Below are 144179 nucleotides of genomic sequence, written 5' to 3' on the forward strand. Positions count from 1 at the left end.
ATACATCTCTTTGTAAACCTTCAATGGGTGTTCCCTATACATCTCTATGTAAACCTTCAATGGGTGTTCCTTATACATCTCTATGTAAACCTTTAATGGGTGCTACTTATACATCTCTATGTAAACCTTTAAGGGGTGCTCCTTATACATCTCTATGTAAACCTTTAAGGGGTGTTCCTTATACATCTCTATGTAAACCTTCAATGGGTGTTCCTTATACATCTCTATGTAAACCTTCAATGGGTGCTCCTTATACATCTCTATGTAAACCTTCAATGGGTGCTCCTTATTCATCTCTATGTAAACCTTTAAGGGGTGTTCCTTATACATCTCTATGTAAACCTTTCAGGGGTGTTCCTTATACATCTCTTTGTAAACCTTTAAGGGGTGTTCCTTATTCATATCTATGTAAAACTTTAAGGGGAGCTCCTTACACATCTCTATTTAAACCTTTAAGGGGTGTCCCTTATACATCTCTATGTAAACCTTTAAGGGGTGTTCCTTATACATCTCTATGTAAACCTTTGAGTGTTCCCTCTTGAGATATATGAACACGTTTAAATAGGTGTTATTTTCAGCAAACTATGTAAACTTTAAATCGATGTTCCTTCCAGTGAACTTTGTAAACTTGTAACGTGTGTACATCTTTAATGGGTTTTTCTTTTAGAGAACTATGAACACAATTAATGGGTGTTCCTTCTTAAGAAATATGAACACTTTTTGATAAATGTTTCTCTCAGCAAACTATGAAAACGTTTAATAGGTGCTCCTTATAGAGGACTATGTAAACCTTTAACGGGTGATCCTTCTTGAGATATACGAACACGTTTTAACTCAGCAGGTGTTTCCCTCAGCAAACTATGTAAACCTTTAATTGACTTACATTATAGTGTTCTACGAACACTTGTAATGAATATTTCTTCAATCCATACAGAACATATTTAATGGGAGTTCCCTCGAGATGTATATTCACACTTTTAATTCGTATTACATTCGTAATACAGATCAATGAACACTTTTAATGGGTGTTCCTTCTTAAGATTTCGGAACTCCTTTCAATGGTGTTCGTTGTAGAGATCAATGAACACCTTAAATTGGTGTTCGTCGTTGAGATCTGTGAACACCTGTAATGGGTGTTCCTTCTGGAGTGCTATAAACACCTTTAGCTTTCTTTTGAATGTAAATGAACATGATTAATGGACGTATCTCATATATAAACATTTACTTGATGTTTCTTGTTAAGGGGAGCGGTCGAGTAGCCTCGTGGTTAAAGCGCTAGCTCGTCACGCCGAAGACCCGGGTTCGATTCCCGACATGGGTACAATGTGTGAAGCCCATTTCTGGTGTTCCCCGCCGTGATATTGCTAAAAAGCGGCGCAAAACCATACTCAATCACTTACTCTTCTTATGGACACCTTTGATGGAGTTTTTCTCTTGTAGAGATCATTGAACGGTATTTCGACTAGATCCCACACGCACATTGCTAGGATACACATTGTCACAACAAGATACTAATTTTAGCCAGCTCATATAACAACCATGATTACTGGTCACCTATTTTGTCCCGGGAAACCTAAAGGAATCCAGTATTACTGACTCTTCATCGAAACATCTGTATCAACAACTTTGCATATGTATTGAATCTGTCTTGCATTGCAAAAATGACAATGCTTAGTTACTTATTAAACTACAGTACTATACCCTGTAGATTGATACAAAGTATGCACCAGCAATAGTCACCAATGTTCTTAAACCTGTCGAGTCGCCAAACCGTCTGGCGTCTGTTCATTCCCAGCGCTGCACACACCAGCTCCTCGAAAACAACATCAGTCGCTGGACGTGTTCACGTGTTATCGTTTGTCACCTGAAAGGAAGGCAATTCTGTCCGGTGTTCTGTTTTAACAATACAGGATGACAGATTCAGTAGTGCGACCCCAAATCAGAAATCGATCCCTTATATGTCAGCATTACAGTGCGGAACTTGACCAGCAGACGACAGCTGAACCAATTTCCCGCCATTTGTTCTTCTCCGTCCTCCACCAACCTCGTCCTGGCCGTTATTAGCCAGTAATTGTTGTCGAGTGCGGCGCTCTCTGCTCACTCCGGTGGAGTTGATGGAAGCAAGCCGTGTTTGCCAGAGAGGACGTACGTGTCTAACGCCATTGATGCCAAATCGACACCTGCGTCTGTTCCCAAGTGCGAGTAAAGATTTAAACGCGCCTTTGAACCGTTGACGGTGTCATCTTAAATATTCTATAGGGTGGAGGATTGAGTGTTGGTTTAGATTGTCATTACTTATTCATACGTAATACAATTTAACGGGAGGTTTCTGAACGGATATATGTCGACCACGAAAGTATTTGTGTCACTGTGATGAATGTCTGCAATTGGATACACTTTACTCCAAAACAATAAACGAAAGTCGCGGTACATTTGAGGCGTGATTCAATTACGTAAAAGTGAATCTCTCGCTGTTGAGAAGCATTTTCCTAAAATACACTGCTTTCTTTGAGTTAAGGTTTACGTTGTCACTGAGCCAAGATATGCCTGCTTGATGGATTCCGAATCATCAGCAATTGATGTGCTAATCTGCTTTGTCGTCCTCACAAACATAACAGCCACTTCCACTTCCACAGTCCACCAAACGTGATATTTTTGAAGCAATCTACGAATAAAATTACTGGTACGATTCAGCAGGGAGCATGTTGTTTAGGGTGTTGTTTTTTTGTCAGATCAGAGTGTTGCGTCAGATCTGTAAAATTGTACCTGCGCGTAGTTCTGTAACTGATTGTTAAAGTGCACCAAATACGTTAATGGTTGTCATTCAATATGACACAGAATAGCGTTCACAAAATATAGCACAAAGTAAAGTATTAGCTCCCACTCATGTGATGATGTACGAGGTTTTGGTCTTCCAGTACAACTGCCATTGAACGTACTTGGAATCTTGACTGCCATTGCTTTGGATTTTCACGTTAAATATCTGCTTTTGTTCTCACTGTTACTTTATATAACTTTTCTGTCCAATAACCCCGACGACTATCTCCTACTATTTATGACTAACCTCTCCTTCTGTCTTCACCTCATTTGCAATTCACATTTTCATAATTTACTACCAACCCCTTCTACTCTTCATGATTACCTATCTCCACTACCATGCCCGTCTACTATTCATGATTACCCATCTCCACTACCATGCCCGTCTACTATTCACGATTACCCATCTCCACTACCAAGTCCTACTACTATTCATGATTACCTATCTCCACTGCCATGCCCGTCTACTATTCATGCTTACCTATCTCCACTACCATGCCCGTCTACTATACATGGATACATATCTCCACTACCATGCCCTACTACTATTCATCCTTACCCATCTCCACTACCATGTCCGTCTACTATTCATGATTACCTATCTCCACTACCATGTCCGTCTACTATTCATGATTACCTATCTCCACTGCCATGTCCATCTACTATTCATGCTTACCCATCTCCACTACCATGTCCGTCTACTATTCATGATTACCTATCTCCACTACCATGCCCGTCTACTATTCATGATTACCTATCTCCACTGCCATGCCCGTCTGCTATTCATGCTTACCCATCTCGACTACCAAGTCCTACTACTATTCATGATTACCTATCTCCACTGCCATGCCCGTCTACTATTCATGCTTACCTATCTCCACAACCATGCCCGTCTACTATGTCAAACTACTCTGCACATATCACAGGGCCTACCCATGTTGTTTTGAATCAAACTTTCAAATATTTTCTCATATCCTTGTTTATCCTTTCATTATGAGCTTCATAATCTAATATAAGCATTCCAGGAACTAAATAGGTGAGCTACAAAGTCTCGTTACTGCTTAACTAAGTAAGTACTTGGAAAACTTTATCTATCTGAAAAGTTTGCGATACAAAAGGGGCTTTTACACAAGCATGTCATAAAAATACCCTGCTCCTGAGCAAAATTTGATTGCATCTGTCAACAAGCTGATAAACGTGAGTGGAGCACAGCGATGGCGTCACTCCTACATTCCAGTATGTTCATGCATTTAAAGGGCACTTTGAGACACTTTAGCTCAACTAACATGTGGCAAAGGACACATTATGTTCAGCAAATTTAGTCTAATACACGTATCTGAAATTGTTATCTGTTAAATCTCTTTAGCATTTGGATCGTTGGCACGGAAGAAAGCCATGCTTGTTCAGCGTGCCCGAAATATATAAAGGGCAGGTTTTGCCGCTATTGCAAAATCAGGCTACTTAATCAGGATCCGAGACCAGAACAGCTCGAGGCTAGAATGGAATCGGGTGCTTATACGAGAAATGGGACATTATTACACGATGGTTCCAGACTAGTTATGATGATAGCTAGGTTGTATGATTAAATGGTAATTCCTCTTAGTGTTGACGATATTCCCTTAAAATGCCATCTTTGGGATGTCTCCAGGGGCGGTGGTGTAGGCCAGTTTTTTATGTTTTTGTTCCTGACGCACACAGGTCGGGTTTGAGTGTTAGGCTCCAGGGGCGGTGGTGTAGGTCAGTTGTTTATGTTTCTGTTCCTGACGCACACAGGTCGGGTTTGAGTGTTAGGCTTAAGCACTACTACATAGCTCGGTGTTCCAAGTTTTGATGCTATTAGTCAACATGTTCAAATCCGTATAGTCATATATTCATCATGATAAATCACATATTGGCCATTCGAGGAGCTGTTATTGGAAAACAGATACATTTAAACTAATGACCAAGCACTCTTTATTAATGCGTTCCTTGCATCTTACCGGTATATTACACTGGGATACCATTAGGTATAATAATAATAATAATAATAATAATAATAATAATAATAATAATAATCCAGAAAATCTGGAATTCAGAGCTGAACGCTCGCAATACAATCAAAGCCACAAATACTTATGCTGTGCCCGTCCTTTTGTATTCTTTTGGTTTTGTTGATTGGACGAAACAAGAAATTCAGGGTATTGACACCCTCACACGGAGAATCATGTCAGACAATATACTCACCACCCTCGCTCTTCCCTCAATAGCTTATATTTACCAATTATGGTTTGATCAATGTGGAGGCTCTTCATGATAGAATTGTTTTGTGCACTTTTGCACACATTTATTTGTCTGAAGATCCTCTTATGAAGCATGTCGAGAATCATGATGAAAACAAGGCATTCCACAGTTTTCTAAAACGAATCAAGGATGTGGGACATAATCTCAATGTCGGTGTTGATTTTGTTGATGGTTCTGTGCTAAATCCAATGAAATCATTTATATCATTGAATGTTCTGTCCCCTTTGGCACTGCTGTGATTGACAAGATTGAGGAAAATGATGGCAAATATGCGGACCTCGCTTTCGAAATGTCACGCTTGCATCCCAAGTACCAAGTTTTCCTACTCCCCATTGTTCTCGGTGCCTTAGGTTTGGTATCTCCCAATCTGTTGACTGACATTTGGAGAGTACCCGGGTGTGCTACCAGGAATACAGCCCTTCTGACTATCTGGGTAATGCTGAAGGCTTCAGTGTTGGGGAGTCTTCACATTCTCTGAAATGTTCTGGGTGGGTTTGACTAGGCAGCGCTTCCTGGGAGAAGTCCCATTCGCTGTCTGGGCTGCGTGTAGAGGGGCAAGAGCCCTGAGCTGATGATGAGCCTAACCATCCTGACTGTGCCAGGATCACCCAAACCCTCTTTGTTGCAATTTTTATTTTAATCTGAACATGATAATAATAACAATAATAGCCTTAGTAGCCCCTTCATATTTCTGTGCAGATTTAGGCGTCTCAGACATCTATGATCGTAAGTTCGAATCCCAGAAACGCCCGATTGTGTCTGGGTTGATTACCTGTGCTCACGAGTTTCACCCAAGTTGTGAACGTTTGAGATCCGCATCATGTCGGGCTTTGTCCCCAGTCAGCGAACACGCCGTTATGTAACTAAAAGCCGTGTTAAATCCTATAGCCAAGAAGGAGGTCACACCGCTGCCAGCAAAGCCTCATCAACTTGTGAAGAGAGAATACTGAATTTCTTCCTTCTGGCATTGAACGACAAAGCCATCAGCACGGCAGCAAATGAAACCTTTTTTGTGTGACAGGATTTACTAATGTAATGTTCCAAGCATAGTTAGTGGACGGCAAAATTGAAACAAAAGAGATGTGTCGGCAACAGCGGCACAAAATGAGAACCATCATACAATCCAAAACAACTGTCTCTGTATGATTGCCTAGTGTCTATGCTGAAGTTTTTTCGAGTGTGTATTTGAAACTTCACATTATACACGTAAGTATTTGCTTTTTCATTCTTTAACATGTCAACCGGTGCCGTTTTTGTGTTTAGTATATATGCATGTCTCTCTCCAGATTATGATAGGAATGATCATCTAGTAATATGCATATGCATATGCAGGCTGGTTTTCTTGTGATGTCTGTTGTGACGGTGGTGCTGGTGTTCCTGTGATTTCTGTTGTGACGGTGAGGCTGGTGTTCATGTGATGTCTGTTGTGGCGGTGGTGCTGGTGTTTCTGTGATGTCTGTTGTGACGGTGGTGCTTGTGTTCTTGTGATGTCTATTGTGACGGTGGTGCTGGTGGTCCTGTGAAGCCTGTTGTGACGATGGTCCTCGTGTTCCTGTGAAGCCTGTTGTGACGTCGCTGCTGGTGATCAATTGATGATAAAATCCTTTCTGCCCATAACTTCCCATGACAGGTACATATGAGGACTGAACACGTCAATCTATTTCCCAAAAAGGTGTCCCTTTAACTTACCCAACAAAGACCTTTAAACGCAGAAAACGTGTTTTATAATTTGACAGCTGATGCATATACGATCAAAGCTGATGTATGCCGCGGATGATATATTATTTCATTTGAAAACTAATTCCAGAACCAGAATCAAAATCGTATCACTGACGATCACAGAATGGAAAACAAAAACAAATTAAAAACCTCGGAAGGGATGACGCAAATGCTTTTTAACCACCAGGATTATATAACCGGCGATGCATCGCCCTGTAATGAGCATATTCAGTGAAGCGGTTATTTTGCTGATTTTGCGTTATGTGTTTTTCAAAGCTTTTCTCTTCATGTTGGCTTCGGGTTTAAATGCATTAAGCAATAATTGTGCGTCACAATCATACTTAAGCGACTTCTATTATCGTGAACTCGGATGATGATGATGATGATGATGATGATGATGATGATGATGATGATGAAAATGTAGATTATGTATTGCATTTAATAAGACTGTCCAGCACATTGTGAGTGGATTTTCAGCTGTGGCACAGACACAGTATCTTAAGCGACATGATGGTGTGGTTCGATTATTACCGTCTTCGCCATGTTTGTGGTTTTGACACAGAGGTCCATCCATGGCACGACCCTGAATATGTAGAGGGCGTCATGGAACATGATAAATGCAAAATTCTTTGGAATGGGCCCGTTTACAGCCTCAGACGTATCCAGGCCAACGAACCTGATCGTGTCCGTTTGGATAAATCCAATGAAATCATTTATATCATTGAATTTTCTGTCCCTTTTGACACTGGTGTGATTGAAAGGATTGAGGAAAAACATGACATATATGCGGACCTCGCTTTCGAAATGTCACGCTTGCATCCCAAGTACCTAGTTGTCCGACTCCCCATTGTTCTTGGTACCTTAGGTTTGCTTCCTCCCAATCTATTGACTGACATTTGGAGAGTACCCGGGTGTGCTACCAGGAATACAGCCCTTCTGACTATCTGGGTAATGCTGAAGGCTTCAGTGTTGGGGAGTCTTCACATTCTCTGTGAAATCTGATAATTGTCTGATATCTCAAAGTTTTCCCACAACTAAAGTTTGCAAAAAAGGACCTTTGCCGTCCTTGTCCTCTGAATTGTGTTTTTGCAAAAGAATTACGTGATGATGACCTGGAAAATAAAACCTTTAAAAAATCTTTAATATCTTGAGATAACCTCTGTTGGCTTTGAAGGTACAACATAATCTCTAAACACACAAGCATCATGCTACGGTTTGACATTATTTGTTTACAGCGCCCTCTGATGGCAAATTAGTCTCGGTAAAGGGCGCTAATCGGATTGTCTTGTACGGTAATGTCATTTCGATGCAAAGCCGAATGTTGATGAGACCCGCCTGTCACATAAAAGCTTGCAAGACCTATTATATACTGTTCAGCAAATTCGCCATGTGCTCGGAGACACCATACGCTTAGAAGACTACACTTTACTGGAGGCAAGATTCGGACTTATACACTGGTGACCAGTGATATCCGCCCTCGCACCACAGACAGTAACCACACCGACTGAATGTTTATGCATGAACTTACGTATGTACAGATATTATCTATGTTAGGCTATTTATTTGTCGATTTGACTGGAGTCTGGTTGCAAGTAAGAACCCATTACTATCTGTGGTTTTACACACAATTAATGCAATAATTGAGGAGTGAATACTTCTTGTCTGTGCTAATTATTCAGCTGGCTTCCGTGTGTCGATTCCCATTTCCATTGCTATTTCCTATCAGTGCTAATTACCCCCTGCCTCTTGTCCATTGTCAATGGGCTTCCAGTTGTCCATCGCTATCATCTATCAGCGCTAATTAACTGTTAAGTGTTGTCTTCCATTTGTCCATTTCTAATCACCCATCAGCGCCAATTAACTGCTGGCTTCCCTTGTTAAGTTTCCACCTTTGTTATCTTATTGATGTTGTTGCTCTAACAGGTCCATATAATGTTCTCCGCTTCATAGCATTTATCCACATGGTGAAGGAGGAAGAATATTCTCCGAATCCTTGTGTTTCTCATAATAAAGACGTAGACATCCATAAATACTCTTCCTTGTGAATACTTCTCGATTGGAGGCTGGATCATATTCATGTCGAACAGGAATAGTGTAAACATTTCAACTTTTAATCTACACGTGGAATGCCTTTGGTAGACCTGATTTGCAGGATCACTTCCAGGATCTCTAAACAGATACGGGCAGATTCGAGGATTCGAGGCAGGATGGGCCACCGGGACATTGTACTGGTACCGACTACAATGATGATCGGGTGGCTCCGATGTATGAAATGACTGATTGTTTGTTACTGTGCCCCGACGGCGAGGTTCGCATCTGATGCTTTGGTCTGGTCTGATCCAGATATTCGTGATACAGATGGGATATTCCTGACTCTCCTGTGAGTGGTTCTTTTTGTTACTACATTCATGTTCCTGTCTTGTGCTGGATCTGCTTCAATGATTGCCATTCTTTTGATATAAATGATTGTATCACAATCGATTGGTAGGTTTTTAACACGGTTAATGCCCCTGAGTCAATGTGTGGTCATCATTTGGGTCATCGGTAGTCCAATAAAATCCTCAACAACGTACTCCGACTAATACACTCTATACAACAGCGCCCATCAAGCTGCAAGCACCTCGATATTTACACAGACGTCTGTCTGGGCCGTGGAGTTGTGGGCCTTTAGTGAAAGGGAAAAGTGCCGTTTGTGTGGGTTGTTCTTTTTATGCACATGAACGCTGTTCACGGGACTCAGTTATTGGAGTCAGGCACATATATGACTCGTGACAGTACTTTATCGGGATAAACAAATAGTATCGAGAACAACAAGACTTGGCTTCGCCCCGCCTACTATTCTCGCGACTAAACCTTTATATCCCCACACCCCGATAAAGAATACAGCCCTTGTGTGTGTGTGTGTGTGTGTGTGTGTGTGTGTGTGTGTGTGTGTGTGTGTGTGTGTGTGTGTGTGTGTGTGTGTGTGTGTGTGTGTGTGTGTGTGTGTGTGTGTGCGTGACATAAAATATGAACGATGTAGCTGACACAAGGTTCGTTTGGCAGATAACTTTATTTTGAAGAAAATATTTCTTCTTTGATATCCTGTACAGGTACAATAGCAAGGAAGAAAATATTTAAAGATACATTCACATACGTACATGTCATCAACAATCGTAATGATCGTATAAAACCATTATCAAAGAAAATACAAATAGAATAAAAACTCACAAGAATCAACACAACACAATTTTAATTTAATGACTAAGATAATGTGATTTTCCGAAAAGAACAACCTTTGTAAATGGCTGTCTTGTATGAGCACTGTAAAACCTATAAGCAAAAACAAAAAGTTAGATATTTTGAAACGGCAGATAAAGTCACTGTATGATAGCCGGTGTTCCGATGAACAATTTACTCACTGATGTTACACTGACAAGAAAACTCGGAAGGAACTTCAAATAAGATCAAAGTTAATATTAAGATGACTTATTATATCAGTAGATGATAATTATTATTATTATTATTATTATTATTATTATTATTATTATTATTATTATTATTATTATTATTATTATTATCATCATCATCATCATCATATATGTCCGCTATATCTGCAAATACTTTCCTTCACTTTTAGTCGCAAGGACCCCGATGAATACATTATCATGTACAATGTAAGTAGAAAGTCACATTTTCACCAATGTTAGTAGAAAGTCACATTTTCACCACCACAACATAGAAATTACGATATATAGGAAAATATATGAAAGTTGTAGAAATGTTTGGATATGACACCTACAGGTGATATAGATATATAGCAAAATATCAGTGAGTCTTTTCAAAATGGAAATGTGAAAAATGTTTGACAACTGAGATGACTGAAAAGCACCACCTTTCCTTTTCATATATACCCACTTTAAACGTATCTTCGAATACATGTTGACACTTCTTGGCTCAGTTGTAATACAGACAAATTTAAACATTAAGGAGAGGAAAGGTTCGATTGATGTTGCCATATGTGAAAGATAATTAAAGTATTCGAAACAACTTCTAGGAATAAAAAGTAAAAGATTAAAAAGGTCCATCCATCTTCCCTTGTACGTTGTGTATCTGGGATATATCAGATCTTACAAAAGGCATCAATTTGAATTTGCAGAGACTGAAGCATTTTATGAATAAAATGCATAAAAGATTTCTTTAAACGAAGTATCACGTCACAACATCAAAATAATATGAAAATCTCGATTTAACTTGAAGGGAATGGAGAACATAGTCAAAATTATCTAGAAACATGACGAAATTGATTATTGAAATTATGATATTGACAATACAATTTAAGTATAATGAAGAAACATCAAGATAAACAATTAATACATAATATACATATTAGATATAAAAAGCAAGATATTTTGCAAATAACCTAACAGCCTAAACTCAAATGCTTTAGATAAATGTAATAATGCGTGAAAATGAATAATTCATTACAAATAAAACTGAACACTTAGCTCAACAGAACGCAGAATGTTTCACCTCATATAGGATTTGCCTTTTAGGAGTTGTAACAATTGACTAAAATACGAAAAAAATGACTTAAATAGGAAAAAATGACTAACATATGAAAAAAATATAACGACGAAGGAAAGATTAAAACTGCAATCAAATGATATAAACTACCAATGTTCTAATAAAATGCAACTCAGAATCCACATTCAAACACGGCTGTGCCCAAGATATTCTTCTCTAAAGAAATTAATGATGAATCAGACATTCTCATTCACTCCCCTTCACAGTCCAGCCTGAATCAATTGTACATGTGGAAATTCCAAAATCATCGAGCACTGTAATCCTGTTGAGCATTTCTTTTAGCAGCTTTACGCCTTGCAATCATGTTACTTTCAACGTGGGTACCATCATCATCCAGTGGAACGGTGACCTCCACCCTGGGGATATTGTCCGCGCTGACGGGTCGCCTGAGACAGGGAGCGTTCGCAGGGGAGATCACTCCCGGAAGAACGGGAGTGGAGACACAACGGGCGATAACTGCGAACGGGCTTCCGGGACTGGAAAGATTGATCCCTAATGTCTCCGTGTTGTGGGGTAGAATATTTTTCAATTTGCGTCTTAATGAACCCCCGCGTCTCTTTTTGGATTGTTTTGTCGAGTCAGTGCGTGACAATCGATCAGAAGCAAGATCTGGTACACTGCTGCAACGTTCAACATTTTGGTTGAGACGAGACTTCAGGCAAAATCTCTTTGTGTTTGAGAACTTGGCAATGGATTCTGCGCACTCTTTCCTTCCTACAAAGCGAGCCCATTCTTCGGCACACAGCTTCCTGCCATGATCGCGGAGCTTAGGATCAGCACCTGAAATGACAAAATTTAACGAGTTTAAGAAATAAACGTTGTTGTCAAGTTTTTCTTCCAATTGCAGCTCATTCACAAATTCTAGAATACACCTGATTGGTATAGCGTACTTGTGCACATAGGACCGGGTGAACTCTAAGTTGGAAAAAGCGATTTAACAGGTCGGTGGATATTTTATGAAGAAAACGCTACATAACATGTAGCTAGACCACTCAGGATACTGTTTTGACTATGAACCCGTCGGCCCGAAGAAGGAAATGCCTCTTTATCATTAAGATATTGTGTTGTCGTATTGATATTTTTTTAGGTTAACGTAAAGTTGGATGAGGTCACACATTCATTGGTTCGATAAACAACCAATCTTTAAGGGTGATTTAGTGCCACGTTAATCACAGCCTAGCTAAAATAGGAAGTTTATTAACAAAATACATGTTCCAGTATCACGTTCTTGTGATAGTTATACCCTCCCTCTTCAATCTAATTACAGTAATAGGCCATCAGATACATCGCGCATGATTCGCAAAGTATCTCAATTAGTGCAACCCTTCTGTTCCTGGTTTTATTGATTTGTAGAGCAATGGAAAAAGAAACACACTCGCCAATTTTTAAAACTTCATTTTTATGTTATCATAACACTTATTTTAGCATTCTATAGTTTCCATGAAATATGATTATCATTATTATCTTTTCGAATGATGCTATCAATGTTTCTTCCTCTTGTACAGGTCATTAATTCCATTTATAACGGCGACGTCTGTTTGTTTGTGTGTGTATTACTTTTGACGTTGCTTCTTGGCATTTGTTTATTTTCTTGGGTTTATAAATCTTGAAATTTTTGAATTTTGAATTTATTGAATATAAAAAAAAATTAGATTATTAACTAAATGTCTTCACGAAAGTGTCATCATTATGTAGTTTAACATGTCAGTCCGGATGCTACCATTCCATGGGAAACATCTAGATCAACGAATCATTACAACGGGAGTATTTTCCGTTGTACGTATGTTGGTATACGCCCCAAACACCAATAATCAAGAATGAGGGATGTCCAAGTAAAGGGGTCTGGTTTCACTATATATAACAATAACCTTACAATATACCTAGCATTAAAGATCATTCAAAACATATTGATGCACATGTACTATACAAAAGAAAAAAGTAAAAACAATCTTTAGCCGGTTTGCATTTGGTACACTTCTCGCCGAATCTTTGTTGCAGTTATCGATAAAACTTTGGTGGCGCAAAATTCTATATTTGCTCGCGGGTATCGGATTGCTTTTCCCTGTGGCATATATGGCATGAAGTATTAATGTCTCGATCACCCGAACACTCTAACCGCGGAAGTAAGCTGACAATGCAAGCATTATCCTCAAGTCTACTAGTTCTGAGGTAGGCTGGTGTTCAGAGGACACTTGAAGACAGCCGCGCAGATCACCTGATCCATTATTGAATTAATGTGATCATTTTGTATTTCAGCTCGATAATAACATTCGATTAACAACGTATTGATTTATGGAAAACATGAATAATTGCAAAATCAGAAACTCATATTGATTTGGGCGAAATAATTGGTCTTCTTAATGGACACGCTCGTTCTGTTCCGAGCAAGAGAGTGCCGTAATTGCTCCGCACAACCTTTATAAGTAGCTATTTATAGCTCAAATTAACTCAAGCACGTGTTACAGGAACGGAATGTGCCCTAGTAATCAACAAGGGTTATACGCAGATGGCACGAGAGATCGTTGTCTGACTGGTTTGGTATAAGTATCTAAGTTCTTTGTAGATGGTGTCCCGCCTCCGTAGTCTGGTGGTAGAGGCTCCGCCTGGAGAGCAGAAGGCTCAGGGTTCGATCCACTCCGTCATACCAAAAGATGCTAAAAGATGGTACTGATTGTTGCCCTGCCTGGCGCTCGGCATCACTTAATAAAGGGGCTCAAACAAGGACTGGTCGGCTCAGAGTCAGAGTACTGTGACCGAGTGGGTTATTCATGTTACACTGCGGCATGGTATCTCAGTGTGCTAGTACTGCATCAGCCCCGGACTAGTACAAGCAGCCACACACACACACACACACACACACACACACACACACACACACGTGCATTCACGTCGCTATATATAATAGGAAAGGAAACAATGATAGTATGAACAGCATTTCCTTTTGGTGCTGGGGGCCTTTTCTATGGGATCTCCATTCTGTCGACGTTAATGACAAACATGAGGCACTGGGGGCCTTTTCTATGGGATCTCCATTCTATCGACGCTAATGACAAACATGAGGCACTGGGGGCCTTTTCTATGGGATCTCCATTCTGTTGACGCTAATGACAAACATGAGGCACTGGGTGCCTTTTCTATGGGATCTCCATTCTGTTGACGCTAATGATAAACATGATTTACTAGGGAACTTTTCTATGGAATCACCATTCTGTCGACGTGAATGACAAACATGAGGTGCTGGGGGCCTTTTCATTGGAATCACCATTCTTTCGACGTTAATGTCAAACATGAGGTACTGGGGGCGTTTTCTACGGGATCGTTATTCTGTCGACGTGAATGACAAACATGAGGTGCTGGGGGAGTTTTCTATGGAATCACCATTTTGTCGACGTTAATGTCAAACATGAGGCACTGGGGGCGTTTTCTATGGGATCATTATTCTGTCGACGTTAATGACAAACATGAGGTGCTGGGGGCCTTTTCTATGGGATCGCCATTTTGTCGACGTTAATGTCAAAAATGAGGTACTGGGGGCCTTTTCTATGGGATAATTATTCTGTCGACGTTAATGACAAACTTGAGGTGCTGGGGGCCTTTTCTATGGGATTGCCATTCTGTCGACTTTAATGACAAACATTAGGAACTGGGGGCCTTTTCTATGGGATCACCATTTTGTCGACGTTGATGACAAACATGAGTCCTGGGGGCCTTTTCTATGGGATCTCCATTTTGTACTGGCTCTGTTTCTGTTGGATTCCCTTTCTGCCGTATCTATGGTATCATCATTCTGTCGACTTTAATGACAGACATAGGGTACTGGGGCTGTTTCTGTGGGATTCCCTTTCAGTCGTATCTAGGATATCATCATTCTGTCGACTTTAATGACAGACATAGGGTACTGGGGCTGTTTCTGTGGGATTCCCTTTCTGCCGTATCTATGGTATCATCATTCTGTCGACTTTAATGACAGACATGGGTTACTGGCTCTGTTTCTGTTGGATTCCCTTTCTGCCGTATCTATGGTATCATCATTCTGTCGACTTAAATGACAGACATAGGGTACTGGGGCTGTTTCTGTGGGATTCCCTTTCAGTCGTATCTAGGATATCATCATTCTGTCGACTTTAATGACAGACATAGGGTACTGGGGCTGTTTCTGTGGGGTTCCCTTTCTGCCGTATCTATGGTATCATCATTCTGTCGACTTTAATGACAGACATGGGGTACTGGGGCTGTTTCTGTGGGATTCCCTTTCAGCCGTTTCTGTGGTATCATCATTCTGTCGACTTTAATGACAGACATATGGAACTGGGGCTGTTTCTGTGGGATTCCCTTTCAGTCGTATCTAGGATATCATCATTCTGTCGACTTTAATGACAGACATGGGTTACTGGCTCTGTTTCTGTTGGATTCCCTTTCTGCCGTATCTATGGTATCATCATTCTGTCGACTTAAATGACAGACATAGGGTACTGGGGCTGTTTCTGTGGGATTCCCTTTCAGTCGTATCTAGGATATCATCATTCTGTCGACTTTAATGACAGACATAGGGTACTGGGGCTGTTTCTGTGGGATTCCCTTTCTGCCGTTTCTGTAGTATCATCATTCTGTCGACTTTAATGACAGACATATGGAACTGGGGCTGTTTCTGTGGGATTCCCTTTCAGTCGTATCTAGGATATCATCATTCTGTCGACTTTAATGACAGACATAGGGTACTGGGGCTGTTTCTGTGGGGTTCCCTTTCTGCCGTATCTGTAGTATCATCATTCTGTCGACTTTAATGACAAACATGGGGTACTGGGGCTGTTTCTGTGGGATTCTTTCTGCCGTATCTATGGTATCATCATTCTGTCGACTTTAATGACAGACATGGGGTACTGGGGCTGTTTCTGTTGGATTCCCTTTCTGCCGTATCTATGGTATCATCATTCTGTCGTCTTTAATGACAAACACGAGGTTCTTGAGGCCTTTTTTCTATCGGATCACCATTCTGGCAGATTTGTATGACAAACATGGGATACTGGGGGCCATTACTGGCCCGGAATTCCCAAAAAGGAAAAAGTTATAGACAAACATAACCAAGAATTTGACGATCTGTATAGTCTGCTCGTCTGTCGATATATTATACCAATGATATATAGCAGAGAAAGGGAAGGCTCCGATAGCACGTCCGATCGATGGGAACTGAAGGACAGGTTGCCAAACTCATTTCATCACGCCTTTCCTTGCACTTATGTTCAACTCAATCAGGACAGATGAATATCAATGCAGGTTTGGTGTATATTTAGATCTACATAAAGGACTCTCCGCGCCTCAAGTTAATATCCGTAGAAAAGATTTCTTTGTAAGGAAAGTAGTAAGTGAGTGAGTATGGTTTTCGCCGCTTTTAGCAATATTTCAGCAATATCACGGCGTGGTACACGAGAAATGGGCTTCACACGTTGTCATCATGTGGAGAATCGGCGTGACGAGAGAAAGCTTTAACCACGAAGCCCCCGCCCTTTGCAAGTAAACGAATATGTAAAACTATATAGATATTCTATAATTTACAATTGGATTGATCTGGCCACAGGGTAAGAAAATTACCCATGCATATTTGCAAATAAAAACATCAGGTGGGTACTCCTATTCGTCATATGAATAAAACAGACTGATACAATTACCACCAGGGCACTTCAGTACGGCACTTTCGTTCACTTGGTGTGAGTACCATCAGTTGACGCTTCCTTTACTTGGATACTGCATAGCACTTAACTTAAGGATTGACTGTGTATTTTTTCGGGTCATTGAGGTGTGAATCGGAACACCGATGTGAAAACTGTATGAATCCGCGTTGCGGATATTTACAAACGTATGCACATACCTAAATGAATCTAAAATATAATACACAGTCAATGCTTATAATTAAATTCGAAAACATGTTTTATCTACAATAGTTTAACCAAAAACAGCTGTATATATCACAGCAGACAAAAATGAAGAGATTGATTAACATTCCGTGTGTAGGAATACATACTGTGGCATGACATGAATCAGGTGATTGTTTAATTTATGCACATAACTTGATACGCCTGCAAAGTCAGTATCCAATCAACGGAGAGTATGATAAAAACAAAGTTCATATGACCTGTCAATGAAGGCAAGAGGCGAGAAGAACTGCAACAGTCAGACTGTAATGAACCGGAACAAATTTGTTCGAGAGAAGGCGGTTGTGTCAAATGACATGGTCAGTTACCGCCAGATTCAAACATTACTTCCCCGAGAACGGGAAGACACATTTGGGAAAATGCTCGACAGAAATGAACCCCGCAGACATGAAAGTTGTGGAGCGGGAAAAAAACAGGCGAGCAAGCCTGCAAGTTTCCTGTTTCATTCCTTCTCAGCCTTCGGTTTCAAAGAGTTGTTTGGACAATGAATATGCATGGATTTCGCTAAATGTCCCGTGCATGAGGATACACGTGAGCAGAAAGGGATTTCCCTCGACTGTAACATTGGGATTCCCCGACATTGCGTAGTAATAAAAGTAGTCCGCCTCGGTGGGCGTGGCTTAATTTTTTTACGTTCATTGGGAAATGAATGCAATAACACGTGACCTATTCAGCTAATCAGAATGCAGGTATTTCAATGAACACAACGAAAATTTAATTATTCACGATTGAAGGGTTTAAAGTCTACGTCATGTATTGTTATGGAGACTAAGGTGCAACAAGAGAAGCAGGTATGAATCTATTAACAGTAGGTACAGGGTATCGGTTCATTATTTTCAACAATTGTCCCTGAGCATTTTATTTTTTGTTTTATGCTTATCGGTTAGTTCACGTCATTTGTTTTATTGTGTTCATTGTTTGTGAAGCAGCGTATCGTCATATCACGTCATTTGTTTTATTGTGTTCATTGTTTGTGAAGCAGCGTATCGTCATATCACGTCATTTGTTTTAGTGTGTTCATTGTTTGTTTGTGAAGCAGCGAATCGTCACATCACGTTATTTGTTTTATTGTGTTCAGTGTTTGTGAAGAAGCGTATCGTCACATCACGTCATACGTCATTTGTTTTATTGTGTTCATTGTTTGTTTGTGAAGCAGCGTATCTTCATATTACGTCATTTGTTTTATTGTGTTCATTGTTTGTGAAGCAACGTATCTTCATATCGACGCACTGTCGTAAAGCATTAATAATGACGTGATCTTGTGTCATTAGTGTCACAGCAGCTTTTGTGTGGTGTCGTTCCAACAATAGAATGACTGAGGTGAAGTCACCACCAGTGACCGGGAAACGCACATTTTCTATATTTTCACATTGGCAAGTGTCCCCGACTGGTGTATCAGATAGGCACAACAGACAGTAATCTTCTCTGTGTATCAAGTGATAGCCTTGGTGGCCTTGCACAGAGTGCTCTTCATCTTGAAGCTGTGGGGGCGGTTTACAATGTGATGCTGGGGCTTGCGTCTACATCAAAGAACAACAGGCTAGGATGTCTTTACCTTACATTAAATTTAGCTTCCCAATTGTCTTCTCTTTTTTTCAATGATAGAGTGTTTGTTCGAAAAAGGAGCATATGCCACGAACATAATCAAATTTCACCTCGATGCAGTCCTTTTCAGTGCCACGTGCAACTAAATTAGAGCAGCTATGATCGGTTCACCTTCCGTCCACGAACAACCAGCTCGTTGCAGTGTTCGGGAAATCTTTTGGACAAATAGGATACACTTATTTCATTACGTCGCCAATTGGTCCCACAGTAACACGGGTAATGACTGCAAAAAGTAAACTCTCTACATTATTGATTGGTATTAAATTCCATTGCATGTTGTGTACCAAACCTTAATCACCCTCCTGCTAATATATAGGGCCCCTGGGTTCCTAGTAACGTGTTTATATTGCAATAAATGAACCCCCTACATTAGCAATGTCTTGACATATCAATACGTGTTGACAAACAAACATGTTTCACTCTCTTATGATATTAAGTTTGCTTGGAGACCGCCTCCGTGGTCTAGTGATAGAGCGTCCGCCCGGAGAGTGGGAGGTCCGGGGTTCGATCCCCGACCGCGTCATACCAAAAGACGTTTAAAGATGGTACTTGTTGTTACCCTGTCTGGCGCACGGCATTAAAGGGCTTAAACAAGGACTGGGTCTGAGTGGGGTATTCATGTTAAACTGCGGCATGGTATCTCAGTGAGCTAGCACTATAAATCGGCATCAGTCCGGACTAGTACAAACAGCCACACAAACACACACAAGAACATGCACATCGCTATATAAGTACAATAATCTTGGACGCGACGTTAAACCCCATTTCACCTCGCCTAGTCTGCTTGGTTACTTTTTCACAACAAACAGACGTCAGAGGAAGGTATTCTGATGTATATTCTATCCATACCACAACGGGAACAAGAAGAATGGACGTTACATGTTGAACTATTGGAGTCAAAACCTGCAAACGTTTAAACAACTTGACCACCTTAACCCACCATTGTTTTGAGTGCTTAATCCCATATCATTATTCCACAACGTCACTTCTTTCATAATCGCATGGGACGGTATAGCGGGATCGTGTGTTCAGTTTTGATCTATGATGTCAAATACTTGAGGCTGATAATAGAATAATAGAGAGTGAGCGAGTTTGGTTTTAACGCCGCTTTGAACCGTAGTGCACTTATATCACTGTCACGCCAGATTGGTGTTGTAGCAAAGAGTTGAGGTGAAATGGGGTTTAACGTTGCGTTCAAGATTATTGCACTTATATAGCGACGTGCATACACGTGTGTGTCCGGACTAGTACCGATTTTATAGTGCTAGTCCACTCGGATACCATGCCGCAGTTTAACATGACTACCCTGAACCAAAGAGCAAAACGTTGGTGCTGACACACCTAGAAACATAGTCAGGGCGAATCTTGGAGTCGAACCCACGATCATAGTTTTTTTTAAAGGACGCCAGTCAACAAAATGAATTGCAGCGCCTCAGATGGAGGGTCACTCGGGATCCCATAGGAATACGATGTTGGAACTATGATTCTTAACGATCACAGATGTCCAGCAGTTGTTACGGCCTTAATGATTGAGTTATTCCAAAAGAGAAGAGTTTGGTTCGTATCATAATTTGGGGATTATTATCAGCGTGACGTGCATAAGAAGCGAGAACACTGATAGACTACACCTCGTCTTGACTACACGATCCCATTATACTGGTAATGGGAGCCGAGAGCGTCGTGTTGCGAATCAGACAATGAATGTCCAATAAGAGGATGAATGTGTGTACATATAACGGTGTGGCTATTATCGACTAAAACGACTTGGATATTTTACGTTGATACTGAAAGGACGCCATCGACCGGGGTCCAAAGGCTGGAAGACCTAATGTAACACCTGACCTAAATAAAAGTGACTAAACCCTTTCTATATGCATATGACATATCTGCTAAAAGCAGAGTCGACTTCATGATTCTGACTCTATCATGAGCATGAGCATCAATTAGTTTGATAACAGGTGTTCGCGAAAGTCGTAACAAACCCGTCACAAACATATGCAAAAGCAAGTCAACTGTTCAACTAAAAACATAGGCAACATATTATGTTACAAGTCAAAATAAGGAAATGCATAAGACATTTGTTTTTTCACTGATGCGTCAAATTTGGAAATGTCCTCCACATCTACCATAAAACCTTTTGAAAGCTTTACGGTGGTATTGAATGGTCTTTGAGCAAGTGTCGTTTGATGCTATTTGAAATCTTAGTAGAAAAAGCATACTCGATTGTACCTCTAAAGTTATTGAACTATATAAGATCATTGATGTATCCGAAGCTTAAGTAAAATGTATTTGCCAATTGCCTTGTCTTGACAAAGTTGAAAAATGAAAATTTTCAGCAGAATTGAATCCTTTGAGTTTTTGAGAATCTGCGTGGTATTCATTCCACTTGTTTCAAAAACAGTCTTGGGAACATGGCTGCGGCGATGACTTTTGGATGACACAAAACATTGAAGTTGACAGTTCGTTTGTTAGAAAGGCAACCAATGTCTTTTATTTTCTTGGTACATCCATATAGCGTTACTACGTTACAATGACATTTTCGGTTTGCAAACGACGACAGTGCTATATCTCCCAATACTACAACACTTTGAACGTATCTCTAAAATTTCTTATAGACGTATTGACAGAAAAGGGACGATAGTACAAATGTAGAACAGTTTTGGCATTAAGCAGGGATTGGATTAAACGACCAAAGGCTACCTTAAATGTACCATGGACGTGACGTAATAATATTGTTGATTGTTTTCTTCTTATTCTAATCTTCTCATAACAGTATTAAAAGTCGATAAAACGCAAATCCTAATCTTAACACACATATTGTTCCGACAATACTATGCAAATGAACATCCGATGTATTTGAAAACATTCTCTTTCTACTGTTGTAGTTTTGAAACATACGTATTCTTAGCCGTCGACAGAAACAGCTTTAAAACGTACACAAAGCATGTTTTGATTTAAAAGTGGGTCAATTTATAACAAACGCTGTATATGTATATTCGTGATGGGTAATTTCAACTTCGTGTCGTGTATTAATGAGCTAACGATAAGTCCCTGATATTACAAACAAGCTCGTGGAGCGCTTCATGACAACAATTGCTGTTCACATACATAACTAATAAACGTGTGCAATAAGCGTATGATACAAACGAGAATAAGCATTCAATACAAACAATGACTTATTGCAGACAAGCAGTGTCCTTGTGGAATATACATTGTATTACACGCTTGTCAGAAAGGCAGTCAGTACAAAGATGGTTATTGATAGGAAGCCAATTCTGTGTTACCAGACAGTGTTACTTTTGATTGATTGATTGATTGATTGAGTGAGTGAGTGAGTGAGTGAGTGAGTGAGTTAGTGAGTGAGTGAGTGAGTGAGTGAGTGAGTGAGTGAGTGAGTGAGTGAGTGAGTGAGTGAGACCAGAAATCGTCGTAACACATTGTTGCCATATGGGGAAAGGAACCTGGGTCTTCGACGTGACGAGTGAATGCCTTCACCACCAGGCTACCCCACCGTCATATAATCCACTTTTAAGACCATAAAATCATTATCACATATTCTGAAAATGTCAAATGTATATTTTTTTAAACCCTATTGTAGTTTTGTATAATTCTAAATAACCGATTGCAATTTTGATAATATATATTTCAAATTCAGAAATTAAGTTCCCCTGTGCACGGAGGATATGTTTTAATAAAGTGCACAGATCGACACATACATTTTTTTTCGAATATAGGGATATGTTAATGAGTAAGAGCTTACAATCACAGCCATCAGATAAAAACCAGGTTGCCAAGGAAACGGTTCACGTTAATAGATTAAAAGGAAAAGGAAATTACAATTGTCAAACACAGAGACAGAAAAGCTTTATATAATGATAAAAGCTATACTTTCGTTTAGCAATTATGAATAATTCAAAAGGCAAATGAATATATCTACCAGTTGCTATATAGTGATGTTACTGAAGGGGACATTTCTCTGCATTAACTGCAATACTTGATAACTGAGGATCGGACGTCTGGCACATTCAATTGTGGGCCAAATGAGTTTGAATTGACAACTTCCTCAACAGGGGCAGACACAGGGGCATACTCGAGGGCAGATATAGGGGCAGACACAGGGGTAGAAACAGGGGTAGAACAGAAGCAGATACAGGGACATATACAGGGGAAAATACTGGGGCGGATACAGGGAAAATACAGGGACAGATATAGGGAAAATACAGGAGCAGATACAGGGACAGATACAGGGACTGATACAGAGACAGATACAGGGACAGATACAGGGACAGATACAGGGTCAGATACAGGGACAGATACAGGAGAAGACACAGGGGCAGATACAGGAACAGATACAGGGGCAGATACAGGGACAGATACAGGAGCAGACACAGGGGCAGATACAGGGACAGATACAGGGACAGACACAGGGGCAGATACAGGAGCAGATACAGGGACATATACAGGGGAAAATACTGGGGCGGATACAGGGAAAATACAGGGACAGATATAGGGAAAATACAGGAGCAGATACAGGGACAGATACAGGGACTGATACAGAGACAGATACAGGGACAGATACAGGGACAGATACAGGGTCAGATACAGGGACAGATACAGGAGAAGACACAGGGGCAGATACAGAAACAGATACAGGGGCAGATACAGGGACAGATACAGGAGCAGACACAGGGGAAGATACAGGAACAGATACAGGGGCAGATACAGGGACAGATACAGGGGCAGATACAGGGACAGATACAGGAGCAGACACAGGGGAAGATACAGGAACAGATACAGGGGCAGATACAGGGACAGATACAGGGACAGATACAGGGACAGATACAGGGTGAGATACAGGGACAGATACAGGGGCAGACACAGGGGCAGATATAGGGTGAGATACAGGGGCACACATAGGGCCAGACACAGAGGCAGATACAGGGACACACTTAAAATTCATGTGCAAAGGCATTAAATATATTTTTAGGTTCGAGGTTCATACAGGAACAGATACAGGGGCAGATACAGGGGCAGATACAGGGACAGATACAGGAGAAGACACAGGGGCAGATACAGGAGCAGACACAGGGGCAGATATAGGGACAATTACAGGGTCAGATACAGGGACAGATACAGGGACAGATACAGTGACAGTTACAGGGACAGATACAGGGACAGATACAGGGTGAGATACAGGGACAGATACAGTGACAGTTACAGGGGCAGATACAGGGACAATTACAGGGTCAGATACAGGGACAGATACAGGGACAGACACAGGGGCAGATACAGGGACAGATACAGGGACAGATACAGGGACAGATACAGGGACAGATACAGTGACAGTTACAGGGGCAGATACAGGGACAATTACAGGGTCAGATACAGGGACAGATACAGGGACAGACACAGGGGCAGATACAGGGACAGATACAGGGACAGATACAGGGTGAGATACAGGGACAGATACAGGGGCAGACACAGGGGCAGATATAGGGTGAGATACATTGGCAGATACAGGGTCAGATATAGGGTCAGATATAGGGGCAGATACAGGGTCAGATACAGGGGCACACATAGGGCCAGACACAGAGGCAGATACAGAGGCAGACACAGAGGCAGATACAGAGGCAGATACAGGGGTACACTTAAAATTCATGTGCAAAGGCATTAAATATATTTTTAGGTTCGAGGTTGATAAAGTGCTTCCATGAACTTTCCTGAGCATTTTAAATGTAAATGTTAAAAGAAAACAACAACGCAAAAGTGATTTCAGATATATATTTTATATATCATATAAATAACCAACAGATGGTTATCGATTTTTCAAAAGTGGCACACATCACAGTCATTGACCCAGGTCCCATATGGCACATATGGAACAGTAGGTGAAGGTTATCTGTTCTCAATATCTTGTATGGCCATCATTAGAGTCCAAACCTGACACATCCCATGGGCATAGTCGTCCAATGGGAAGCAATCAGATCCCGAATTGTGGCCTGGGGAAAGTTCACCCACTCTGCCTGCAGAGCTTCTGTCGACTGTCGGAGGTTCTGTTCTTGTTGCTGACGTGCTCACAGTCGTTGATCCAGTGCATCCCATACATGTTCGATTGGGTTTGAATCTGGAGACCTGGAGGGTCATGGCAGGACCTGGATGTTGTGATTCCTAAAAAAATGTCTGTTGTCAGTCTTGCCGTGTAAGGTCGGGCGTTGTCTTGTTCGAAAATTACGTTTGATTGTTGCCTAATGAAAAGAACTTTCGATCGTGTAACGCTGTGGCGTTATATTTCCCAGAGCGTGCACAAAGTCTGTCCTACCAGTGTAGGAGATGGGTGCCCACATCATCACACTGTCACCGCCAAATTTGTCCACTTCCTGTATACAGTTTCGTGCTTGGCGACGCATGTAAACACGACGTCTACCATCCCCACGACTCGCCATCAAACCATACTTGTCTCCATGGTAATTGTGGTTATAATCTGTGGCCTTAACACCATGGACGTCGCAGCGGACGATGTGGGTCCGTCAAAATGACACCTCGAACTGGTCGTCTTGCGCGAACCTTCAGCGCGTAAACTGTTCCTCTTTGTCTGAAATCCTACACAATCTTTGTATTGCAGTAGTTGTAGAGGTGGCCGTTGTGGTTTCTGTCCTGTGCTCTAGCAGTTTTGCGTGATCGACTGGACCTGGGAAGGTTCCGTGTGTCTGTTAACTGTTCGACAGTCTTGTAATGGTGCTTCGTGCTACGTGGAAAACCTGACCACAGCTGATGATGATAGCCCTGTTTGCAGTCGACCGATGGCGTTGTTGCGTTGGGCTTCCGTGACTCGTGGCATGTTTTTGCTGTTCACTTGCTGTAAGATTGTGACGACATGCAAATGAAAACCCAGCTTTGTTATGGCCCAACAAGTAAAGTTGCACGTGCATATCACGTTGGTTTGTTTCGGCGCCAGGCTCTCACGTGGTTGTGTTTTTGCGATTTGACCATCTGTTCACCAAATTTCTGCTGTACCTGATTCTTTGAACACAAATCAAACCCAATCCATGCAGAAATGACCAATTCTCTTTTTTGGGGGTACTGATTAGGTATGGATGTCGGAAATTTGTACATACAAATATACGTACATGTGTTCATAAATCCATGCCGTTTTCATTTGAATGCTAATTTCAGTATGGGGGGGTATATAATTTTTATGTAAGTTCAAGGAACAAAATGTTTTCCTTACCTGCATACAGTAACAATCTGGCGCAGTCTGTCCGTCCCTGAATAGCTGATTTCATCAAGGCTGTGAATCCCAGTTTATTCTGTTGGTCAATGCGAATAATCTTAAAGTCTTGCAGAAGAATCCGAACAACATCCGTCTGACCTGCAATTGAAACAGACCATTAGAGAGTGGGAAATGTTGTTTTACGTCGCATTCAGCAAAACTCCAGGTATATATCCGGAATGGAATCTCGACCAGCAATTAAATGGTTTCTAGCGTTAGCAGCGATCCATGCATTATGGCAACACATGCAGCCACGTAATAATTCAACCTTTATTGGTCGTACCTTACGACACTGGAAACCAATTCTGTCCGAGGGGTCATCTCAATGTTAAACTACCTATGAATTTCAAGTAAACCTGAACAAGTTTGTTAGAAAAAGACACAATTCCCAGATGGCCAAATCACCAAAATCATAGTATTTGATGCGCAAGGAAAATAGGTACTAAGTGACTGAGTTTGGTTTATCGTCGCTTTTAACAACATTCCAGATATATCACGGGGTGTCAGCTTAATGTGGGAAGACATCCCAAAGCGATGCAGGCCTGATGCGTTTACTACTTTGGAAAACCCACAGGCATGGCGCTGACAAACCTAGAAACATGATCGGGGCGAAACAGGATTCGAACCCATGATCATTGGTTTCTGGCGTGCATGGCTAATTGCGGCGGCTAAGGCTTCTGGGCCAAGAAATTAGAAATTATGAAGTGAAAATGAACCACGTATGAGTCTACCAAGATACACATCACTGAGAATAATTGGACACAGGCATAGATGTACAGAGTGGAGTAAAGAAGGATTAAGTACACGAATGTCTGATACGACCCGCCGCCCTTTAAACCAGACCCGTCGTTTATACCGAGAAGATGCATGGGACAATTTCCTTTATGAACAGATCATAATAAAGCTTCGTCTTTGGGATTTGACCATGATTAATTCTTCAGAAACAGACACATTTCAGAAATCGAGAAACCCCACTGAAATTGGTATCTAAGTAATCCGAAGTGTTTATACAAAATTATTATTTCATTAAACATGCACACTTGCATGAGTTTGGACACATCGGAAATAAAGATTACTTCAAGGATTTTCAGGAAGCGTTTTTCTACTATTTGAACACAAACAAATCTTAGCCTGAAGCTGATATTTTTATCAGATGTAGGTGACGACATTATTAACAAATATTGCATGGTAATTTCATACGTCTACCTATTTATCATCCAAAATCTAATCCATGGGAGATATTGCTTGGGTGAAATCATCTTCTTCGAGATATCACAAGAATACAATTGCACCACAATGCTTTTCAGATCATTGTGACGTGAACGGTTACCATTACGCACGCAGCAATCAAATGGCGTCACTAATCTTTCTAGAATTGAGGGTATTACTGTTTGCAAACTAAAAAAGTTGAAAGAATGATCATGGATGATAAATAACATCTCATCCGAGTGTATTTTTATCAAGTAAATCAACACCCGTCGAAAAAGGTTTTAACGACTCGTGTTAATATATTTGATATCAAAAGACGATCGGATGAGATCCTCTATTTATACATTTTAACAACAACTGTTTACCTGTGCCAAAGGATGCAGTGATTTCTGATCAGTATTAATATCACGTTTGACTGATTAATGTCGCCAAACTATGCAAGCACCCATGTACGCCAGACATACGTATTCGCTTAGTTCCTATTTAACTCTTCTAACACTGGCACAATACATTCGTTCTTCGCAGGGAGTGCGTGCGCGCTTGCATGCCTGCGTGAGTCAGTGAGTCTCCCTTGAGAACTCCCGTTTTCTTAGGATTACCACCAAACGCTCATTCAAAGCGCTGCCTAATCTCAAAGTGAATCTCATATTATCCTGCAATTGTTAAAGTCCTTACACGAAGTTGTAACACTGATGTCATGTGCACAAAGAGAATTCTATTATACTGTAGGTCTTCTAAAGGAAACAAGTTTACGCTGCCTAAAAACGCCAAGATCCACCATTAGGTCTAATGGTATGATGTCCCGTATTGTTACTGACATTAAAGTGATACACTTAGACTACGGTCGATACAGACTGTTTGGAGCAAAGATAAACATGTAAGCAAAGGGCACGGGTATGTTTCCTATATATTCAAGGTTATTATCGGAACGACTATGGGATTCAAACACAGGACACGAGGATTATAGCAGCCTTAGATCACTGGTCCATCCGTGAAGAACCGACATGACTGACTATCTTGAAACACCAGGGCCCACCTGCACAAAGCAGTCTTAGCGCTGTGACTCTGGTAAGCCTATGTTCAAGTATGGGAGTTACGATCATTTTAGTACTAAGATCGTTTTGTGCAAGTGGGCCCAGAACTCATACTGCTGTGATACTCACAATCCAATTACAGAGACACCAGTATTGTTTGCAGCAAAGGACATATTACATATATTTGTGATCTACACAACACATAGAATACATATAGCATTTATCTGCGGTCAGAATTATCTGGATGGTGGCAACTGTATTGGACACAGTTAATCTGCAAGCCGGAACCAACCAGATACTAGTAATCATATCTGGCTTTAAAGCCTAATCGACCTTCTTGTACATGATTTTAGATACGTACAACTCTAGCCATCAGGAGGTTTACCATTCTAAATGATATCATAAGTGGAGCTATTTCCACTCATTATATTCTTCCGAATAAAATTTGATTACTTTAGGAGCTGATATGTGACGGATAATATGGGCCCATATATTGGGAAAGCGAACTGTAAAGGTAACAATTACCAAGACAACACCTATAATGGGGGTAACAACTATTGTGTTAGACACTCTGTGACAGCAACTCAGGGGTAGAAACTATTGGGACAACAACTATTGTGTTAGACATTCTGTGACAGCAACTCAGGGGTTGAAACTATTGGGAAAGCAACTATTGTGTTAGACACTCTGTGACAGCAATTCACGGGGTTGAAACTATTGGGAAAGCAACTATTGTGTTAGACACTCTGTGACAGCAACTCAGGGGTTGAAACTATTGGGAAAGCAACTATTGTGTTGGACACTCTGTGACAGCTACTCACGGGGTTGAAACTATTGGGAAAGCAACTATTGTGTTGGACACTCTGTGACAGCAACTCACGGGGTAGAAACTATTGGGAAAGCAACTATTGTGTTGGACGCTCTGTGACAGAAACCCAGGGGGTAGAAACTATTGGGACAACAACTATTAGGAAAATAACAATTGGGGTAGAAACAATTAGTACAACAACTATTGGAACGGTAATAATTGGGGTAGAAACAATTAGTACAACAACTATTGGAACGGTAACTATTGGGGTAAAAACTATTAGTACAACAACTACTGGGACAGTAACTATTAGGGTAGAAACTATTAGTACAAAAACTATTGGGACAGTAACTATTAGGGTAGAAACTATTAGTACAAAAACTACTGAGACAGTAACTATTAGGGTAAAAACTATTAGTACAACAACTACTGGGACAGTAACTATTAGGGTAGAAACTATTAGTACAAAAACTATTACGACAGTAACTATTTCGGTAAAAACTATTATATGACAACTATATGCGCACCAATTATTTAGGCAGCAGCTATTGGGTTTGCAGCGGTCAGCAAAACAACTTTCGGGGAAGCACCTACACGAGCAGCGATGATACATTCTAGAATGTTTGTAGTAAACCTCTCAGTCTCTATGGTTTTTCACCATCTTTTATAGAAGACATATTATCAGGAATTTAATTATTTGCCCTGAGGAAGACGTTCGTGGATGTAAGGAAACTTTGTTCATGAATAACTCCTGAATAACTCCAGTGTGAAACTTAAACGTTACAGTTACATACTTTGCTGAACCCAGAAGTAGGAAGTAACTGAAACCTCGGTTAACAAAATCGTCTATGTAATCAGTGTTTTGTACAATGTCGCGCTAGAGACAAATGCCGCGAAGCCAGATCAGGTGACAAGAACTTCTTACACTTCATTCACCTCACACGTTCTCTCCACGTGATCCGTGATTCGCATCCTGCGCAAACCTTAGCCATTTCATTGTTTTCACAAAGGAAGGCAAATAACAAGTGACCTGACTTAATTAGATTCCATTGTGTTTACAGTCCTAGAATGTTGACTTTCTTGTAAACCCCTTGCTGAAATTACTGGCTTAATCAAATCTGTCGTTTTCTTCTCAGCTGTGAGCATCCCCATTGATGACAAAGTACTAAAACCTAAGGATCCAATCAAAGGGTATCGCCTTTAACCGCAAAATCTTTTTGTTTCCTGGTTTTGAAGTAATGAACATCCTACAAAGCCATTAATTCCCTGTGATCGAGGAACTCACGAACGTATGGACTGAATCTTGAAGGAAGGGTTTATCTTCAACTTATTTCAACTTTAAATGGTTCAGGGGACGGAAAGTTTAAAGTTAGAACGTAAATTGGACAAAGCATGGTTGGTGGTATTACTTCAATTGACAGGCTGAAGTAGAAGAAAAAAATCTTATCGTCATGTTTCTTGTCAGTAGCTACAGCTCGTCTGTGAGTTTGGTTTAATGCCGCTTCTGAACACTTCTTCAGTTAAATCACGACGTGTCAGATTTTGGTGCAACTCCTAGCACATGCATGGTGCTGAATCACAATCAGAGAGGAACTGGGATTCGACCCCATTCAAAGAATCCTTGCATGCATAAGGGACGCAACTCTGCAGCTTGAATTTGACGTTTCCCCAATCAAGAAGCAAACATTACAAAGTCATTATTATAATTATGTTATGCCTTTGGGAGGACATTTAGAGGGATAAACCCAGGCCAATTGGCAGCCATAGCAAAATTGTAAGTTTTAAGTAACTCAAACAATACTTTGGTAGCCTGTTGTTTCACATTCAATTATGAACATCAACATATCCGTCAATGTCCCTCATTTAATTTCGTTTCCGTTGTTTTCAAGGAAGCTGTCGATCGAACGATCAATAGATTGCAGATTTTAACTGACACGGGACCATCATCCCTGCACACCATATCACTATCATATTGTTTGTTGTTAAACGCCACACCCATCGAATTTCCAACAATATGACAACGGCCTCTAAATAATCGTGTTTGGATCAGACAGTCCAATGCTCGATATTGTGAGCAACGATCAATGCTGTCGCGATACGATCACACGTAATCAACCGACCCTGACCACCCAAACCATTTGGTTGCTGGGGACCCATTCTTACCCGGAATGTTCAAAGAGACATCACTGTTAAAGCTACATATATGACTTTTAAATGTGTAGAAAAACATGTTTGTGGTACAAATAGCAGTAGATAAGATACAAGCGGCCAAACTCATTCCATTATCATAAGAAATCGAGATTCTGTCTTTATCATAAGCACGTGTTTGTGAATCACTATTAAATAGTGCTCATACCAGGTGTGCGCGAAATAAATGAGTATATCCTGTCTCATCGATGGCACCCGTCACAAATACATGCAAAAAGAAGTCAAGTGTTCAATTGAAAAAAAAACACGGAAACACGTCAAGTACAAGTCAAAATAGGGAATTGCATCGGCCACCATTTTGGACAGTGATGAGGATGAGGACATGTCTGAGGCTATTCATAACGTTTTGAAGTTTCTGAAAGCTTTTGGCCTTGACTGCTGAAACCCATATTAAGCAACTTTTGAGCAAGAGTTGTATGACATTCTTTGAAAGCTTCGTTGAGTTGTACCTCACAAGTGGTGAAATGTAAACACCAAAGACTGGAACCGCCGTCATATAGCTGGAATTGTGCTGAGTACGGCGATCAACATCAAACAAACAAGCAAACCAAAGGCTGGAGCTCTTGGAATATTGCTCGACATAAAGGAAAGTCACACAATCTTGTTGATGTTTTTGTTTGCTACTCGGAAGGCAATCATGAACTTGAGGGTCGGGGCGATATTTGTGTATCGGTCGGAGATAGAGGAGGTGAACGTCCAGTGGCATCTTATAAATTAACAGAGATAAAATGGTAAAGACTTTGGGATGGACAAAGAGATATTCTGATATATACATGTACTTTATCTGATATAAGGAGGAAATGATACTCATCTTCTTCTAAATTCAAATTATAAAAGCAACATGTATGATGATTGCGCTAAATATAATGTATCTAAAGAAGTAATGACATTGGAGGTTTTATTAAGTCAGTTTTAACAAATTTAATCTTTCAAATTATTACACGACTATTTAGGTATCAGGTGAATGAAGTCTTCATTGATGTATTCCACCTTTTGCATGTTTGTGAAAGTTTAAATCTTAAAAACAAAACACAGTAGGAATAATACATCCATTACGTTTCAAAACCAGCATACAAAATAATCTTCATGTTACAAAAAATCTTAAAACTATTTATTTGAAAACACGCTGAAAAAACTATTTTCCTTTTGCAAAAATATTATTACAAATTCATGAATATTTCCAAATTTCTCATATTAATACAAAAAAAGTGCTGAAAGAGATAGAAATGGGAACAGGGGATTTAATGTTTCAAAAAGTTCAGGATTATTTGGAAGATAACTAGTTGTCTTCTCTCCCGGCGACGATAAGGTATCTGTAACCACTGACGTGTTTCGTGTTAATGGCTTCACGGCTAGATGTGTCGACCCGTTGTACGCAGAACGGTATTTAAATAGGGGCGATTTCGCATCAGGACAGTGATAAATGTATCAGTAATGCTGATTCAGCAGATCACGCGGTATAAAGGAAATTATAAAGACGCCAAGCTGCAATTAGAGGCCTTATATCTAATGTAACAACTATTTATAACCACCCTGTTTTTGAGTGAATAACCGAACGTTGTCTCAGGCCGTCGTCTGGCATATACCAGCTATAGCACCGCTTGGTAAACCAATGGTTAATAACATGGAAATGGGATGTGATAACATACAATCAGTCAGATCGCAGCTTGTAACCATGGTTACGATCATATGTTAGTCGTCTCTTGTGACACACATGAGGTACTGGCATGCTGTTGTTCATTAGAATCCCTTTGTGGTCTTTATATCTGACTGGTTATATGACATCATAGGTTGCCTGGACGTTTTAATGTCTCCATAAATGCCTTTATATATCTTGTAACGATTAAACGACATTACCAAATGAAGTTGAACAATATTCCAAATAAATTCAATGTTGTCAAAACATGAATCAATTATGATTACCTGGAACGATGACTTATTTTAGTTAAAATACTCAAATATCGTATTATCCTTACATAAGTGAGTGAGGGAGTCAATGAGTATTGTTTTACGCATCTTCCCGAGGCAAGTGGGTTAACTGACTATCAAAGTCCAGTTTTCACCCTTGCCGAACTCGGCTGGTATTGCGGAGTTACATTTTGGCTGGACTAACGAGTCTATGCATAGTCCAATCAAAATCGCGGCTCGTAAACTGTCGTGCAGATTTCGGTCGATTGGAGGATTTGCAAAGCATATGTACCGCTAACTCGTTGTCAACAGATATTTTACAAATCTTTTTATGTTTCTAATCAAGGTGCTCAAGTGATTTGATGCACTTCGCGATGACAGACCCGTTTTATCACAATACAGACCTTGAGTTTTGATCAGATCGTCTTGACTTGGCGCCGCCATTTTGTTTGAAGCAAATGCATGTGATACAAGAGGTGGAATTTGAATGGTCCATAGGAGAGGCTTAGAAGGGACATAACTCGTAATAACCACTGGTGGCGCTACGATCGAGCCCAGGAATTCCAGCCTCGTTCGGCAAGGGTAGGGACTGGACTTTTAAAGTCAGTGAACTCTCTTGCCTCGGTAAGATGGGTTTTACGCCGCTTTTAGTAACTTTCTAGCAATATCACGGCGGGCACACCAAATGGGCTTCACACATTGCCCCCATGTGGGTAATCGAAGACGGGTCTTCGCCGTGACGAGCGAACGATTTAACCACTGAACTACCCCACAGCAACATCCTTGCTTGTACTAATGGTCTTTAATACTATTTTTCGGTGCTTCAGCTTTGGAATGGGATAGATAATGCATCTCTTAAGCACGCCAAGTTCCAACCGACTTACAATATCCTGGGTGAAATGCCAAGCATCAATATATGCTATGATAAATAGGTTATTCCTAAAAAATGAAGATAACAGTGATAATTTAAATCCAATCAGGTTCTCCGTCTCTATTTTTCTCTTCAGGAAAGTGTTGATATAGTTGTTAATCAACGACTGCCGTTGACTGCTAACCTGATCAGTTGGTAAATGTGATTAGATGACTACTGACATCAGGATGCAAGAGCTATGTGTATTACGTATATTATCCTATTTACTCCATGAAGAGCAGTTATTTGCAAGGAAATTGCAGGAATATATTTTCAACACATTGTGCTTACATAAAACCTTCCATTAACGCATGATTGGAGCTGAATTACCATGCAAATGATTTGTTTGTTTGTTGGTTAACGCCGCACACAGCAATATTACAGCGGTCTGTAAATAACCGAGTCTGGACCAGACAATCCAGGGAATGACATCATGAGCATCGATCCACGCAATTGGAATACGATGACATGCATCAAGTCAGTGAGCCTGACCACCCGATCCCGTTAGTCGCCTCTTACGACAAGCATCGTCGCCTTTAATGGCAAGCATGGGTTGCTGAAGACCTATTCTACCCCGGGTCTTCACAGATCACAGATCTCATACAAATGAAATCCGAAATCATGAAAAAGAGCTAATAAAAGTCGTATTGCGAAAACACAAACATAAGTCGTAAGATAAAACCATACCTGCTTGAGCGCTGAATATTAGAGGGGTATTTCCTTCCTTATCCGGTATATTTGGATCCACTTCCGGTATTTCTACGAGCATGTCAAGGACTGGGACGATGCCATGAGAGCACGTGTAGCTCAGCCCTGTCTGAAATCACATGATCATATTTGATTGGATGATGAAATGCATTCTGAAATGGGTAGGTTATTCTAACCGGATCTCACGTTCATAGAATCATTGAATATTGACATTTTGCCAGCTTGAGATAATAATTCAGATACAAACGATGTCCCCTTTTCTTGGTGTTTACGACAGATAGACGACTATAGATGACTGGAAAATGATATAACTTGAAGTATATAGCTTTTTGTACGAAATTCCTTTAGGATGAATTGCTACGATTCCAAAGTCGAATGATTGGTGTTCAAGGTGTAAAGAAAATGATTATCAAAAGCGGAATAATAATTTATCCGGTTGAGTCTTAACTTTTAATTTTAATCGGAGATGTTTATTACCCAATTTGTTAAAATTACTCTTAACGTTCAATTTCAGCATAAATAAAATATCGTTAACGTTATTGTCCTTGACAAAAAACATCACGCGTAACAAAAATAATGATCACCAGGATCATGCAGCACAAAAGATGTTGCTTTTTAGATACCAAAAAAAGATTTAAAGAAATAAACTTGGTTTCTTTTGTCAAAGCAACACAATTACGTTTCAGGAAATCATGCAATTTGTTTGGCACAACGTAATTTGTTTCGACACGATCAGACAGGGAGGCCAAGGACACTGTAAGACCGAGTCACGGTGACCCTTGGAGAAGAAAGATGAAGCCTTTCGTGCAAGACCGTTATCAGTATTGTCTGTGAATAATAATACAGAATGATTTTTTATAAAAACAGCGATGACCACCAGTAAGATGAATGATGCTGCCATCATTGTAAGCGTAGTTATGTAATCGCTGGGCTTCACAGATGCATGGAGACAAACGATGATTACAGTAACGTAGCAGCATCTGTTGAAGCTTGTACAAGGGAGATAAAACACAAACAAATGTACACTAAAACCCCGTTAATATGGACGGTACTGTTCCTGATGATCCGTCGGGATAAACAAATGTTCAATCAATCGTATGTACGTATGTCCCGTTAATCATGTATGTTAAGCCAATGTGTAAAAAGAACTTTCGCAAAGGCAGTTTACAAAACTCCTAAATATTTCAGTCACTTAAAAAAAATGACTGAAACACTGTCCATATATTATATTAAGATACAGAATTCAAAACATTTTGATGTTGAATTTCATTACCCAGTGACTGAAAATGAGAGGATAAAAATAAAATGCTTTTCCTTCTAATTCGAACATAATTAGTCCATTATGACGTTTTAAGTCCATATCAAACATTCTCAATAAACAAACTTAATAATGTTTAGTCAATCTGTCAAAGAAACGGACGGATTTTTCAGTCATTTTATGAAAATGACAGACATAATTCGGCATTTTGTAAATTGCCTAAGAGAAATACATTGACTGATTTTAAACGTTGACTGTAACATAGACATTGTCAGCATAAGTTGCCATGAAGGTGAGTTTTTCGGACCACACTCCGGCGCAGTGATGACTTCTACAAGCTAATTTGCATATCACGTGATCGAACTTTTCTCTTGCTTGTGAACTCACGCCTTTATTCTGAAACCCTAGCAGTCCGATCTCGCGGCAGCAGTTCAGTGCGATTGAAATTCCCATCGCTGGCTGATCACAATTTGACTACCATACCGAAAAATAAATATTAAATATAATATTATATATATCCTTGTCGACGTAACACTCGAACCCATCAGAATTCTAATTAAGCAAAAGCAACCAATGGAGACAGTTTCAGCTAGTGACCTAACCTGCGCTATTACTGACACGAAAGTGTAAATAAAAATCTATTTTATTTTATTTCAAACCCAGCATGCGACCCAAAAATGGACAAGATAACACGAAACACAATTACTTCTGTCTGCCCTAAAGTGAACACACAACTAAACACAAAAGATATTCTTTGACATTCGTGTCGACAAAAAGCTCACCCGTCCAGATCTGTCTCTTTCATTGATTTCCTCTTCTGTCGGGTTCTCGTCCAGGATAGCCTGAACCGCCTCGATATCTTGCTCGATGCATGCTTCTAGGAACGTAAGGTCCTCGTAGCCGTAGGAAGAGCCGTAGTAGGATCCTTCGTCGTCGTCAGCATCCATCTTAATGTCATGTACCTCTGCAAGAAACAGTGGATCGTCAGGAAAAAAGACATATTATTATTCACCTCGCCTAGACACTCGTCAGAATCTAAACGCTTTTTTTCTGAAGAATCACTAATAATTTTAAATATTTTAATTTTTATTATTCTTGTAAAACCCTTGAATTGAAATGGGTCAGAGACAGACGTTGATTAAGAAAATCAAATAATCCTCCCACCACAAACTGTAAAAGGAAAAAAAGTAATCTTGTTTAAAGTCGGAACCAGCTTTGGAACCTTTTTTCTCTCTCATCATAAACTCTTCACATCAATAGTTTAGGGCCGTCGCCGTTGTGGCTTCCCATACACTATAACCTATGACGTTCTTCATTGTGCCGCAGGACACATGTAGTGTTAATGCCTGTGATATATGACTATGGTGCTAATCATAATAGACATTATGGTGCTATTACCATGTGGAACCCTTGCTGTTGGGTTTACTGTAAGCTGTAGTGTTTCCTTCATGTGACTTCGTCCAACATGTGACAATGTACATGTACATAGTGAGTGAGTGAGTATGGTTTTACGCCGCTTTTAGCAATATTCCAGCAATATCACGGCGGGGGACACCAGAAATGGGCTTCATACATGTACATAGTGTCAAGGTGGAGTTTGAATATTTTTTAATGTATACCCTGTAGTATGAAATGGTAATGTGGTTGTTAACCTTCTAGAGCATAAAGGACAGCTTGGGTTGTACACTCTCAAAGGAGCTGAGGATGTCCATTGACCGGGGTAATAGTGTAGCGCGTTGAGCATGGTGTGGATTTGGTGCAGTATACATATACACATTATATGATGAATATTAACAGCACGTCGCATACAATACGACGAAGAAGAGGCACGTGTCGGAAAAAGCCACTTGCCTAAGAAGACAGCACTTTTTTCGTATAACCAGTTCAATACGTAGTTCAAGAAAGTCTCAGCAATCACACCTGGCATGTGCAGGCACCCATCCACTTACCCACCAGCGTCACTGCGCCGTCATATGGCTAGAATATTGCGATTGCGGTGTTAAAAAACAATAGACAAAGAAACGATACAGAACTTAGTATGATTTGTTGTCTGTGTGCTTCACAAACTTTTGCGTTTTGCAGAGTTGAAGCAGTGAGTCCAGCTTAACAGTATTTCCGTTGTATTCAGACAAGATTAGGTAAGCTCAACAAAAGTAAGCCGGGTCTTTGACGTATACCACTTTGGTGAAACCCACCCCAACAAGGATGTGACGCTGAGTAGCCAGAGGTCAACAGGGGCACACAGACACACAAACACACAGAGGCACACACGCGCCATTAACCACAGCAGAAGACAAGAAAACAGTCAACTAACCCATTTCTTGAGAGCCCTCTGAACTCGGTCGAATGGAACTTTGTGCTCGGAACGCCATATTTTTGGATGAACTACGACTTGCCTTTACGATTAATGATTGTGATCAAAACGTTTGCCTGAGCTTTAGGGACAACGTCATCTCCAATAGCAACACCATGTCACCTTGGTAATATATGTAGTATTTCACACAATGTACGTATTTAAGTTGTTTATTTTAGCAGTTTGATGGTTGATTATACACTTCCAACGTCATGACCTACAATCATTAATATAGAGGGCCACCAGACGTGTCCAGCTGACGCTGATGACCACTGTCCTGCTGAATGCCTTGTGTGACCGGTCAGTAGTTACTAATTACCCAGTGAGACCACGGATACAGGGACACTTTATAAGGCCATGATTGTACTATATCCAGCAGCTGCTGATCAAGCTTTAATTCTAACTGACGCGGCTGTCTGAAAACAAACGGTTACATAAGATCGGTCAAAACGTCAAAAAGGTATTAATTGATGAATATTGTATATGTGTGGCTAATGTCATCTATGTCATCACGAATATTTATGTCATCACGAACACGTGCGTCACCACGAACAACTATGTCATCACGAACACGTGCGTCACCACGAACAACTATGTCATCACGAACATGTGCGTCGCCACGAACATCTATGTCATCCCGAACATATATGTCATCACGAATATTTATGTCATCACGAATATTTATGTCATCACGAACACATGCGTCACCACGAGCATCTATGTCATCACGAATACTTACGCCTTCACGAACACGTGTGTCATCACAAAAAAACAAACCTTTGTCGCAATTGTAAGCTGACAACTATTTGTAAGTTTTAGTTTCTATTAAATAGAAGCTTCCATTTCTTTGGATGGCTTTTTTTCCAGTGGTGAGTACTCATAGGTAGAAAAATGGCAGTTCTATATAGACTTGCAGTAACATCACTTTAGGGTTTTCACTAGGTCCCCCTTTAAAAATAAAATAAAAAAATGTATGGATGTAAAATAGTACTGCTACAATCACAACACTATTGCAAAAATAGTAGTCCTTTATTGGTTGACTTATTGCAACATTCCTTTTCGGGGTTTACCCACTCAAACCGCTTATCCCCTGACTCCTATGCCATGTAACCGGTTCCTATGAACACAAGGATGTACTGCATTTGAGATCTCCGGGTATCTCCATATTGGCTGAGTAAAATACTGAAACTCGAAACCAAACATGTTCAGTAATATATAACCTCTCCAACGGAATGAATGCAAGATATAGTAAAGAATGTTTACTTTCGTAGCTTAATGGGGTGGTTCACTAATCTCCAGTCTGCATCTGTGAACCAATGTATAGGAATAGACATTATCCCGTCGTGGAGAATACCGATAGGAAATGTCGACACACAACAAGGCTATAAATCCTGGGTGCGGGCAATGATTAGGTTTCTGCCGTAACCACACATAACTCCAGAGGAATGCATGTAGACATTTCGAGAATATGGGGACGGTCGGGATTTATCTCATGGTAACACCTGTTTCTATATTTTCGTAAAGTGTGAACTCTCAAACGCAATTAAACTTAAAGCTACAAAAGTACCCTCATTTCACACTGACTATTGTCACATCTGTGGAGTTCGCACCAGATTCCAAGTCTCAAGGGTTGATTTTAGTTCAAAAGGTTTTTCCCCGTGAATTGGTTGTTAAGGGCGGTATTCAGCAACATTGAAACTGTATGAGGTGGGCTGTAAATATTGTCTGGAACAAACAACCGGCGTATATTTCGAGCAACAATATACGCCGCCGTGGTACGATAATATTTAGTCGACCAAGTAACCGAGCCTGACCATCAACTCAATTGCTTCTTTCGAACAGCACAGGTTGCTGGGACCAGTTCCTACCCGGAGTCTCCAGTGACGCTGTGTAAATAGCAATAGAAGACCAAACTGTTTGGACGTACACTGACCTTAGGTCATTTTGTGGTCCTCCGAGCAAGCAAGTTCAAATTATGTATAAAATCTACATTATCTGCCTGCTTATTCAAATAGTACGCTATACATCTATCCTGCAGTGAAAGGTTATATTGGATAGACAGACAAAGACTCTAATTTCGTATAATAATTGTACTTTCCTGCAAATGAGCACAGGATAGTGAAGCATGGTAGAAACTCTTATTTCACAAACGTTATATTAAAGTGAGTGAGTGAGTTGGGTTTAACGCCGCTTTTAACAGTATTCCAGTTATATCGCGGCGTGTCAGCTTAATGTGGGAGGAAAGCCCGAAGTGATGCAGGTCTCAGACGTTTACCACTTCGGTGAAACCCACGAGCACGGGTATGATGCTGACAAACCTACAAACATAATCGGGGCGAACCGGGATTCGAACTCACAATCATAGGTTTCTGGCGTGCCCAAGGGACGCAACTCTGCACAGCGAATCGCGGCGCCTTAGACGACTGGGCCACCCGTGCCCCCCGTAATCTTAAAGAGATAAATAACACATTCACCTGATCTTCTTAACATGCATTAGAATTGCACATCACTGGTCGAGCGGCCAGTCACATATCTGTGAAATTGACGTACATGAGGATATGTTTGAGATTATTTGGGAAACGTTCGGAACAAGCGCTGCCTCATCACACTGAAGACCCGGGTTCGATTGTCAACATGGCTTGAAAGTATAAAGCCAATTTTGAGCGTTGGAATAATGCCAAAATATTCACGGCAATCCTTACACGTACCACAATATTCAGTAATAAACTAAAATTTTGGCATTATGTCAGTTTCTGAGAGACATAGATATCTATATATTACTTTTAGATGGTCCTTCAATAGGACATTACGCACCCAAGAGCCTTGTCGGGAATTGGGAGCATTGTCGGACTTGTCGTCTTCAAAATACCATGTGACATTTTTTCTATTTCAAACGTCACCTTTCGAGAGGAAACTGGAAACAGAATAAATGACCCGTATATATTTGGAAGTCGAAATTTTCCGACAAGGCTAAGAAATCTTTGGTATGAAATTGTCTACTCAGCAATGATAATTAACAGCACATCAACAGATATTTGATAAAAAAACGACTGTTGCAATGTCTCACGTTGTGATGTTCATGTCAGCAAGTTTGCGGTAACCCTTCACATCCAAATATACCCGTGATGCGTAACATAGGAGCAAAGCGAATGTTAGAGATACAGTGATTTGGAAGAAGGCCCAGTCTCCAAAATATATAAAATAAGTAAAAAGAAATATAAACCTAATGATGTTTCACTACTCGTTACTGGTGTGAGTTCCCAATAAATTAAAGACCCCCGGGAGCATTTTAGAACATCCTGTAAATATAATGCCAGAGAATTACGAGTCTCGATTATTCCACCGGGCGTAAAAGGCAAAATGGCGTTACAATTATAACAGTGAATCACTGAAACTCGATGATGACACCAGGTGTCTGCGAAAAGGGTAAGCATGTAAATGGTAAACATCGTTCCAAATCTTAACTTTGTAGCAGTAGAACGGTTGAATGTTTACGGTGATGTAAGATAGTAAGTACAGCTATACAAATAAGATGGAAAGTGTTCCAGTCTATGACACAATCAAAGTTCTGCCTTTGGGATTCCCGGATCCTATCTCCCTATCAATTAATCCACACACAAAAACATACCCAAGAGGCACGTGAAGCTCTAAACTGGTTTGTTAATCATGGGTCAAAAGAGTAAATGACACCTTATGAACAGACTTTAAGCCTATAAAACAGATGACTACGTATTCATGTGTTTATTTCCCAATACCAGGACGCCACTCCGTTATAATGTGAATTAAGTAGACGTGAGACTACATCAGGTATTAACGGCACCATATGGGGAATCAATGGTAAACACTCCCTCTCGCCAAGAGTATTCACCCACCAAGCAAAAATCAATCAAAATAGACAGTTTTGTGGGAAAAGCAAATATTTTTCCAACCCTATTGGAATCACTGCAGTTGATCTTAACCTGTACTCGACAATCTTGGAAGTAAATGGCGGGTCCCTTGGCAGTTGTCAACATCAGATGACCTCTACTTTAGAACCTGTTCGTGTCAAACCTTCGACGTTGATGATAATCAGGCGAAGTAAATATACCCTTGAGACTTCAATACGTAAAGGTGATAGGTCGAATGGTTTAAAAAGACTGTAATGATTGTTCTCGGTCACTTTATAACAAACCAAGGGAATTGTTTTTTTTATCAAGATTGTATTCCTTGAGTGATGCATATGGAAATTTTCCGAATCAATATTACCCAAATGGTAATCTTCGGATAATGCTTGTTGCGAGAGAAAATTACCTCTGTATTTCCTGACGAGTGCTGTGGACATGGTGAATTCATTCACACAGAAATATCCCACGCTACATCGACACTCTTGAGCTAGATTTACGGCTTTGATTTGCATAGGAGACTGCAATTTCATTACTGCAAAACCAACTGATCTCCCAAGACATTCTATTTAAACAAATCAAACTTTAATGATGGGGCATCTGGTGTAATAAACATATTGGAGGATTCATATTTGTTAAAAAAGCATTTTGACGCTTATAGTCCTTGTGATCTGCTGGTGTTAGGTGCACAAAATTCCCTTGTTGGAAGCAGAACAAACTTTAATCAAATGATGGTCTCAGGAGATTAGAGGGTAGAATATGTCCCTAGTATCACATGTTTCGACGTGGCGGTGATAAAACTGTTACATGATGAGTTGAGGTGAAATGGGGTTTAACGTCGCGTCCAAGATTATTGCACTTATATAGCGACGTGCATATACGTGTGTGTGTTTGTGTGGCTGCTTGTACTAGTCCGGTCTGATGCCGATTTATAGTGCTAGCTCACTAAGATACCATGCCGCAGTTTAACATGAATATCCCACTCACACACAGTTTACTGACTCCGAGCCGACCAGTCCTTGTTTTAGCCCCTTAATGCCGAGCGCCAGACAGGGTAGCAACAAGTACCATCTTTTAACGTCTTTTGGTATGACGCGGCCGGGGATCGAACCCCCGACCTTCCGCTCTCCGGGCGGACACTCTACCACTAGACCACGGAGGCGGTCTGTTACGTGATGAAAACAGTAGATGGAGCTCGTTTTGTGATGGACCTCAGTGTATACCGCTCCAGCTGTTATCGGAAATATGTCTAATTTGTTATTTCATCATACGAACGTGGATAATGATCCCGACAGTTACGTGTACGATTACGTGGGATATATTTATCGTACGTACTCAAGTTGTCGCAAACCAGTTTATTGTTTGTTTTATGCCGCGTTAAGCAACATTCATCAAAACTGTGTTTCGAACATTTACAGGTGAGGTGAAATGGGGTTTAAAAGAGGCAGGAAAAACTCACTCACTTGCTGTCATTATACGTTATACACTTTATTCATACAACATTGATGTGATATTTTATTTGTTTTGTGTAAATAGCATGTCCAATGTAAGCACCCCGCGCGTCCTGAAACCCCAGTATCTGATTGCCCCCAATACTCACACAGACGTGAACAGTCAAATGTAGATAACAATCAAACATGGACAAACAGTCAAACGTGATGAACGCGATAAAAAAATTAAAGTTGACAAACAGTCGAACATGGATATACACAATCAAATGTGAGCAAATAATCAAACGTGAACAGACAATCAAAAGTGGACAAATAGGCAATCGTGAAACAAACTGTCAAACGAACGAGATTTCATATCAGTTACTGCAGTGGTTAGTGGGGACATCCTTTCCCTCGTCCTTCAAAGATTCATGCCTCATGATTACTATTTAATTATGGTGAGATGAAAGGGCACATTATCAATGTAAAAAACTGGAAACATACATCTAGAGGGATATATAACGTAGGTCAGCGTTATGACAAGAACAGTCAGACAAAATTTGTGAATTTTATGATTCAAAATTGTCAGTCTTTCACTCGAACATAACAATCAGGAAAATATCTACATCCTCAGCAACAGCCGAACAAGGATTATCAAGGGGCAAAATTAGCTTATACCTAAAACAATTGGAAAGCTAGGTTCTGAAGCCTCTCAATCTGGAAGACGGTCCCATTGACTGTTGGTGTGTGCATCTAACCATTTGCTGCAACATTAACCATTAAGGACACCAGTATAAAATGTTTTCGCCCTTTTAAAAGCGACAGTTCCAAGTCATTAACAAAGACTAACCTAAGCCAAGGAAATATCACGTCTGGCGAAAATATAAAGAGCCTGAGCTGTTTCACTCGCTTAATAAAGAGTGGAACTACAAAGAAAAAGAGCAACATCGATTTTCAGTCCCATCGCGGAAATTGAACCAGAAACTGTACCCGCAGTGTGTCCATCCACTTCAGAAGGTCTAACAACATCGGAAAGACATTTCTTTCAAACCTGGGCAACGGAAAATATCTGTGATATCTGCTGGAATAATAAAAAAATGTCCTCATGTTAAGCCCCCAAAATGTATGTGGTGCTTGTGGTGAGATGTACCACCTCTGTGTTGCGCGGTATCCGTGTGTATGTGGTGCTTGTAGTGAGATGGACCACCTCTGTGTGGCGCGGTATCCGTGTGTATGTAGTGCTTGTGGTGAGATGGACCACCTCTGTGTGGCGCGGTATCCGTGTGTATGTGGTGCTTGGGGTGAGATGGACCACCTCTGTGTGGCGCGGTATCCGTGTGTATGTGGTGCTTGTGGTGAGATGGACCACCTCTGTGTGGCGCGGTATCCGTGTGTATGTGGTGCTTGTAGTGAGATGGACCACCTCTGTGTGGCGCGGTATCCGCGTGTTTTAAGTGCTTGTGGTGAGATGGACCACCTCTGTGTTGCGCGGTATCCGTGTGTATGTGGTGCTTGTGGTGAGATGGACCACCTCTGTGTGGCGCGGTATCCGTGTGTATGTGGTGCTTGGGGTGAGATGGACCACCTCTGTGTTGCGCGGTATCCGTGTGTATGTGGTGCTTGTGGTGAGATGGACCACCTCTGTGTGGCGCGGTATCCGTGTGTATGTGGTGCTTGTGGTGAGATGGACCACCTCTGTGTGGCGCGGTATCCGTGTGTATGTGGTGCTTGGGGTGAGATGTACCACCTCTGTGTGGCGCGGTATCCGCGTGTATGTGGTGCTTGTGGTGAGATGGACCACCTCTGTGTGGCGCGGTATCCGTGTGTATGTGGTGCATAGTGAGACGGTGCATAGTGGTGCATAGCTGTGTGTGTGACACGTTCATTGTGTGTATGATTGACTTATAGCGAGATGGACATCTGTGTGTGTGTGACACGTTCACTGTGTGTATGATTGACGTATATTGAGATGGACATGTCTGTGTGTGACGTTTGCCATACGGATGAATGAAACACCTTGTCAGTGTGTACATTTAGTGTATGGCCAAATATATGTATCACAGGTTGTAACATTGTTAAAGACGGAATATTAAAACGGTCACTGCTTCAAGAAGGAAGATTGAAAGGATTGTTTTATGGGCCGAAACACACTTATTTTCACGACAACAATGAACAGTGAGACAATCTTTAATTCAAATACAGCACAGCACACAACAAACAGAAGACAGCACAGTTTAACTTTCCTAGGCTTAATTTATGGATTCAATTACATGATCATGGAAAGTGGTAACTGCATCCCCTACACAAAGTGATTATTGCGATGCTATTGTCATGCTAATGTCATTTCTAATGACATAAGTACATGACTCATACATCAGAGACCCGTGAAGATTTCGGGGTAGAATAGGTCTTCAGCAACCCATGCTTGCCGTAAAAGGTGACTATGCTTGTCGATGCTCATGATATCAATCACTGGATTGTCTGGTCCAGATTCGATTATTTACAGACCGCCATCATATAGCTGGAATATTGCTGAGTGCGGCGTTAAACAACTAACCAACCAACCATACATACATCAGAATGTGACGTTGTTTGTTTCATGACTGTGAATGTTTTGTCACACAAATCGGCTCTATGACACTCTGAACATCCGACAAGAGTTTGGCCCAAAGCATTTGGAGTTAACGGAACTTCACATCACGAATATACTAGGGCTCTACAGTTCGCTGCATGATTTATGAACCGCTGCCGTCAGGATTAAGTCCCATAATAAAACCGTCAATGCACCATGGTTCGACAGGACCATACTCTGGGGACTCTCCAATATATATATTTTCATATCCAATATCCAATCTCTACATAAAGCATAGTCGATTGTACGACCCCGACTATATCATTATCATGTGTCTATGAATTAGTAATGATACCAGGTGTTCGCGAACAGGTGAGGGTATCCTGCCCCACCGGTGGCACCCGTCACAAACACAAACACCTGAAAAAGCACGGGATCATATGGTACAAGTCAAAATAGGGAATTGAATCGGACATTTTTTTGTGTGACTGAAGCGTGAAATTTGGAAATGTCCTCAAAATGTCTACCATAAACCTTTTTGAAAGCTCTACTGAGGCCTTGAATGTTGTAACCTTGATCAAACAACTTCTGATCATGCGCACAAGTGGTATGATGCTGTTTGAAATCTTGGAAACAGAGCATGGGCTATTGTATCTCTAACATTGTGAAATGTAGACACCATAGGTTTGAGCTGCTGGAATATTGCTCGACAGGCAGAGAAAGTTGACTATTGGAAAGTTGAAGTCATCCCTCTTGTCAGTCTTGTGGAGAGTATTTTGTCACTTAGAATCCTTATGCATAGATCTAAATATGAAACAGTTGAGGCGGTCTCACTGGTCTCCCTTATTTCTAGCTCAACGCCAATTGGCGATTTTCCTAAATCAAACTGACTACTGGAAATGTCACACATTATCTTTTAGCTGGCGTTACATCCCAACTCACTCGAGCGAACAATGTACTCCTTATAGCGTACAGGTCCTCACAATATGTACATTACCATATACCTTGTCATCACGAGTGCTGGTCCGATGGCAAATATCCGGACAAAACAAAGTATTACAAGTCACCAAAACGCTGACACCTTACCCATAGCCACAAACGATATACAGATACAGCAATATCCGTTGAAGGTCTAATATGCTGTTGACAGTAGGGACAGGGCGAAGACGAGGTCAAATTGCTTGATTAAATGCCACGGGAAGATCGATACGGAATTACCCTGATCTGCCGACTCCAACTTAACCATGTGTTTTACGCCGATGAGACGGATGCCAATACGCCACAGTATCCTCTTCTTTGAAGTCACAGATAAAATGGTATTACCTTCGGCATGGAGAAATGATATTTGTGAGTTACTATATTAACCACTGGCTATAGTAGCCGACTACCGTTATATCCTAGATCAGCCACGGATGTTCTGTATTTGATATTCTTTGAAGTCTGCGCACACAAGAGTGTGGGTAATTCAAATACTCCTTTAACATGTGTAAACAGATATTTCCAACACACTGAAACAGTTCTGATTCTTCTCTGTCGAGCAAGGCAGACGGTATCCACATTATGAAGAGCTTTATTGATACGTGAGATAGACCTTGATCGATATTTCTGATGGTATCTGAAGATGCTAAATCAACCAGAATTTAATTAATTCATGACATGGGAAGCTCTGGAAGTATTTACAATCAGCTAGTAGTATAACTGTAATAAATCACATTTACTGAGCACAGAATCAGTACTCACAGGTCTAACAACAGAGTAATGCTGAACCTAGATTCCAATTATGTGCCACAAGCTCACGTTGGATCCCATCGATCGTCATATACGTACTATCCTTTTACAGTATTGTATTTACAATCGTTGAGGTGATTCATTTGCTTGCATTTAAATCACCCTGTTCCATCATTGTCATTTCACCAGAGGCAAAATCTGTTTTGATGGCATTGAAGTTTGCGATGAAATACAGAACGACGCTTCAATGATCTGGGTGGGCTTTTATCATTACACAGAAGACACTGTTAGCGTGACTCGATGAATCTACTGTTCAAAAATAGCAGTTTGAATCAGACATACTCTCCCCAGGGAGCCGAGACCACGATGTATTGTACAGCAATCCGCGGGACAATGTAATAAAACAACTCCAACGCCGTGAATAACGTCTTTGAAGCTGTATAACTCTAAGCCATACAAATGCCCTTCAAGAATCATTTCAGTTCATTGTCGCGAGACACAAAGTTCTCGTGATCTTTGTCAATAAAGAAAGGTCAGTGAGTTTTTTATCGAGCTAAAACTACAACGACAGTAATAATCAGTATAAAACTTCTATTCATACTGTAATAAAGTTACCATAAATAATGAATGAAAGATTGAACCCTGAGAATACAGTCCAGTATCAACCTAGGTACACAATTTACTAATTATGCGGTTGACATACATTCCTAGCGAGCTCCAAGGCTTCATGTGTAGGGTTACTTGCTAGCTGATGTACTTAGATGGGTCACGTCATGGGGATCGTTATCTATCTAACGTTTCAATTTAGGTATTTGTAATTTGTTTTCAACGTGAGCATTTGTGTCAACGAGCGTTATTTCTGTAAACCTTGTTGGCGTGTGAGTGGGTTCTCTGCCGCCTCCAGCAATATCACGTCGGGGTCAAGAAGAACAATCTGCACGCAGTGTACTCGATAGGAAAACGAATGGGCAGTTAACCATAATGACAAACAACCTAAAGTATGGAAGTTGAAATCAAATTCTTTCCGAAACCCATAGGACATCCGTGTCTTCTGGAACCAAGTAAAATATATGCAGTATTGAGAGAACAGTGTACATCCCTTGCTTTCCAGAACAAGTTTGTTGCCGTTTCTGTTGCAGATTAAGAAGCACGTGTATTTCCACTGAGTGGAGAAACGAGTGATGGCTAGAACATGTTCCAATGTAAAAACACTGAAGAGAAGAATTCCCCTTTCAAAGCATCTCTTAGCAAATTAAAGCCCCAGCGATCCCCTTGTGGTACTCGATCAGCAACCTGTCATCCTTGTTTTATCAAAGTGTGCTGTCATTAGAGCATTTTATAGATGACGTAGGGCAGTGGACCCAGGGGAGTATAGTTTCACTTGATACATCCACAACGTCGGAGACCGCCTCTGTGGTCTAGTGCACGTGGTAGAGCGTCCGCCCGGAGAGCGGAAGGTCCGGGGTTCGATCCCCGACCGCGTCATACCGAAAGACGTTAAAAGATGGTATTTGTTGTTACCCTGTCTGAGGTTAAGGGGCTAAAACAAGGACTGGTCGGCTCGGAGTCAGTATACTGTGTCTGAGTGGGGTATTCATGTTTAAACTGCGGCATGGTATTTCAGTGGGCTAGCACTATAAATCGGCATCAGTCCGGACTAGTACAAGCACCACCACCACCACCACCCCCACCCCCACAACCCCACACCCCCACACCCCCACACGTGCATGCACGTCGCTATAAAAGAGCAATAATCTTGGAAGCGTTTTTAAACCCCATTTCACCTCACCTCACCTCACAACGTTGGAAGCAGCAATGAAATGTAAAGTATTTGTAGTATATATTAGGAGGTACGTGACATTCTGAACAAAACTGCAAATGTTAAAGCTGCTACAGTGACATCCGGTAACTCGAACCCCGTTAATCCAGAACCTCTGGTTTCCGTATGAATACCGCTGGGAACGTCTACAATATGACTGGATATTACAACGTACTGATGATTCGTTAATCAGGAACTTGATTAATCTGGATAAGTTTACCGTCCCGTCCAGATTAAGGGGGTTCACTATATTTGAATCCAAGTCAGATGATGTAGTCGAGCAGATGAATGGCTACATAGCTGATATTGTACCCATGTGAAACAACTATATTTGCATTAATGGTTCAAAGTATACTTTGCCAGAACTGATATTCAAGGTTTACAACCGGTATGTGCTGGGCCCTTGTTTTCACAAGTTGTTTTCTTTCTCTTCAAACTACCTCAGATCAGTAGGCTAGCTCAGTAGTTAAAGCGTTCACTCAATAGTCATACCCCATTTGTCAGATACCCAATTTGTCAGATACCCAAGTTGTCAGATACCCCATGGCTTGTCAAAACATATGAGATTTACCTCTTCTTCTTATTGACGAGTAATTATATATTTACTCCTCTGTATAATTAAGATCAAATAAATAAAGACGTTTGAAGGTAATGGGTAAAATATTGATCTACTTGGATACAATAGGGTTATATATTGTTTTATTTTATACCCGTATATATTTAACCGAGGAACCATTTGACGTAAAATTGTAAATTCTCTCCATAGTTTCTCACGAGAATATTGAGTTTACTTAGTTTACATGTTTTACTAAATTGTGCATATATTTACAAACATGGCAGGTTTCCAGAAAGTTGACTTTGTTACATCGCAGGGGTACACCCCAGGAACACTTTCAACATCACCTCTACAGCAAGAACAAGATTGGGTGATTCTTCCAAAAGTGGAAATATTGACACATGCTTTCATCTTAAATTGAGTCAATAAAATATTATTTTTTTTGCATAATTATTGTTACCTATGTTAATTAACGTTTATCAAAAATATTCAACGATGTTTGCACGGGATCATTTTGTGATGAATGTGAAGAACATAAGACATCATTACTACATAAATCTTAATTAAATAGAATAATCTCAGAATTAGTTCTGCTGTAAGTTGTAGTCTGGTTATTTAAAGTTTGCCAGTATAGATCTTGATTATATACTCAATACCAACAGTTACACCAAGATGAATACGTCACCATTTTGGTAATGTACAGAATTCTAAAGCGTTTTGTTTCATATAAAATGAAAAATGTTTTTAAAGCAAAATATACGAACTTTGAACTGACAAACCCAAAACGAGAAAAAGAGTCAGCACGAAGAAATGTGTTTTTATTATTTAATCTATCCTACAACTAGTGTTGAAACAGAATTGAAAATTGTTTTCACTAAGAAATAAGGACAACATTTTGCCATTTTCTGTAGAATGACCCAATTAGGAGATCATGTGATCACAGACATTTGGTTGACTCTAATAATCGGTTCCAAAGTGCTAAATAATATACTTTGATGTGGCTAATAAAGCCTATGAAACACCGTGAAAATATTGTATTGTCTTATCATAAGTCTTATCTTTCATGACATGTCTGACAAATGGGGTATGATCTTGACTGATCCATTTTACCACTTGGGTAACAAGCATAGGATGGCGGCATAACTCAAACGTGGCATTTGTGATTTTAAGGTACCTGACAAATGGGGTGAGGCCAGGGTTCGGTGGGTTTCCTGCCTCTGAGTGATGGGTGAAGCCCGTTGCTGGTTCCCCTGATGTGATATCACTTGAGATTTGCTCACTGTGACCTAAAGCCATAGCCATGCCGTCCTGTCTTGCGGAAACCGAAGCCGAAGCCGTAAGTATGTACTAACAGGGAAGGGATCATGAATATTTTTGGGGATATTTTCCTGAAATTAATTGCTCAGTCTTCACTACAATAAAATATCCCCAAACATATTCAGGATCCCTAACTTGTTCATACATTAATCGGAGGCCATTCGCCAACAGAAATGCTAAAGTAATAACTTAAAGCTAAGGACATTGTCTAGATATTCGGTTACCAGGAGTCACGATAATGTTCCTACGATGCGGTTACTCCTTAATGCCAGGGAAACATCTTCGATCGTGCCCCCTTCCACCTCCCCCCACTCCCCCACACACCATCGTAACGGAGTAATCTCACATACATCAATACTGGTAAAGTACGTTTAATTGCTATCGGCTTGTGTTCACTTCTTGTGACAACTTAAGTCTATTCCCTGTCAGAATAAAGGTGTTGATGCCCTTCCCCTTGATACAAGTAAGCCGGAACTATTAAGGCAACGCTCCAAGGCCAGTAGGAATACCATTGAAGCCTATGCTGAGACGGCAGCTCCGATTTCTCTAGCACACGAAGATGTCCAAAGGTACTACGTATAAGACATGTAGCACGTATTGGTGCAGAGGAAAAAGAGTCATGACAGATGACACTGCCGGTGGTGTTGCGTTTGAGATGGTTTGCACTGGTTATTTTTACAACAGCATTTGACATTCGTCACCCATATCGTTCCTTTTCGAGCGATGTGAAAACACGACACCAGCGTGTAACTAAACTGACTGGCAAAATAAACTATACCAAAGTATTTTTTATTTAAAAAATATCACATCAGCACTGAACTGGGGTTTTCATTGTCAAACAAATTCGCATGAACAGAGCTTTATGATTACTGAGTGTAAAAAATCCTGCTTCTTCCCGAATATGGACTTCATCGAACTTTTTTCATTCGTGCATCACGACAAAATGGCTCCGAACAGTATAAAATGCGCCAATCTGTATGTTTTACACCACAATCTTACCGACCACAAGAGCTGACATGCTGAGACTGACCGCACAAGAGCGAGAGAGAGCAATTGGGATGTTGCAGTTGGGAGCACGCCATGCCCATGTTGTTCGCATCTTCAACTGCACCAGAACAACGATAACGAGGCTGCAGACACGACTCAAACAAACAGGTCGTACAGATGACAGGCCAAGAAGTGGAAGACCCAGGGTCACAACCGCCAATGAAGATCGGTACCTCCGCATCTTACATCTACGCAATCGTTTCGTCACTGTGACGTCATCGGCAGCCACAGCCTTTCAACATGTGGTCAGCAGAAGGACAGTTGCCAGGCGTCTTCGACAACACGGTATTCGGGCCTACCGGCCCTTTCGTGGGATGAACTTGAGCCGTCGTGACCGACGTAACCGCCTCCATTGGGCAAGAATGGTACAGACGTGGCAAAACAGGAACTGGCAACGAATTCTATTTTCTGATGAGAGCAGGTTCCAGTTGTATCGAGCTGATCGCCATGTGCGTGTGTATCGTCGGAGAGGAGAGATTACAGCCCAATGTTGTGTTCAGGAGACCATGCCATTCGGTGGTGGAAACGTCATGGTCTGGGGTGGGATTTGCAGGGACCGTACAACAGACCTGGTTGTCTTTGACCCTAATTTGAATGCTCAAGTCTACATCGACCATGTATTGCGTCCTGTGGTCCTTCCCTTCCTCCTGAGGAATCCCAGAGTAATCTTCCAACAAGACAACACTCGCCCCCACACCGCCAGGATTACCAGAGACTTCCTAACTGCAAATAATGTAAACCTTTTGCAATACCAGTAAGATCGCCTGACTTAACACCCATTGAGCACTTGTGGGACTATCTGGACAGACAAATAAGGGAAAGAAATCCCACTCCGTCAAGTCGTCAAACGTTGATTCAGGCACTGTTGGAAGAATGGCGAGCCATCCCCAATGACGTCATCAGGGATCTCGTAAACTCCGTGCGGCGACGTGTCCAAGCCTGTATTCAGAGCAATGGAGACCATACAAGATACTGACAGTAATGCATTTGTGAAAAAAATGCGTTTTCTGTTTTCGTTCAGATGATTTGTTTATTTTGCAAATTGACATTTACCCCCTGTGTCATTCCTTACCTGATATTGAAGTTCCTGTAAATGCCACCTTTGTGGAATTTGAATCAGAACATTGTCAGATAAATTTTCTTTCCAACTCGCAACACTATTTTTTTGTGATATATTTGATAATGTTGTCAACACCAAATCAATGTTGGTATAGTTTCTTTTGCCCGTCAGTTTATAAGTACTTTGGTTAAAAAATGCCCCCTATTTGTTTTAGGTATAGTTTATATCTTAAAATATACCTACCCGTGAAGATCTTCAGCAACTCATACTTGTCGTAAGAGGCGACCAACGGGATCGGGTGGTCAGGCTCGCTGATTTTGTTGATGCATGTCATTTGCGTAGATCGATGTCCATGATGTCAATAACTGGAGTATCTGGTCCACAGTCGATTATTTACATACCGCCATCATATAGCTGCAATATAGCGGCGTTGAACAAACAAACAAACTCAAAATATACCAAAGTGACAGTCACAACTGTTTCACCATGCTGGACAACGCACGGTAGTTAATGACAACCGTGGTATGTTTAGACACTGTCCACGTAAACACACAAAGCGAGGACGGATGGTACAGCAAGGTGGTTATCCTTTCGCAGTACCCGTTTGCGCCAAGACGGCTCCATGATGATCTTTGTCTCTTTATTTGTGCTGTATGAATACAATGAATGTTTGTTTGTTTGTTTTTTTACCGCCGCATTCAGCAACATTCCAGTTGTATGATGGTGGTCTGTAAATAATCGAGTCTGGATCAGACAATCCAGTGACTGACATCATGAGCATCGATCTACGCAAATTGGGATACGATGACATGCATTAAAGGGGCACTGATCTAACGCAATTCCCCGGACTGGTTGCTGCCTTTGTTATTGTTTTTTTCCCCGTGAGTACCCGGATGATACGCAACGCAACTGAGCGTGACCAGAGACTGGGCTACCGTCTGCAAGGACAGCTAAATGAACTTGGAGGCTGGAGGCAATATTTGTTTTACGCATTTTTGCATAAACACTGATTGGTTAACTGTAAAGATTGGTTAACTGTAAAGATTTCGACAAAGGGCGCATGTTAATTAATTTCTTCGGCCTAAACAAAGAGACAAAAAGAACGGCGGAGCTCATCGGATGTCGTCATTTGGAAATACCCCAGATGGTTATAGTTTAATACTAAAAAAAGTATCCATGCAGTGAAAGAATTTTCGGGTTTTGGATTGTATCGATAATACGATTACTACTCCCTTGTTGTCATCCACGTTTTCTCGTCTAACCCTGCACTTGTGTATTTGTCGTCATTCCCTTGATGCTCAGTTAATGAATTTATTACAGGTACAATTAGTGGTAGCACCACTTAGATTACCTGACAAAGGTTCCCATTTGGCATTTATTGTGTCTGGGGTAATTATTCAATCTAAATCCAGGTTGGAAGTGAGGTGAAATGTGTGTTATGTAATATGCACGTGGCAGCCAAGCAAGAGATGAATAATCAGTTCATTTACTTTTTTGTATATCAACGGATCGTTCCTGGTCATCAAAGGATTAACAGAAAATACGTTGATTGATTAATCACTGTTATCTTGCACAGTGGATATGTCAAAAGTGAGTGTTTACATGTCTAGGTTTACTAAAACAAAGGGAATACACTCATATCATGGCGTGAAGTGCCGATGTTAAAACAACATACTTTGTTCAAAGGGATAACTGATAATACGTTGATTGATTGATCATTGTTATCTGTCACTCTGGCTTTCTCAGCCGACCCTTGAAGACTTGACACCTATGTGAAACACATGAAACAATCCAAGTGATCAGTTGAGAAACGAACACGGTTATAATATCCCGAAACGATATATATTTTTTTAAATATTTGATTGTTACAGAGACACGTGACATCGAATAAGTTTCTTTGTACAGCTGCAGACGAGTGGGATATTGTTCCTTTGTGTGGATATTCACGGATACATTCCTCGAACAAGGAAGCTGCCTAAAATTTATACACATAAATTTGGTGGGTTGCAATTATGGTATTTGCATTTTGTTTTCCTTCATTTGAACCGATTCGTTCTTGTTTCTCTATGTCTTGGTTGGAAAATTCTTCAATGCGCGATAGACGTTGTTTTCTCCGGTCTTTTCCTTTGTAAGCGTGTATATATTACCGTCAATTTGTAAAATGTGATTCTCTCAGGCAGTTTATAAAATGTGTAAATATTTCAGCCATTTTGACTAAGAAATCTATCCAGATTGATTAAGACGAACAAAAGGGCCTACAAACATCACAACAGATTATTATGTAGGATTAGAAGCCAAACAACATAGACATGTACTTTTCAACGAAATGTTTTTCAGTCACTTTGTAAAATATTTAGACGTTTAATAAATATGTTACACATTTTGACAGTAAAAAAATATACACACTATAAAAAAGCAATGCTTAGGTGAAATATTTACTTCGTGTTGTAAGTAAAAATAGTGTAAACGAAAATCGCAAAATTACCAAGCAAGTGACTTATCAAAACTTCGTCACCATTACCGATGCTACCCCCAAAGATACCTACATTTCCTTATTATCTCGAAAACTGTACATGTATTTCATTTTGTTGATCAATGTGACCATACGCCCTTATTACTACCGGTATCCATAAACGTGACTAATGCGCTTACGAAAGGCGCAGCAGAGGTCGCGAACTAGTCTAGATTTCTGCTATACATCCGGGTACTCACTGGGAAAAAACAATAACAAAGGCAACAACCAGTCCCGGGGAATTGCGTTAGATCAGTGCCCCTTTAACCAAGTCAGCGAGCCTGACCACCCGTTCCCGTTAGTCACCTCTTACGGCAAGCTTGCGTTGCTGAAGACCTATTATGTACCAGGATATTCACGGGTCCAATGAATGTGTGAGCAGGTATGGTCATACCCCGACTTAGCAGTATTCCAGCGAGTGACACTACGACGGGGCCTCACGCGGTATTTCCAAATCCGGAATCAAACCCGAGCATGACGAGCAAACACTTTAACCAATGGGCTATCCCTGTCCATAATTACAATGAAATGTAAAATTGCTAAACATTTCGCTATAGCCTAGCTTATATTCCCCTAAACGCATACGTATTCGAAAACAATAAAAACTGCCATTAACATATTTTTTTTCACACTGACCTAAACATCAAACACACATTGCTCGAATGTTTCTCAAAAGGTAAAACGCAACATCTGTGATAAACAATAAAAAAACCGCCTTACATATTCACATCTAGTGAAAGATTGTTTATTCCGATCACCATGGTGACTTGTATTATTAATAGACGTGGCATGGACATGTATTGTTGTTTGTCTATTTCTGTTAACCTTGGCCATTCTACGAGCTCGGTATAAAAAAGGCCATTGTTGACTGTTGTTAAAGTTTCAGTGTATGTTATCCAGTGGCATCCTTGGCACAGCTTATTCTGACGTATGATGAACGTCAAGAATTGCACTGTATAATTCTAACATGGCAGATAATCTTTAGTACGCACGTCAGAGGCTGATTGACTGCGACTAGAACCACTTTAATCAGCGACAGTCGTGAGGCTAATAGTTCAGATAGTGTCCTTTGCCGGAACTGCCCTTAGCACTGTCGTGATAGGACATTTATTCCCAGGCCATATTGCTGGCGTAGTGAAGGTTACAGGCAGGCTAAGACATTATTTGACCCTCACATCCGAGATATTCACATACACGTTAAACAGGTCACAAGGAGAACGCAACTATACAAAAAGGTTTAGGAATTGTACAAAGGTGATTTTAATAAAATATAAATTATATTTATGTTAAAATATTTATTTATGTCCCATGGTAATGCGATCTTTGTATGCTTATTTTAGAAATAATCGATAAATAAAGGTGTTGTGTAAGTAATCAAGTTCAAATAAAGGGTATGCTGATATGCAAGGTGTGTCATACTACATATTGATTTTGAAATTGAGGTGTTCAAATTCAGATAATGTCATTATAAATTCGCAATATTAATTCAAATTAAATATACAAAATCAATGTTCACTGTGTACATGCCATTTCTTTGAATAGATAAACTAATAAACTGACATCAGATATGTACCCAACCGAGACATAAACGTCAGTATACGTGCGGGATCAGATCCACATAGTGTGTTCATGTCACGATGCGAACATAGCGTTATTTCCTTTCAATCTTATTAGCGTTGTCTTCAAATATGATACAGGCAACGTGTGCCCATTCCTTCCCATCGCACATCAAGACACCAGGTCCTGGTGTTAACACGATCATTGTACTGATTTGTTGATTGTGATAAGATGGCACTTTCAGTTCAAGTTGACTTCATTCTGCTACGTGGTAAGAAAAATCACTCTGGGTATCCGAATCAATTTTTAAAAACCAATTATGACAGTGTTACAAACGTTTGCATAGTTATCATGAATATATTAGACTCATCTGTGTTCCAAATGTTTACATAAATATTAAACGTCAACGCCAGCGAATAACCAGTCTCGATTATCCGACCAAACAGGGCGCTCAAGGCAAAGTAGTGGTCAAAAATATATGAGTAACTCACTGAAAATCAGCGATGATACCAAGTGTTCGAAAACGTTTTACTTTGGGCAACATCAAGTCTCTCAGAGCTATCAGTTTACTAGTTTATCAGTTCATAAAAGTGCATCATGTTTTTATTTTAAATGGAAATATAATGTTCGATAAATATTTCTAGGTTTGTCAGCACCATACCCATTCTCGATGGTTTCATCAAAGTGGTACCTGACTAATAACTACTTATCTAATAAATCGGGATTTGCTCTCCCGCTGAGCCGACACACCTTGATACAACTAAAATACTGTTCAAAGTGGCTTCAAACCAAACTCACTCACTTGACATCAAATGGTATACCAAATGTATATCAAAAGCTCTCTTCAAAATTGACTGTCAAATTATAAGAATATCGGGAGACGTCTGGCGTTCCACGGTTTACAGTGAAATCGTGCAATGTCCATTGGAGCCTCTAGTAGTCTATGAGTTACAGAATAAGCCGATTGGATCCGAATGTAGTGATGAACGTAGATCGGCGAGGATCCTGCCTTCACATTAAAGGCAGAAACGTCACCAGCAGAGACAGTTAAACCACGTCCATCGGTCCCGCCCACACAGTGGCTCGCTGTTACGAGCGTGCAAGCCTTAATGTAATTGTTTTCCTGTTTAATGTCCTACCTCTCGTTAAGTTTAATTGTCTTTTTGAAATGATAACTTCGAGGTACAGCTCGTAGCCCTGTGTGTTGGCACGTACTGATAGCGTTCTCCTCACGGCTTATTGTATGCTGTAGACATTGGTGTTCCATAGAAACAGTCTGTCACGTCTATAGAATAACTGGTCAGCCTTCTTACCAGGAAGCAATCTGATGCTTCAAAGCAGTTACTTATGTCTAGTTTCCTATTTTTAGATAATTGAACGAGCTCTTTTGAAATGAGGAAGTAACACATGACCCGAAGTGATGCATGTCCTACACGTTTGTCCCTTGATGAACCTTGAAATTTCGGGAGTTAAAAGACAGAGGGTCATGACTGGACCAATGGCAGGAGTACTGCTGAGCGCGTTAAGGTTCTACTACACCAAATCAGTACCAGTTTGGAGAGTGCGGTTTTCGTAGCCTTCAGTGCAGATCGAGAGATATCTGCAGGCTGTGATTGGAGGATATTCTGTAAGATTTTTATGTCTTTCAAATGTACATCCATCCAGTTATTAAAACTGACCATGTTTTTCTATATTTAGTACTGTCTTTTTCAACATGATGACTTATGCTGAATGTGACCACAGCTATTTTCAAGTAGGTGACATTTGGTGCGAAACTGGGGGTGGTGTGTTTAGCTTCCGGTACTCGGAAAAGGAGCTGGCTAAGCTAGTCATTTTTATTTTTTTTATTGCTGCTCTAAGGCCAAACTGTGCACACACGTACAGGTAATAGCTGTTGAATGCTTAGTTATTTAAAAAAAAATCATAACGTTACTATAGAAGTCTATGGGAAAACATTTGGTTGTGTGTAACCTGTAAGCAACAAACAAATACTTACTTCCTTATACAAATTGTGTGAGTGGCGGGATGTACCAGTAGAACAGGACGTGCTTACCTTGTTTGCGAACACATGTGTCATCGCTGATTTTCAGTGATCCATTCAAATAATTTTCACCTCCATTTTGCCGTTTACGCCTTATGGAATGTGTTGGGGCAGATACTCGCAACTGGATATTCTCTGACGTTCACGTTTTTACTTTTAGATGAAATGGATGAAGTTAATGAGTTGGATAAAGTCCCGCTTTGAACACTTTTTTCAGTTATACCACGATGTGTGAACGAGTGTGTTGTATTTTCCCCCGCTTTGGATGATAAGATTGATGTGTTAGGAACTCCCGAAATGGGATAGGTCGTACACGCTTGTCACTCTGGTGAAATCTATAAGCACAGGAATGGTGCTGACATTGGATCATAATACATAAAGCTTAAGGACATTAAATCTCTGAAGCATGAAATGGGATAAAAGCAATACATTTTTACAGCTAGCAACTGCATATTTGAACAGTATCACACTGTTTATGGGTTATTCTATAACAAATTTGAAAAAATAGTATCATATGAACCAAAACGGCATGCGGTATGTCAGTATAAGTCTCCATGCCTGGTGATAAGACTTGGGATAAAATAATGAAAATCAATGGTTAAACCTAGTTAAGCATGGAAGTTCTTTCCTCTCGTTGCGCAAATTTACTAATCTGACTGTAGGCACGTGTCTGGTACATGTAATTAAATGTTTCTTGCGTCGACAGATATATTCGTGCGGACTGTCATCAACTGAAGCTTGAATAGACACAAGGAGATACATTTCCTAGAGCCACAAACTTGAGGGAAAACCTTGATTAATAACTCAGTTGTTATCGGCAATACGTGGTGTCTTAATTTGTCAATAGTTTAAGGTTGAAAACAGACATACTAACGTCCTATTCTGTAGGTTGAATTTTAAAATTCTTTAGATTATTGGATGTACGACGAAAGTTCAAACATCGAACAACTAGCTAGTCTTATGAATACCAGACTAAATATCGAAACATGAGAAAGAGCGTAAATATTTTCATGGTATCTATATATAACTCAAAAGATGAGTGAGTGTATGCTGCAAAAGGTGAGCCATCAATATTCATGTTATAACCCCATCTTCAAGAAGTCAGGGTCAGACATACCAGTGGTTGATATGTCAAACAACACTGCTGCAGATATAACACAAAAACATCGTCCAACACAGTCAAATAATGATTACGAAATTGTATTACCTTAAATCTGTTTTTGTCTCAAGCCAACAAACTCCTGATAAGTGGACTATTTGTTTCCGTGTTTGTTGTTTTTCGCCGCACTCCGCAATATTCCATCTATTTGGCGACATTTTTTAAACAACCAAGTATGGACCAGACAAACCAGTGATTGAATTGTGAGCAGCGACCCATGGTATCGGGGTACGATGACATGCCATCACCAAAGTCTGACACCCGCGAAAATCAGGGTTAGAATAATTATTAGTCTTCATCATCCAAATGTCACGCTTGTAAGAGGCGACAAACAGGATCGGCTGGCCAGGCTCGCTGACGTGGTTGATGCATGTCATTGTATCCCACGGGTGGCCCAGTCGTCTTAGGCGCCGCGATTCGCTGTGCAGAGTTGCGTCCTTTGGGCACACAAGAAACCTATGATTGTGGGTTCGAATCCCGGTTTGCCCCGATTATGTTTCTAGGTTTGTCAGCACCATACCCCTGCTCGTTGGTTTCACCGAAGGGGTAAACGTCTGAGACCTGCATCACTTCGGGCTTTCCTCCCACATTAAGCTGACACGCCGTGATATAACTGGAATACTGTTAAAAGCGGCGTTAAACCCAACTCACTCACTCACTCCTTCACACGAAATGGTGCCTGTGTTTACTGGTGGTTACTGATATCAGGATGGGTCATCTTCATGTCATAATCACCCCAATACAATCAGGCACAATGGGGAACGCTTAAACAGGACAGGCAGCATAAGAACCTATGAATAATGTTACACGCTTACACGGCATAACGCTTAAAGACATTAAATCCATGAAACATGAAATGGGGAAGAAGCAATACTCTTTCTGGTAACTTTTACTACCAGGTTTTTACCACTGACTTTCATTATTTTATCCCAAAAGTTATCATCAATCGTGGAGACTCTATCTATCTATCTATCTATCTATCTATCTATCTATCTATCTATCTATCTATATTGAACGGAGGAGCCTTAGTATCATATTGTTTATGTAGTTTTTCTAAAATAAAGTTGTTTGAAAAATAATAATGGTATGGAACAATAAACGGCATATAGTATATTTAGTAGTAAATCTCCACGACTGGTGATGAACACTTGGGATAAAACATTGAAATTCAATGGTAAAACCTCGTGAAGCATGATAATTCTGTCCTCTCGTACCAATCTGACTGCAGGCATGTGTCTGGTGCATGTAATTAAATGTTTCTTGCGTCGACAGATATATATTCGTGCGGACTGTCATCAACTGAAGCATGAAAGGACACTAGGGGATACTTTTCCCAGCACTATAAACTGGGAGGCCTTCATCGTAAAGAAGGATAAATAACTCGATTGTTATGGGCACTACGCCGTGTCCTTATCAGTAAGTTTATTACTAGCGTTCTTTTTTGTAGTTTGAATGTTAAAATTCTTTGAAGTTCTTTTATCGTCATTAATAAATTATACCAATGCGATGAGTGCTATTTTCCTTCAGAAGAACCCCTGGTGTAATGACTGATGTTCAGTGATCTATTCAAAAGACATACAATTTGTGTCAACATTTTGAATCTGTTTCGACAGATAACCGAGACGTGTTATATTTAGTATTAACGAAATTCTGTATGTCTCTATCATTGAAAGAAATCGTAATAACATATCAACACGAAATGAGGAACGGGAAAATATCTGTGCATTTCAGTTATATACACTTGAACGAAAGTTAAGTATCATTCCCATCTGTAGTTCCATATATTCCCAAACTACTGTGTATCTATTAGAAATATATACACGTGATATTGACTTCATTGTGTAAGATATTTAAGATGCCACTCATACATGATGGAATATTGATATAAGTACACTGTATGCTCCTCCAGATGGTCCCGGGGGGACTGGGTGATGCCACATGATGCTGAGAAGCAGAGAAAGGAAACACAAGGGTGGTCAAATGACCATTGCCATAGAACAGTTACAAAACATGTCACTATATTATCGATTTTGGTTTCTGCATTTCAATATGAATGTATCAAATTTTATTTCGAGAATTTATGCAGAATACGGTCGTTAAATATGGTCGTTAAATAGGGTTATTTTGCAGATGTATTTATGTCAGTTGCTTAGACCGCCACCCCCCTACCCCCACCCCCACCCAACCCACCCCCCAGGGGTTTGCAAATTTCTTTTAAATACATACTTGTAATACAGGTACTACATTAATGACCAAATTACACAAGCAAAATGGAAAACAGGGAAAACACGTACACAGTTACAAGAAAATATGCTGAAATTCCGTTCATCTACCTCTTTCATAATTCCCGAAACAGAACACGGTTGCTCCTGTAAGAAATCCATATAAATTCACTGAAGAGTGCAACACTACGTTATGCAAAATGATAATACCTTCAGTCGATATGAGGCGATGTACAGAAACTATTCTTATCCAGCTTTCAGTTTCCATGGAATCATTCACAAAATACACTGTGAGCTTGTCATTGACAGGTCTTGAAAACCTGAAGTGATATTAGGAAACGGTCACATGTCAACTTACCTGTTGCCGTTGGCTTCACAGATTGTGTACTCCCATCAGTTATACTCTGTGCCTAACAGCGAAACAATCAATTAAAGACCTGGTAGAGTGACACCAAAGCGGATCCATTCACGAGAACCTCAGCGATCAGATCTTGCTTTGTTCATTGATAGTGTATCTGGATTGACTTGCAAGTTTTAAACACTGCACTTCTGGGCACACACCATCGTGTAATTGATTTTAGTCCTGATAAATTCCCAAGGCGAAAACACACGTAAAAGCCACTTTTATCAATGCCTAATATTCTATTTGAGACAATTTATTCTTTTAACTTGTTGATGTTGTCGAATCAGCTGTGTTCCTAACCTGTGTAAGGTAAACTGAAAAACATCCACTTCGCGATGTGAACCATGCGATCTGCACCATCAGAACCAGGAAGAAAAACACATCCTGTTTGTCACACACTTGCACGGGCAATACGTGAATGTTCCAGGCCTAGCGCGTGCACGGTGTGGTAAACGTGCTACCCACACAGTATTAACGAACTGAATGCTCCAGAAGCAGACGACTTCACGGAGCTCTGGGGGCAAACGGCTTCTTCGTCTGCAGATCGATCCTGCTTCTAGCCTGTCTTCTGTCAGGGCGAAATAAGGAGGCTCTGGCAGGACGAGTTGCTTCATCAGTTCTATATCGCGTTAACTAAAGCCAGAATTACGTGTGTAAGTAATTATTTGTACACCAACATGTTGACGAGAAATGTGTTGACACGTGGTGTAAATTAAAGTAAGTGTTAGTTAGAAATATCGTGCAAACGAGACACCTGAGGCACAGAGCTGCAACGTTCAGTACAAATGTACATGTAGCTATCAGCACAGCATGGTATACCTTGCTGATATGTACTGTTTAAATAGATACTTATTTTGTAAATATTTTATGCTGTTGTGGGTTGACAGATACGTGTTCTACAAAAAGCATCTAGTCACATATGCATATTTTACATGAGCGCCCAGTTCGATGTTTTTGTGTGCCATATACATGTTTTACATAAGCATTCAGTCCCAAGTTATCACAAAGTGATGTGTAAATATTTTTTCATATGCATCCAGTATCAAGTTATTAGATAGTGACATACGTATTTTCCACGAGCACACAGTCCCCAATATATCACACACTGACATATACACATTTTACATAAGCAACCAGTCCCCAAGTCACCGCACACTGATATATACACATTTTATATAAGCAACCAGTTCCCAAGTTATCACACACTGATATATACATAATTCATAGAATCAACAAGTCCCCAAATTACCGCACACTGATATATACACATTTTATATAAGCAGCCAGTTCCCAAGTTATCGCACACTGATATATACATAATTCATATAAGCAACTAGTCCCCAAGTTATCACACACTGACATATACACATTTTGTATAAGCAACCAGTCACCAAGTTATCGCACAGTGACATATACATATTTTATATAAGCTTCCAGTCCCCAAGTTATCACACACTGACATATACACATCTTACATAAGCAACCAGTCAAGAGTTATCACAGAATGACATAAACATATTTAACATAAATATCCAGTCCCAAGTTGTCGTAGGTTGACTCTTAGCAGTCTTGCATAAGCACCCAGTCTTATTTCATAATTATGATCAATTACGTCTCAATATAACAACATAGTGACTTAACGGATTACAAGGTTTGATGATTGCTAAAATATACACATACAAATGCAAAGTTGTTACACCGATCTTTAAATCTTATTGGTAATATCAACAGTCAAATATCTGCTTTTTATATGTCCAAAATAGTGCCAATTTAGCACTTCACTAATTGTGCTCAACCCATGGCTGTCGTAAGAAGCGACTAACGCGCCGACTTGGTTGATGCGAGGCATCGTATCCAATTGCGTAGATTGATGCTCATGATGTCAATCACTAGATTTTCTGGTCCAGACTTAGTTTTTTACAGACAGTCGTCTTATAGCTGGAATATTATTGAGTGCGGTTTGAAACAGCAAAACAAACAAACAAAAGCGTACTGTGCATTTGTATACATACACTAAACTTTGATATTAGATATGTGTAAAGTATCAATTCATTATTGATTGATATTATTCAGAGATCACATGTATATTAAGCGTTTGGTCAAAATTAGTGATAGCTTATATGGTGGAAGATCTCGGCAGATTTCTTTTGAGTGACCCACTGAGTATTCAAGGGCAAAGTCACCGCCTCCATAGCCTCGTGGATAGAGCGTTTACCCGGAGAGCAGAAGGTCGGTTTGTTTGATCCCCTGGCTGCGTCATGCCAAAAGACGTTAAAATATCGTACTTGTTGTTAATCTGCTGGTCCTCGGCATTTAGAGGTTAAAATAAGGAATGGTCGACTAGGATTCATGTGTCTGAGTGGGATATCCATGTAAAACTGCAGCATGGTGAGTCACAGTGAAAGTGTCATAAGTCGTAACTAGTACAAACAGCCGCACGCACGCGCTATAAAAACTGAAGTCCAAAAGGAATTTTACCACTTTAACATTGATAGTGCAAAATGTTTGCTCCCGTGTTGCTGTATCTAACCTGATGCAACGTCACAGACAGACCAGGCAGACATCCGACAGGCTACGAACAGGCAGACCTAGAGTAACTACGCCTAATGAAGCCCGGTACTTGCATACTTTGCATCTCAGGAATCCATTACTGACAGTGACGTCATCAGCGACGAATGCCAAAGGGCATATAATTAGTCGACAGACAGTGGCCAGGATCCAGGGCTCTAGAAATTATGACTTACAGACCTCTCAAAGGTCATTTGGTGACAGCGCAACATCGTCGACAGATATTGGGATTGATCTGGACTGTACGTCGTTTGTAGTGACGTATACAGAGAGTCGTCTTCACTTATAAAGTTCGGTTCTCTCTTTCCTGAGGTGATGGAAGACAGCGTGTTTACCGCCGAAAGGGACAACGAACGGCGGCATGTTGCATTCAGGAGGTCGTGCCGCATGGTGGAGGGGTGTGATGGTATGGGGAACAATTTGTGGGCAAGAGATAACACTACTGGCCATCGTTACATGGATGGCATTCTCCGTTCGATTGTCCTACCATTTCTACATCAGCTTTCTACATCAGCATGATAACGCTAGACCCCCATAGAGCCCGAAACGTACAGAATGTCCTTGCAGCCAATGACGTCAACGTTGTTGCCGTGACCTGCAAGCTCCCCAGACATGTCCCCCAAAGAATACCTCTGGGATGGCATGGATCGCCGTGTTGCAACCACATCCTCAAGCCAACCGACAAGAACTGATACAGGCCCTCCAAGACGAATGGCTACATAGCCCACTTGATGTCATCAGACGACTGACTGTTTCTGTGCACCAAAGAGCTTTTTGCATGTCTTGCTACAATACACGCACGAAATGTGACGTCTCAATGAACTTGAGCGATTTTAGATGTGTGTGCCCATTGTCCAAAAGTTGAAACATGTTTTTACAACCCTAACTCAATTCGGGCAACTGCCATGCCAATATCGGATGCTGTGTGACTGTCATTTACAATGTTGATTTCGTTGCGATTTTGATCTTTTCTCTACATCGTACTTCATGCATCTATCTTTTGTCCTGTAAACTGGAGTGATTTAAAACTATGTTAACATTTCTTTTGGTCGTCAGTTTAAGTGAAATAATGTTAACTGCGACGTTAAACTGCATTTCCCCTCACCCCCAGGGCAGAAAGATCCTCAATACCCCGTGCTAGTCGGAAGAGCTGATTAATGAGGATTGGGTGGTTGTTATTGTCGGCCTGGTTGATTGTAGCATCGACATCAGACTGTGTTCATTGTTGTTCATGCTATCATTTGCGTGGCCGTAGCTTGTTTATTTGCAAGCTGCCGTGATGCACCTGGAATAATGAGGACAATAGTGTGAACTATGTTCACTCTCTCAGTATGGAGTCAAATCGCCAGCTTCTCTTGAACATACTTTGTAACCAGTGACCGAACAGTTGAAACTCTATCTAAACAGATAAAAAGTCTAGTAATCGTTGCTTTGAGACCGGACTCGATTACATAGATATGAAAGAAAAACTTTACCATTTAGTATCAAACACATTGGGAATAGTATTAAAACGATACTCAATCGTACTGTTTGTTGAAGCTTCCTATTAGTCATCATCGTGTGACCCACATCGAGCTGCCACGCAATGTCAAAACTGAAATACTGTTTAAAGTGGCGTTTAACTCAACTCACTCACTTTTACATCATTACACCATCTTCAGAAATTCTCAATTGTTTACCGGAACTGGCGCAAATGATGCCTTGGTTGTTCCCCATAGTAACCAGAAACTTAGTTTATCTGTATACTCAACTTCTTATATAATTATTTTATATAAACGAATCTAATCCTGTTTTCCAAGTATTGACGTTAACAGTATTGGTTATGTGTCCCGCCATTTATACCACGTGTGTATTGGTATCTAATCCAGCTTCCAAAGCTGACCTAAAATGTCAACTACAAAGACCTGGCTATTAGTCTAAGCACTAAGTATCAAATCCATTAAACGATCTTCACCTTTGTGAGTTGTATAACTGACCCGGTGACAAACGTATTCTGTGCATCCATCAGCAGTGGCGACATATACAGTGGGCAGATGGATTATCACCTTCCCCCAGATAGGATGTCGATATATACTGTATGGCCTACATGTATTTGGAAAACCTGAAAGGATACTATCTCATCTGTCAGTTGACTGTGGGTTGACAGATCGCCTTTGCATGAAATAACAGGAAATGATACGCTACACGATTGATAATGGATGACTGGTACATCCTTGAACTTGAATATAATTATTTTCGCCTGATTAAATTACAGGTATCCCAAGCCGCATATTTCGATCTATAATCACACAAATATAGACAAATAGCTACTCTTGCATCTGAAAGTGTATTGATGGCGGAGAAAGCTCGGTTGCTGATTAAGTATGCTTCTGATGTATGTCTCTTGGGCCTGATGCGATCGTGATTTCGACTCCCACTACCACCGAGTCAGTTGCAGTCATCAGCTCTGTTTGTCCATACGTCCACACCATTAACGATGCAGTGCTGTGTACGGACGGTGCCTGCATAATGCCATTCGAAGTTTTTTTCTCTAGCAGGACTAAACCGAACTCAATTTGCCAGAACACCTGTGTCCAATTTTCTTGTTTTCGATGGTTGCGATTATGTACATCCACAGATATTGAGGTGTTTTATTTGTCCTCATCCGACACTGGTATTCTTACAAAGATATCATCAAGTTGCAACAAAAGACACTCTGGATTCAGATTTTGCAAATAATGTTATGATCAGTTTCAGGTGTTAGATTAACTAATCCATACATATTATCACTTGTACAATAATGTTCATTTTCCAGTATCATCTGGGTTCGCCAATGCTATCACGGTGTAATCGCTTGAATAAATTGGTATGTAATTATTATAAGGAGAACCAGTAATAGAAATATAAATCATATGCCTTACCAACACGGAAACATTTCATATTTGTTTTTTATGAGTTAATTCAAGTGAAGGCTCTTTGAGTTCTTCAGTTCTTAGGTTCTGGTGCTGGCCATAATGCACACATATTGTGTAAGCGCTGGGATGGACGCCTGACCTGTACACTATGGACCTTAAACAAAATCATGTTAATGAACCGAATTATGTACATGGAGTATATGTTATCGGATGATATTAGCATCAGTTACGACAACGCGTGACGTAACACGTGTTATATATTGTAATTAGAAGCTGTCGTACGATCAACTTGCATCAGATGTTTATCAGAAAATCAATGCTTACTACGTGGTCACTACGTGATGTACCGTGGTTTCCTTGTAGACAACTCAGTGATGAGATCGTGATAGTTTTGCTTTCCTTGGTCGTCATATTCGACCTCAGTGTAACTAATATGAAAACATCACCTGACTGCAGGAAAGGAAATGTGATTAAAAACACATACAAATGCACGCATTTGGCACTCACGCATACTCCAGCGTTGCTCCAGAATAACAAATATCAAAACAAAACAACAATACATATAAATGTATTAAGACATTATTGTGAAACAAATATAATTGTAACATACATTTCGAAACGTATCCAAATTGCTCCTTATGTTGAAAGTGGATAAATATAAAAATATCAAATGCCAAAGCCATTCGTTACTTTAATGTTTCATCATAATTCATTCACATAGTAATAACTAAACGCTTCTTTGCATTATTAAAATTCTAAATGTTGAATGTGTTCAAACCCTTGATTGGAAAATATGAATCAACCAGAACGGTTACCACTGCAATCTTGATCCAAATGATATATGATGAAATCTTTTGATAAGACAGGCCGTGGGACAGAGAAGGCTGAATAAACATGGTCGTGACGTATACACAACTATGGACACATAGATCAGTCAATATACTCTTGGTCGCTGTTATTATCATGTACAGATTGAAATAAATAAATGTAGCCTTTCTGTTATTTCCCATGACAATTACTGCAGCATTCAAAAATAACAAATACTTTTCTTTTACTATCGTGGACTTGAATGTTAAAAAAAAAACCGTGAAGGTCCGGGATGGAATAGGCCTTCAGCAACCCATGCTTGACGTGAAAAGCGACTATGCTTGTTGTAAGAGGCGATCGGGTGGTCAGGCTCGCTGACTTGGTTGATGCATGTCATCGAATCCCAATTGTGTGGATGGATGCTCATGATGTCAATCCCTGGATTGTCTGGTCCACACTCGATTATTTACAGAAGGTCGTCATATAGCTGGAACATTGCTGAGTGCGGCGTAAAACAAACAAACAATGTGGAAAAAAACCCTGGGGAAACGCCTACATTTGCAGCACACGGACATCTTCAACAGGCCTTTACCTCGGACCTATAATTATTAAACATCCATATCTTTATTAATAATTGAAAAAAATAGCGTTCAGAATAAAACAAATGACTTTAAATGTTACTTTTAGATCAACATCTGATTTCATGTTTTTTTAAATAAATTCCGACATTGTAACATTTTTTAGAATTATACCAAATGAAAATCTACCCTGCATCCAACGACTAATCAGTTACTCAGGTGAAATATACACACCTGTCATCATAGTTTGAAATAAAAGATTTGCCCATATTATTCTACACCTTGTAAAATGTGTCCCGTCATTTATATTTCGTGCTTTGAGTCATTACATGTTTCTGTTCGGGGGTGGTGGGATCTATTGTCCGACATGATTCTTCGTGTGAGGGTGTCAATACCCGGAATTCGGGAGAAACGGGACGCTGTCGGGACAGATTCGGTCGTTTTTTACTATGCGGAAGATACAAATCGGATCAGATTCGGATTGAGAACTAGAGCATCGGGGAGAATTCGGCTGGAAACGGTTGAATCGGGACGCTTCCTGAACAATATCTGAATGTTTGTGAATTTCCCGCCACGAATCACAGGATCTTGATCAGACTTTTGACAAGTTTTAATCGGGAGTAAAAATTCTGAATGTGTGACTGACTAATCCATTCAAATCCTGAACATGGTAGCCCAGTGATAAAATGGGCTTGAATGAGATTTGCAGAGGTCCTGTTCCTGCCATCTCCCAATAATCCCAGGTTCGAATTCTTGAATCCCTGGTGTTTGTCAATCCGTGGTTGATCGTTCCACAAAAGAGACATATTAAGCTGACACGATGTTATATCTAACATATGATCAATGCGGCGCTATACCCAACTCACTCACTCATTCCCGAAAAGATCTGGACTAAAACCACGAGAACAAGAAATGCTTGTTGGCTACACCAATAGGAGTTTATTAACTTTCAACTATAGTTGTGAATACTGGGCATAAAACCCGTCCCTCGCCTAAATACAACCGATTCGGCTCTCTGGGTTATGTATTGGCTGCTAAATAAATGGCCACAAGCATGGTCTGCTAGCGGTTTACCCTACTCAGAGAGGGTCCAGAATTAACAGTCTCTCACGTTATTTACTTTGCACAGAGCAATATGTATCAAGTATCCATAAAAAGTAAAAATGTATATTCGAGCTATTTGCACCAAATTACAGTGTGATACTTTATTTCCGTTATTAATATTGTTGTTTGTATTCAAGCACCCTATTCTTTTTATGTACAGTGAATTCTCGCTAAGTAGAAACCTTGTAAGTGGAAAAAAACCTCTTATGCATATACTCTATGTGGTCCCGGCAAGCTCTCTATATAATTATCATTATTTTATACATATAATACGTAGAACTCTTTAAGTAGAAAAAAAAACTTATCTAGGTTTTATCTAGGTACATTTCCTTGATATGTACGTGCTGGCGTGTATATTCGCTCGTTCTGTAAACAAAAACGCTGCTTAAGTGAGTGAGTGAGTTGGGTTTTACGCCGCTTTCAACAGTATTCCAGTTATATCACGGCGTGTCAGCTTAATGTTTGAGGAACGCCCGAAAGTGGTGCAGGTCTCATCACCACTTCGGTGAAACCCACGAGCACGGGTATGGTGCTGACAAACCTAGAAACATAATCGAACCAACAATCAAGGGTTTCTGGCGTGCCCAAGAGACGCAACTCTGCTCAGCGAATCGCGGCGCCTTTGACGACTTGGCCACCCGTGCCCCCAAACGCTGCTTAAAAAGATACTCTTCAATAATTTAGATTTACGTCGTTTTGAGATGAAGACTTCCTGTCGAGTGTTCTACGTTAACACGATTTATGCAAAACAACATGGCTAATGATTAACCGAAGAATTCTAAATTCTAAATTTTATTAATAACCATCCCCTGCATTTTAAGAAAATATAGCACCAATATTTAGACAGTTTGAGAGCCCATTGTTTAGTGCCTTCTTAATGGTGTCACGGTCCATCTGTTTTCATATCAGGAATAACCTGTTTGTCAGTATCTTACGTGTTGGGGCAACTCACGATCAACGTGTAGAGCCTCACTAGTTTAGTATCGTAATGGTTTGGGTCGCTCATCGTTTAGTACCTACATATAGTTCAGGCTGCCCATCGTTTGGCAGTTTATAGTTGGGGGCTGATAGTCCATCAGGTCAATAGGACGGGCAGCCATTCGTTTAGTATCGTAAATGGTTTGGGCAGCTCATTGTTTAGAACCTAAATAGTTCTGACAGCCCATCAGACAACCCATTTTATCATACCTCTGTGTCCGATCAATGATGAGATCTGATTGGTCCACGTGATCTTTATAAAATACTGTGTAACCCGCTTTGGAGGGTCATACATTTCTCAGCAGGGGAATACATCTATTATACCCCGCCACGAGCAAAAGGCTGCACGTGCATTTCTGAGAGACAAAATTTATCCCTAAAACCTCGCTTCAAAGCTTCTTCCGAGATCAACGGATGTAACGTGACAAGGCGCAAGCTCTCCTCAGCTCAATCGAACAGCTGTTTTCCATCAATTTGGAAATTGTTTGAATTATTTTACAATGTCATATTAAAACATGTCGGTAAGATGAATTCGTTGCAGTTCAGTTGGGGTTCACTGGGTTTTATGCGTCCCTCGTTAAGTTTTATGCCACTCGCCTCCGGCGATGAACAGTCCCGTTTAATAAATCATTATTTCTTCCATTTCTGAAATTGGAGCCATGTTTTAAGATGTTCTATTTCAATGGACTAAAAAACATCTATAAGAAGTCAAACTGCAAAATCTGGAAGTACGTTATTCATGCTGAAATGGTTATAAATGCTTATAAATTTGAACTTAATAGTCCAGACACAATCAGAATATCGCTCCTGTGTTTATGATCTTTGAGAATACTGTCGAATTGCACTACATCCGCGGAGAGCATTTGAGTTTGAAATATTCATTACTTAAGGCCATATATAAACCTTTGTACTAAAATGGTGGTCCATGTTTTCAGGAGCAAGGGAGCAGAGTTCAACCCTTAGTAAAACACGAAATCTACAATCATGGGTTCGAATCCCGTCTCACCCTGATTATATTTATTTGCTGTCAGCACCACACCCCAACTTCCCTAAACAAGAGCGTCCACTGGCCTTTTTATTAAAGTCTTGTTTCCACCCTTGCGACACCAAGCCCAAATATGATTAGAATATCGATAGTCCAATCAGAGGACGTTTCACCAAATCAACAACGCACCTTCCGACGAAAGTGATTTACGGCTGCCCGTCATTGTTGACACGCAAGGGTAGAAACTAGGCTTTGATGTAGGCTTGTGGACACGCTCGCCTCGGGACGATGCACCACACCCTTGCTCGTGGGTTTCACCAAAGTGGTAGACTTAAAAGAAATAAATTGGATGCAATCTGTGAAATAAGACATGTGTACCCTTTTTGCGAACACCAAGTGTCATCACTGGGTTCCAGTTATCCTTGTTTTAAAATGCTCACAGCTTCTTTCCTTGTAATCTGTTTCGGAATTGGGGGCACGGGTGGCCCAGTCGTCTAAGGCGCCGCGATTCGCTGTGCAGAATTGCGTCCCTTGGGCACACAAGAAACCTATGATTGTGGGTTCGAATCCCGGTTCGCCACGATTATGTTTCTAGGTTTGTCAGCACCATACCCGTGTTCGTGGGTTGCACCGAAGTGGTAAACGTCTGAGACCTGCATCACTTCGGGCTTTCCTCCCACATTAAGCTGACACGCAATGATATACTGGAATACTGTTAAAAGCGGCGTTAAACCCAACTCGCTCACTCACTCACTGTTTCGGAATTTGACGTAGACGTTTTATATTTCCAAAAGCATAGTTATTCAGATGTGTCATTTGGGGCGTAAACGATATGATATCAGATAAGTTGTCTCCATTATAGTAGATGAGTATTTACTTAACTAACCTGGTCCAGTTATGCAAATACAAAATGTCGACGCCAAAGAATCAACATCTCCATTATCTGCCGAAACAGAGTACATTGGGCATTAAGGCAAAATAGCGATACAAATTATATGAATGGATAACTGGGTGACACAGTTTTATAAAAACTGACTGACACCGTACAGCAGTAGGTCTGCCATTAGAAGCCTGTATCACCGAGAACGTGAACCATCATGTCGAACTGATGTCGAAGTTTTAGACCCAGGGACACGATTAAAGATTACAATTGCCTGAAGCCCGTGTACAGTTCTGTTTACATGTCGGACAAGTTATTTGATCACAATTGCTGTGTTCCATGGTCAAGTGATGCGATAAATAAAATCATTTACTAGAAATTTGAAAAGGATTACAGGTTCTATGTCATTTAAAACTTTCTATAGAAGTTCGGTCCAGCTTCTAACATGGCTAATCAATACAACTTATACATAGTTCCATGATTCAGACAGACCAATACATTTCCACATCTTCAGGACCCATTTTGCAAGTTAGTTCGACTACATGTAGATGGGGGACACGGATGGCCCAGGCGTCGCAATTCGTTGTGTAGAGTTGCGTCCCCTGGGTACACCGGGAACCTATGATTGTGGGTTTGAATCCCGGTTCGCCCTGATTATGTTTCTAGGCTTGTCAGCATCATATACGTGCTTGTGGGTTTCTCCAGAGCAGTAAACGTCGCTGAGATCTGCATCACTTCGGACTTTCCTCCCACATGAAGCTGACATTTATATCTGGTAAACTGTTAAAGCGGCGTTAAAACCCAACTTACTCTCTCACGCACACATAGATGACCCGGTGATTGTGTCACTAGAATTAGCCATAGAATGTCCACACATTGCTTTAGTAGTTCAGTATAGAGATACGAGTTGTCTCTGAACCTGAATACTCCTCTGTGGATGATTGTGACACAATTTAGAACATTTTTTCTGGGAGCATTGAAAGACAGATGAGCTACACAGTCCTGTTATTTCATCATTGATTTGTTAGATCGGAATATGGCTCAGATGACACAACGATGATATCTTGAGTCAAGGGGTTTATTCGATTACATATTTAATAACAAGAATATGTATGTACTCACACAGCAGCACTCTCAACCTGACCTACCTCCCTTACGTCACATATACTATCACATAAAACATTACTTACCAGTTATGTGTGACCCTGGAGAGCTTCGCATCTGTTTCAAACACGTCCTCACAAATCTTTGAAATATGAGTATCGATCTGGTGTTTGAAAATTCAACAGATATGTAATTTAAAGAATATTCTGACGCCATTTGATTCGGTTATCAACCACTTGTCTAATAACAATCTGTTAAATGTTGAAAGTTAGTTCATAAACATTACGAGATCTCGTGAGAGCGAGACTCCATTCAAGATGGAGGCTTCCAGCGAGTGATCGCATTCAGGGTAACATTTGTTCACTGCTGATCACCCATCAGCGCCAATTAACTGTTGGCTTCCCTTGTTAAGTTTCCACCTTTGTTCTCATTACTTTTGTTGTTCTCACAGGTATAAATACATGTTCTCTGCTTCATGGCGTTTATTCACCTGGTGAAGGAGTAAGTATATACTCCGAAATGTTGTGTTCCTCATAATAAAGGAGATGGCATCCATAAATTCTCGTCTTTATGTGTATCACTTCTAAAAGCTATTCAAAGACTTGATGATTTAAATAGATATATTTAACTTAATGTACTCAGTCAAATTATACAACTTATATAAACTCCCTGCTAAAACCTATGTCCTGCCAACGTGCAAACGATATCGATATATGTTATACTTATTTCTTATTTTTTGCAGAATAAGTTTGAACATAAACTTCTGTTTTGGTCATCACTTTGGGGATCACATTTTTCGGCATATATATTCTTTGATGCCGAAAACAAAGGAGTTTCATAAAATGTGTTATCGCGTAGCCATTGACAGCAATGAAAAGAATCATGAAAGTTCTTGAGTCCAATCCATACTCACTGACACATTTGTGCAGCTATACCAATGTGTGCAATTATTCATGTATGCATATACCCATCATGCGAAAGCACTGACGCATACAGGAAAGTTTAACCTGATCCGTAGGATAAATGAACATTGTTATAACATAGTATAGGTCTACACGCGTGTCAACACGAACCTTACCTAACAACCTGAATGACATAGATTCTTTCCCATAACGAATATGACGATGTATCGACATCCCTTGAGGTCAACAAAGTTCGACGTTGCGTGCCTCTAATCTATATCCATCAGCCATAAAAAAAAGTTACTACCCTCATCAATTGCTTGGTACAGCTGACATTGATTGAGAAATGATATTGCTTCACGCGTGCGGGATAAACAAACACAACATAATTTCTTACGTACATATTTCTGGTAGTGGGACAATATGTTAACACGCCAACATCGTCTATTTTTTGTAATGTATTCAGTGATAGTTTCAAGTTTCGTTTAAAGAAGATTTATATACAGTTGTTCGCGGTGTTTGAAATTCTGTTGAACATTAAGAGAAGAATGAAGCTTAAGTGAAAATAATGATCTTACGGTAACAACTCCAACGTTAGAATCAACGATGAATACGACATACTATTTATACAGTATTGCAAAGAGGGTGAAGATGCACTGAGTCATCAACAACAACATACAAACATTCTGTCGACGGCAACCAATATCTTCGGGACGCGATTAAACCACCTTCAAGTAGTTTCTTATGTGAATCAATTGGGATACTGGGTCGTCTTGATGGATCGGGTGGTCAGGCTCGGTAACTTGGTTGAAAGTACGTCATCGGACCCCGATGGCCTAGATCGTTGGTCATAATATCAATCACTGGAATATTGAGGGTGTCGTCATATGGCTGGAATATTGCAGAAACAACAACAAACAAAACCTTATGTGGATCACTCAGTCAGGGTCATTTTCCAAGCGGCGGTTACGACAGTGGGACTCTGGTAGCCAAGAGGTCTAAGTCTATTGTCAATCTATGATAACGTATGGCAGTTATGACACTGGGGCAATGATGTCCAAACGGTCTGCGGCTATTGTAAGGCTATCATAAAGTATGCCAGTTACGACAGCGGGACTCTGATGGCCAATCTGCCTGAGGATAGTGTAAGGCTATCGTAAAGTATGGCAGTTCGACAGTAGAATTCTGATGGCCAAGAGGTATATGGCGCCGCAACTCACGGTTCAGATTACGTTACACATTCCGTTGGTCGTTAATTCGAAACCAATATTTTTTCTGATTACCCTTACTCGTTGGTTATCTCAAACTGTTAAACATCCGACTTTCTTTTGACGTTCCATTCATGCGTATTTGATATGAAGTGACCAGTCGTCTAATGCACCCCAAACCCCTCCTGCGTCTCAGGATCCGGTGATAGTGGGTTCGAATCCCACATTCTCCCTAATTATGACGCCTGTTTTGCACGTGGATTTCATCAAAATGGTAAACGTCTGAAATTTGTACATTTGAATTACTGTTCAAAGCCGCGTTTTCCAAACTTGCTTATATACAAGTACACCTAATGTGATGTGACTGAACTACGTTAAATAAAGCGGCTCAAAAAACATCGCTCAATCGCTTTTCACTTACAACTTCGGATTGCGACGGTACATTCCAGTGAAAAAATAATGACCTTTCGACTTTTTTATCTTGTCATGACTAACGTTATAATAGTTTGGATTAAATAATCTTTTTCAGTGTTCACAGTATTCTCAAAGGCCACCAACAACGTAAGTTTTAGAAAATAATAAAAACATATCACAGCTTGAGTACAAAAATGCGCCAGTTTATATCTGCGTTGACATTATTAACGCCCACAAGACGTAGTAATGACGTAAACTGCTGACTTTAATACGTCATGTAGCAACAGTCTACGTAAAAACTGGATGTTCCTTATTTGGTAGCAAGACACTATGCCTTATAAATGACACATTCTTGTAATTATGATCCACGAGCTTTTAAACTTTATTAACTACGACAGGTTTCTCCTTTCCTTCTCAATCCTATAAAATCAGATCCAAAAAGTATGCGCGCAAGGGATCACGAAGCAATGAGTTTCGTTTCAAGGATGCCCTAGTAATGTTTTCTTTAAGATGACAAGGCAATGTAACGTATGTTGGGCTGTTGGGAAAGTTCGGATTGCTTTTGCGTGTTTCAATCTTTAACGGAAATTAGTTGTCATGGTAACTCACTTCATCACTGTAAAAACAATTCTCAGACGTTGCACATGGCTTGCAACGATAACTGAAAGTTAGTGTTTATCTCAGTTTTCAAAATGCCGTGGCATGGAAACTAAAGAGTAGGTTAACTATAAATGGGGATATATTATAGTTTTGTGTTTGCTGTCTATATTTTAATAAAATATAACATATTCCTACTCTCAGCCTGGTCACTCCGGATACGAGGAATAGCAAAGAGGGAACTTAAACCACGGATAGATAATTTGCCAGTGAATAGAGCGTCGTTTACGTCATTACATTTGTTTGTTTGTTGTTTAACACAGAAATATTGAAGCTATATGACGGCGGTCTGTAAATAATCGAGTCTTGACCAGACAATCCAGTGATTGACATCATGAGTATCGATCCACGCAATTGGTATACGATGACATACATCATCAACCAAGTCTGCGAACCTGACCACCCGATCCCGTTAGTTGCCTCTTACGACAAGCATAGTCTCTTTTTACGGCAAGCACTGGTTGCTGAAGACCTATTCTCGTTAGAGAGCGCCTTAACAATGAGGTCACGTCATCGCCCCTTTCGCATAATAATGTTCTTGTTAGCAGTATGTTTAAGATAGTATACATACAAAGTCATGTAAATCATCACAAGACCCCTATCATGTTCTCTGTTCTCTCTAACTCAATGTTCATATGTATTATATATTTATAATGAATCTAAATATATCAGAGTTTATTCTACTCATTTTTTATGGACAAAGAACCTTAATTACACGTACCTTATATGTCTATATTATTTCGTTCATTATTACTTTAATTCAGAATTTAGAAAAAGGGCAGTCATGGTGTTCGGTCGTTATATTCGGTCTTTTGTAGTAATATTATTTGAACTCTTGTACTGTTTTATGTTACTGGTAGATTTCAGACAGAAATAAACAAAGCGTCATGTTTAGTTTACTGTTTACCAAAACATGTTTTCAGCAATATCTACATCACATTTAACAGAAAGAACACGGTGGCGTGATTTTTTTCTTTCCACTCTAGGGGCTTTTAGGGTATCTTAGTGGTTAAAGCGTTCTCTCGTCACGCCGAAGATCCGGGTTCGATTCCCTACATGGGTACAATGTGTGAAGCCTTTTTCTGGTGTCCCCCGCCGTGATATTGCTGGAATATTGCTAAAAGCGGCGTAAAAGCATACTTGCTCACTCACTTTCCACTTCAAAGAACATGTTGTGCTTTCAGACTAGCCTTTCTTATACTTGTATAAAAACCAAACAACAAAATTTGCCTGTTTCATACTTGATTGTACCTTACGCTGTTATGAGTGACTCAGTAATCTGTTATAGTTTAGGATACGCTCGAATTATACAAACTTTGAAAGATCAAAGCCTAAATGTATTGCCGAAATTCTACATCGCACCTAGCGTGATGATGTAAATATATTTAATTTATTTACCAGATTAGTGAACGCCTGAAACACAAGGGTAATTTATCGCTCCCATCGGATAATAAAGTTCGTGTTAGCGGTATATCTAATAGTGAGTGAAATTGGGTTCTGTTTAAAGCCACTCTGAACATTGTTTCAGTTGTGTCACGGCGTATCGTCTTTATGTGGGAAGACCGACAGAAAAGCAATGAAGGCCTCAAGCAGTTTACCCTTTTGTTGAACCCAAGAGCTGAATATGCAGCTGACAAACATAGACACACCATTCAGGGCGAATCTGGACACCCTACCATAGGTTTCTAAAGCTGCCAACGTTTACGTTGAAGGTGTCCTTATTTGTGACGGACATCACCCTAACTCAACTTCAGTCGAACTAACTGTAGGGATCAAAGAAGCAAATGTTAAAGATTTCTTAGTTAACGCGTTTACTTTTGTTCACGGTTTGCCCCAAACTTTTGATCGATAGCGTAACATAGATGACAGGACCCCAAATAGTTTTAAACCAGCTCGAGCGTCAGATCTATATTGCAAACTTTGCAAAACATGAGAAGAACGAACAAAGCATTGGTTGTATTATTGATTTATTCTTAAGACTAGGCCGTGGTCAATTGGCAGTCCAAGCATGTTTGAATGAAATGATGCACAATACACTTTGTTTGTCTGATATTATTGAATAGCCTCATTATATCGACACAGAGTGTCAGTTTCACTATTGGGTTAGTTTTAAGCAGTCAGGGTTTACGGGTAGGAGTTCGCAGGGTATTAAGCATTAAAGGATAGTAAATCCCCTACTAGATCTAGTCTGGTGCTGAGTTTGTTGACAAAAAGTCAAGTTCTACTCCAACTGGTTCTAAAATAAACTTCTGGATTTCCGTCAGCGCCTACTTGTAGATATTGTCGTAAGCCAGGGCATATGATTTCTGTGTGTAGAAAGCGTACTTTCAAGAACAGTCATTCTACTCCGAATGCTTCTCCGAAAGGTTTTGTGCCAGCTAAAGGTGACAGTTCCAATGTTAAGCCTATTACCGTTTTGAGGGATAATGGGGATGTTGGATGATATTTTGCCACTTTCTGGGGAGTCGTCAGCAAACTCTGAGGTTTCGTTTGAGGGTTTATGTGGCTGTGCATCCCTCCATTTTGTGAATTTGAAGATAGATTTGGTGTCCGGGTTGGTCAAGGTTTGGGTTGTAGTAACTCGACATGCTAAAGGTGTAGACCTGCTCATGGGGAATGATTTTGCAGGGGTTAGCTGTTTGGCTGATGCCGTTGTTTGTCTTCAGCCTAGCGCTTCGAAATGTAGGGAAAATCTTGAAAATGAAAATCCGGGTATTTTTCTTTCGTGTTTTGTTACTCATGCTTTGGCTGAACCAAGTTCTTCGGAGAATGATCCAAGTTGGCAATTGTATGGATCATTCTCTTGACCTGTCTAAATGTTCGAGGGAGAGTACTCATAATTCTGACAGTTTGGCTGTTGAGGGTTGTTGATAGTTAGGTTACAAAGGGAAGACCCAGAACTCAAAGTCCTTGCCAACACGTCAGTATCTTTAGAAGAAGCTGATAAGCTCCAGTTTGCTATTATTTCAAGGATAGCGTTTTGATGAGGAAATGGAGGACGCTGCGCCTATGAAACAATATCCCTACCCGATGAATCCAATCAAGCTTGAATCTCTGAAGAAGAAAAGTCAATACATGCTGGAGTGGAGTGAGTATGGTTTTACGCCGCTTTTAGCAATATTCCAGCAATATCACGGCGGGGGACACCAGAAATGGGCTTCACACATTGTACCCATGTCGGGAATCGAACCCGGGTCTTCGGCGTGACGAGCGAACGCTTTAACCACTAGGCTACCCGACCGCCCTAATACATGCTGGAAAATGACATTACAGCCAATGTCGAAGCCTACGTTGACGATGTCATCAATCATTCCATGGAGTGGGACGAACACATCACGAGGAGCAGTGCCTTCGTCGAGAAACAGTGTTTAGTTTTTTGAGCTCTATGAATGTGATCATCTAGTGCATATGCGTATTTAAATAAGGTTTTTCGGCTCCAGCTTTTGATAATAAAATTGCAAATTAAAATTACATCAATTTGTTATTCTTTATTTGGTTGCATTTCGAGGGTAAATAAAAACGGGTGTTCTTGTGATCGAAATATGAACGAATGAAGTAGCGAAAGTAGTCCCGTAAAGGTCAGGGCTCACAATCAAATGCCTGAAAAGCCATGTGAGATAATAATTTATCATTCTCATCTTGTTCAGCCCACTAATTTATCCTATCCTTCCAAATGTAAGAATATAAGCTGCCAGGCAAGATACACACGTTTGAAAGTTGCTAAATATGAAACAAACAAGATGTTTATTCGATGATGATTGATATCATACGGGTACCACACTCGGGTTTTGTAATTCAGTTCTCAGTGTTCGGCGACTGTTAATAGCCCTGTAACGTTCTAATAACGTTTGTAATTTCTTTTTGGAAATCCAATTTTCAAGTGAATACTTTCGTATGTCTGGTAGACTATTACTAAACATGTATGTTAGAATATTTGTCTAGCAGAATATTTGTTGAGTTGCTTGCTTGTCCTAATGTTTTAGCGACTATTACAGCCTAATCTTTTGTCTGGCAGATTTTTTACTAAATGTGTATGTTAGCGTCAACGCCGCTTTCAGAATAATTGCATCAAAATCATGGCTCGGGACAACAAGTATGGTCTTCACACTTTGCTCCCGGATCTTTGGCGTGACGAGCGAAAGTTTCCCACTGGTTTCCCACATACGAATAATGATTTTGCTTTATGTCAGTTCCAAATGGTTATTTTAAAGAAGTGTTATTGTTTCCATAAAGATAAATTGTAAATGTAAGCAAAGAGATGTCAAGTTTCTCTGAATCATCACTGTCGAGAAGGATATCGTTGTATTTTGTGAACATGTAAGATTCAGACCCGCTGCGGAATGTCTTATTTGTGGTATATTGAGAAGTTATTTGTTGTGTGACACATTCCCAGTCTGTGCCACTAACCATCCTCTACACTGCAGATTCAAACTGCTGTGCATTGTACACATTGTGTGGGAGTTTGCGTTAAAAAGTGTATTTACTTACGTCTATTTGTCATTTGGGGTACACGGGTGGCCCAGTAGTCACAAATCGCTGTGCAGAGATGCAGCCCTAAGGTGCACCAGATAATGATAGTGGGCTCGAATCCCAGATTTGCCCTTTTACAGGATCCAAATTTGTATATATCCGTGCATAAGGGTGTCACCAAAGTGGTAAACGTCTGCGATCTGCATCACTTTCCTCCCACATCAAGTTGTAGCTGATACGCGGTGATATATACTGGAATACTGTTTTCAGGCGGCGTTAAACCTGACTCACTCAAGTCACTCGTGAGGACGAGCACTTAACAACTTTGTCTTCTACAGATGAATACATATGGCATATCGTATCTCTCCGATTACTAATACTGACTCATATTAATTCTTTGCAGGAGATACTCTTACATTGTTTGAAGCTATGGAACAAAATGTGTCTTTATCTATCAGGTTCAGCTTTAAAGCAAGACAAGATTATTCCTTAGCTTGACACATCTGCCATGGCTAACATCACAACAATAAATCTCCTAAAGACGGAATCTGCATCGTGATAACACGGGTTTGTCATTGTAGCAAGATCCACCTGGGGAAAGATGTTGTCTCACAGCAAGGTTGCCAGACAAACGCAAAAATAAGAAGATCATCTGTCACTGCTTGAAACCTCAATGACACCTTTTCAAACTGCCTTGATCTGATTTAAGTCCCTGGGCTCGATATGTCTCCGGGGAACCATCATTGCAGAGAATCGTCATGCCCGTTGACACTTCCTATGATCAGGGTCCATTATGAGTCTGATTTATGTCCGTGTTTGGAGAAATGTCAACTTTATATGGCTTGGTGATGATCTCCCCAGTCAGCGATATTCATTCAAACTATTACATCTACTCTGATTGTCGCTATGATATAGACGCGATATTCAAAATATAGAATCAGGATTCAGACAGGCCGGTGAACCTATTGGTTGAAGACTTCCCTTCTTCCAGAACATTTGGTACATTGTTATTGCTTTTACGTCGGAATCCTCCTTTCGTCAGTCACTCGGTTATAAAATATGAACACGACAATTGCTAAACAATAAAGATTATATTAGTCAAACAGAATGGGATAAGAGGCTAATTAATGTTAACGTTTTCATACAAGAAGAAACAAATGAGACATAATAAATAAACGCAAACAAAGAACGATTTTGCCCATGGATTCATAAATTCACCATGACAGTGTCAGCACATGTCCTCTTAACACGTCATTTCAGGCTGAAAGTGGCGTGGGGTGAATTGTCAGTTCACAAGTCTGTCAAGTCAGACCACCATTAGCGGTGACAAGCTTGTCAGCGGCGCCTCATTGACGACACCAGATGGTGGAGGAAGGCTTATTGGATGTTATTCCAGATCTTGACCAAGGCCTGTCACAGTTGAATCAACGTAGCCTATTGGTTTGGAAGTCGGTGTAAACGACGTTCGTTTCAACCTACACATGTTCGATGAGCGACAGCTCTGGCGAAACAACAGGCCAAGGGAGTGAGGGGATGTTCTGTTGTCCAATGAAGTCTGCGACCACATGTTCAACGTGAGGGCGGGTATTGTCCTGCTGTAATGTGATGTGACTTCCATGGGTCTGAATTGCCATTTATAACCACTGCAGAGGTCCTGTGCTGTGCAGTAACACTATCTTACACCATTATGCTCCCACCGCCAATGCTAAACCTTGACTAACATGCACGTCAGCGTGACGTTCCTTCCGACGGCCATTGCTGCCAGTCAAGATGAAACCTGGACTGACGTGTGTAGAGGACTAACCTCCCGTCCTGTAACTTGAACCTCAAAAGTTGTCTTTGTCATGCCAGGCGTGCTGTTGATGACGTGGCAAGTTTGAAAGTACAGCTGGACGTCGTGTGTGGGGATTGTGCTCTTGTAATCGATTCCTGACAGCCCTTACACTAAGCCAGGGATGGTGTGGGTGTCAAATGAAACCAGACGGATAAGATTATCTTCCCGACGTTACTTTATTCATGGACGCCCAGAACGTGGTGGGTCTGAGGTGTTGCCAGACTATTGGTACAGCAACTCTATCGTATGACGATGAACACCAAATCGCCCAACAACAGCGTTTTGTACAATTCCGGTGTCACACGTTACAATTGAACGCAACCGCTCATTTTTAGGCAGGCAGGATTTCCGCTGGTATAAATAAGGCGATAACACTGTAATGACTATGATATAAACAGTGTCAGTATCTGAATGCAGGTGGATCCTTGCAACTAAGGGGCACAAAACATAGTGTTGCACCACTGAGGAATATAGTGGGGTTTTACGCCACTTTTAACACCGGACCGCCTCCCCGGTCTGTTGGTAGAGCGTTTGCCCAGAGAGCCGATGGTCCGGGGTTCGATCCCCGACCGCTTCATACCAAAAGACGTTAAAAGATGGAACTTGTTGTTACCCTGTCTGGCGCTCGGAATTAAGGGGCTAAAACAAGAACTGGTCGGCTCGGAGTCAGTATACTGTGTCTGATTGGGGTATTCATGTGAAACTGTGGCTTGGTATCTCAGTGAGCTTGCACTATAAATCGGCATTAGTCCGGACTAGTACAAGCAGCCACACAAACATACGTACATGCACGTCGCTATATAAGTGCAATAATCTTGGACGCGACGTTAAACCCCATTTCACCTCACCTTTTTACACCGTATATTTACTGAATGTTTTGGAAACCAAAAGTGATGTAGGTTGAAGACGTTTACCACTTTAGCGAATTTCACGGTGTGATAAGTCGAATTTGCAGCCTTGGTAGACAGACCCAACTGATCATACGTACAGAAAGGTAATTTTATGGGACATATATCCTACTCTCGATTATTTCATATTATCATAGTTAACATGTCATGGATTGGGTGTTCTTTTACTTCTTGTTGGTAGTATATGACGTAGGAAGGAAATATGAATGGTGATAGCACGTTCAACCATAGCATATAACTTTATTCCATTATTCCTAGTTCGTAGGAACAGTACTCAAAATACTTTTGTGGAGAAGTGGGACAATGTTCATTGCTTTGCTGAGAATAGATCTCTTGCAGGCATAGACGTCATAGCATATGTGACAGGAAATGTCACCTCTTTCTTATAGAATATTCACGACCAACACATTTCACAAAGCTATAATTATAAAATTTGAAATAACGTTGGTGTGGTAAAAAGGCACATACATGTGGAAGTTGACCCAACAACGCTATATAGGGAAGCACTTTGCACTTTGCGTTCATCTCTTGGTGAGACAACATCTAGTACTGTTTAAGTTGGAGAGAAAGCGATGCTAAGATTTGTTGAAATGCTTTCTGACAGAAATCAATATCACGTTTTTGTTTGTGACATCCTTACAGCATTATTGGGCCATTGTCAATCACATGTTTTTATCTTGATCGTGATCTGTCAAAGGATGAAGGCACTCATCCAGACAAACATGGCAAGCTTAAGCCATAGTCGTTCCTATGCTGTACAACCTTTCATAAGGATATTGATATGAACAGTTCCATTCATCAACAATAACTTGTGAAAATATGTGTTTGATGTAATATTTATTTGGGCTGGAATGAAAGCAGAATTGCGCCACTTCCGTGCTAATGTATGTTGACACCAAGCTTAAGCATTGACATTATTCCTCATATTTACACAAACTGTATTCCGAGCTATGTTGAGTAGTATCGACTCTTCTTCAGTCTCTTAACAAGCGAATGTGTCCCGATACACATCTCACAAGCGGCAAAACACTTGTTTCTTGCTGCATCATTCGCACACTGACTGTCAATATGTCATGGTTGTAGCGCTGTCTGACAGGAGCTTCATGTATGCACTTGAACTTAATAACTCTGTATGAACACGAAATAGTCTGGTGTAAGAACGTTTGGTTGGCTGTCTATAGACTGAAACGTATGCTCCGTAGTGATTATAGATATCCAGTTCATGAAGGATGAGAAGCACTTGAAAATACCTAATCCGCTTACACATTGGTTTGTTTGCTTGTTTGCTTGTCGCCGCATTCGGCAATATTCAAGCCATATGACCACGGTCAGTACCGAGTCAAGTCAAGACAATCCAATAACTGTCATTCGTCCCACGCCGTCGGGGTACCATAACACACAATCAACCAAGTCACCGAGCCCGACCACTGACCCATTTAGTCGCATCTTACACGACAAGCATAGAGGACATATTCTAACCTTAAATCACGCCATGTGTCAGCAGGAAAGGCTTCTGAACTCGCAGACTTGCTAAGTGAAGATTTTTGATTGATGATTTTAAATCGGATATTTAACTTCATCAACGTCTTTATTATAATGGCATGGTGATCCAGTCTAAATTTGGCCCGCAATTCGATGTTGCGGCCCCTAGTCGTGCACGAATGCTATGATTGCGGGTTCGAATTACAGATTCGTCCCGATTAAGAATCGTTGAAAACTTCTAGGACCTGCAGTTTCTTGTCCCTTCTTCCCACAGTAAGTTAGCACGCCGTCATATAACTGGAATACTGTTCAAAGCGGCCTTACCAAACACGCCCTTTGGTCCGATTGGAGATCATTGGATTAGCAACACCATTCACATGGTCACTTCACAGTAAAAATCTATATCACTTTGGACTTTCCTGATGTTTTCTCCATCATTAAGTTGGCACGATGTGATATGTCTGAAATTATGTTGAAAACATGTGTTATGCCAATCCACACATTCTTTCTTTAAGACCCTGTTTCCGTTTCCGATTCCGTTTGAACCGCTGTGTATATGACCTGGTATTTAAACAAATACATAAATTGTTTATTTATTTATCCACCACTAAATGATTCTGTCCAAACTAGAAAATTGGTTGATTAAATAAGATTTTCCTATAACTGGGACTATTTCTCGAAATCTCGAAGTGTTTAGCTAAAGAGACTGTAACTGGCTCAAATTTGATAAGACACATAACGCAGATGAGACTGTAGCGCAAATATATCACTTGGAACTGGAAGTACCATGTCAACATGCAAGGTCATGAAGCATCGACCGGAATTTTCGCAATATGAACACTAGGGTTACGTGATCATGTGTTGTCCAATACTCTCCCACGAGGTTATATATTACGAGCGAATACGACTAACGACTCCCTGAACTGAGCCGCATTGTGAAGTAGAAAGGGTTAGTTGATTAGAGTTGCAGAAAAAAAAGCATTACACTGCCCAAGGCCAGACAAGGAATACAGGGAATCACTGCACCTAAACAAAGCAATTCATCATGAGTAATAGCGAAAGTATGGATTTGACAGGGATTCTTCATCTGTACAGATGCGTTCCAGAATTCCAGCTTACCAGGTTTGTGAGAAAAAGTTTGAAGCGCCTTGATTCCGAATCGGTTGTTGACAACATGATTTCTGTTGATTCCTTGTTTTTGTAAGTCCTATTTTCATATGAATAAATGGTTACTTTCAAGAAGTGTGTGATTCCTTCTGACACGTATTGGACCCTACTTTAGTCATCATAAAAACGCTACCCCTTTATATTTGCAAAGCTGTGTGTTACCAGGCTCCGATGCTTGTATGGATGCGACAACTTCCGTTCAGATCTCTAGACATTCAGGTAAGGTAGATCAAACGAACAAATCTGATTCCAATCTCTCAGTGTCATGTCATTCTGATGCACGTCATTTGGATAGAAAATATACTAGACAGTGAATTCTAATAATATTCACTCATTAAAATCAGAAAATTGACTCCTCAGCCACGTTTCATTCATAGAAGCCACCGTTTGGTTGACAGTCAGGTATCAGCCGATCTGTAAGACGTCCGATCGTCTGGTTGCCAAACTTTCAAGGAGCAAGCCCAATTTAATAAGCTTTGACATGGACGTCATGAGGAACAGGTTGCAGATGAAGTGTTAAGCATAGTAGAGGACGGGGTGATTGAAGCCCAATGGACCTGAAGGAGCCATTGAAAGCTATGCTGTTTTAGATGAGAACAATGAGAACAATGATACTGACTGACCTTGGTATTGAAGCAGTTAAACTTCCCGATGACGCCAGATAATACTAGTATTTGGCTCATGACAATTTGTCAAGGAACTTTCGACTACCAAGGTCACAGAGTGAAGCTTCTGATGTCATCCAGAGAAAGACTACTCGTATTCAGTGGAAGCCCTCAAGACGCACTTGATTTGAGAAATACACTTTTGCTATCCCTAGCTACCCCTAGCTATCCCTACTATCCTCAATGGTTCTGATCATGCATATCGCATATTTCCAACTCAACCAATAGTGATTGGTCACCAGAAGCAGTGCATACCACGAATGGCTGGGCCATGAATCCAAAAGACACTCGGTGCCATCTAGTCCGGATCAGGCGATGAACAATGTTGAAAGACTATTGCTAGGTTGCATTTGGCTTTCAATGAGCAGAAAGTAACTCGTTCCAAACAGGATCAAGAAGCTTATCCTAACTTGAGGCTAGAAATGGTAAAGACACTCCTGCATAGATCGGACCATATTAAGTTACAGATAGGAAAGTAAGCTGTGATGTTAAACCGAGAAACACCATCAGAATCACAAAGAACTTTAAGAACCACAATGATCAGATCGATAGAATAGTTGATGCAGGTTTTTACGCGAATCAAAGGTGACGAACAGGCAAAGTTAACCGATGAATCATGGTTTATGGTTTTTCTCGTCAAAGACTATGGGAAGCATCGTTTCGTCTTCAATTGCACCTACAAGTAGACCTTCATTGTCAGCTTCTGCTGAATCCAACCCTTTTATCCTCCCTCCGAGGCGTGTTCTTGAGATTTTGACAATACCCAGTTTGAAAATAAGGTGATATAAAGGCTATGTTCCACCAGAATTGACGCCTGTCTGAAGATATACCCATGCTCAGATTCCTATGAACAATAATGTAGATCCAGATGTCTGTGAATGGCAGGTACTGCCCTTCGGGACTATTTGCAGTCCAAATTGTGCGACTTTTGCCCTACTGAAGCATGCGACTGAAAATCAGAAGCAGAACTCTGAAGTTATGAAGAAAGGTGCTTGCTGAACGTGGCATTGACATCCGTCAGTGGACTTGCCATATACCTGAGATACTAGATTACTTGCGTACAGGGGCCAAGTCAGGTACCTTCGAGCTGTGGACAAGTCTGAGTAAGAACCTGCTCTTGGGTTGCACTGGAAATGCAATACTGACCAACTGAGTTACATATGATAAACTGACAATGAAAGTTGTGCGTCAGATCCTTGCCACACAGTATGGTTCAATCGGCATCTTGACGCGGCTACTTGACTACGAGCCAAAACGTGAATGGAATGCTTTGATAGAAACTGGATGATCAATAGAGTAAGTGGGAAATCTGAACCATGATCACAGAGACAACTGCACATATTCTGCGACTCTTCTGTGAAAATAGTAATGGTGACATATCTGTCAGTTTGGGGCTGCGAGAAGTAGAGTGGCGCCCAAGAAGCAGGGTAGTTAGGCACTTCACTTCACCGAGAACTAACCTTGACGATCCAAGATACCATAATGTGGAGTGACTTAAAAATGGTCCTGATGTGGCTTCGAGTCCTGTCTGTACATGGAGTTTGTTGGGACTCGGGTCTCTGAGATACAATCCCTGACTCCTGCAGAGTGCTTCTGCAGATAACCCAGCTGATGATATCACAAGAGGTTTACCCTCGCAGCAAATCTGTGTTGCCTCCCGAAAGAGGAACGGCCCTCCTTTCTTTCTTTTAGAATCCTCCGAGAAATGGCCGACACTCATAGACAAATATTATATACCTGATCCCCCTGAAATAGCAGATGAACTGAAGAAAACTTTCTCTGACAATATCTCAGCTGTGAACCTTCCTGATTGTTCTGAGTTTACCAACTGGGAATCACTTGTCAAAGCTACGAAGGAGTGCCACGACGGGCGGCTGCAAGTGATAAGTGTGATGAAGTTGAACTCATAGAGAAAGTGGAAACACTGTTGTTTCAACAAATTCAGCTGGAATGCTTCCTTGATGAAACTGCTTTATTAAGAGGAGGCAAAGCCATGGCCCCTACAAGCTGACTCAATCCAGAATACAACCCATCTGAAAGCCTGGTAAGAGTTGGTAAAAGACTCAGACAGGCTGAGGGACTTCCAGTCAACGTCAGAAGGCCTCATCGCAGAAGCGCGACGAAAGGGGAATAGTCTTCAAGTGTCTCACAGCCAATGCAGTTAACCTGCTCGAGAGTATGGACAGAGGTGTTTTTCTCTTTGAGACGATGCATAGCCCGCAGAGAAAAGCCCCGGAATACTTTAAGACAGTGGTACCTTGAGCTGACTGCATTTGCCTCAATGAGCCCTGATAATGCCCAGCAGTTGACCTAGCAGAAGTTTCGCTCCAAGTATAATCCACCTATTGCAACTCAATTTGGTGGCTGCTGGGAGCGTCAACTTAAGTCCATCAAACATGGCCTTAGTGTTACTGATCAGTCAGTAGCTGAACCGGTCCTGCGAACTGCTCTTATAGAAGTTGAAGCCAAAATGAACTTAAAACCACTAGGTTATGTCCCAACCTATGGGGCTGACCGAGATCCTGTGACACCAAACCCCTCCTTATTGGGAGGCCTGACCCAGCACTGCCACGGGTGGTGTGACCAGAAGAGGAGCTATTGGGGAAGGAGCGCTGACGGCACACTGAGGTGATTACCGACCACTTCTGGAAGAAATTTGTTAGGTACTATTGCCCACTCTTCAAATTCAAAGGTTCGGTTCGTGAATGTCTGAAGTTAACCACGTGTGAATATGTGATGTTTTTTTAGTATCTTGAATCACTGTGACACATGTAATAGTTAAGAAATCTTCAAATGTCTTACCACTGTCATATGTCTTAGGGGGTACGTGTGGCGCAATTCGCTATGCAGAGTTAGGTCCCTTGGACACGAGCGGACATGCCTGACACATATGATCATGGGTTCGAATCCCAGTTCGCCCCGATTATGTTTCTAGGTTTGTCAGCACCATACCCGTTCTCGTGGTTTCCACCAAAGTGGTAAACGTCTGAGACCTGCATCCCTTCTGGCTTTCCTCTCACATCAAGCTGACACGCCGTGATATAACTGGAATACTATTCAAAGCGGCGTTAAACTCACTCACTCACTCACTCACTCACTCACTCATATTTCTATAATCAGTGATGTATTCTTTATACCATACCATAAAGTGAAGTTGTCTTGCTGTTAAGTTTATATATATACTTTCTCTTTTGCTGATGTTTTTTTCGTACACGTTCATGTCAAAGTCAATTACTTAATCAATAAGCCCTTTCCATATACCCATAAGAAAGTAAATTCCATTGTACGATTCCTAGATCCTCCGATTGTCAACAAAACTACCTCACGAAAACAGAATATTCAAAACCTCTCTGCATCCAATATCCACCCATTTAGAAATGTGGATTTTAATATAAACGACAAAGCCCTTTCCATAATACGATTCCGTTTGCATCATCAGCGTATGTTCATGAATCACTAGCAAGTAATGATGCTACCAATGTAAAGGTATCCTGCCCATCGGGAACACCTGTCACAAGTACATGCAGGGACACCCAAGCGTTCACCTGAACAAACATTGGAACACTGACACAGGACTAAATAGGGAATACCGTATTCGACGTAATAAGCGCCTAGGGTGCTCTCAAAATTAGAATATTATTTTGGTGAAAAAAAAGTTGAGTTGAAAGATAAATTTCGTGGTTTATGCTGACAGCCTGAAATGTTTACGTACGACAGATGTTTTTTTCCCGAATTAAATTGCCCATAATTAAGTGTGCATATAACGAGTGCGTATTATACGCGAATAAAAAAGTCTTGTGTACATTAATCAATCGGAAGGGGTGCTAATTGGGATTGTTCACTGGCCAATATATTAGCAATTATCGCCGTGGGCGTTTATTAGAGCGGGGCGCTTATTACGTCGAATACGGTAAGCCGATTCTTGCATTATAAACCTTTTTTCGGTGAGATTTAGCTCTTATTTTCAGTGCCGTGAAACATCATTTCTGCACTTGTCAAATATCAATGATAGATATTTATCCACGGAATCTACCATCCTTTGCAAAAGTAATAAAAATCTATAACTGAAAGAAAACACAATCTGCAGATATCTCGCTCCGTACAGAAACATTGTTTATAATCAGATAATGGACACAATTTTCTGCAGTTGTATTGAGAACGTTAGTCAACATCAATCTTGATTATTCACACATTAAGATTCATACAGTGTCGTTATTTGGTATATAATTATATCTGAGGCTGTAATTATCCCGACCACATGCCCGACACACTTCCACGTTGATGTAAACACGGGATCTGGACGTTGTTATCTAAAGGATGTGTTAGATCAGTGTAAGCATTCACGTTATCGGGTTACTTCCAAAGTGTTGATGATGATGAAACGGCAACAACAAATGCATGTGTATGTTAAAAGAGCTTCGAAAACGAGCATTTGGAATACATTGATAAGGCCATTTGTTTGTGTAATTTGATTGGCTTGGTAGTTTGTTTCATGAATGGTTTTACGCCGCGTTTTAGCTATATTCCAGCAATATCACGGCGGGGACACCAGAAATGGGCTCCACACATCGCACCCATGTGGGGAATCGAGCTCGGGTCTTCGGCTTGACGAGCAAACGCCTTAACAACTAGGCAACCCCACCGCCCCGTTTGTTTGACGAGAGATACAAATATATACTACAGTGCCATATCAAACCATACTTTTAAACGCACTCTAGACACAGTTCCAAATATCTTTTCTAAAAGAGGGTGTGGCACTATAAGCTGTCTTTGTCGTTTTGAAAAAATACATTGTTATGATTGAACCGTGATTGTTTTTCTTTTTGTCAGCACCATATTCGTACCAATGGGCTTCACCCAAGAAGTAAATGTCTAAGACCTCTTATCACTTTGAGCTTTCCCCCATCTGTAGATTTCACGCTGTGGTATAACTGAAATACAATAAAATTCGCAAATATCACAGGAGTGATAATATAATCAGGAATTCAAATAAATTTAAGTTGTATTAAGTACGGTTGCTATTGTTGTGCTGATGTCGCACTTATCTACATTTGTGTGATCGATTACCGCCAAATTCGATTCTATTTGTATAGGCTGATCAGTTCATTACCATATCCCGTTTGTGAGATAGAATTATTGATAGAATAGACACCAATGACTCGCGTGTATCAGTTAACCATACACTTAATCCTCACATAACCAATTTATCTTCTCATCATTAAGGTACATCTTCAGAAATATTCGTTGTTTCAAAGTTCCTTTTAGTAAGACCACTTGTCAGATTGCCAGAGATTAGCTTGGAATCGGACGCTTCTTTGGAGTGTTGCCAAATGAGACCTCACTGTCGTGTGCAGATTTGCTGGACCCGGGCCAAGTGCTCACGCCTGGAATTAATGGTAGATGAATGGACAGCACGACAAAAAAAACATAAACTATAATAATTTACGTTGTTTCTCTGCATATGATGCTGTACTTAATATTGAGATTTAAAAAAAGCACTGGAAAGGTCATCGCGTTCTGAACACGTGAAATAACAAATACCAACATTGAATAAAATATTCCATGGTAAATATGGGTGTTTCCGTCGTCGGCATTTATACATTTTCTGTATGTAAATTGTGTTCATCTTTTGAACATGCTCAGTAAACTGAGCTTATTGGATTCTATAACTATGAATAATTCAGACATTGAATGTTTGGCAAATCTACAAGCACACTTATCTTAGGAAACTAGGACAATGGAATCAAATACACACGCACAATGTATGCAAACAACTACACTGAATCAAATAATTTACTCTGTTATTTTCGACTTTGATGTTAATGCGAGTATGAAAGGACCTAATTCGTTGTTGAGTTTTTAAATATAACCATCTATATGCTTTGCAAATATCCTTTCGGGGCATAACATTATCCTGTTAAGGCTTGTTTCTCACATGATATTGAATGCATCATACTGTAGAGGATATTGTTCTTATATCTCCGTCTGGCATTAGACGTACTTGTAATCCAACGCATTCACTCAATAATGATAAGGGTAATAGAAGTTCACTCTGCGTTGTCGCGTCCAGTGATGACACCAGGTGCTCGCGAAACGGGATTTAAAGGTTGCGCCTCATTAGGTAGTATCTCTCATTGATCCATGTGTCTCACGAGTCTTGTATTGTTACAAAGTATGACAATCATATCAACGTACTGAACACCTCTCTGTACAGCTCCTCGGTAACGGCTAGTATCGTCAAACTCTTAGATTTAGTTCCCGTCCTGTGTTCTTCACTCCTTCAACTTATCTGAACTCGTCACTCGAGGCAAAACAAATTTTAAATCTCTAACCATCTATTTTCACGTTTGTCTTTACATTGGATGGCATTACTTGCCTTGTAGAAAAATCACTTCTTTCTGAGAGGCTTGTAATAATAATTGAAATTGATATGGTGTCGGGCATTAACAAAACAAATTGTTATTAGCACACCATTCGCCATGAATTACACCTTTCGGAAAAATCATGACAATATGGTTTTGTTCAACTTGTCTCCCCAGTCCCGCAAGCAGTCATAAACGGCCCAAACCTACAACTCACATGGGACACATCAGCTTTCAGCTAAAATCTTAATACGTTTGTGGTTATTGAATCTGTCGACAGATCCACGTTCCTAATGTCACATTCACCTTGTAATTCTAGCCCTTATGGGAATATAATAGCGATCTGTTCGTCTTAGTCGCGTAATGGCCGCCATGTCCCATTGATTACCTACGAATTGTATTATCGGTAATTGTTTCCGAGAACGAAGATAAATCTCAGGACTCTTCTTTTGTTGCCATAGGCTTTATAGCATTCTCCATATTTTCCCACGAGAACAATTACCATGAAATACCAAGGTAGATATGATCTCTGAAAAGGATCCGTGACAGTCCATCGTATTATTGTGTCTGTAAAAACGTTTTGTTTTATATACTGAGTCAAATTAAAAACTTCACATTTTTTAAAGTAATCCCATATATGATATACTACGGACAAATGTATCAGAGAAGGTAATTTTTAATCATTAATGTCCAAAGAAGGATTTTAATTAACACTGGTAACCATAATTTGTTCCAAGCACCTATGGTATTCGGTAATAACATCAACAGTTTAAATCATAAGTCCCAAGCACGAGAATCTGATGGCACACAAGTTCAGTAGCGTGTATGGCCACCATTTGCGTTCACAACTGCCACACAACGCCTCCGCATGGACCTTGTGATGCTTGTGAACACATGATTGGGAAGACGACGCCATTGTTGCTGCAAAATGGTGCCAAGATCTTGCAAATTCTGTGGTTGGTTCTGGAGAGTGTGCAGACTTCTGCCAAGAGCATCCCAGACGTGTTCGATGGGATTGAGGTCGGGAGACCTTCGCGGCCAGTCCATGACGTTAACTCCCGCATTCTGAAGGAAAGTCCTTGTCAAAATTGCCGTGTGGGGTCTGGCATTGTCGTGTTGGAAGATCAAACCGGGTCCATGTGCTGCCATTAAAGGCAGAAGTTCTGGTGCCAGTACCTGGTCGCGGTAAGCAGCAGCGTTGAGGTTGCCACGGATGACAAGAAGCATGGAACGTGCACTGTCACAGAAAGCGCCCAACACCATGACACTTCCGCCTCGAAATCTGTCAACTTCCTGTACACATCACTGGGCGTAACGTTCATGACGGCGCCTCAACACCCTCGCCCTACCATCAGCAAATCGAAGATTAAATCGGGATTCATCGCTGAAGACGACTTGATTCCAATTCCTCTGAGTTCATCGTAATTGTCGCTGTGCCCACGATTGACGTTGACGTCTGTGTAATTGAGTCAGCAGTTCTCAGACGGTTTCGAACAGTTTGCGCACTCAGTCTACCCCTAAACAGTTTATTTCTGGTTGATGTAGCCGTCAAAAATCGGTTACGGAGGTGACGTAAGACAATCTGACGATCCTCTGTATGTGACGTCACACGTAGTCGACCTGGCCGAGGGCGATCAGCGGTGATACCCGTTTGCTGTAGACGCGTCTGTAAATCATAAACAGTCCGTCGACTACAACCCATGGTCCTTGCAACTTCAGCTACGGACCTTCCCGTCTGCAACATACCGATGGTACGTTGCACATTTGAAAGGCGGGGCATGACAAATGGCCGTAAAGACTTTCGTTTTCTTGTGTTTTTCTTTTTTTGTTAATGACTGCTAACAAGTATGGCTTAAAACACGTGCGGTATTATGGCCACGTGACTAGTTGCACGTGAAAAAACACTTTTGCCACTATTGTGCTGTGCACATGATTTTGATCGATTCACCTGCACAAAAACAGGTGTTATCTGAAGACAATACGTGGCCATTACTGTTTAAATACACAATAAGGGCCCACAATGATAACTGGTCAAAATGTTAAAATTTTAGGATTGTGAAGTTTTAAATTTGGTTCAATATATGTGTGACAAATATTTTATAATCTCGGAAACACAAAAATAAGAACATTTGTGCGTCATTTCTATCAGTTCCATTATGTAACTTCCTACTAAATTTAATATACGTTTTCATACATTAACACTATATGTCCCTCTGACCATGTCATTCCTATTTACAATGTACCGATCTATCTTCAAAGTACAGCCACTCATATTCGTAAATTCACCCTGTGTTATGTTTCGAGGTTTGTCAGCATCTGTGCTCGTACATTTCACCAAAGTGCTAAACGCCAAACATCTGCATCACCTCTGGTTTTCCTCTCATATCCAAGACGTCATGGTATAACGGATACATTGTTCAAAGAGGCATTAAGGTTAACTCACCCACTCACTCACACAAACCCAGCGCCGTGCTAATTTTGTATCAGACCATTCATTCTTATCTTTCCGTCTATCTGACCGTTTCTCAACATGAATGTCTTCTTTATTATATCTACGCTGTAACTAAAAGTATCTAATCATGTTGGGATTGTGGGAAAACATAGTTCCCAGTACTGAATGCTTGTGAAATTACATGTCTGCAGAGGATCAGGTGGTCAGCCTCGAGGACTTGACTGACAGTCTAGCATCATCTACTGATGGTATTAATCGATGGTTTGCACGGAGCCAGCTGCAAATGCACAAACCCCTAAACTATAGCTGGAGTATTACTGACTGCGGCGTTTTTCAATGATCACTCACTGTATAGTCATGCATATCTGTTTAACAACTTTTATATCACATCCGGGATAGAACTGTCTTCGGTAACGCATGCTTGTTGTAAGAGGAGACTAACGGAACCGGGTGATAAGTCTCATTGACTTGGTTGTATGTCATCGTATCCCAATTTCGTAGATCGATGCTCATGGTGTAAATCACTGGATTGTCTGGTCCAGATGATTGTAGACCGCCGTCATACAGCTGTTACATTGCTGAGTGCGACGTTAAACAAACAAACAAACAAACAGCAATATCACTTCACCTGTGCCTCAAGGTATCTTGTTAACCCCCTCGTGAATCTTTTTTTTTCGAAAATTAAAAAACCCCCGTCCGTTTGTCTGCCAGTTTCAATTGACCTGCATTCTGCTGGTGCTCAATATTCTTATATACTTAGTCTAGGACTAAGTGTCACACGAGCTGAAGTTAACATGTGTTACTTGATATCATTTTAGTTCCAGATAAAAACACATACATTGTATCTTTACACGCGGCGCTCATCTTGTTCCGTCACGGTCTAGTTGTTTCGTTTGGCGGCAAAACGATGTCGAAAAACATGCATTAAAGAACCATAAACATGACGCTGTTGAACACAAGCATTAATCGATACTTTGATAAGATACACAACCTTTGAACTCCCATTTGGTGAACACATTGGATGTAGGTTTGAATCCCTGTTCATGACCTTTGCTCTGCGATACAAAGTAGGATTTAATATAACCAACCCCTCCATTCTCTACTAATCAGATTAAATAACATTTAACGCAACCTTTTACAGTATTTCAGTTATGTAACAGGGTGCCAGGAAATCCTGAATTGACTTAAGCAATTGACATTCATTTGACATTTTGCTGAAACCGAACCAAGGGAAGATGTATGATCCGGGATTCTGACCAACATAAGGCGATGACAGTCTATCTCTTCAAAGGTATGGCTGCTTCGGAGCCCATCTTAGTTTTGGCACCTATATTTTCTGACGGCGTGGCAAATGTTGCGTTAAATGTAGTTGTGTATACTTACTAGTTCAAATACATCACTCTTGTTTACCACTGTACCTTCAAGAACAGCTTGCCAGTAAGGTCAAGTGTGTGATTCGAGAACCACTATCAAATCCACATGTCTTAAACCGTCATCACGACCTTTTGTTAACATTGATCGATATTAAATGTTGAGTATCTTGGAAACATAAAGAGTTTGGCACACAATAAAATGTATTGTTTAACGTCGTTGAAATATAAAAGACCATATTCCATGTCTCTAAATTTAAGACAATGTATGACAATATCATCCTCTCAAGTGAATATTTCAGGTGAGGGGAGGTGAAATTGGGTCTTACGTCGCGGCCAAGATTATTGCAGTTATATAGCGACGTTCATGCATGTGTCTGTGTGGCTGCTTGTACTAGTCCTGACTCATGCTGATTTATAGTGCAAGCTCACCATGCCGCAGTTTAACAAGAATACCCCACTCAGACACAGTATATTGACTCCGGGCCGACCAGTCCTTTTTTAGCCTCCTCGCCAGACAGGGTAACAACAAGTACCATCTTTTAACGTCTTTTGGTATGACGCGGCCGGGGACCGAACCCCGGACCTTCCGTTCTCCGGGCGGACGCTCTACCACTAGACCATAGAGGCTGTCAAATATTTAAGGGATGATGACAATGTTATAGTATATAGGTAGGTTAGGTATGATTTAAAAGCGCATCCGATAACTTTTTGCCTGAGATTAAGCGTTGATATTTTACATATTTCTTTTTATTTAGACCACCGGCCCTCTCAGGAGGGGCAATGGAGATGATATACACAAAACTTAACAGCGATGCTGAGAGTATGTACATGTCTTCGCTGACTATTTTTGTAAATGCTTTGCGATTAAAAAGTCTGCCATGAAATGTCAATGTTTATTATTTAAACGAGTCTTCCATGCAAGTTTACTTCTTGTTTATTTTTATCATAAATAGTATCTATATTTATGTGATATTTATATTTCCGTGATACGTTTGATAAAGTTGAATCTGATAATGTCATGGCGTGACAGCTTAAAAAAGAGAACAATGAGTGAGTGAGTATGGTTTTTTCTCTGCTTTTAGCAATATTCCAGCAATATCACGGCGGGGGACACCAGAAATGGGCTCCACACATTGTACCCATGTTTGAAATCGAACCCGGGTCTTCGGCGTGACGAGCTAACGCTTTGACCACTAGGCTACCCGACCGCGCCAAGAGAACAATGAAAAAACTCAGGGTGCGACAGACGCAATCTCCATTCTCCATTATATTCTATCTCAATTCTATCTTGATAAATATCGTGGACTCGCCACCACAGCTTCGTTTTGAGCGGGAATCGCATGTAACGACGTTAGAAATAACATCCAATCAAACTACTCCAATTAGCGAGAGACAATCTGTGCTGAATTAGCGAAAGAATGGATGAAGATGATGATGTCAATTCCGAAATGGAGTATAGTACACTATGTTGGGGAGGATTAGACTGGGGTCAGTTGAGGGTGAAGAGGCAGCTTGAACCTGCGCCAACCGTGACCAAACTTATGAGCTTAATCTCTACGCGGGACGAATCTCTACAATCCTATTGATGGAATAATGAGTACCCAAACAAAACTACGTTATCAATCATGTCATACCAACAATATTGCTTCTCGTCGCAATACGTATCTATGCCTATTGAATATCAATGACCGCATTCGATACTGGCCAGCATGGATGTGTGCCGATGTCCTTTTCTTGAGTGACCAATTACAAGTCCAGTAAATATTTGATTATGGAGATTAATGCTTCCTTGAATCCCAAAAGCAGATTGCATCTTTGCACTCCTTTCATGTTTGGTGATCAGCAATTTTATGACATCGAAGATGAAAAAGACTGAACTAAAAACTAGTTCAAAGGTAGAGATAATTGTCTGAACATTTAGAACACATCATCATCAAAATGTACGGACCGTTCTCAGCAATAAGTGGAATAATTTGAACCTCAGTGCAGGAAGTAACTCCACGAGCGTAACGGGGAACGTGACAAATTTCATTAAGAGTTGCCTTGAAGGAAAGGAAGCCCTTTACATATGTGTATCAGTCATATTGTAAATTAGTTTTCTGAAATGTTGTTGAAAGCTCCGTAGTCCTTGAAAATAGGCAAATTAAAATTGTTATGGTAAGCGTGAATACGTATGTTAATTAAACTGTTGACATCCTCTTCGAATAAGATCAAAACTATTCATGCAATTAATAGAGTGAATTCATTCAAACTATTTGCAATTTGAAAAAAAACACCTCAGGCAAACTATTCATTACTTGACAAATATCTGATTCTTGTAACTAATTAAAAATCTCGATAACAGGTATTGCTGCAATATTTGGCTACAAATCTGTACTAAAGACTTGACGTCTTGGAGTATTCCAATTCATAATTATATAACCTTGTGGGGACCAAGTTACGTCGTAGGGGACCAACCATTTTATATTCTAAGGGGAACCTTGGATTTTATCGAAAACAATATATTGTCCCCGAAAATTCTTTTAAAAACACTGTTGAAAAAACAATAAATTGCCTGCTACAAAATTACGTTTTTGCAAGGTGATGTTTCTTTTTAAGAAATCAGCCACACTGTTTTACATTAAACAACCCATCTCGTTTCATCTACCTGAAAAAATATCAATACAATGAAAAAAGCTTATGAAATTATTTAAATCAAATGGCCTGTCCCTAAAAGCGGAATTGGATTTTGGCTGTGATGGCACATGTACGTGCGGCGTGGTATAGCAGGCCCTTTGCTGAAATTGTCGAAGCACTCACTTACTCATTCATTCACTGAGAATTGTTTTGACTGGCATGATGAAGATTCACCAATTCTTTGTCAAGGTTCGAAATTATACATCTATGTGTAGCACAAGTTTACGTTTTATCCTGATATCCGGCAACATGCATCGGTGTTTTATGTATCGTCACAAAATTACCGCGAGAGGTTTTAAAAAGTTATTTTAAAAAGAATTACTTCGAGAATATGCAAGCAACATTTTCCTTTTTCCATATAGTCATGAGTTTCATAGTTTAAATTGTTCTCACATACATATTTAAAGTTACATTTTGTACAAATAGTATCTTTTCTGCTGTGTGGTTTCAATGTTGTTTATTAATATATTCTGTAAAACGGACATATCCTTTACCAGAAGCCAAATTACAATCTTTGAAACGTGTAAAATACATATTAATAAGAGATATGGAATTACTTTTTTACATTAAAAAATGTTTTCCATCTTAATATTCTCAGCATCAAAGGTCATGACAAAGAAACGAACCTTGAAGATATAAATATTTTAACGGGGGATGAATAAGATTGATACAAGTATTCGACCTGCTTGTTCTGCTTTCGTCACACGCTGTCAGCACCCAGAAGGTAAATGTTCAAAAGTAGGTACTACGAGAATTGTCGTTAATGTAATCTACGTGACTGTTTTGATGATATGATCTTCACAACAGTTGACGAAATGTAATATTAAATGCTTGCATTTTTGCGATATTGCCAATTTTTGTTATTCCATTTTTGTTTTGAAGAGTAAGGTTTCCATACCAGCAGTGAAAGACGAAAGTCCTTTAATAATAAAGAAAGAATATTTTATTCATATTTAATGTTAATGATTGTTGACATTGTTTAATACATGAACACTTATTGCTGATTGTACATGCAGTTTCATTTTTTGTGGCATTGTTTGAAGAGTACACATTGTCATGTCATCAGGACCCGTGAACATCCGGGGTAGAATAGGTCTTCAGCAACCCGTGCTTGCCGTAAAAGGTGACTATGCTTGTCGTAAGAGGCGACTAACGGGATCAGGTGGTCAGGCTCGCGGACTTGGTTGATGCATGTCATCGATCCCAATTGCGTGGATCGATGCTCATGATATCAATCACTGGATTGTCTGTCCAGACCCGATTATTTACAGACCGCCGTCATATAGCTGGAATATTGCTGAGTGCGGCGTAAAACAACAAGCCAACCATCCAATCCATTTGCGTGAATCGTTGCTCATGATGTCAGTCACTGGATTGTCTGGTCCAGACTCGATTATTTGCAGACCTCCGTCATATAGCTGGAATATTGCTGCGTGCGGCGTTAAACAACAAACAAAATCATGTCATCAAAGGCGTGCAGATGGGTTTGGATCTCATCTCACCATTGACATGTACCGTTAGAATCAGCGGGGCATCAACTGTCCTTGGCATGAAGTGGCTGAGCCACATTTAGACGATATGTTAAACTGGCCCTGGTACATAAATATCAGTGGTCTAAGACGCCGTTATGAATAATTACGTCCCTCGGTCTTGACCAAGAGATGCTACTCTTAAAGGCAAAACGTGCTTCGGTGTGGTGTCCATTTTCTCTCTCCATCTAAACATTGGATTTAATACCTTGTGTGTAATTAGGATTATCAGTAATTACTAACTCACCATACATCATACAATTTAAACAAGTAGATCAGGAAATTGTTATTTGAGGAACGTGAATCACATTTTCTAGGACTGCCAGTGGTAGCACATTTGCTGGAAGCCTGGTGTCACTTTTCAAGCGAATTGTGGTGCTAACGACCAGTATGAGGATTCCCGTGAAGACGAACAGATCACAATGAATACAGGCTCATAGTGCACGCACTTGGTCACCTAATTGGACGTTATAACTCAGGTCCATAAAAGAACGATCCATCGGCCTCCACTGCCTATAAAACACATGTCACCTAAGATCATTTGTCGGAATGAATTATTATGCGACAGTTGAGAGTATTGCTCGATCGCAAAACAGCCATTCTGCATATTAATGTCTTGGTTCTGAACGTGATTCTGCTGTCACGATTAATAGCATGTTTCTAGACTGTATATCATCATCACATGCCCTAAAACCGTGCCAGGGTTCTGATGAAACATCGTTCAGCGACTGCCATCGAAATAAATGATAGTTTTGCCCCAATAAATCCCCCGCTCCTGTAATGACTTCGCGATTGATCAGGCAATTAGCCTTTTTCGCGACTGTGTTCACATCACCTGAGGCTCATGTCCATCTTTGTTAGCAGGGTGCGTTTTCGTTTAGAACGTAATCCCCAGGTCGACTAAGTCTTATCACTCGACGAGGACTTGTTGGAGAATTTCGTGAACATCTGGTGGCATCATTGACACTTTAACGCTCCTTGATATAGTGACAAAAGTTTGGTTAGGCAACGCACAAGCTTTACTTTGTTTGAGTGGCAGGTTGGGAGCTGAGGATGTATCCAAGTAACATATCTATCACATCGCATGCCGACATTTATCATTTGCGTGGCAAAACTTACACGGATACAAAATATTGTTATCCTTAATATACTTGTTATTTGGAGATCGCCTCCGTGCTCTAGTGGTAGAGCGTCCGCCCGGAGAGCGGAAGGCCCGGGGTTCGATCCCCGGCCGCGTCATACAAAAAGACGTTAAAAGATTGTACTTGTTCTTACCATGTCTGGCGCTCGGCAGTAAGGGGCTTAAACAAGGACTGGTCGACCGGGAGTCAGTATACTGTGTCTGAGTGGGGTATTCTTGTTAAACTGCGGCATGGTATCTCAGTGGGCTAGCACTATAAATCAGCATCAGGACTAATACAAGCAGCCATACAGACACGTGCATGCACGTCGATGTGAAAGTGCAATAATCTTGACGCGGCGTTAAAACCCCATTTCACCTAACCTCACCTGTTATTTAGATCTCTTTGTATTTCACAATGTTAATAATCATATGTGTTTTCAGATTTGCTTATTGAATATTCCATGCCTGTAAATTTCATCTAAACCTCCTACAACCGATATCGGTTCCAAACGAATTATCAATACCGCTAATATGAAGTCACAGAATGTTTATCTCCTTAAGAAACTTGAAAACGTTTGGGTTATTCATCAGCGAATCTCTGCCAACAGTAACAGAAATGAGAGCAACAAATTCCAGCAGACATGTTATTATCTATCGTATCCCCACAAAGGAGACACCGGCTGGCTTTGTCCTGCCAATATGTCAAAAGCCGCCCGACTTAGTCATTATACAGTTGGCTCTAAAGTAACGGCTGCGAGTGTAGTGGTGCAAGACTTAGGTTAACGCAAGGATACGCATATACGGATCACGTAAAAAACAGTTTGAATGCTCTGCTGTTGTTGGTTTGTTGTTTTACGCCGCACTCAGCAATATTCCAGCTATATGACGGCGGTCTGTAAATAATCGAGTCTGGACAAGACAATCCAGTGAATGACATCATGAGCATCGATCCACGCAATTGGGATCGATGACATGCTTCAACCAAGTCAGCGAGCCTGACCACCTGATCCCGTTAGTCGCCTTTTACGACGAGCATGGGTTGCTAAGACCTATTCTGCCCTGGATCTTCACGGGTCATGAATGCTCTGACCACAATGTAATGGTCAGTTGACACATTTGACCTTTAAAGGATTCCTTACCTGACACCACGAATCAGAAAACATATCCTGCAGATCGAATATATGATTTATGATAGAAAACATTAAGAAATACAGAGAACACGGTATTTCCGTCATATAAACCAGATATCAGCTCATACTCCTCTCTGTTCTACAATGCCCTATTGACACTATGCCGCCTACACACTGTTACGTATTCGTAGTCCTTGTGTTGTGATCTTTGTAGTGGAGGTCAGTTGTATCAAACATGTCCCGAAGGCAAACATGGTCACACCGACATTGATACTAACTCCTGACATCATGATCTTATTGCTGAAAGGGGAATAAGCATCAGATGTACGTTCAGTTGTGTCAGAACTTGGAGTTATATTTTGTTGTTTCATTGTCAAACTAGTGTTCAAAACGTAATTCTCTACAATGTTCATTTGACACTCGTTCCAGCAAAGCATGAAACTACTTTTTATCAATGTCATTAGTTGTGAAAAATGTAAAATATTTTTCCGAAATTGTTTTAATTATTTTTTAGCATTTTTGAAAGGACAACAATAAAAAGACTCCTTTGTTTGATGTTTTTTCCCCACAATGATTAATATGTGTAAAGTGTACAAAATGAGTTTTGACACCTTGAATAAGCACACAACTCATGTGGATTTAAGCTTCGTGGATTTATTCATGGCCCGACAGTTGTTATAAAGTCACTGAGGACGGCGCCGTCGGAAAAGTAGATCGTGCTGATCAATCTCCAGCTACTGTTGATATTGCAATAAGTATCTGTGGTGGTATTTGGTCGAGGTATAAGACATCCTTAGAAAATCAGTCTTATCATCTCTATGGAGCTGATTTTTAAATATGCAGCGCCACATATTTCCTGATACACCGCCATGGCAAATAGACAGGATAGTGATGCCTCTATAGCTAACAATTTATGTCTTCAAAATGTGTATAATGACATTGTGTATATTTAAGGTCAATCCAGTGAGTACCGTCTCTGACGTATTCTGTCCTCTGCTTCTTCTCCATGTCTATATTTCCAAACGTAGTGTCATGTTTTGTCAGTGACACAAAAGCTAACAAGACACACATGCATTTGACTTTTCACCCTGCGCCAACGTAGGCGTGAGGCCTATTTTCGGTCTGCCAGTCACATAAGCTCTTTAGTTCCCGTTAATGTCAACCTTGTCAATAGACACGTGGGTTCATTATCACATCCCACTGTGCATTAATGGCTAGTAGTTTAGCAGATTTAGTATCAACTGCCAACCTTGGTGATATAAGTGACAGAGTGTTATAGAGGTCATACTACACCTAACAGCCATGACAGGTGGATAAGGTTCTGTTAGAGTCAATCAAGGGGACTATGACAATTTCATTTGGGGAATACTATTCATAAAGATAATTCGAATATCTATTTAATATTGGAATTTTAGCTAATTCATAAGTATTTGTTGAACCAAGTCTTTGATAGGCATTTTGAATTTGGAAGAATATGAAGACATGACACTAATTATGGATAACTTCTATATAAAGTAAAGATACGACTTAAGGATGAACTTCTTTATTACAATTAGGAGCGATGTTTCGGTGTAGGTTCTAACGCCGTTATCAAACAAGTGATGTACAGAGTACTGTTGACAAGTAAATATACAGGTAGGAGTAGTGTTTATACAGACTACTGTATATCAACTTGTCAACCCCACTCTGTACATCACTTGCTCGTTAACGGTGTTAGAACCTATACCGAAACGTTGCTCCTAATTGTAATAAAGAAGTTGTTCATCCATAAATCTTATCCTTACTTAGTACTCCAACTTCTAAATGCTTCTTAAAGAAACTTCTTTATTCTTTGTAACGGCTTTTCGGGGCGATATTTGTTGAACATCTGTCGGAAAAAATCCAATTAGAGGGAAGATATTGTCATTTTAATATCAACAGAGAGGACACTGAAGAACAAATGGTTTTAGGTACCACAATTCGATGTGCAGTGTTATTCCCCTTAGCCGTGCCAGGATCCGCTGATTCATCCTTTCTGTGATCTTTCGTTTGACATCACCATATCAACCAAACATTAACATCGATTCACTCATATTTTAGCCGCACAAACTTTATATTCACATTTTCACAAATGACATTGCGTTTCTGATACAGGTTCTCAAAGTGTGCCCATGTGCAATTCGACCCGCTTCAGCAACCCAACAACAAACCAACCAACGCTGTGCAATTCACCTCATATGAGAGGACCAACTTACCCCATGAGTATTTTGTCAACAGATGAATCTTTCTGATGAAACACTGTAGCAAGATATTGACACTATCGACACCGAATACAATCTGGCTTCCGTGTGAGGCGGTGTTACAATAGATATTTCCGCAACAAATGGAAACCACTTTACAGAAGTGATGCATGATCGTAATCTGCAACGATCTTCCGAATACAATGATCGTCATATGATATACTGTCGATCAATGAAAATGACGTTGTGTATTACGAAGTCGAATGGATTAGTCCATGTCTAAGTGCTGTTTTTTCCCTTTCATTACAGAATAGAATATTCTGCATAAATGACTGTATGTTACATATAGAGTGAGACCTTGTTAATACGAACACCGTTCCTGCTGTTAGCCTAAATAAGATGTAAATATCGATATTTTAGTTGACATGAATATACATGAATCTGTTTTATTTTCGAGGATCCACTGTTTGCATGCATGCCAATATACTACGATGAAAACAAGCCTCATTATGTACATTAGTATAATGAGTGAGTGAGTGAGTATGGTTTTACACCGCTTTTAGCAATATTCCAGCAATATCACGGCGGGGGACACCAGAAATGGGCTTCACACATTGTACCCACGTCGGGAATCGAAGCCGGGTCTTCGGCGTGACGAGCGAACGCTTTAACCACTGGGCTACCCGACCGCCCCACATTAGTATAAATATACTTTATTCACAAAAGGTTTTACAACTTAGGATACCCTCATCCCCGCCTGTATTTTTACAATTATATTTTCAATGAATATTTTGTGAATTTGACAATACGAGTTGTGAAGAAAGATAGACTTGGAGTTTACAGAAACTCTTCCTGAAATAGTGTAAAAGGTAAGTTTGTACCAGTAATTGAATCGGTCGCTGTTTTTTTAAATGTGTTATGAATTTATTTTCGACCCCTCCTTTCAGTGGCAAACACATGTCTATCTTGCCTTACAAACTAAAACATTTCAACAAAAACTGGATCAATAGTGACCAAAACATTCAGGCATGGTTCGGGTAGTTTAATAATGACAATCTCTATGTGTGCTTACAAGCTCACAGTCGAATTTGTATATTAGCTTCCGGTAAAGGAACATGCTAATTAACAGGTCCACAGCAACCTGTGCTGGTCGCCAGAGGCGCTGAAATGGACTCGGGTTGATAGCGTCGTATTCCGACGGCGGGGATCGTTGTTCACAGTATGAGCCTGGTCCAGATTATATTACTAGCATATAGCTGGAATATTGCACACAAACAAGAAAGAAAGGACCCCTCTATGCATAACAGTATAGTTGGTTGGTTGGTTTGTTGTTTTACGCCGCATATATTCCAGCTATATGACGGCGGTCTGTAAATAATCGAGTCTGGACAAGACAATCCAGTGATTAATATTATGAGCATCGCTCCACGCAATTGGGATCAATGACATGCATCAAACAAGTCAGCGAGCCGGACCACCCGATCCCGTTAGTATTAGGATGGAACGTGTCCAGAGCAAGGAAGTCCGCATCTACAAAATTCGGAATAGGCGGTGAAATACCGGAATAAAGGAAGACTGTCTATCGGTAAGATATGAGACTTGGCTATACTTTATACTTTATTGCATTTGGATACAGGGCCTTTCCCAGAGGAATGCCATCCATCACATGTTGCGTCAAGTTCTATACACGAGAATCCCACGTCAATGGAGAAAGGATTTCATGTCTGGACAGTTGTACAATACGACCTCCCACTCGAGAATTGAAGTGTTCTACTGTAGTGTTCTGTTACAATGCAAAACCTAAGACAAGAAAAGAGTTGGGTTTTATTTTCATCTGTTTTCTTGTCTTTGGTTTTGCAAACCTATTTGCATGATTGACTTCGTTGAATACTCCCCATGTAGCTGGAAATGCGAATTGAATGCACATTGGTCCGTTGACAATGGTAATTTTGTGTCATGTGATTTAGAAATGGCGGTTGTAGGTCTCACCCGCCTGGTCAAAGACCTGTATTCCTTTCACCACATGGGTACAATGATCGAAGTTCATTAACGGAGTCCCATTCCGGAGTACTACTGGCATGGAATACACATGGATAGCAGCCATTTACCTTTTAAAAGGCAACTATATCTCCACTGTTACATTGACTTTTTAACGTTATTGTTCACTGCCACGCTCTTGTAACAATGGTAAGAGATGATGTACCCTGTCTGACTGATAGAACAAACAATACATGAATAGTTTAGTCATGTCATTGTCCTTTTGTTGTCTCAAAGGGAGATCACGGTTTGAAACCTATTGCCAGTTCAGTTGTATAAGGAATAGGTTTTGGTTAGAGAGACAGACAGATATATTTCGTATGTCTGGCCATGAGGCCAATAGTACAATGACATTTTGTTGTAAGAAAATTCGTCGTGGAGCACCACTTGTATACTGATTAGATTGTAGCTGAATAGGTGTTCACAGTTTTATTAAAATTCAGTGTATTATCCTTCTTTCAAATATCATATAAACACAAACTGCAAGTCTGAGAAGAATTTTGCTATTTTTGCTGTTCAGTAACTGTATACATTTTCTGAGTGATGGATACGTATAGTAATAGTTAGGCAGGTATTTGATTCTTATATCTTCATATACTGGACATATTAATAAAACATGGTATTCATCTTCTTGGTAATATTTGCAAAAAGGACACATCGATGTTAAAACATCATTATCTTTGGAATGTCTGTATAACTGTATATTGAGGGTATGTATACCACACATGAACTTCGTTAAACATCTGCGTGAAGATAAAGATCGAATAGTTGTTAAATACATTCCTGGTGTTATTTCCATCTGATACATTGAATAGAGATTTAGCGATTTTGAACATCTGAAATCAGCTGACCAGCCTTGACAATACATATCGTTACATCGTTGTGTAAACATTGTTAAGAACATTATTTCCAACATCCTGGCATATCCACGCTTATGCAAATCCATTTGGTTAGTACCACGTTTGCAGTTGAAATATTGTCAGTGTGATCGTGGGCACACGTGAAGAGCAACCTCCACGTGGTGAGTGCTGGGTAACACTGATAGCTCTTCCTCCATGTGGACCCGGGGTAGAATGTGTCTACATCCACCCATTGCTGGTCGTATATGTCATTGTCAGTTACACTGAAGAGCAAAGTTATGTTTTTTTATCAAATCTGACACAATTTCGGTTTGCAACAGATAAAAAAGTGTTCAAATGGTTTAATTTGTCATATTGACTTTAGAAAATGCGTGATTTCATATAAAAAAACATGATCATGCCAAAATGTCAATTTACAAATCAATAGCGTGTGCCCACCTCTGGTGGGGTTGCAAGCAACACATCTTCGTCTCATGGAATGGACCAGGCGTCCCACAAAGTCCGGTGGGATATCTGTCTATATCTGCTGGAGCATGTTTAGAAGTTCCTGAAGTGTCTGTGGAACACGTGGTTGACGCCCATCCATCTCATCCCACATGTGCTCGATTGGGGGAGATGACATTCACGTTGTTTTGTTGAAGAAAATCCTGAACAAGTGGAGCAATATGAGGCCGGGCGTTGTCATGTTGAAAGGAAATGCCTGGGCCATGACGACGCAGAAACGGTAGAATAATTGCGTAATTTGGTTGTTTTTCTGAGTGGTTGTTGTCAGCACGATGCTAAACAATGCATATGGAATCCTGTTAACGCACACGTTTTGGTGTAGTGAAATGCATGGGGCTTGCATAAAAGTCAGCTTTTGCATGGAATGCATGCTTTTCTATAGCAGTTGCTTTTTTGTGACTTGACTCCATACATGTACTACAATATTGAAAACCAAACTTTACTTGTTTGAAAAATACACTAAAATATTGGTGTCACGGGAACTTTTGTTATTGAGAATATAAACAAATATTTTTGTGTGTACTTATTTGTTCTTGAAACCTCTCAGCTATAACACGAAGGGAGAAAAATACTCGAATCTGGAGGCAGACAATAGTGATTGGTGCTACGAGCAACACCCATGCCGTCAGGGTATGATGGCACGCAACCAGCCTGTTCATCAAGCCTGACCACTCGATCCATTTAACCGCCTCTTACCACAGGAATGGTTTACCACACTTGCTTGGTCAATCAAATGTACCACTAAATCCCCGTATCAAAGCCAAAACCATAATCCGTAATGCAATTAAGAAAGGGCTTTCTTTATATTCACAGACATGTCGAATTTATACCTTGTGTGTTCTCAAAAACTTCGTCTAAGGCGCCGCGATTCGCTGTACAGAGTTGTGTCCCTTGGGTACGCCAGAAACCTATGATCGTGGGTTCGAATCCCGGTTCGGCCTGATTATGTTTCTAGGTTTGTGAGCACTATGGGTTTCGCCGAAGTGGTTAACGTCTGAGACCTGCATCACTTCGGGCTTACCTCCCACATTACGTTGACACGCCGCGATATAACTGGAATACTGTTAAAAGCGGCGATAAAGTCAACTCACTAACTCACTCACTCACTTCATATTCACAGGTATGTGGAATTAATACTTTGTAGGTTCTCAAAATATCAATGGATTTGCTTGACTGTTTGCAGTCTCAGAAAAGAACCAACTTCCAATCTGTCAAAGCATGTTCTTTTTAAACTTTGTACAAGATTCCCACATGACAAATTTAAGGAAAACCTTAACAAGACTTATGATAGACATATAGAGGACATTTCTAAATTTGACGCATGTGACAAAAAATTATGTTCGATGCAATTCCCTATTTTGACTTGTACCACATGTTCTCGTGTGTTTTTCATGTGAACATTTGACTTGCCTTTGCATGTGTCTGTGACGGGTGCCACCGGTGGGGCAGACCACGCTCATCTTTTCGCTATACCATCACTATTTGATTCATAAACAGATGCTCATTATAAAGTCGGGATTGTACAATCGACACTACTTTTAGCAGAGATTTCTATTGAATATGGAAAGGGTTGTGTTGCTTTTGTTTACTAGGAACACACGCTACCCTGAAATCACATCCCACGGATCCAATCTTACTGATAACATGGTGATGGTCATTATGTCTGTACCTGGTTGCGCGTAAATGTTAGGATAAACTCTTGAAATCTCCCTTCAATGCCATTCCCTCCAGACAAATCCTATCCTACTGGACATTTCAAATAGCTGTGTGATAAGATGTCATACCAGTAATCCAACATTAAACCTACAACTGTGTGATTACCATTTGTGTTAGTTTACCAGACAGGACTTGTCATTGCCGACCACTTTACTGGCCCTCTAAGTGGTATGCCGACTTGATGGATGAACATACTAAACAACAGACAGGGATTTGCATGGAGATAGCAATCGACGCAATACCTATTTACCCCTTTACTGTCAGACAGGAAAACTATTATCAATCAGGAAATAGCTCTGTTGAAGTTTACATGTGGCTGCTAACAATTCTCACGAGTATCTTTTTTTCAAATTATTTGTTGGTGTTGCATTCCCTGGCATACATTAAACACATGACATTCGTCTTTGTTAAAGTGTATGGATTCGTCGTTTTGGATTCAAGTTCCTATGTCGGCTTCCCCGCGGGAGGCGCTCCCAAAACATCAATTCAGACGTTTTGTCATTTTGATAACCAATGGCCAATGGTATGGCGCTGACTTACAAAGACTCATTTGTTGCGAATTTGGGATTCGACCCCTACACACATTTGTATCCTAGCAAGCATAAGAGACTCAACTCTGCATAGAGCACTGTGTTGCCTTAGAACACTGATCATCCGTATTGCCAGTGCGGGAACTTTTAATAGCATGCATGTATGTACATGTCAAGTAGGGACCGCTTCCATGGTCTAGTGGATAGAGAGTCTGTCCGGAGAGCTGAAGGTCGTGGGTTCGATCCCCGGACGCGTCATACCAAAAGACATTAAAAGATGGTACTTGTTGTTACCTGGCGTCCGGCATTAGGGGTTGAAGCATGGTGTGGTCGGCTCGGAGTCAGTAACTGTGTCTGGGTCGGGTATACATGTTAAACTGCGGCATGGTATCTCAATGGGCTGGAATTATAAAAAAAAACGTCATTTGTCCGGACTAGAACAAGCACATATATAGTGAGGAATTGCGTGCCAGAAACCTATGATCTTGGCTTCAAGTCTCTGATTATGTTTCTTGGTTTGTCAGCGCCATTTTGATGATCGTAGCTTGCACCAAAGTGTTGACCTCTAATACCAGCATCGTATCCTGGTTTCCTCCAATATTTAGCTGGCACACAATGATATGACTAAAATACAATTACATGTAGTGTAAAACAATTGTAAAGTCGTGGGTGCACGTGGGTACAATTATGTTAGCATAGATATGTCTCAGACAAACTTAGGTTCCTACAGAGACCATATACCGGTATATGGTCTCTGATTCCTATCAGGGAATGTGGTATTCTGGTACCAGTCCTCTGAGTAAAATCAAATGATTGCCACCAAAATCATACGTCGATAAAGAATGCGCTGATTTTGAGTTGACGTCTTTGATGTGTGTATGTTGGCAAACATCATGTACACGCTGAAAAGAGTTTTCGTCACTGAAAAGGAAATACCGTCGCAGCGATCACTTCGAAACAAAGAAACAGGAAACGACAGGAAACAGTCCATGTTCATAAACCACTGTCTGATCTTTACTACGTTTTTCACACGGTCGTTTTTACCATCATCGTTGACACGTGTTTTTTTTACCATAATTCAATAGTTGCGTTCCGCTGGGAACAACATTGTCACCAGCATCCTGCTGAGAACAGAAAATGAAAGTCGAAGCGCAATAAATGCCAAGTCCTTTACGATATAAGAAGCAGATTTATCACCTTATACTACTGAGTTTCACCAAATAAGTAAACGTCTACGAACTTTGACACTTGAATCTTCTTCTCTCATCAAGCTGACACGCCGTGATGTAACTGAAATACTGTTCCAAGTGACGTTCACCCCAACGCGCTCACAACCATCTTGCGCTACTTTCAAGTCCTGGAATTTTCTCATTTTATTTTCATGACAAAGAAGAGATGTTCAATTCTCCACTGTTTAAACAAGACCTTTTTCTATATCCATATACACATTATCATTCGATAGCAAGAGCATTACATTCTGTAGAAGTTTTATGTTTCATTTTACCTTTGCACGAAGAAGCATTTGGCTGCTCACTCTCATTATATAGAGACATTTTGACGTCCTTTATTTCTGTTAATACGTTCTTTATTAGAATGTGAGAAACGTTGAATTTTGTATAATAATTGTTTATTGATGTTGGTATTTCTGGATATATGAGAAAGGAAGAGATAGAAAAGCATCCTAGCTGTGTACACCATGGAATTCTCCTTTATAATAAATAATATTACGTAAATGGTTTTATTTCTCTGTGGCGATTCATGTGCATTTTTACAACTGTATTTGCAAAACAAGGATTTCATATAAAGGACTTCCTTTGCTTTTATCATTTTGTCATAGGTTATGCATGTATGATGCTATTATTACAATATTGAATCTACCTGTCTGTGACATGACATGCACATTGGCTTCATAAAACATTACTACTTCGTTGTACATGTGATTTATTTATTATTTATGTTTGGCTCCCACTGGGGTATTAGTTATATGTGTTTGGCATATCTCCAGATGGCCGTGATACTATATTTCTATTACCGGCGACGTGTGCATGTATCGACGTCAACGTCAGGTCTTCAAGAGATAACATGCCCCTACAAATCAATCCCAGACTGTTATTGTGTTACATGTCCTGCTGATTTGCAGTGCTGTTGTATATGGATGCAGCTCATGGCTGCTTTGTCTTTTCAATGATAGACCATATCACAAAAATTGCGTTCACGTTAATTGTTTGAATGTAGTGCCAAAGGCGAGCAACAATAACTCCAGGTTCCGAATTAATAGCATTTGGGTATGTCAGGTATGTCACGAAGACTACAATAGAAACAAAACAAATACATTGTCAATGTCAATGTGTGTGTGTGTGTGTGTGTGTGTGTGTGTGTGTGTGTGTGTAATGTTATCCAGTGCTTCTACCATCACATATCATCAGACAGTTTCCATGTAATGGTGTTCATGGTGTTCAGAGGCCAATTATCATAACAGATTCGAACAATAAACTGCAGATCCTGGTGCTGTTAATGGATGCAGAACAGAGAAATGCTCCACCCTACCTTTTTGACGTATTAGAGTGAGTAAGTGATTATGGTTTTTACGCCGCTTTTAGCAATATTCCAGCAATATCACGGCTGGGGGACACCAGAAATGGGCTTCACACATTGTACCCATGTCGGGAATCGAAGCCGGGTCTTCGGCGTGACGAGCGGAAGCTTTCACCACTAGGCTACCCGACCGCCCCTTGACGTATTAGAGGTGAGGTGAGGTGAGGTGAGGTGAGGTGAGGTGAGGTGAGGTGAAATGAGGTTTAACCTCGCGTCCAAGATTATTGTACTTACATAGCGACGTGTATGCATGTGTCTGTGTTGCTGCTTGTACTAGTCTGGACTGATGCTGATTTATAGTGTTATCACCTCGAGATGTCATTCCGCAGTTTCACATGACTACCCCACTCAAACACAGTATCCTGACTCTGAGCCGACCAGTCCTTTTTTTGGCCCCTAATGCCGAGCGCCAGACAAGGTAACATCAAGTACCATCTTTTAACGTCTTTTGGTCTTTTGATCGAAACCTGGACCTTCCCCTCTCCGGGTGGACGCTCTACCACTAGACCGCGGAGGCGACGTATTAGATTGAGATATCGTTATTCTAAATATACTCTTCAACAAAGAAACTTGGCATAGATGTAAAACCACTTTTTGCCAAATATCTAAACTAATTACATTAAATGAGAACCAAATAAGTCAAACAGAAAGATGATGTATCTATAATTCGCGAAAACACATGCAAAGCACATAAACGTAGCGGTAGGGGATCAATTTTACAGCTTCATCCAAACGCAACTGCCTGTAAAAAACGTGCAGCACAGGCTCCTGCATTTAGGCATGCAGGCCCCTTGCTGAATGGGCATAACAATCCACATCAACGGCTGTTCATACAGTCTTTATAACGGCAGTAGAGGCGGTGACAGAATGCCAAGACTGAATGCAGCTCAACGGAACAACGTCATTGGGAGATTACAAGCTGGAGCAACTCAGCAAGAAGTGGCCAGGCACTTTGGCGTATCCAGACAGACAATCTCCGCACTGTGGACCCGATACAACAACACCAACAGAGTTGACGACAGACCAAGGTCAGGAAAGCCAAGTGTGACAACCCAAGCACAAGATCGATACATCCGGCTGCGACACCTCAGAGACCGCACTACCACAGCCACGTCTACAACCACACAGATCCCAGGGGTACGTAGAATATCAGATCAAACGATACGCAACAGACTGAGGGGGGCTGGACTTTTTGCACGAAGACCTGTTCGACGTCATGTATTGACTCCACGTTATCTGGTGGACCGTCTGCTTTGGTATCAACAGAGGGTTAGATGGGCACGTGCAAGGTGGAGAAATGTACTCGTCTGTTTACTGACGAGTCCCGTTTCCTACTCACACGTGCTGATGGGCGCGCACGTGTCTACAGACGTCGGGGTGAATGTTACACCCCCAACTGTGTGCAGCAGGTTGTCCCATTTTGCGGCGGGAGTGTCATGGTATGGGCCCGGAATTCATCACGGTGGTAGGACGCCTCTCGTGCATGTGGCAGGTGCATTGACAGGTGTGCGTTACAGAGACTTGATCCTACAGCCTTACGTTCTTCCTCACGTCAACGTTCATGGCGGACAGTTCCAGCAGGACAACGCTCGACCGCATATTGCACGTGTTTGTCAGGACTTCTTACAGCACAACAACATCCTGACATTACCTTGGCCACCCCGGTCACCAGATTTGAACCCGATTGAGCATCTGTGGGACGAGTTGGATCGACGCGTTCGCAGAAGGAATTCACCGCCCCAAACACTTCCGGCGCATCTTGATGCACTCCAGCATGAATGGCAGCACATCCAACAGCGTGTTATTGACAACTTGATTGCATCTATGGGTCGTCGGTGTCAAGCGGTGATTGATGCACGTGGTGGGCACAGCCGATACAGACATTTTCTGTACCCCTGTGACATTAACTGTATCGTATACGTGTGTCTGTCTAGGTGACACGATTAACGTTTTGAACATTGTGTACATTGGTCTTCAAACAGTGTTTCAATTATGGTTACTGTGTCCTCATTAAAACAATTGCATTATACTACATTTTGAAAGTCAGTGTCAAGTTTCTTTTTTTTGAAGAGTATATATTATTCAGATACCAACGTAGAAGTTAGATGGAATTAACATGATTTATGCATGATGTAACTTAAACTGTCCCAAACCAGACATTCCTTCAATGTGATCCATCAGCTGTTATTATTGTCTGAATCAGCATCATTTTTTTAAACAGATATAATCACAATAATATGTTATGTTCTCGCTACCACTCCAGTAAAGGAACTACACTGAGTGCAGAATACTGACTGTAATATTTCAATATTTATCAACTTTGCTAAACAACTCAACATTATTTCGAATTTATATGCATAATTCATTACAAGCTGAATTCAGAACAATGTCATTTCCAGTTACTGGTACCGTTACACCCAGACAACATATATGTTAGTGTTCTATTGATTGAATAGAAGGACTTTTGTGATGGAAATTCTACATAAAGATTTTATTACCTCGGTATTTCAACCCACGGATATCATGTGCACATTGAGTCCAGACAACCGCAGTCGACGCAAGTACTAACGTAAATGTGGGTTTTGCCCTTGTAAACCCTGATTCCGGCGATATGTTCGCGATTGATCAGACAATTAGCCTATTCCAAGGCTATTGTCCCAAACCCCGGGGCGCACGTCTAGCACGGTCATCAAGGTGCTCTTTCATTTGGTACGTTAGGAAGAGATCGAATCATTCTGGCATGGCGTTACTTGTCAAATAGACTCAACACCATTTCAAATATATATTTCAACAGCCCTATTGTTCACATTTCCAAGAGACCTCCTGGATCATGATCAATTCTGTAAGTTTATCGAAAAATGCCAATTGTCAGGGATGGTACTGAACACATAGGTGTAAACTATCCTGTTCTCAATTCATATTGATTGAGACATATGTTATGGCTACGTACTTGTTTTTGTATGATACATACATATTCTTGTATGGTATGTACAGATAATAAGAATATTCTTTTTAAAGGTTCTTACTTGTTAAATTGTGTTATTTATATGAGCATACACACTACCTGTTTTGCATAGGAATTTCGCACACTCTCCTTTCCAATTGGTTTTGTGCTGCAATTGGATTTGTCTGTCCTTGTAGTATAGTATTCCAGATTCAAGAACGGAGACATACCACTTTTTCAAGGCATTCAGTATTGGGAAAATTCTGAACATTCAAGAGTGCACTATCAATACTCCAAAGGTCTCTTACCTATTGCTGTTACCTCTCTTTGGCCCATTGGGCTGCCTTTTATTGAAAAACTGAAACTGTGTTTTTAAATATAATCAACTGATTAATCATTGATTTTGTGGTCATTTACTGATTTCACAATTTAGTTTTTGGTTAACGTCTTCGTTTCCATGTGGAAACTACCACGTTACAATTGTGCGGTCTGATTTCTTCTTACAGATAAAGAAATATGCTTTCATATCCCAATTCAGTTTCATAGTTCTCTAAACATATCCGCCTTTTGTCTTCTTTACGTGCATGATCTTGTTATTTCGTGATGTTACTCAGTTGAAAATGTTATTATTTGATTAAATAGAAACTCAGTATTGTGGGATCACCCAATTCAATTGTTGTCTGCACGAATATCGTCAGTAATCAATTGACAATGTAAACTTCATTGAATGCGGTAAAGACACTGCCATAATCTGATTTCAAACAAATTATTTTACTCCTTGATGTCTTCAAAATCGAGACAAAAATAAGTTCAAACGTCATTTTAACTATTTCCCGCTGTATCCAACTGTCCCTTTGGCTAAGGGGTAAATTTGCAATTTACACATGTGAGTTTCAGCTGTTGTCTTACATTACGACCTTACTGAGGTGTACTGTTTCACGTTAAATTATGTACATTCCAAATGACCTAGTACTATCTACATAAAATCTTTTCAAATCCATCATAGGGCATACTTAGGAAAGTTGACACACGCAAAACGTTGTGTTTATACAACCCACTTTGCGAATTTAGGTAAGTCTGGCTGATCGATAATATACTAGTATCGAGGTCAACTTTCGAAAAATGTTTTATTCAGTCTCTATATAAAATATTGAATATGTTATTGTGTAAAAAATACACCATATGATATATTTTAATTTGAATGCGAAACTCTAATGATTCATATATTAGTGTAAACCTAGCAAAATCAAAATAACATACACATACTTAGTTTCATACTTAGTTAATAGCGCATGATGAAGTTTATCTTGGCACCATTCTGTGACCTCGATGTTGATGCCAGTCGGGGTATCAATAAATAGGACACCTGCCAACAGGATTTTGGAGCGAATATTTTGGAGAAGTTGCTTATGATCCCTATTACTGTGTTTCAGGGCAGACATTACTTGGACGAGAAAACATTATGCTTGCTTTACTGAGAACTGTAACTTGAAACGCGAAATACAGACACGTTCTTCATGATAACTAGTAATGAAGGCCTTTATCGATTTTATAGAACGGAAAATCGCTTTCACGTGTTGCTAGGCAATTTAAAAAGTCACAATGAGTAGGTATCCTGCTGAAAAAATATGTTTGGCAAATTAACGTTGGTAAAATGAGACTCCAACAACAGGACTCTGTCGTTAAGGCGTAATGCGTACAAGACGTTTCTAAACCCGTACAGGTACATACATTAGCTTTTGACTTGTAAGCACTATCCGAAGTTAGAATGACAAAAGTGAATTATGATTTCAGTGAAATCTCTTTCTTCTAGGAATAAAAGAAGAGGCCAATACCGTGTCTTTTAAGTTTGTCAAAGCTACTTAAGTCAAGGTGGGGGCAAATATTTAACTGATAATCATCCAATATGCCCTTGGTTTACTCATGAGTCGCTATTTTCAAGGAACATATTCCTTCTGTTGAACAGAGTTACGATGAGTCAGTAGAGGAAACCCAAAACTGGGGATCACCAGCATGGATATACTGAGGATAAAACCAAAGGTCATTATCGTGACGATTCTGCGTCCAGTTGATCCCAAAAGCGAAAACACACAAATCTGCCGTTACCATTTAGTCAATATAATCCTCTCTATCCAAGTGCTAGATCTCAATCTTATTGTTTTATATGGCTTTGACGAATTAACGTATCGACATCCATATGTGTTTGTATGCCAGCGAGGGTAGTTTTATCTTTACTCTGTGCCACATAATTGATTTTGAGATTGTTCATCTTGTCTTTGAAAAGGGTCATGGATATTGATTATTTCTTCATTCAAATGCTGCCGTACAGTGGAAACACTGTTCTTCGTTTGTTTTATATGTAAGCATAATATAGTATGCATCAATGCTTGATAGGGAATAGCTATTATTAATATACCCATCAACAGCGGAGATGTATCGATATTCGTTGGGGTAAAATACCAATTATAGCAGAATTTTAATTTTGCTGCCATAAGGTAGCTTGTGACAGAATGTTTCTTCTGGTTGCATTTGTAGTATCTGAGAATTAGTTCGGCAGGATGGCCAAATATATCGACCTACCAATGACACTGACACTTTTTCATTATGAGTACGGATACCAGATGCGTATTTGTTATACATACATACATTTCTAAGTGTGTTTGTGGGTGTGTGTGCGTGCGTGCGTGCGTGCGTGCGTGCGTGCGTGCGTGCGTGCGTGCGTGTGTGTGCGTGTGCGTGTCTGCATCATTAACCAGAAACCCGTGAAGATCCAGGTATGAATAGGCCGTAAAAGGCGACAATGCTTGTCGTAAGGGACGACTAACATGACTTGGTGTTCTTACTCGCTGACTTGCATCTCATCGTATCCCAACTGCGTGGATCGATTCTCAGCATGTCAATCACTGAATTGTCTGGTCTAGACTCGATTATTTACAGACCGCCGTTATATAGCTGGAATATTGCAGAGTATGGCGTTAAACGACAAACAAACAAACAGACATTAACCAGATTGCTTATAACCGGTAAATAACTTCATCAACCCCAGTTTCCCCATGTGACCAAATAACAACTGTCTGTGCTTGAATTCCGTCCTTTTTTTGTTTCATTATTGTATCTTGGTTTCAACCTAACAACATGTCTACCTGTGATCACTAAAGTAAATATTTCAATGCAAAGAGGTTTATTGAAACAGTATGGTTACTGAATCAGTAAAGATTGATACCAAGTAAATTCAATGTAGAATGAAACTATTGCAAATAATTTAATATGTATTCAAGTTGTTATGGTGTCAAAAATGTATTTCTTGTTTCCAATGATAAAGAACGTGACTATTGAGTCAGAATTGACTTTATTCACTTTATCTTTGTATCAATCAAACCGCCTGTGCAGAAAAAACGTAATACCCAGTCATAAGTGCGTGTGTATCGGTATCATGCGCTGATGTATTCTATTCGTATCAAGGTGCACAATGCGTGTAGCATCTATTTGTAAATGAATAAAATATATATTTAAAAAGATCAAAATCAATGTTATGTTGCATAATTGTACTATTGGGAGCAAATGGTTGCGTTAAAGTGATCAATGCACTCCAGCACCAAAATCAAGCCTGTTGTTCAAAGCCGAAACCTCGACAGCGTGCCAGTGTGTAAATACATGTTCGCGAAGTGAGTAAATATACTGTCCTCAGATGAGTGGATTGCAATTATAATGGGATTCTGTTTTTCATCTATCATTACCTATTATTACCTCAGTGATTAAAGGTATTAATTTCACATGCCTGTGAATATGAGTGAGTGAGTGAGTGAGTGAGTGAGTGAGTTTGGTTTAACGCCGCTTTTAACAATATAACAGTTATATCACGGCGTGTCAGCTTAATGTGGGAGGAAAGGTCTCAGACGTTTACCACTTCGGTGAAACCAACGAGCACGGGTATGGTGCTGACAAACCTAGAAATATAATCGGGGCGAACCGGGATTCGAACCCACAATCATAGGTTTCTGACGTGCCCAAGGGACGCAACTCTGCACAGCGAATCGCGGCGCCTTAGACGACTGGGCCATCCGTGTCCCCTATTATTACCTGAACTTCATGTTGAATATCCACTGAAAGAGGAGAAAGACATTTCACAATTTACCTATTAAAATATAGCCAAAGGATATCTCTATGCCATCAACCTAAAGGATAATGTATGTAGCTGTTGGTTGGGGATAACGCGGATTACCAAGACGCCTAAAGCACTGAAATTCGCTGTGAAGACTTACTTGCCTTAGACGCGATTGAAGCCCATGAACCCCGAACGTTCTAATCCCAGATTTGCCCTGATTATGACTCTTGGTTTATCACTACAATATCCGTAACTACTGGTTTACAAAGGAGCAACGGTCCAAGACCTGCATCACTTGGAACTTGCACCTCAAGATGTCTCGGTGTCATTTAACTGAAATAAGCAGCTTCCACTCACTCACAATGACATTGTGCAGATATAACATACCTATCACAATATAAGCAAATAATACACATGAATGTTCAGTGAAAGGATACTTTAACCGTCATGGATACTACATGCATAGCATTAACTCACTGTATCTACATGCATTGAGGTCATCAAGCCTTTAACAACCTCGTCAAGGGGATACATAGAGCATCACGTAGTCAAGGTATACCTCTAACCTATATAGCAAATAATTTAATTACAGAGATACAATATACCTAAGTATAGTATTATCTACAACCTTAGCCTTCAATGTGTGACATTGGCACAATTTATGTAATTCTGGCAGCCCATCCTTTCCTGAGTTTTACACAGGAAAGGTTTTGCACATATGATGAGTACGATATAGAACCGGGATGGGACAGGGGTGATACTGTGCTTGCAACTGCTGACAGGACAGCTCAGTTTGTTTGGTTGAATGCTGATTTGATTATTCCCACAGGAAGAGATTCAGTAGTTTCCTTCACAATACATCAGTCTGTTAACGTTTGAGATGCATCGTAGGGACGTCACAGTCCGGGGAATGGCAAAAGCTATACGATGTACGTCCTGTCCAGTGAGAGATGAAAGGTTTACATTCAAAATACACCCATCTAGGGTAATTAACACGATCGTTCCCATGAATCATACGCTTATGGTTGTAATGATCAGACAAATCTATTTTCTCATATCAAAATGACATTCATGTGCATGTGCAAAGACATAAAAACACAAGGTATTATTAAAGTTTAAAGGGTTACAGTGGGAATGAGGAATGTCCATATGCAGAGGAGCCAGACGCTTGCAGGCAGACCAATCTTGCGTCGTCTATTTTCAATTAGGCTCATCTAACTGAGGAGCTGGGTTGTTAGTAAGGAGATGTCTAGTCTACCCGAACAGGTGTTTAAGCTGAGACAGACTGTAATCAGTCAGGAACACAATCACACAGTTCTCCGTGCGGTGTAGAGGTTTCAGGTACAGTTGATACAGGGCTTTAATTCCACCAGCACATTTGAATCCATTTGTCAAGATCCTTTTGGGAATCTCTGATCTGGAAACAAGAATACAACTGGTCGTACATCTATATTCGTAAAATTTGAAATTCTGGGCGTGGAATGCCCTACCAATCTCCCCGAGAACAGTCGTATCATCTAATATTTTAAATCTATCATCAAACCTGACTGGACGACACTGTTTTCACAATCCAAATATTTATTAAAACTCTTTGATGAGTCGGCTGCACTGTGTGGAATTTGGTGCAATCAAAATGTTTATTGCCATGATTTTTACTTTCATCTTATATTTTGGCGTCTCTAAGGATCTATACATAAATATGTTTCTTTACTATTATCTTTGATTTGTCAGGACCATGCCCCTCCTCTTTAAAACCTTCTACGACATGCGCCACTATTAAATTTTCTTCTTCATTAAGCTGACTTGATATAACCGCCAGGCAGTGAAAATATATACATTGTAGACACTTGAATATTTGACCAAAATAATTTTTTTGAAACCTAAGCACGATAAACACAACTATACTTACCGTATAAAATACATCACCATCGAATACTCATTTATTTTCTTGTTTCATTTGTAGACACCGTCAAACAAGTGTATAAACCTTCCTTTGTCCGGCATTTAAAATTAGTCACATGACCTACATATAAGCTGATTTAACTTTATTCCAGTATCAGATTGTGTGTGAAGTTCCCTGTTAAAAATATGAACAATAAAATCGTAACAACGCAAACGACATTGAGAAATAATATTAAAAAAATATACCTATCGATGTAGCTTCAGTTTCGAGTTGAAATACTTCGACACTCCAATGTACACATACGTTCTATTTTGTCCAATTTACCGTCTGTAAGAGCTGGAAATTGGTGTTTTCCGACGCTCCTGAAGTCATTCAAGTTGCCGTCCTTTGTACCACGTATTAGGTCATAGGCTCGTGATACTCATCAGACGGAAATGTGTTTGCCGACAAACGGTTTATGTTGACGTATGTTGGATTTCCATCAGTCTAGACGGAGGAGTAATTGTTACAGTAAAGATGCATTCTATGTATCGACGGTGGCATCGCAAGGGTTTTTAATATCTCTGGAGAGCATCCAGTTTGGACACAACTAGCCAGTACAGTTAGAAGGCATCGTTATATATTGAAATAGATTGATGAAGTGTTTTCTTGTGACGAGGCATCTTCTCAATGCATACATGAAAACGAACACGCGATGCGATACTATTTATACAATAGTACACACAACTTCTTTGGTTTGTAGCTTTCGGTTCTTTTCTTTGTACCCCGAAGGGAATAACGTAGGTTAAATACCTTCTTCCCACGGGCATTGTAGGGTTTGGATGTAATAGGTAACGACGGAATATATCGGCGATTTTCACATTTTTGTGTATCAGTCAATTAGGCTATAGGGCTTCACATTGGATAACGATCGATAACGATCGACGCCGGTTAGTTGGGTGGAGGACGGACACACACACACGCACGCACACACACAAACACACACACACACACACACACACACACACACACACAGATATATACTTATGTATGTATAACAAATACGCATCTGGTATCCGTACTCATAATGAATAAGTGTCAGTGTCATAGGTACATGTAGGTCGATATATTTGGCCATCCTGCCGAACTAATTCTCAGATACTACAAATGCAACCAGAAGAAACATTCCGTCACAAGCTACCTTATGGCAGCAAAATTAAAATCTGCTATAATTGGTATTTTACCCCAACGAATATCGATACATCTCCGCTGTTGATGGGTATATTAATAATAGCTATTCCCTCTCAAGCATTGATGCATACTATATTATGCTTACATATGAATACAAACGGTCCCTGGTGGCGGTGCAAAATCAGTGTCCAAACATGACATGTCTAGTTTTATTAATATTGGTAGAAGTATTTTCTGGAACAAATATTATTACATGATTTTCGAAAACATCCCAACAGCCCATTACCATAACTCCCATGGCCACCCGTCTACCCTCCCCCTAGAATGGTCGGTCCATACCACCTATACATGTACATGTGTATGTAGATGTGGATTGGTATCCATATAACACAGCTGTTCCTAATTATACAGATTCATGTTCATAACTTCTCAATTAAACCATCTACTTTTTGACATAGAATGTGCAATGATTTCTCAACGGCCTTGACATCCAGATAACCTTTGGCCTCAACATACAGCAAAAAGCTCAGAAGATCACAAGAAATCAATAATAATTAACCCTATCATTTTTTAAGGGACTCTCACAAAATGAAGGATGTTCCCGTATCTTAATGATAATGACTAGTACATTCTTATGATCCTTATCCCAAGAAGTATACCCCAGTGCCTTGCTATTATTACCTCAATAAAGGAAACGATGTATTGCTGTGTGAAGCATGCAGATAAATCAAAGGGCAAAACTGGAAACATCAGACGATTTGCCTCCAAACTGCGCTCCGTCTCATCAAATCATAGTAATTTAGGGTACTTTCGGTGAATTGCTACAAGATGCATAATACTGTACAAAATGAATTTAAACCACAAGAGGGAAAAGAAAATCTCTCGAAAGAAATTAAACTGGATCTTTGCGTTGTGTTTTTAGGGCTTGATTTGGCGATATACGAATTTGTTTTCTTGGTTCTGTAATCCACTGTCGTTTGATTATTTATTATGGTTTTTTTCGGGCTTGTTTTAACCAAATCAACAGCAGCATGATATATGAAGTGTGACAGTGTGTGTATTTTGGTCGCAGTGGGATTGGTATATCAGTCAACTTAGAGCTTGGAATGTCACAATGCCTCTGTTTATCTGGAAAAACACTTTTTTTCAAACACAAAAACGAAACTTATCAGGAACCCGACGTTCATTCTGACGCCTACACGATCTCAAGATCAGTGGAAAGATACAAATGGTTTCCATGTACTTCTTCAGACGTAATGGAAATGGTAAAATCATGTTTTTATGTTGTGTTGGTTCTCGGTAAAGACCGCCCCTTTGGTCTAGTGGTAGAGCGTCCGCCCGGTGAGCGGAAGGTCGGGGGTCGCATCTCGCGGCCGCGTCATACCCAAAGACGTACAAAAGTGGTACTTGTTGTTACCCTGTCTGGCGCTCGGCATTATGGAGCTAAACAAGGACTGGTCGGCATGGAGTCAGGGTACCGTGTCTGACTGGGGTATTCATGTTAAACTGCAGCATTATAAAATTGGCATCAGACAATTCAGTGATTGACATAGAGAGAATCGATCCAAGCGGGTGGGATACGATTAGATGCATCAAATCAGCGAGCAAGATCACCCAGTCATGTTAGTCGTCTACCTCATCTTGGACTTGACTCAACTGGTATAGTGATGTCTGTCACCGTATTCATAAAACCAGCTTATAACACGGTCTTGTGATGGCACGGCTTCTCACTACCTTAATTGTCCGGCTTCCGTCACCATTCGGCAGAGTCCGGCAGTCATCGTTGTCCTGTGTCTGTACGTTCATTGTCAGAGAACTGGCGGAGAATGGCATACTGTTATCATGTATTGATTTGATATATGTTATCTCATACATATTTGCTACCTCATTAATGTATGGAAAAGATTTTAGTAAAATTGATTTTCGAGCAGTAGCGCGATTATCTAGCACTTGTAGATATTTCTCTTGTATTTATAGTCATTTTGGCCGCCTCAATAACTGTATATATCTGGTTGTAAATCTTTAGTGGATAGCTTATGTTCAGCACTTTATTTTGGTGTAGTAGATAGTTTGCCATTCGGGGTTTCCCTATGTTTGAAAACACACTTTGGTTACCTCGCCATACTAATGCTTTCTCCCTACTGACCCGGTGAGGTCAGCGTGTCTCGTATAAAACTTCACCCCCATGTATCGCAAGGCCTTTAGGGCTCGTCTAGCTACTGGTTTTGGTCCGGTTGAAACTTGGGTTTCGTTAGTAAGTGGTTATCTCAGTTTTATCTCTGGTACTGACTTACTCTGGTGGTATTGAGCTAAAGTTTATTGGCTAGGCTTTTATATTTCGTACCCCATGTTTCTAGTAATACATGGATAACCAACTTTCCCGCCATTGTCTGGTTTAGGTCAAGTACCTGTTAACTATTGAGAGTCAAGTTACTCTTTGGGTCAAGTGCCCTTTTAAATGAATATGAGTCTAGATACTCCTTAGGCCTAGTACCTTGTATTTTGGGGAAGTTTAGAATTTTTGTCGATATTAAAGCGTTTTTCGTCTCTTTTATTGTCCAAAAGACTTATTTTAGGGAAAGGCCATCTATGTTGATTTCCCGCTACGTAACCCAACGGTGTCTTCGCGTTACGCCGACCTTTAGACATTTGGGGTCAAAATTAAGGTCGGCAAAACGCGAATATATAGTTGCAGTTGGGTTGTTAACTGGGGATTAAGAGAACAATTGTAATGGGATAAGCGCGAATGAACCAACCCAACCGAGGTTAAATATTTCTCATTCGTTAATTGGTCGCAGCCAACTTAATTGGCCGTCTATGCATCTTGTCAATATGTTGTCAAATTGTTGATTCAGCTATACTCTCTTGTTGTTACTGTTATACAGCTGCTTAGCTAATCAGCTTGCATATCTGATCTGGTTTAATTAATCAGTGTTCGTTGTCAGTGTAAATTGGGTTTTTGATCCTTTTTATTGTCATCTATGCTTACAACTAGTTGATAATAATAAACCTGTGAACCTATTGCTACGATTTCATTATCACATTATCCGTGTTTTATGTCACCCTGGTCTCTGGAGCACAGATCCGGGACAATGTCAGAACGACGCCTGAGGTGCTCTGACCACTGATGTGACTGATTGCACAGTGTCCCAAAATACAAGAGAAGACGACGAACAGACTGACCTTCTTTCGAATGTCGATAGTTAACTTCGAAAATCTAAGATCAATGTGTTAGGACAGTCCTCGGTTGTATCCACCTTACCATGTTTTATAATAAAACTACGGAAACGTCACCACTGGAAACAGTATTGCCCTGTGATCCAAACTCAAAGGCACACGGGTCTCCCTGTTGACTTAGGTGTTAACTGTGCTGTTCCGTTATAATTTCCCTTACCCTGAAATGAGTAACTGTCAGTTCTAAATCGCATTTTCGTTTCAACAAGCCGCAAGATTATATCTAAAAAGCAAGTGATCATATAAACCTATACCCACTAACTTCAATACTACCATTTTTGACACCAAGTTTCGCGAAACAAATGACCACGTCCACCCTCCATTATCCAGTACATTATATCTCTATTCTACTTGACTTATTCGACATCATGGCATCTTTTGGGAATGTGAATTCACAACCATCATCCTGTTTTTAACTTGGTACAGAATGTTTCGTTCTCATGAGACGTGTTGACGTCATTCGAATCGGACTCACCACAAAGCTGTGGTGGAGGATGGTGAGGCGTGGTGAGGTGGGGTGAGGTGGGGTGATTATTGCACTTGACAGTATTTGAAGTATGTACAGTATCTAGTTATTGGGTCAGAAATACCGAGAGGTATGGTGACATGGGGTTTAAGGTCGCGTTCTAGATTATAGCACTTATATAAGTCTGTGAGTGGCTGTTTGAACATGTCCGGACTAATGCCGCAGTTTAACATGCCAACCAGTCCTTGTCTTAGTCCCTTAATGCCGAGCGCCAGGCAGGGTAACAGCAACAACCATCGTTTAACGTTTTTTGGTGTGACTCGGCCGGGGATCGAACCCCGGCCCTTTCGCGCTCCGGGCGGACGTTCTACCACCAGACCACGGAGGCGGTCGGTGGTGAAAAGGTCCAGGGTATGTATCAAATAGAATGTTGATATAATACACTGCATAGTCCGGGATGGAGACTGCCCTCTCCTGCCGGTATCACCAGCCGCCGAGAATGACGTGATCTCTGCATGTTGTACGAGGCGAAACACCGGATCGGTGGCCAGGCTAGGTAACTGCCCGACGGCGTTGGACATTGCTCATAATGTCAATCACTGGTTTGCCTGGCCGACCCGATTATTTTCGGACCGACTTGAAATACAGTTAACTACGTTTATAACGAACACGCTTATAACGAACTGATGGATATAACGAACTTACTTTTTTGTCCCGACTATTTGCTGTAGTTATGCTGTATATATGCTTATAACGAACTACGGTTATAACGAAGTAAAATTAGTGGTCCCTTTGAGTTCGTTATAACCGTAGTTCACTGTGGTTGGAAAAATGCTCTTACTGCGGGGTTCAACATCAAACAACAACAGGTGATCACATATACACAGAATCTGTCTTACCGGTGATTGAAATATATGTAGTAACATTGTATGACAGTATAACAATATATCTCCTGAACAATTAATGTCACCACAGCATAATAAAGTATGTCTTTGCTATTTTGTTGGCTGCCTAGTTATAACATACTGCGTCTACAATCATTATTAGAGGGAAACATGCATTCATAAAACTATATATAAGTTACAAAGAGGTTTTATAACTTATATAAATATGATACATATGGACATAACATTCATCCTTATTACTGTTTCATCTATGATATTTTGGTCACCAGTGTCTTATGTCAGCTCAAAAGAGAAAGCAACATTTGGCGACATATGTTAAATGACGAGTATTACCAGTTGACGCAGTTCTGGATTTAATCAGTGTTCACAGTAAGGCTGCACTTACGGGGCTGTAGCGTGCGTTATTTCTCCAGTTTCCCATATCTAAAGAACGTGTTTATCAGCCAGTGGGTCTTGTAAGACTGTAAGTAAATTATATACGAGCTGTTCTCGCAAATTGTATTTTTTATGTCGTGTAAACAGAAAACACACGAGAACGTGTACACGTACGTGACCACGCTATTAAACGAACATTACAATGTCACAGAGGAGTCTGCTTTCTGCCTCGAAAAAACTTGAATTATGTAGTATTTTAATATTTGTATAAGATGGTTTCAATAGGCTTTGTACAGAAAATGCTACAATTCAACTTTTTCTTATTCTTATTGATGTAAAACATATTTTGAAAAAAATATTTTCTTATGTTAAACTTGGAATTTTTGTATTTAATTCCTGTTCACGTGATACGAAAGTCTATACGAAATAGGACTATCCTTTTTGGAAAGACGTTCTGGATACTTGGTCAAAATACATTTTGAATTTTATCTTAAACGATGAAATCGATGGATGGATGGAATGGAATGGATGGAATCCTCACGCAACCACTGTGGCTAAATTATTAATTCAAATACCCAGATTTCATAATCAATCGCTGGTATCAGAAGGTATATGACGTTAAAGAAACTCACAAGAACTTATTCCTTTACCAAACTTACAAATACGTATGATATAAAGGGTACTATACTAGATTACAATCGACTGACACTAAATATACCTAAATCATGGATGGATACTATTCACAGAACAATTGTTATCAACACTTTATCACTAAACATAAGTGATCCATGCCATGACTTATTTAAATCGGGTAAAGGTTCTAGATTGTTCTATGATAATCTTATTACTTCAGTAAATCAACCAGCAGAAATGCGAAACGGAGCTAAATAATTAAATAGATTGGAGACAAACGTTTCAGCAATATAGAAAAAGTACGCAGGACACCAAATTACTAAATTTTCAATTCAAATTCTTAGACAGAATTATTTACAGTAAAAGAGAATTGTTAAAAATGAAACTCGTCAACTGTCCTTGCTAATGCTGTTGAATAGCAAAAGAAAATATATGTTCATCTGGAATGTACACTTGTCAATAACTTCTGGGAAGATATCTTAAGTGATGTACAAGGACATATTGTTGAATTTACTAACAAAGAAATTCTTCGTGGAGGGATTAATAATAACTTTCTAAATCATATTGTAACAGCAGCAAAAAGACACATTATATTGAGTACAAAAGGGTTAAAGCCCTGCTTCTCCAAATTTATAAAAGTTATAATGGAAGATATGAATCACGTCGAAGAGTTTCTTGCCCGAAGAAACACTACAACACATCGCTTCAACGTGAACTGGGGACATTTTACCGATATATACTGAACCGCAAAAGAAACGTCACCATGGATAGCTATATGGGAAACGTTATTTGTCCAAACACTGTAAACATACTTTGAGACATATTAAAAAGATGAAACTTGGCAAAACTGATCATCAAGGTTGAAATTAAAGTGTCAAAGATTCTTTAAGTGAAACACAACACTAGTCTAGAAAATGGCATCCCAAGTCAGTATCTCGTGTGTCCGCCATGTGCTTTGATGACTGCCGTGCAACTTTGACACATGGAATGGATGAGGCGGTTGATGAAGGCCCTAGGCTCTTGAGCCCACACTCTGAGGAACGCCTGACGCAGTTCAGCTGCAGTTGTCGGCCTTGGTCGGACGTCATTCAACCTTTGAATCTCGTCCCACAGGTGCTCAATGAGATTTAAATCGGGACTGAGGGCAGGCCGTTGCATGGTTCTGATGCCATTCTGCTGGAGGAAGTCTCTTGTTGCTCTCGCAGTGTGGGCACGGGCGTTATCGTGCTGAAACACGTGGTTGCGGCGACGTGCCAAATGAGGTATGGCGTGTCTCAAGACTTGATCAATGTACCAAGCTGTTGTGACACCATTGCCTCTCCCTGGACCGATGTTCTGGAAGACCTCAGGGCGGACCCTCTGTGCAAGACCAATTCCACCCCACATCATGATGCACGGACCACCCCACGAGTCTCTCTCTACAACACAAGCATCCACGGCGTCACCAGACTCTCTCTCTCTCTCTCTCTCTTTTCCACTGCTGATGACGCCAATGCTGGTGCTGTGCTGGCCACTGATGACGGACCCGGCGATGACGTGGTGTCAGAATGGGTGCTCGTTGTGGCCTGCGACAGTGGAGGTTTCTGCTCGTCCATCGTCGACGCATGTGTCCCTGGTGTGTCCCCATGGTCTGTCGAGCAGCTTCCGCAGCAGTAACAAGGCGATCTTGAAGATGCTGTCGCACAATATGACGATCCTGACGTCGGGTAGTGACCCTTGGTCTTCCACTACGTGGTCGGTCATCTGTAGTGTCGGTGGTCTAGCTGGAACCGTTGCTGGAACCTGTAAATGGTCCTCACGTGGACTTGAAATGCATTGGCTACATGCCGGGCGATTTGTACAGCTTGCAATCGCCCAGGGGCTTGGTGTCGCCGATTTCTTATCAATCTTGGCATGTGGTAGCAATTCAATAACGAATGAATGTTATCCGATCTGAGAGGATTTTTGTAGTGCAAGAAATGGGGGAACACATGTCCATTTCAATTTACACGGAACTCACGTTGCAGTGATGCGTTTGGGCGACCGCTTTTATTGTCACCTGTTTTGTTTTTTTATCGTCAAATTTCATTTTCTCGGACAAGGTAATGTTAAATTTTAGAAACTTTGACAAAAATTACCCAGATATTTTAATGACAACTTTTCATGCCATGTTACTTTGGGGGACGTTTCTTTTGCGGTTCAGTATATTAAATCCCCGCACATATCCCCTTATACTTTTTGTTCAAATTTAAGAAATCCACTACACAAATCGGGTCCCTCATGTTACTATGTCATAATTATCACATTTGACTAATGTTAAAGTTTGATGCTGTACATATATACTCACACGCAAAAGAAACGCAAGTGGTTTTAAGCAAATAGGTAACAAACACGGAACCATAACTTGATACGAGTTTTAGCATGTAGTGAAGCCTGATGGTGTTATCAATATTTTTGGTTGCATTTTGGAAGCCCCAAGTAAAATCGCAACATAAAAAATGAATGCCAAAACGCATCATTTCAATGAATATGCACCCATTTCTCGCGAAATCGAAAATGCACGAACTGTAGAGGGTATAAAACTGTGGCCGATTCTTGGACCTACCACTCCCTTGTCAACAATGCCACACCTAACTCAAATTCAGAGAAACCAGGCAATCGGACGTTTGGAAGCTGGAGAATCTGGCCAAGATGTTGTCCGTTATTTCAACGTTAACATAACCACAATTTACCGTCTCCTGCATCGATACAATGCTACACAGACCACAGATGACCTTCCTCGGAGTGGTCGTCTTAGGATCACCACACCTCGACGAGATTGGCAGATTACCCGTCAATACCAGCGACATCCGTTCCTAACTGCAAGTGAAAGTGCTCGACAGACCATAGGAACACATAATCGACACATTAGCCGGGACACTGTGATCCGACGTCTCTGTTCCAACAACCTCAGATGTCGCCGACCAGCACGTCGTCCTGTTCTCCATCTTCTCTGATGAAAGTCGCTTTTGTGTCTCCCATGCAGACGGAAGAGTCAGAATTTGGCGGCGTCGAGGTGATCGTTTCGCTGACAGAAACGTTGTGGAAAGGGATCCATGGAGTGGACCTAGCGTCATGATATGGGCAGGGATTGGACTTAAGGCGAGACTAGGACCCATGTGCTTTCTGAATGTTGGTTAAGGTCGGGGACACGGCGTCACTGCTCAGCGGTATATCGACCAAGTGATCAGACCCCACGTTGTTCCATTTTTTGCACAACATCAACAACACATTTTCTAGCAGGACAACGCTCGTCCCTATGTTGCCAGAGCTACCATGGCCTTTCTGCAACAACACAACATCCGTGTTCTACCGTGGACAGCCAGCCCTGATCTGAACCCCATCGATAGCTTGTGGTATGAGGTTCAAAGGCGTCTGCACAATGTGCGCCCAGTCCCTACAACGCACATCTGCTCTGGATGTGTGCAGGAGGATCCCTAGGGCCTTCACTAATCGTCTGATCCACTCAATGTACAGGAGATGTGTGGCAGTGATCAATGTTAATGGTGGTCACACCAGGTATTGACTGACATTTTGGGTATTGACCCGAAACTGTGTTAGCCCTTAACATTTGAAAAAACAAAACAATTATGTCATCTGCCTTTTAATCCATTAAACTGCCTTCAGTCAATTTTTTGTCATCTTGCCCTATTAGTATTTCTTGTCTTTACTGTTGAAAATAAATAACATGTATACTGCATACTCGACTTTCGTTTCTTTTGCGTGTGAGTATATAATGTGAAGTGACTTTACGTCCTGCATGATAATAATTGTACCAACTCAACTGAATAAATAAAATAAAATAAACAAATAGGACACTTATCATTATCATAATCATAATTTGTAAACGAGCTAATAACGTGCTGTGAAAATCAATCTGATAAGATTGTGTACTTCTCGCCCGGATAAGAACACTTCAACTCATTGACAAAATAAAAACAAGTGATATTGCACAAACAGTAATGAACACGTTTCAGTAACCTTATTCTTCATGCACGTTTTATGCAGCCCAGTACATCAGTGATACCTTTATGATATGTTTCTCAAGCATCAGGAAACTAATTTTTAATCCAGTTGCTAGAAGTCTCTGAACAAAATACATGGTCAGTTGAAAGTTGATAACTTCAAGCTCAGCATTGACATGTAGGAATGAACTGCGACATACACCTACAGAAATCGCCTGTGATGTACCATGCAATTCTTTATCTGGCTTGTTCCATATGTTCCCGTGTATCTTTTTCACTAATTTTGGGCTGAGATTTCTGATTAACATGGATAGGGTTTTGTCGCTTTTGACAGTTTTAAGTTCACACTTACAAAAGCAATACAATGGGTTAATTTGTTGGCAGCAGCAATAAGTAAAAGGTCATAGAATTAATGTCAGTGGTCTTTCGAAGGTTAAGAATATTGTCAGCGTTTATTGTTTTGAAAGAGGCTTATCTCGTGAATCCAGAATAGTGTTTGAAGCTGGCAGAAATTCGCTGTTTCCAAATAGGCATACAAACCGTCGAAAAGTCGTCGACTCGCCTTCTTGTCACTGATTTCATGTTCACCAGCCTTCTTGTCACTGATTTCATGTTCACTAGCTTTATTGTAACTGATTTCATGTTCAACAGCCTTCTTGTCACTGATTTCATGTTCACCAGCTTTCTTGTCACTCATTTCATGTTCAACAGCCTTCTTGTCACTAATTTCATGTTCACCAGGCTTCTTGTGACTGATTTCATGTTCACTAGCTTTATTGTCACTGATTTCATGTTCACCAGCCTTTTTGTCCCTGATTTCATGTTCACCAGCCTTCTTGTCACTGATTTCATGTTCACCAGCCTTCTTGTCACTGATTTCATGTTCACCAGCCTTCTTGTCCCTGATTTCGTGTTCACCAGCCTTCTTGTCACTAATTTCATGTTCACCAGCCTTCTTGTCACTGATTTCATGTTCACCAGCCTTCTTGTCACTGATTTCATGTTCACCAGCCTTCTTGTAACTGATTTCATGTTCACCAGCCTTCTTGTCACTGATTTCATGTTCACCAGCCTTCTTGTCACTGATTTCATGTTCAACAGCCTTCTTGTCACTGATTTCATGTTCACCAGCCTTCTTGTCACTGATTTCATGTTCACCAGCCTTCTTGTCACTGATTTCATGTTCACCAGCCTTCTTGATATGGTCCCACCAGGAACGTCTCGAACGATGAAATCTGCCATGTACATATATACACCCGGGGCAAATAACTCTAGCAGGAGTACAAGACCTTTCTGGAAAACACCTTTCCCTGCTGTTGAGTGTGGTTCAAACCTGACCACGGCCGCACTTGATTTCTTTTTACAACCAGTTAAATAATTCGCTGCAACTAACAGTTACTACTACACATATATTAACAAAAGTTTCTACTGCAACTACTATTACTTATACAGAGCAATAGACTTGAGTCAATATACAAGCAATAAGATTAGGGTATTGCAAACCATGCTCATACCATGTTTATGCATTTCTGCCATACAAGAAGCATCATAACGCAACATAGCAAATAAAAACAAATAATGGAAGCAACATGTACAAAAACACCACCCTAGTCGCAGAACGTAAGTTTAAAATGGAATTGATGAAGTACACTGAATATTACTGACATAATCACAGCTTGTTTTAATATAATCCATCTATGGAACAAAGCTGGAATAATTGTGTACTGTGGTTTATATCAATTTATATTATCAACATTCAAATGCAACCTTATCACAATATATTGTTGTCTGGCATGGCATGTCGGTTGGACAAAAATAATACCCAGTTTCAATCATTATCCGACATATAATGATATGATTTCAATGTCCAGACAGTTGAACCGTGATATTATCATTCGGTCAAGCTATTATCAAACAAAATATCCTCGCTGACCTAACTAATTGATAAACAGCTAATAGTCAGCTGAGCCTAAATCCGTTCAAATAAACTACATTTGGACGTGACGGAGAAGCCACGGTTCTACTGACAAGGTTGACAGTAGCTTGAAAGCAAGGGCTTATGTGATTGGCAGAATGACGTTAATATAACGCCTGTAAGACACTGTAGACACTGTAAGCAAGAAATGCTAAAAACGACCTGCTCGGCATTATCGAAATATGAAACGTCAACGCCAGAGAATAACCAGTCTCGATTATCTGCTTCCATTTGCGTATAAGGTAAAATAGCGGTAAAAGTATATTACTGCATCACTGAAATTCAGTGACGACACCAGATGTTCGCGAAAAGGGAGAGCATATCATCCCCAACAGGTAGCACCCGCCACTCACGCAATTAGCATAACATTGTAATTGTACTTTGAGTGAGTGAGTGAGTGAGTGAGTTGGGTTTAACGCCGCTTTTAACAGTATTCCAGTTATATCGCGGCGTGTCAGCTTAATGTGGGAGGAAAGCCCGAAGTGATGCAGGTCTCAGACGTTTACCACTTCGGTGAAACCCACGAGCACGGGTATGGTGCTGACAAACCTAGAAACATAATCGGGGCGAACCGGGATTCGAACCCAGAATCATAGGTTTCTGGCGTGTCCAAGGGACGCAACTCTGCACAGCGAATCGCGGCGCCTTAGACGACTGGGCCACCCGTGCCCCAATTGTACTTTGACAAATTCGAGACATGAAAAAGCATACCTCCTTTAAAACAAGGTTAATATCTTCCAGAGTACATTACTAGTCAAATAGTCAACGCCAGAGAATAATCAGTCTGGTACATTTGATAGCACTAATAAAACAATGCTAAAACATTATTAGAAATCGAATATGGTCAGTGGTATATAAGTGCCATCATTAAACATCTTAATGTTCGACAGATTGTATAAATTATATTAAACTCTCTTAACTTAATTTACCCCATGGGGTAACCTATGCAGTTCGTAAGAGCTTACCGAATAGATGACGTGGTCCTGCTTGGTAACTTATGTGGTAGCATGTCATCGTATGCCGATGCCTATGACGTCGGTCTGTAATGATCCAGTTTAGACGAGACAATCCAGCGTTTCATATTATGAACATTTATCTACGCAAATGGGATACGATGACATGTATCAACCAAGTCAGCGAGCCTGACCACCGGATCCCGTTATTCTCCCCTAATGACAAGCTTGGGTTCCTGAGGATGACTTCTAACCCGGATCTTCGTGGGGTTTTGCTCTGGAAGGAATGGCTTCCTACTAACGACACTTTGTTGCATCTCAGCACGACACACTTTATATTGTTCTTCAAGAATAGAATTCATGGATAAATACCACTTTTTACAAATTCGGCGTTATTTTCTTCTTGCTGAACAGTGCAAAATGCCCGTTGTCAAGTATGTTTGTGAGTGAGTTTAACGCCGCTTTGTTAAACCCATGAATACGGGTATGATGCTAACAAAGCATGTATGAATCATAACAAGGACGAATCTTGGATTCGGACCCACAGTCATAAGATGCTGCATAAGGACGCTTTATTGCATAGCAAATAGGTGCCTTAGTAGATACCTTGCCCTACCAATAAGCTAATGGTATATGAGATATATGGACAGATGCGTGCAGATGATTGTGTTTTACCTGCTGTTTGTATTTGTAGAAGGCGCCACAGTCAAACTAGTAATTCATGTAGGCCTACCCGATATGAAATTAAGTCAACATATTTTTGCATGCTACTCTGGAACGACATGACCATTTGTCATCAAATAGCTCACTTTTGTATTATTTTCTGTTCTGCAGTGTTGGTTTTAAGTGGATTTTATCGCTTGTCACATTCAAGTTCAATTCTCTAAATCAATAACTGTATGCAGCAACTGTGTTTTCGTAAATGTTTATTCAGGAAGCTAATGGGTGTCATCCACCAGCAGTTGGCCCAGTAGAACAGATGCACATGGGCGGTAATGCTATATCTTTCATGTACTGTTGGTACAGAGTATGTAGGGTGTGAGATATCGTGTCGAGAGGGTGGGATTCATGGTTCCTTTCGCCAGGTGGTTGCGTAGTGGTTCTGGAGTTCTCTGGAACAAATATAACTGAACCTGGGAAAAGAGGAATTTGGGCAACTTAATTCTCAGATGAAAGCAGGGATTCATTATCAAGGGATGAGTAAACAGGACGAAATAAATATTAAGCCTCCAAATTGGAACTTGTTTTATACAGACATGTACATATAAATTTGTCTCATTTGTCAACTATATTATCGACAATGGTGTAAGTTTCAGAATCTGATCAATTCGACACAATTTGGATTTCTTCACACACACACACGCACACGCACGCGCACACACACAAACACACACACGGACGCACGCACGCACGCACGCACGCACGCACACACACACACACACACACACACAAAAGTTATATTTTGTCATACTAATTAGCAGTGTTTTACCTCACCAGCAGTGTTTAAAATGAAAAACCATCATCACATTACTCAAGATGAGAAGCCTATTTTCGACACACAGTTCACCTAGATCAGAAAAAGAGTCGCGTGAAAAAGAAGTAATGAAGTTGAAGAAATCACGTAGAAAATTCTATCTCGAAAATCAAGTCTAGAGCCACTTTTAGAGTCATTTGAATGGAATCCGTTTCATAGAATGTGACTATAAGAAATGACATCCCCGAGGCTAGGGATAATGGAGAACAGTATTGGAAGGCTGCCTGCTGATTGTGGCAGTGAAGCAACTGATTAAATACCTTCCAGGGATATAGAACGAGGTCGCAAATGGAGCAGTGACAGAGTTCTTGAATAAACAAGGCCACGTGAACCTCAAATAAACCAAATTTAATTAGTCGAATAAACGAAACCATAAATTGTAACTCACATCTTCAATTCCCCATGAGGTGTTTGTGGTTTTTATTTTGTCTTTTTCAGAGAGCCTGAATTTGTTTTTGTACGCTGCCTCGGGTACTAAGATATCAAGATTCCATAGGTAATCCCTTCTGCTCTCATAGATAAAATTTAAAAACATAAATAAGTACAGCTCAAGGGAGTGTCAATTAAAATTAGTCTATTCCTGCACAACTATATTTTTTAATTTGTAGCCACAAGAATACAAAGACGTGTCAATCTCATAGTGATGGTTTATGTTTTACATATCTAAATATATAGAATTATGCTACAATGAATATATATAAATTTGCATTCTTATCAAAATTAATATCACGATGATTATTAGTTATATTTAGTCTGTTTCCAGCACCCTGTGTAGATTCCAAATGTTTCTTCCAGAGTTAAATATAATTTCTTGGTTGCCCATTATCTTACAACCATGAGAATGCACATGTTTTAATTACTTCGAATAAAATGATTAGGACCCGAAACCCTTATAATTTCCGCAGATCCTCATAGAAGAATGCGATGGGATAAAACTCAATTGGAAAATGTATGTAATTATAGGATTCTTATTGATCTACTCCCTGAGTGCAATGATATTTGGATCATCTTGGAGGCAGGGCCGACCAAAAGCCTATTGCTGTGATCAAGTAAGTATAATGGTCCACTGACAAGGTAGAAATGTGGTAAGAGTGAATGTGAATTGCAAAACACCATTCAACTCCACACCGACGTAGAGGCTGCTGAAGGGGAATCAGCAAATAACACTTGTTAACATTTCCGAAAATACTTTGTAATGTACATCCTGGTAGCAATGACACAATTAAATGAGGAAAAAACCACAATGCCTTTGTAAGCTCTGTGTGGTTAACACCCCTCCAGACAAAGTGCGATCGTAAGATTGAAAAAATATGAAATCGTCTGAGAGAGAGTGGGTGGTGGAATAACAGAAGACAAATTTCTTTCAAATTGGGAAGATGTGATGTGCATTATGAAAAGGAATTTTGTCTGTAACATTCCTAACATGTACTGTGAAGTAGGATTGGATGCCCATAAAAATCTCTTGGGAAATCAAAATCGAAGCCTTTAGGGTCGCAGAAGGATTTTAGTTGTAAGGAGGTGTTTGGGGACTTTGATATTAACATGTAATTCCATCACAGTTGGTCATTCTCCAAGCGTATACATTGTAGATCAGCCACGTGTGGATTTTGTTTCTTGGGTTTAGTATGAGTGTGGAATGGTCATTCCGTGTGTTTTTCTGTCACTTTTGCGTTGAAATTAGTTTAGTCTTACAAATAATAAAATTCCTTGTCGCGCCATTCTTAATGTCAACTCGTATGGCTATATTTCTGTATTGGTCTGTTGATCCAGGGGGTGTAACTGTGTGTCCTTTCGTCGATAAATTTAAATTTAATGAATAATATTAGATGGACATATAGTGTATGGATGATGATTGTTGATCTCATGATTTGCTGTCGAACATGATCCGATAAATCTAAGCGTCCTCATCCTTTCACCAAACTCAGAATTTCTGTAACTCTTCTTTGTATCTACGTTTTTTTGTCTCTTATATTTCATTAGCATTAGCTGTATTAACGTTCAGTATTAAGATTTGTGTTTCATAAGATAAACATTATTATTGTTCAGTTGTCAAGGTGACGTGTAATTCACGGTAAAAATCAATATTTCTCTTCATTAACTGTAACGTCATGTGTGATTACTCAAGGATAAGTTTGAGTGTAGTCCAAATTTAATGTCCAAATTTTTAATGGAAAATACATTTCTTTCAGGTGCAGTGTGGGAACCACGAATACTGTTTCTGATCGAGCGTTAGTCACGCTAGCATAAGGGAGTAGCACATCGTCCTTGTGAATACAGCGTTGTCAGGGTACATATCCATTAGGTTTGGTTATTGATGTCTTGAAAGTTCTGTGCTCCTTTGTATTCAGTTGCATCATGTAATAAATAACTGCCCTTGAGATTGTACCAACTAATAGTCAATAATCATAAAGCATTGAGGTGAAATTAACGATATCTACATTGCACGTAGAGGCGTTTCATTTGCTTGTTCCAAAACAGTGAACAACATGTACGTACATTCATCCTACTTGCTACAGTAGTGGTTACAGTTGATATTTGGGTTTAAAGGCGATTACACAACCTTCTTTTCAAAAGAGTCTCACATGTATACAAAGCCTATTCTGACGTGTTTGTGATGCAGGTATGATGTTATAGATCCACGTATATCCCTTGCATATGCATATTGTCTGTTTGAATACATAGACTCTACTCGTATCGCAGTGTATTGGTTTCAATCGTATGTCATGTAGATGGTATGTTCTAAGGTTTATGTAGGTGCTTCTTTTCCTGAATCTGTATTGTATCTTTTACCCGGTTTTGAATCATACATGTAAATGCCATAAAATTTCATAAAATATGTGAATTACACAATAGACATTCTAAAATTTCAAAAGCCTGACAGTTTTCTTTTCACTCAGACTGCCTAATGGTATCAAAACTGATAAAGAGTATATATATATATATATATATATATATATATATATATATATATATGATTATAAGAACATGTTACAATAAAAAGAAAAAAATTAACAAATTCTGAGACAAAACTACATGCAATTGCAAGAGGACAAAACCCTACACTTTAGAATCCTTGTAAGAGCAGAACGATAACAGTTCGCACTTATTCATATGATTTTTTTTTACTTTTTCACTTGTCATTGTTTGATAATGCATGCTTTAAAGTATCGCATTTAGTGAAATACATTACTTTATTATATTATTGTGTCTCGTGAGTGTTTGTTGGATGCTCTTTTAATTATTATATACCTTGTAATGTTTATTGCGTTTTTGCGTTGTGCGTGTGACACGTGTGACGCATACATACTCATTTTACTAATGCAATTAATGCTTCAGTTTACAGTGATGATGCCACTAGGTGTTCGTGAAACAGGAGAGCATGTCCAACCATGTCGGTAACA

The 144179-nt window shown here is 40.3% G+C and overlaps 1 protein-coding gene across 2 annotated transcripts; it reads right to left on the reverse strand.

The window, feature by feature from the left end:
• Positions 1-11244: 11244 nt before the first annotated feature.
• Positions 11245-64339, reverse strand: LOC139466103 (uncharacterized). Of its 2 annotated transcripts, none has more exons than XM_071248118.1 (5): positions 63843-64339; positions 37013-37194; positions 34952-35081; positions 26146-26286; positions 11245-12162 (listed from the first exon to the last, which is right to left on the reverse strand). In XM_071248118.1, the coding sequence occupies exons 2-5, from the start codon at positions 37175-37177 to the stop codon at positions 11627-11629; spliced, it is 972 nt and encodes a 323-aa protein (XP_071104219.1). In that variant the 5' UTR covers positions 37178-37194; positions 63843-64339; the 3' UTR covers positions 11245-11626. The 2 variants fall into 2 exon arrangements, with proteins under 2 accessions (XP_071104219.1, XP_071104221.1); XM_071248120.1 differs by lacking the exon at positions 63843-64339 and adding an exon at positions 60116-60189.
• Between the last annotated feature and the right edge of the window lie 79840 nt (positions 64340-144179).

Source organism: Haliotis cracherodii, unplaced genomic scaffold, assembly GCF_022045235.1.
Source record: "Haliotis cracherodii isolate W230 unplaced genomic scaffold, xgHalCrac1.p SCAF_18, whole genome shotgun sequence".
NCBI classification, from domain to species: Eukaryota; Metazoa; Mollusca; class Gastropoda; order Lepetellida; family Haliotidae; genus Haliotis; species Haliotis cracherodii.

Coding starts and splice junctions, on each gene's coding strand:
- LOC139466103 (XM_071248118.1), bottom strand. CDS start 37,177: ATGGATGCTGACGACGACGAAGGATCCTACTACGGCTCTTCCTACGGC. Junction 35,082..37,012: donor AAAGAGACAGATCTGGACGG/GTGAGCTTTTTG, acceptor ATGTGATTTCAG/ACAGGGCTGAGCTACACGTG. Junction 12,163..26,145: donor CAGATTGTTACTGTATGCAG/GTAAGGAAAACA, acceptor TTGTCATTTCAG/GTGCTGATCCTAAGCTCCGC.